The 144,179-nt window shown below is 45.6% G+C and overlaps 4 protein-coding genes and 2 long non-coding RNA genes across 7 annotated transcripts in view; 3 read left to right on the top strand and 3 right to left on the bottom strand.

Moving 5' to 3' along the window:
* LOC149361205 (uncharacterized) overlaps positions 1-18,919 on the top strand; it is a 49,847-nt gene extending 30,928 nt beyond the window's left edge. Inside the window, exons 4-9 of the mRNA XM_089569468.1 lie at positions 2,507-2,645; positions 8,457-8,497; positions 12,787-12,856; positions 14,762-14,798; positions 16,652-16,715; positions 18,482-18,919. Coding sequence (XP_089425594.1) covers positions 2,507-2,645; positions 8,457-8,497; positions 12,787-12,856; positions 14,762-14,798; positions 16,652-16,715; positions 18,482-18,664 — 534 coding nt within the window. The 3' untranslated portion in view covers positions 18,665-18,919. The remainder of the gene's footprint in view (positions 1-2,506; positions 2,646-8,456; positions 8,498-12,786; positions 12,857-14,761; positions 14,799-16,651; positions 16,716-18,481) is intronic.
* Positions 18,920-29,106: 10,187 nt separating this feature from the next.
* Positions 29,107-104,083, top strand: LOC149361202 (uncharacterized). Of its 2 annotated transcripts, XM_089569466.1 has the most exons (9): positions 29,107-29,222; positions 46,833-46,972; positions 82,207-82,299; positions 87,067-87,205; positions 93,944-93,984; positions 94,897-94,966; positions 95,727-95,763; positions 96,343-96,406; positions 101,019-104,083. In XM_089569466.1, the coding sequence occupies exons 1-9, from the start codon at positions 29,186-29,188 to the stop codon at positions 101,205-101,207; spliced, it is 810 nt and encodes a 269-aa protein (XP_089425592.1). In that variant the 5' UTR covers positions 29,107-29,185; the 3' UTR covers positions 101,208-104,083. The 2 variants fall into 2 exon arrangements, with proteins under 2 accessions (XP_089425592.1, XP_089425593.1); XM_089569467.1 differs by lacking the exon at positions 82,207-82,299.
* On the bottom strand, positions 66,790-72,352 carry LOC149361204 (uncharacterized). Its single transcript, XM_089569465.1, has 4 exons — positions 71,052-72,352; positions 69,161-69,718; positions 67,921-67,978; positions 66,790-67,079 (listed from the first exon to the last, which is right to left on the bottom strand). The coding sequence occupies exons 1-4, from the start codon at positions 71,658-71,660 to the stop codon at positions 66,910-66,912; spliced, it is 1,395 nt and encodes a 464-aa protein (XP_089425591.1). The 5' UTR covers positions 71,661-72,352; the 3' UTR covers positions 66,790-66,909.
* Positions 72,358-77,094, bottom strand: LOC149361203 (uncharacterized). The gene is made up of 3 exons (XR_016288922.1): positions 76,940-77,094; positions 74,865-74,976; positions 72,358-74,776 (listed from the first exon to the last, which is right to left on the bottom strand). It is a non-coding gene; the product is annotated as an uncharacterized LOC149361203 (long non-coding RNA).
* Positions 104,084-120,377: 16,294 nt separating the features above from the next.
* Positions 120,378-122,307, bottom strand: LOC149361201 (uncharacterized). The gene has a single exon (XM_089569463.1). The coding sequence runs from the start codon at positions 122,169-122,171 to the stop codon at positions 121,128-121,130; it is 1,044 nt and encodes a 347-aa protein (XP_089425589.1). The 5' UTR covers positions 122,172-122,307; the 3' UTR covers positions 120,378-121,127.
* A 6,549-nt stretch (positions 122,308-128,856) lies between these two features.
* The window catches only part of LOC149361200 (uncharacterized), a 17,771-nt gene continuing 2,448 nt past the window's right edge, over positions 128,857-144,179 (top strand). The window contains exons 1-2 of the long non-coding RNA XR_016288382.1: positions 128,857-129,017; positions 142,552-142,619. This is a non-coding gene — a long non-coding RNA (uncharacterized LOC149361200). The remainder of the gene's footprint in view (positions 129,018-142,551; positions 142,620-144,179) is intronic.

The following is a 144,179-nucleotide window of genomic DNA, read 5'->3' as shown; positions in this document are numbered from 1 at the left end:
AAAGGTTTTCGGTTTATATTTAAAGTTCATTGCTTGATTTGAGCACTAGGGTCGCACTGCGATGTTTGCATATAAGCGGCAAAATATACTCTACATAGGCTTACCGTACGTCTAGTGTGCAGTAATGTGTGTGTAGTAATAGTGTGCAGAGTTTTTTTGGCATTATTCATGGCCGATTTAACACGTTCAACAAAAATGTACCGTACCGTCGTATATCAAGACTTCTCTGCGAATGCCTGCCCTAAGTTTACCTTCCACCCTTTTGTAGGCTCAAGTGCATGAACTGTCGACCTGTCGTTAATAATAAGAGTTCCTAGATGCTGCCGGCTACATCGTTACTATCTAAAATGATAAACCAAGTTTCTGCCGTTCTGGTGCTCTCAGAAAGCAGAATGCCTTCCCACTATTGAAGGTAACACTGGAGCATTTTCGAGCCTATCGTATTCGCTATCACAGTCTATTTTTGGGAAGTACATGCTATAGCTTTCATAAATAGGTTTTAAACATCATAAGAGAGCCAATTTACAGAAAAAACAACTATCCAAAAATACGTTTCGTTCGAGATATCACGTCAAGGCAGTTCACAGGGAGGCGTAAGCAATCCAGACAAAAAATGTCTGGTCTGAACTTTCATTGGTCGAACTGGAGAGTGCACCTGAGTAGATGAGTTGTTAAATATCTGAAATGACAAGTAACAAGCTCGAAATGTTTTCCTTCAGGAAATGCAGAATGGATATTGACGGCCGTGCAGCAAGTGACGTCAGACACTCAAGGTTGTCCGTAGAAATCGTCCTGATTGGATACTTTAATTAATTGGATTCAGGCTTACTTAAATAACAGAGAACAATTTGCACTAATAGATGAAGAACGCTCATCGACTTCATCAATATCCTCTGGTGTTCCGCAAGGGTCCGTTCTGGGTGCTATATTGTTTTTATTATATATTAATGATATTGCGAATGACATACAACCTCTCGTCGAAGAGCGCTTGTTTGCTTATGATATTGTGTTATTTTGTCGCGTAAAATGCCTGCAAGACCAGGTTCTCTTGAATGACTTCTTGAAGGTTGTGTATGATTGGTGTGTGAAATGGGACATGAGCATTAATTATGACAAGTCAACTTCTATGATTGTGTCGAACAAAAAGACTCCATTAGTGTTCCCATACATAATTAATAACAGAGAACTAAAGCGTTCTAGTAAATTAAAATATTTAGGTATCACGATTAGCCATGACTTAAACTGGAGTGATCATGCGCAAAACATTTGTGGAGCAGCTCAACGAAAACTTGGCTTCCTAAGGCGGAAGCTAAAAGGTGCACCATCGGATGTCAAACTACAAGCATATAAATCAATAGTAAGACCAACTCTGGAATACGCAAGCATAGTTTGGGATGCGAATCAGAAATATCTTGTAGAAAAGGTTGAACGTGTTGAAAGATTGGCAGCAACGTTTATATTTTCGTCTTACCGAAGAACGCAGTCCGTATCAGAACTTCTATTACGAGCACAGTTACCAACATTGGCTATTCGCAGAAAAATTGCTAGGCTAAAGTTTTTTTTTATCAGCTTTATCACAATATGTTCAATCTGGATTCTACCTTGTACTTGCGACCACCCGGAAGACTGTCATCGCTTACTAACCATCCCTTCGCAGTTATGTCATACATGCCGAGAGTTGATGTGTATAAGTTTTCGTTTCTGCCGAAAACAATTACAGAATGGAATAACCTTGACCGACACGTATTCAAAAAAACTTGTTCACTTGAAATTTTTGTAAAAGAGCTGGAACTGTGTTGTACTGACTGACTATACCATTCCCACCCTGTAACAGTCCTCAAGGGCTAACAGTATTTGGAAATAAATAAATAAGAGAACTTGAAATTTTTGCATCCAGGTGAAAAATACACCATGGTAGTCTGTCAGTGCCACATGCGCTTAATGAGCCTTGTTTGTATGGCTGAACTAAGAGGCTTTCAATATTAATTCGGGGATTTACCTGAACACAGTGCTAGACTAATATTGACAAGTTCCTTGCGTTAAGCAGAGCAGCATTTCCGTCGGCATACCAACCTGTTCTGATTTAAAATTCCAGCATCCTGTGCTGCGTAACATGCTAAGCAGCCACCTTTTTTGTTGTTCCGCTGTTGCTGTGCAATTAATTAATTAATTAGCGCATTAATTAAGATGTGCTTGAGACAGGTGGTGGCTGAGTATAACACTGAGGTATCAGATTGGCGTTCTGGTGACAGATTGTTCACTCAGTGAACATCAAAATCTTGCTGAATCACTGAATATCGAGCGCTTTTTTGAAAGATAAGAAAATTATTGTGGCGCAGCGATTTGATTCCATTCTTACCAGCACACGAGAAGTATGCTCGGCGCCTAAGCCATGAGTGCCTGGTCAGCGTCATGCATCTGCAGCAGCGGAACTACCGCTTTTCCTTAGCGCAGCAATAATTTTGAACAGCAAAAAAACTTGACTCTACCATTACGCTTTTCGCAGGTCAACAATGCGGGTATTTACCTGGAAGGTTCCATCGACAGCTCTTCACTGGACAGCTATCAAAAGCTGATGGACACCAACTTGCGCGGACCCATTCATTTGCTGCACTGCGCCATAGGATACTTACGACAGTCGAAGGGTATGTGATAACTGACCGTCGGTGTTCCTCATTGCAAGTGGCAGCGCACAGCTTGGCACAACTTTAAATTCATGAGCAAATACTCGGAATGTTAGTTGTATGGTGTGGTACGGTAAGGTATGGTATGGTATGGTATGGTATGGTATGGTATGGTATGGTATGGTATGGTATGGTATGGTATGGTATGGTATGGTATGGTATGGTATGGTATGGTACGGTACGGTATGGTATGGTATGGTATGGTATGGTATGGTATGGTATGGTATGGTATGGTATGGTATGGTATGGTATGGTATGGTATGGTATGGTACTGTATTGTACGGTATGATATGGTATCGTATGCTGTGCCATGTTGTGGTCTCGTATGATTTTAGGTACGGTATTTATGGTATGTGTTATTTAACGCCCCAAAGCTGCCATGGGGCTATAGAAGACGCCATAGTGGAGAGTTCCAGATTACTTCAGATAACCTGGGGATTCTTCAAATTGCACGGACCCTGTCGACACCATGGCCCTTTTTACTTTCTGCTTCAGTCTAAATGTGGACGCCGCAGCCGAGGTTGATTGCCGTGTCCTGGATCACTCTGCTGCCGAATATCATAGCTATTAAGTCAGCATATGAATACGAGTGTCCTTCGGCACGATTGTAATTAGCCATACCTCAGAGAACTCAGCAGTATTTCTACAAGATTATTTTTTGAAAGGAAGTGTTACCGAGTCGAAATCTGGTTCGATCAAGTTGGTGGTGTTTGCTGTGCTGCTTAGCGTAGTGCGGCATTCGCAGTTATGAGCCCACATACAACAAGGCCATGAGAATTTCGGGTGCGTTCACAGCAAGGTCTCGTGGTGGTTACGCCCTTTCGCCACTTTTCTCATGGTAAATTATTCCTTTGAAATCAAAATCCAATTGTAGCTCTTTTTGTAGGCCGAGAAACCATCGGCACTTTTTGTTGCAGTTATCCATTATTATGCTGGCTGCATAAAAAACAGCTTAACATCTTTTGTAGAACCGTCAGACGGGGGTGCATTTATTAGACAATTAGGCGTTAAGCCATGATAGTATTGAAATAAAGATACTAATATTACAACGCATGTCAATAAAGTATGTGCTGGATATGTACCTACAAGGTAAAACGAACGTCGAATTCTATCTCGGTGACGTACTGCATGGCACCTAGAGCGCGAAAAGGAGGTAGCGCTACAAGCTAAATCTCAGAATAAAACATTTGCCCTACGAGTCAATAAGAAAAGTAGCGCTATCGTTTTCATCGAGTCACGATGAGGATACGGAACGAAGTAGGCTAACGCGTTCTGTTATTTGCTAAAAAAAAGGGGGCGCAATAAGGTGGTGAGCGAAAGCCACTAAGGAGCGTAATGAAAGGTCGGTAAATCCCATTGCTTTATTTTTATTATTGGGAAAGCATTTCTAGGCTATGTCGGTGGGGTCGTGCCAGCAAGACGTGTCCGCAAAACGTGTCCGCAGCAGTTGTGGCGTTCTCAGAAGAGGCAGCATCAAACGAGCATCAATCGATAGAGGACACTGTGAGGATTATGCGCAGAAAAATTGTCACTACGGTGATTAAATAATTAATTACAGCCAATAATTGCTGTCAAAATGTCGAAATTCAATGTCGGAATAGCGCGGACAGCAAGCAATAGCAGGGGCAGGGAATTGTACAAAATGCGTGACAAAAATAAAATTTCGAAATGTATTGAAACGGGTTTGGCGAATGAAATCCAAAGTAATCCATTAAAAGCTGTCACAACTATCGCCCGTCAAACGGCTGCCTGGTGCAAGCCGTCGAGGCACAGGGGCCGCTTTACGCTCCCCTGTGGCCTAAAAGCGAGCGTTGTACAACATTTATTTTTTTTTTGAGGTCGGTCAGCCCGTGCGTGGTGCACGTGTGTCGGTGCGTCAGTACTCCAAAGGAACTCAAGGGGTTGCGGGTTTAAAACAAATATTTAATCGCATGCAGGAAAACACAAAAACATGTAAAAACAAACAGAGGAGTAGCCGAAAAACTATACAAAACACGAAACGCGACAAGTAGGAGACAGACAATACTAAAAACACACAAATCCAACTACAGAGAACAAGAAGGCGTACAGGGCATGAAAAGAAGTAATATACAAAAAGTTAGAGCTAGAAAAGGAGAAAGTCCGACGGACAATTCACATACGGGGGCTGCGGTGATGCCTCCGGTTCGGGTGGCTGTCGATGCGGCGATAGTAAATCGGCCCTCGGCGCAGTAAATCGGCCCTCCACGCCCGCAGACACACCACCCAACCTCTTCAGCTACCTATTTCCTCCCGACTGTCCCAACCGCCCTCTGCAACCTGGACGGGCCGGCAGATAACATACTTCTTCCCTTTCCCTCATCATCGGGGCGCTTTTGTCAACGCGGTGACGACGGGGCAGAGGGGACGCATTAAACCGCCAAGTTCCCTCGGAGCGCCGCGCGGGAGAGCAGGAGGGAACGCAAAGGGTCTTCCGTGACAGGCGTCGCCGAGTCGGCTATGCCTGCACTCTCTACTTTAAAAAAAAAAAAACAGCGCACCCGTACCACCGCTCTAGAACATACTAGAACTTTCCACTCTTCCTGGAATTCCAGTGTTCCCTTCGTTCGCCGATGGCTGAGCCCCGAGAGAATTCCTGACGAGACACATTCCACTGGTCTGTGACAAAAGCAATTGATTGATTTTGAGTAATTAGCTAATTAATTAGAAGCGAAACCACCGGAGGGCTCATTGACTTGGGCGGGTATATATAAAATGGACGGAAAAGCAAATGATTCGTCGAATTGGAACAGCAAAATAGGTAATAAATCATCGATCGATATGGTTAAAAAATCAATAATTAGTAAATAATTAGAAGCAAAAGCAATGGAGAGTTGAATGGTTTGGACGGGTATTAAGTAAGTGGACGGAAAAGCAATTAGGGCGTCCAATTCGAACAAGGAAATGGGTAATCAATCATAGACCGATAAGATTAAAACATGAATATTTATTCAACTGCGAAATAATTAATCAACGGACCCGAAGAGGTCGATGTGGAGGTCGCTTAGGAGACGACGCGGCTACCTTTATTGGACGGCTGCCGGAAAAAAAGATCGCAGCAGAGCAGCGGCGGCAGCGTTGGGCCGAGGCCGATGTCCAAGCGTTCTCTTCTTCGCGAGCCAGCGTTGATAATGATGATGATGTCCTCAGGCTCAATGGCACTTCATCCTTTTCGGGATTCCGCCACTGCCAGCTGCGCGGGTCGCTACAGACCTATAATTATTCATTTGACCAATATTTAATCAATTGATCGATAATTAATCAATTTGTCTGTAATTAATTAATAAAGAGAGGCGACGAGTGCCGAGGAGGTGTCAATGCTGTCGCATCCTCTCAATGCGGGTCGCCGCACTGATCTCTAATTTTTTGAGATACTACAACAATAAATTAAGACGAAACATCAGCGAGGTGTGCGCGAAAAGTGCCACGATCTATTTCGCTTTTGAAAGAGAGGTTATTTTATAAGATCAGAAGCTGTGGATATGGACAGCTAACATATTGAAGTTGAAGTTGAAGTTGAAAGTTTATTGAGGAATACAATCAAAGTTGCAATTGTATACAGCGAGAGGTCCCATGGTACAAGACCGCGGGCGGGACCTCCTATGAAAATAAGTATCAATATGCAACATAATATAAAATACACAACACATTAATTAGCGACGCACACAATAAATATAGGTACATAGTGTAATATTATTTACTGAAATATTTCAATACAAACAATGTAATGCAGGATAATGTACAGTAAAACACTCACAGATGCCGCGATACATAGGATCAATAACAAAAAAAAAATCAAAAATTAAGAAGCCGCCGCGGTGGCTCAGCGGTTACGGTGCTCGGCTGCTGTCCCGAAAGACGCGGGTTCGATCCCGGCCGCGGCGGCTAGAATTTCTTTGGAGGAGAAATTCTAGAGGCCCGTGTACTGTGCGATGTCAGTGCAGGTTAAAGAACCCCAGGTGGTCCAAATTTCCGGAGCCCTCCACTACGGCGTCTCTCATAGTCTCAGTCGCTTTGGGACGTTAAACCCCATAAACCAACCAAACCAACCAAAAATTAAGAAGGAAAAGCTTTAGTTTGACCTTGAATAAAGAAAGCGTATTAGTTTGTTTGATGTCTATGTTCAGAGAGTTCCAAAATGATACGGATGAAAAATGAAGGCATTGTTTCCCGTAGTTAGTTCTGACGTTAGGTAGTAAAAAGTTATTACGCAGCGCAAAACGTGTGACGATGTTGCTCTTGATCGTGCCGGGAGAAAATATGCTTAGCGGGAGATGATAATGAAGAATCTTAAAGAATAGGATACCAATGTTGTAAAAATAAAGAGCCGAGATAGGTAGAACGTTTAAATCTATGAACAAAATGCGGGAGGGTGACATTCGAGGGGTATAGGTTATGATGCGGATGGCTTGCTTTTGCAGTTTTATTAAAGGCCAGAGATGAATATGATAGGCGTTACCCCAAGATGAGATACCGTAGTTTAAGTGGCTGTGGATGAATGCGTAGTACAGAGATAATAAAGTTTCGACTGGAAAATAGCTTCGGGCTTTAATTAGTGCGCGTAATCCATAAGAAATTTTCTTGCACGTTTCCGCTACATGATGATCGAATTTTAAGTGAGGGTCAATGATAACACCCAGAAAAGAAACTCGATCTTGCGACGAAATAGCAGCAGATTTGAGGTATAGAAGTGGTGTGATGGGCAATGGCTTCTGAGGGGGATGGAAAATCTGAAAACAAGTTTTAGTGCCGTTCACGGACCGGCGGTTAACGTGGCACCAGCGCTCAAGAAAATTAAGATCATTCTGTAGGTTAAGTATCAGCTGATTAATGTCCTGGTGCGATGATAGCGTGGTAGAGTCATCTGCGTATAGTATACTATTGCAATTCTTTAAACAGGATGGTAAAACATTAATGTAGAGTAAAAACAATACAGGGCCAAGAATTGAGCCTTGTGGAACACCCTTGTTAATTAAAGCTATGTAGATGTATGGACATCAATAGAGACTATGTTCTCTCGGTCACAGATAAAGCTCTTCAAGAGCATTAGGGGAGGTCCAGTGATACCATAGGATTCCAATTTGTGAAACAAGATGGAGTGATCAATGGAATCAAATGCTTTGCTAAAATCTATGTAAACTGCTCCTGAAAACATTCCTTTATCAATTGCCAGCCTAACGTAATCTATGAGAGACGCTATTGCAGTATCTGTAGATAGTCCGCGCCGAAAGCCGTGTTGACTATCTGTCAATATGTTAAAATTTTCAATATAACTAGACAACCTTGCTTCAATTAGTTTTTCTAAAATTTTTTCAAAGAATTAACACCTGAAATATTAACACCTGAAAGCAAAGAATTCCAAGACGCTTTCCTCTTCAGTCTGTTCTTTCAAATGGGTGTAATGCTGGCATCGGCATATTCAGTCTAGTGTCCTGAAACCATGTACCGAAGCAGCAGATGATATTCTACTGAGAAGCAGTTGAAGCGTAATCAGAGCTGAATATTAGTTGCATGTTAAAAAACCTAATACCCATTAAGAGATGGTGGTGATTTATTAGATAAAGATATTCCCACCAGCTCTCTGAAGGTCGAGAATATGCAAGAATTAGAATAGCAGAAATGCGTACATAAATACAATTTGAATAAGTATTTGAGGTAGTTGTTTATCCATCTTCACACGTTTACATATACTAATTCAAGCTCAGCATAAGTCTATGAAAGCAATAACTTCAACTGCATTCTTTCTTTTTCCAGGCACCGTGGTGAATGTTTCAAGCGTTGTCTCCCTGCGTCCAGTAAGTGTCCAAATAAATGTGTTAAAAATGGATTACGGGTGTGTGGTTCACAACCACACGCCATAAACATGAATACGTAATCATTCAACAAGTTTTTTGGGCTTCTAATTTATGCATATTTTTCCTGATCCCGGCCGCGGCGGTTGAATTTCTCTGGAGGAGAAATTCTAGAGGCCCGTGTACTGTGCGATGTCAGTGCCCGTTAAAGAACCCCAGGTGGTCGAAATTTCCGGAGCCCTCCACTACGGCGTCTCTCATTGCCTTAGTCGCTTTGGGACGTTAAACCCCATAAACCAAACCAAACCAAACCATATTTTTCCTCAAAAAGGTGTTGCCCGTACCATAAAATAGGATATGAAAAAGTGTTGCTTACAGCCAAGCATGTACCGAGATTAGGCCGAAAATTAACATTTCTCAAATTTAGCACCACAGTCAGTTTAATGCAAAGATGGCAAGGCCATGTAATGAAATTTTTAGTGGTGGCAGAGCGGGAGAATATTTGCCTTAATGCTTGCAGGGCGCAGGCATTGTATTTATGGAAATCATTGTCCTCTCTCCGTCATTACTCCTGAGCCACCCTCCATTGCTGTTTCTTTGTCAGCAGTTTCACAAAGTTCCTGCACCAAACTGGTATTGGGTTTTCTTCTTTAGGATACTTGTGTAAAGGTGCGCTCAATAGAACATGCTTTACCGCAGGTTTCGCCAAATACTACTTCAGAGAAAATCACTACATTGGCACTGAATTGCGTTCACTGCCAGTTCAAAACACTTTGAAGGGTGAAAGCAAAGTTCAAAAGTGCCAAAGGAAAAAAAACATAAGGGGCACTTAAATGCATTACGCCTTTCCAATCCGATATTACTGAATGCCTTTGCGCACAACGTAGTGATTGATCTAGCTGGGAAATTTCTGGGCGGACATTGCCTACTTGTAGGAATTCTGCCATTTATTTTTGTACTGCTGAGGCATTCTGAGTCATTGCTAGTCATTATGGAACCCAAGGTGGTCGAAATTTCAGGAGCCCTTCACTACGGTGTCTCTCATAGCCTGAGTCGCTTTGGGACGTTAAACCCCAATAAACCAAACCATTATCTATTTCCGAAAGTAATTTCTCTACTGACTTTCCGCAGGAAAAGGGGTTTCTTTCGTGGCAAGTGCCTTTAGGCCTCTCCCTCTTCTGTTCTATAAGTGGAGAAGAAGATTGCCCTGTCCACTTTGCCGCTTTCCAAACAATGTAGCTGGAATTTCTGTGTACACAGCTCTACACGCCAACGCTATCGGATGCTCACTGCGCGGCTCTAATACTGACTAATTAAAATGACGTACGACAGGTTCGAAGGAATACAAAGGCTTCACAAAACCGACTGCGCATGCGCATGGTTACAGGAAGCAGCCAGGCCGCCATCTCAGCTGTAGTCTTTCCCGAAGCCTTGTATGCACCATCCCACTTTCATTCCCGCTTTTAATAGCACTACACTCACTCGTAATAGCTTTTCTTCGCGCAATTTAGGCACATGGACCAGATGCAACGCTACAGTGTAACGGAGGAGGTGGGCACGCCAGTTGTGGTCCTGAAACGGGGAGTAGCTCCTCTGACGTTTAGAAGTCGAGGCCCCAGCGGCGACTCTACACTTGTCGCTTGAACCTTTGGCCTTAAAATGTTGCAAACGAAGATCAAAACTCGCTTGCCCCTCACTTTCGCATGATTTTCCAGAAAAACATTCCTATGCACGCCAAAACGCGCGCTTTCTTATGTAGAGACAACGTTTTCATTTCTGGTCACTTCACTTCTCTAGCAATTTTCTGTCCCAAATCTGGCCTATAAACTCTAATTGGCTCCCAGCGTATGTGCTTGCACTTTTACTAATCCACTTTCGTGGCTTCTCTTTATTGTGTTGACGCCTACACCGAAGAATTGGTCAAGCTAGAGTAATTGAAGGAATTCACAATTCAATTTTAGTAACAAAAATTTTGCCGCAGCGTGAAGGGTTGTGTCCAAGATGGCCGATTCCGCAGCGGTTTCGTTCAAACCTTCGTAGAAGTTCTTTGCTAATTTCTGCGATCAATCGATGCCATTGTTTTTACGGCTTCAGTGCTTAAACCTCATTATAAGCTAGCACGATAGCCGCTGCACGGAGATGTAATTTTGGAACCACAAACTACATCGTCCCTGCGCTAGACACTATTTAGATTTAGTGCAGCGTGGCGTCAATTTGCGTTTTTCAGCAAGCAGGTCCGTTAAGGCACCGTAATGTGCGTTCCAACGATGAAATTTCTGCGTTATCCGGCGTCTGCTCTGACTTGAGAAAAAGAAAACACTCTCGTATCAGCTAGCGTCAACTCACAGCACTTGATTTAGCGCTATGAAGGGCGTCTGTCTGATAGTGAAAGATGCATTGAAAAGAGCGGAAATCAAAATAAACAATATCTACGTCGTTTGAAAGAAGTCGGCCCCTTCAACCGCGAGTGCCCTAGGCATGTAAAAATACCAACCAGATACATCACAGGAAACCTTTCCGTGATGATCGAGTAGTTTGATGCATCAGTCAGCCACTGTTCCAGCTGCGCACTCATTCGGATTTAAGGGAAAAGTTCGGACTTAAGGGAAACAGAGCTACTGTGAAATCTAAAAGATCTGGTTGCATTTTCTTTCATTAATCAGCTGCACGTTGGAAGCATTGCTCCAATGGTTGAACGTCTTGGAGCAGCAAGTCACTCTAGACGCTGTTGAATACCTGGCACAGTTAGAATCAGAAAGAAAGTTCGAAGTTTTCGTTTGCGTTCGAGCGAAATTACTTTCTTCTGATATTCGTTTTTTCAGGCTTAGTTTTTTTTCTAATGCCATGTTCTAGGTTCCCTTAGACAGCGAGGAAAAACTGTCGGCAAGAGACTTGACGTAGGCACTCACTTACAAGTCGACCTATATTTTTGAAACCGCACTCTCCAAACTCGGCGATGTCTCATCTAGAGAGCCTCCAGGCGTTCTACAGTTCACTAATGGAGGATTACTGCGTTGAACGTGCGAGACCGATGACGCCACGTATGTTGCGGCTGTATGCTCTACTATAGGATAAGAGTGTCCACTGCACGCGAGCACCCGTAAAAGAAAGTTTCGTGGTGGTGCTATGTTACTGTATCGCCACGTACGTTTCCGCTGGAAGGGGTGGTCGTCAGTGCATGTCTCTCAAACGGTCTTTCAATCCTTCGGCTTGCTACGCTACGCGAAGCAACGCTCCAAGCAGCCCACAGCAGCAAAGCTGCTGAGAAAATCCAAAAGAAACTAGAGGTTGCCAGCACCTAAACAGAATGGCGGCGTACGCCAGAAAGCGAACGTTGACTCGCCCTGTGTGGAACCAAGTGCAAGGGAGGCAGTGCAGCCGCTTCCATACAAGTGCCCCTCGACACGCGAAGTGGACACGCCACTCTCTCGGACACTAGGTAACCCTGGTGACGCAGCGATGCCTTTGAGCCAAAGGCTGCGCCGCGGCGTGTCCTTGGCACTTCGGTCCCCGATTGTACTTTGGAACAGCAAAGTGAATGTATTTTTCATGTCTGTCGTCTATTCTTGAGCGCTACTCGGAACGCAGTGTCTTCGCGATCGGCGCTAGATGCGGCGTCTATGGCTGTGAATTTCGTACAGCGCCGTTGCAGCTCCAATAACTGGTACGTCGTGCCGGTCCACTTAACTGCATGCTCTGTCGGTCGACTTGTGACGTTCATGCAAACCTTGCTTTCTATTCACATTCCCGAAACTCGGGTGTCGACCTTTATGTTTTACCAGGGATGTTTTATTGAGAGAAATTTCTCATTTTGGGATTTTATGAGTGAAATTCGTTGAAGATGCATCTTCAGGGCTTTCAATATACTTTTGAATTTTCAAAACAGGTACTTCCTGCACAGTACTGAAGAAAAAAAGCCTGAAATATAAATTTCTGAGTCTAATTTGGAGACTCTCCGCTTATGGCATAGATGATTGCTGCTGGCTGCCAGTATGCAAGTAAATACGGTAGTTCTTCAAATAACCCGGCACTTCAAATTACTCAGTAATGACAGCATCCACAAATCAGTATATAACCAGCAGGCTACAGATGCAGCCAAGTTTTTAAGCTAACTTGCTCTATACATAAATGTGTACTACGGACTAATAGTCAACAAGCGCAGCGTTATTATTCTTCTACCTGCACACAGGCTTCAAACTAATGAAATTTTATTTCATTTTGGTCACAACTGTGAGCGTTGTGACATTATAAGCATCGCTGCATAAATAATCCTTGGTTCTTTTGTCCTACAGGCTCACGGAGGAATGTTTTACAATATAACGAAAGCCGCCTTGGATCAGCTAACCAAAAGCTCTGCGCTCGGTATTCAAGTTCATTTTTATGCGTTGTAGGGAGCATGATTTCGTGCGTTATGTGGATGAGATCAGTGTTACACTCTGATCACCGGAAATATTTCATTTCATGAGAGCTATACTCTACCATGACCATTTGTGTTCACCGGAAAACTTAGGCCCGTAAACTAGTGGCTCGACTCTCGGTGCTTGTGCTCGACTCCAACCGATACGCAGTGTCTGTCGCATAACGTACGGAAAGCCATTGTTTATAGCGATGGTTTCCTATGCGCAAAGGGCGCGCAAGGCGCTATTTCTAGCATATGTCTGCCGGAAAAAAAGTCTTCTGGCGTCTTGACCATAGCAAATATAGTCCCACGGAGTTTTTCACTCGCAGCTTTGCGCATTGACGACACAGACTGCCACAATTACCTAGCTGCTTTTTGTGCGCGCGTGAGTCTTTACAGTGCTGGAAAAATAAATGCGCTGATTTCAGAAGTCTGTGTTAGTTTAATATTTAGCCTTAAGATCAACCAGGGACATCTTGTGAGGAAGCCAGAGGAGACTTTATCATATTCAGGGACCACGTTCGTTCGCAAACTACCCAATTGCTTAACTTCGAATTTTTGTTGAAAGCAGTTCTGTAATATTCATTTAGAGCTTGTCATGACCGGGTATGCAGAAGGGATGGCAGATTCGCGGTCAGCTTGCGTTAGCACTTTGGGCCTACTTGAAGAAAGCGACGCTTGCATTTTCTTGACTCAGGATTGCTCGTAGCGTTGCTTTTCTATTTGCATGATGCTACCAAATAGTGGATCACTCAAAAAGATGAACCAAGAGTTTCCGCGAATCGCTAACTTCATCGGGCGCTTTGTGCGTAATTACTCGAGTAGTGTCGCTAGAGTGTCTCGCTTTTGCATAATTTTCTGCCTAATGCATGCTCTACTATCCATAAAAAAGAGATATTCCTAATTTTGCGAGATATTTTTTTAATCGAGCAGCCCTTCACATTCCCCTTGAGTTTTTCTTAAAAACAATGGCTGCCTCTAGGACCACTTTCCCCCCGTCGAGGCAGTGGTGCAATGGCATTAACATTGCTTTTTGGGCGCCGTTTTGCTCTTGCAAGTTGTATGCGTGAACCAAAATTATTTTGTTTCGGCAGGAAAATCGCTACTTCTAGTCGTTTTTCCGTGCAGCAGTTTCGAGAAAGCGAGGATTGTTTCTTAAATTGCCTGAAAACTTGTGCAGATTTCATTTTCGCCGAATTTTATTTTTAAACTCACCGAATGAGCAAAAGTACCCGGAGTAGAATATCGCTGATAGTACGTCCTTTGACTCAAGAAAGGCACATGAAGCCAACGTTCCGGCATAGTGTCAAAACTTTCATGGGAATCTCTTGAGCGGGCCCAGGTCCCGGTGAGGCTGTGGAACGTGTCACGGCGTTCATGCTAAATAAACTTCAGAAGCCACAAGGTGGAGCATGACGCAAAGCTGGCGATTGAATTAAGTTGCAATTGCTTCCTTACAATATTGTTCTTCAGTCATACAAAAGTAAGTTTCTTTAATCAGAGCACTGCCAACTTAGCCTACATTATCGATAGCCAGTGCACACTTCGCTGCTATAGAGACAACAGAGCCTACTCAGAGTTTTCTGGCACTGAAGGTCCATCTGCAAGTAGCGCACATGAATAAGATGCTGCAGTTCCAATGCGCACTGCAGGTACAAAAAGGTTTTGGCTGGTTAGTGACGCCCGTCAGGCAGCCGTAAATGCTAACGTGCACATTTCTAAGGCGCCAAGACCTTCGCGAATCAGACGTCTGGTTGGCCGAAAGCAGGGGCATCTTTCTCTCCTTTGCAAAGAAGCCCAGAGAAAAAATATATATCGTGGGAGATAACTAATGTTTATTTCCTGGCAACTTTCATTTTCTATTGCAGAAAACGCTCGCTATGGAGTGCGCGTGAACTCCGTGAAGTGAGTACTGGGTTTTTTTACATTTACCGCTTCAAGTGGGCTTGCACCACGTTTGGCACTTGCTGAAAATCAATAGGGCGTTTGGTTCCATAGGCGCGGTCCAGACTTGCAGTAAATGTTATATAACTATTCCATTTTCGGAAGGCAGGTTCCTTCTTTCTGTTGCTTCTAATGGATGGAAAACCTGCAGCGGGAAGTAGTGCCGTATTCTCTAAAGGCCATTTCTAGTCCACGCTCTATGCGTGTTCTGTCGACCACTCATGTTCTCGGATACCGATATTTTATTTATTTATCTTTTGCCCACAGCGCCATTTGGCATTACAGTGGGGGGGGGGGGGGGGGTTAATACATAACACAGCGCATAAATGCAGGTAAATACAAAAAGAGAAACAGCAGCCCAGTTACTGACAAAGTATGCAAAGAATAACAACATTGACGCGATGCGCATCTGTGTACAGAATTTGGGGTACAAGTACGTCAACTGTGTTGTTCACCCAATAAACGTGTATTTTAGGACAAAGCACCAACGCAGTAGACATGCATATGCAAAAAAAGAAAACTTCGAATGCGTATTTCACGCAGGTATACTGAGCATTGACAGGAAGACACTGGTATACAGAGTGAAACGCACGAAACGAGGAAGCAGCGCGCAGATAACGACGCACCATCTAGCGATGAAATTACGTGACACTCTTCAAAGCGGAATAAAAGGATTCATTTGATGAGATGGAAGTAACAACGGCCGGCAGACGGTTTCACTGACGAATGGTCTTCGGAAAAATGCTTCGGAAATATGCTCCTTAGGCGAACTCCTTCGTTGATAGTAACATTCTCGGTGTCTCAACACGCGTGGAGATCGTGTGGAGAAAGGCTCTCGTCCATTTTAGAACGAAGAATGAATGTGAAAGCGCACATTTTCTGTCCACTGTGCTGAGACTAATCGGTGCTTGTTATCATCTGCGCATTCAGATTCCACACATACCGATAATAAGGTGACGAGTAATAAAGCGGCTACATAGTCGGAGTTAAATAATTTAGATGGTCATCATCATCAGCCCGACTACGCCCACTGCAGGACGAAGGCCTTCTCCCCTATATCTCCAATAAACCCTGTCCTGTGCCAGCTGCGGCCACCCTATCCTCGCAAGCTTTTTAATCTGCGGGTATAAGAAGTTACGTTGTGATTACCATTTAAGAAACACGAATATTTTCACAAACATATATTTCTGAAAAATTGCTCTTTTTATACGGAGTATAGACTCTCATCTTGATCGGGATGTCTTTCCGTGTTTTCTGACTATGAAAACTAACATACGCGATATTTTATCGACGCATCTGTCAGAAATATGAGGCGGATCGGCTTAATAATGCGATGGAATCGGTGGTCCCTTTGAGGAAAAAGGCCGGCGCCAGAGTAGGTGGTCGTGTCACAAAACTCCTATTGGCCAAAAAGGTAATTGACGCCATCCAACTACTATTGCGAAGTGCCTCGTAAGAAAGAAAAGCACGTTCCCCGAAAATAAAAGTGGCTGCACGCCACCTCAAGGCCACCGAGGAGCGTTCGTCCAGTGCGAAGTGAAACTGAAGGCCAACTTCCGCGGGAGGGATCTCTCATGCTATTGCATTGTCTCTTAATGGTGGGGTATGTGTCGTCCAAGTTATTGGTTCTTGGTACCATTAATGCGCTGGCTTGTCCAATTCCAACGGAATGCGACCGATTTCAGTCTGCTTGAGCTTCTGCAGGCCTTGTTCTCATAAATTTTTTTACAAAAACCCTCTGAACGCTGCGCAAATGCAAGCCGCAGTCTAGGATGCTCTAGGTGATTATTCATAGCCGTTTCTCTTGTTTTCAGCCCGGGCGTAATTTTCACCAATATGGGCAGGCGACCTGGCGAAAGCGAGGAGCAGCACTTTCAGGTAAGATGCGCGCCTCGGGCACTGTCCTCGGAACGCTTTCTAGTGCTCCATCTTTCAATATGCTTAAAATTGCCGGTACCTACATTGCCGGTAGGCTTCACATGGAAAGGCAAACCTTTTCTTAGCGAGTGTTGTTTTCTGTCTTCAAGTTTAGCACAGTGCATCAAAGCATTAAACAAAACACGTCAGCTGTGCTGTCCAAACTCGAAGCATTTTAATTCTATTTCTGTTGTACTGTCGCCACGATGGCCACTTCTTTGTGTGCATGCGCTGTGAGCCGGTCGATACCTACAATACTCACAGTAGGTAATTGTGTGGGAGAAAGCTCGGTGCGCTCACAGCAGGTTCGCATTTAAGTTGGAGAGCTACGCTGACCTGATTATCGAACACGGGAAAGAGCATCAGGCTGCGTTACCACATCGCAGCTTTCCCACTACAGATTCCAACAGAGGGCTGATAGAGGAAGTTTGCCAAAAAGCAAAAAGAATAGAGAGAATGCTGCACACCTTCCTTCTGCGGCGCTCGCAAATGTCCCTCACTCGAAGAGTTTAGTAGCGTGGTGACCGCGTAACCATTATCAGCCTGACTACGCCTACTACAGTGTAAAATCTTGTGCCATGTCTCTCCAATTAATTCTGTCCTGCGCCACCTGTGGCCACAATATCTCCACAAACTTCGAAATTCATCCGCCCCCCTGACTTTCTGCTACCCCCTGTGCTACGCTTGCATTCTTTGGTAATCCACTCCGTTACTCTTAAGAGCCATCGGTTCTCTTGCCTTCACTTTGCATGCTCGACCCAAGCCTATTTGATCCTCTTGATTTCGGCTTGCATGTAATAACACCCCTTTGTTCCCTTATTCACTTTGCCACCTTCCTGTGTTTTAACGTTACACCTAAAATTTTTCTCACCGTGGCTCACCATACACAAAAAAAAAATGAATGAGAAAGTAGTCCACTGTAAACAGCGCGAAAAAAATGAAGGCAGTACAAGCACGACAACAATATATTAGTGAATTTTTAAAGCACAAAATTATAATAATCCAGAATAAAGATTGTTGTCGGGCTGTGGGGAGTACCACAGGCAAAGTCCCTTGTGAGTAACAAAGCAGTTACGATCAAAACTTGCCCTACTCGACCTAACCCGATGCCGCAAAATTGTTTCGGCTCAGCGAGACCCCACAGGGCCACACTGATTTAAAATATACTGAAGTAAATGTTTGACATTCATGTACGTAGGATCGTTACCACACCAAAAAAAAAATGGAAAGCTGTTAATACAATCGTTTTTCTCAAACACGATGCCAGGTGCCGGAATATTGTTATTTATTTTCCAAAAAAAGGCTGCGTTTACGACGTTCACGCATGCCGAAGCAAATGGGTAACGCTCCCTGACTTCTCTAGAGATACATAGTGCGGACAAAAAATAAAAATAAAAATAAAATGCGCCAGCCCGCACCGCATACTCTTTAGACTATCTCCCTGGGAAGTAACAGGACGGGATGTGGTATATGAATGAGATATGGGATATAGGGATGGGGCTATGGTAATTAGGACGGATTGGTGACAGCGGATTTCTTTCCGCATTTTTGATCCCTTTGAGCTTCCTTCCAGGCCTCGGTAGAGAGCGAGCACTCAAGTTTCAACCGATAGTGCGACCCTCGGATTCCAAGCATGCTTCCATGGGCTGGCTAATAGAAAAAGAAGGCAGTTGGATGTGCGCCAAAACCCGTTATGGCATTTGACTCTTCATTCGCTTTTGACGCAGCGCGAAAGCAAGGCCATGGCGCACGCGCACCTGATGGGTCGCCTGGGACGCCCGGAGGAAGTTGCTCGGGCCATCGCCTTCCTGGCCTCGGAAGATGCATCTTTCATCACGGGCCATATGCTGCCTGTGGACGGAGGCCATCTTGTCATGACGCCCCTCGTCATCAGCCCTCCCGATCCCTAGAAGGGATGGAGACCCATCGGATAAATCTCTCTTGGCCAAAGCGAGGACCAGCTGTCAGCAGAATATATTTTGTCCGAACACGTTCTCATCTCACGGTCATTCGTCTTGCAGCCTGCGGGAGTGCGGCATCGTCTGAAGTAAAAATATTTTGCTTTACAACAGAGTATTCATATCACCGTCCTTCTTGCACTTCATGTTAAAAATGAATATTCCAGAATTGCAGGCGACATAAAACCTGTATTGTATTAATTGGCAATAAAGAACTATCAGCACAACTTGTAGCATGGAATGATATGTTGTTTATCAACACGTTCCTTTGCAAGCGAGATAAAGGCGGCAGGACATAAAATAGTTGAAATGCGAGACGCTAAGAGCAAACGAGCTCCCCGTGTGCGCCTTATTCTGCACCGTTGAGAATATAGCAGGGTCAGGAAACAGGCAGTGACCTTAAACCAAACTCTTAAACCAAATTCAAATAACAGTATATGAGGTGATAAATCATAACGTAAAAAAGTAAAGCAGGACATAGCGTGGGAAGGATGCCAAAATTGTTTTCCAGTAAATAAAACATCTCACCGACAAATCACAAAGTCCGAATCTCTCGATCGCACGCATCAGAAAGCTGAACTCATCATACACTTAAGGAAGCCCAGAAAGAACGAAAAAAAAAAATGTCAGAAAAGAGTGTTTACACCACTGGACAAATGTCTTCATGTCTATGAGATGTGTTCTGACACGTGTGAAAACTTCAGAGCACCGTGATGGAGCAGGACGTTCTCGTGAAAATATAATACTTCTTCGAGGAATGTCCGGGTAAGGTTCTACTTCAGAGCAGCGGCTGAGGTGGCCGACCGTAACACTTCCCTATTATGACAGGTAGCTTGTAGTGGAGTGGGACCGAATAGTATCCGTGCTGTCTGGCCTCGTCCGGGTGGCTGTGCGGTTTACCTGGGACTCCTGGTGATTTTTCATGGATGTTCTTACTTTGTTGCTTGTGATTGTGCGTGCGCGCATCGGGCGACATCCGTCGCCATAATGTGTTTTTCTGTTTTATATATATATATATATATATATATATATATATATATATGTATATATATATATATATATATATATATAGATATATATATATATATATTTATATATATATATGTATATATATATATATATATATATATATATATATATATATATATATATATATATATATATAATGCTACATTCCTGGGCACTCTCGTGGCGCCGTCTCCCGGCCGAACTGCCTTAACTGGTATTCTGGCTAGCCTTAGCCATGGTGGCGGGCAGTGTTTCTTCTTCGTCGTCTGTTCTTTGTGGTCCCCTCGGGAGTCCGCCGCTGCCTGGCGCTTCACAGTATAACGTGTTCTGGCCGTCCCGACTGTCCAGCCGTGACAATATATATATATATATATATATATATATATATATATATATATATATATATATATATATATATATATATATATATATTGCTGTTTTTAGGAGTCCGACTTTTTTCTTTCTTTTAAATACGCTGTCAGTGCACTTACATAATATTCACTATGCAAGCAAGAAGACATGAGGTAAGGTTCGATAACCTGTCTCGTGAAGTGGGAATAATATCTCGCCAAGGCATTTGTGCTTGTGAACTCACAAAACATGGCCTAAGAATCCTTGCCGTGCATTGTGTGAGGCGCAAAAAATCACCACTCGGTGTTGAAGAAGGCCATTATCTTAGTAATATATAGTTGTGAAATGAAGCTGTTATATTGAAGCTCACCTCACGTCTTCTGGCCTGCGTGATGAAAATGTCAGGGCAAGATCACAGCCTTTGACCAAGTTGTGCTTTCCTGCAGCATGGTAGTCCGCCTCTTGGCGCACATGTGTGGAGGGCAGGAGTGCTTGTGGTATCTTTTCGTTTTTTTTAATTTTGTTTCACTTCACGGCCAGATGCTTTCATGAAGTTGTAAAGATGTTCGTGTCAAAGCACGGTGAACCACTTGATATTGCGCATCTATTTTCAAAATATTAAGCAAAATTATTTTTGCTAAATGTCACATCAAATAGCCCCATGTAGAAGCCCCATTACTATCCAGGCATGTCAAACAACCGAGTTTTTGTGAGGTCTACAGGTCACAGCACACGGAACAAGTCTATTAGCTATATAATTAACCCAAACAACTAGCACTTATTTAGTTCAGGAGCGAGGTACAGGTTCCCACAAAAGTTTTCGGAGCACGAAAATTGCAACAAAGCTTAATTACTAGGCAGCCTAAGCATGCAGCTATGACGCGAAGTGTGTGCTTTGTAGTTCCCAGCATGACCTGCACAACACACCCCTCAGTACCTGGTTACGCTTCTATTCAGCGAGGAAATTGAACTTTTTCATGATTTGGGCTTTCCGAAAACATTTGTGGGGGCCTGTACGTTTCATGGCTCCATTTAACATTCCGGTGCAGCAGTATGCAAATTTATTTATTTATACATACAGCAGCCTCTAGCGAGGCTATTGCTGGAGAGAGGTAGAACACAAAGAAACAACAATAAACAAAACAATGCAAAGAAAAATACAAAGAAGTAAAGAAAGCAATCACAAAACATTAGGAACAGGCATGTAAGAATTATTCAGATAATAATGAACGCATGTTGCCTGCTAAGGAATTCCAAACTTCAATTGTATGAGGGAAAAAACTGTACTTAAAGAAGTTAGCGCGGGCATAAAAAGGAGAAACGTTTAGGACATGGTAACTCCTTGTAGGTGAAGACTTTGAAAATGCCAAATAATTATCTAGCGAGCAAAAACGAGTTCAATTCCCTAAAGTGTACATGAATTTGAGACATTGGAGACGACGACGCGCGGCAAGAGTACCAAGCCCCAGTTGGGGAAGAAAATGGAAGACATGATCACCTAGTGATTTAATTGTTCAATTAAAACGCAGTCTTTAGCATAAAGGTTTAATGCTCTTGACAAGCATCTGCATAATGCTGTTGACAGCGTGCCAAATTTATGAAGTTTGTGAATGTGACGGTGACATAATGCTCATTGTGAAGCTCAACAAAAAGCACTAATGGGAACACTTCAAAAAATGCTGACCAATTGCTACTGATCGTAACGGTTCACATATTCCAGAACACTGTTACACTGCCTCAAATTAAGATATAGAACCATGACTTCCGAGTGCAGACTTGTCGCTGTTATTCCATTCTTTACATCTGAAAGCGCTGGGCTCCTTTAACCTTCACAGCAGATGCCAAGCTATGTTTAGAACAAACTTCACATTACTGTGCACCAAGCAGACCCTTCTCAGACAGTGAGTTTTACTGCTCACTTCCTGAAATGAAATAATGACACCACTACCACCTTGAAAAAGTTGTGGTTGTTTGGGCTCTTTATTAGTATATGGACGCTGTTATCTCAAGCAATCGGCTTCTTTTTTATTTATTGTAGCCGAGGCCACGGGCATTGCATTGAGCAGGATGAGAAATCTTGCAAGACGGATTTATGAGGCCACTAAATGAATCCTGCGGAGTTGGGACCATCTTCCGGTGGTGAATATTTACGCGTATCGAGCACACGCACTCAAATAAATAGCAGGAGTCAAGTAGGTAAGCAGCACTAAAGTTAGGGCAGACAAGGAAGCAAGAATTCAGAAAGATGAGATGTGACAGCAATAATATGAATTGATTGCACAGGCTATCATGGCAATCCTATGCGTCCAACGACGACGTCGCAGTAGTGAGAGCGGTCGGTTGCTAAGCATGAGGACCCTGGATCAATGCAGTTCACTCCGGCGCCCGTGTAGTGTGCGATATTACTGCACGTTAAAGAACGCTAGGAGGTCGAAATCATCTGGAGCCCTCCACTACGGCGCCCTTTTAGCCCATGTCGCTCTGGGACGGTCAAGTTCACATACTATACCATTGCCGTAGCATACCACGACCATTCCATGCACTAGCTGCCATTGTGCATGCAATGGCAATTGTGAAACCAATCACATGCGAATTCCGGATGGAAATTGCGAATAATGTTTTTTTTCCATGCAGCAGTTTTTACACCCATCGCAAAAAAACTCGTAATACACCGTCCAGCGCAACTAAGTGCGCCAAGAATATTCACTACACTACACCTTATCACTGTTTGACTCTATACGACGACAGTCATTGATGCGCTTCATGTACAAAGTATTAGACAATGCAGCATGCCAAACACTTTGTCAGTAGCGCCGAATGCTGGTGACGCACTCATGACGTCTCCTTCTTGCATCACGTCCAAGCCTTCCGATGCCAGGCGCGTGCGTTTTCTTTCCAATATCTACTCCTAGTTAGAACAAAATAGAGCACTAAGTACTGATGAAAAGATAAAACTCTAAAACCTCTGACACGGGGAAATTCCTTACCACTTACCGATGTCAAAGATATATGCATGTGTTGGCGCTTCACTGTCCTTTCAATGAAAAATATCAATAGTGCCGCGCAAGTAACTGATGGCGCCGTGTTCCGCAAGCATGTTAACATGCGTACCCCGTATCACTCGGATGCGATAAGCATCCCACTTCTCTTCTTCCGTCACGTAGTTAGGACGTCCGCCATTTTCAAAAGATATACAGATATAGGCAGATATAGAAAGATAAAGACATCTGAAAAGCTCAGAGCTAAGATATCTATTTGTTTCTTTCTTACGGGATTTTGGCCTTTTGGCTCGCGTTTGTGGTTTGAATATGAATTTCAGTCATGACCGCTACCCTAAGATGCTCAATTTTTTACATAGATTTTCTGACAAGCATCATCTGCGTTGCTTAGTATAGTGTACTAAATTTACTTTTAGCAAACCAAATGCCCCTGAAATTGAGCAACATTCAGCTAAGGTGGCTACGTACGTTACCAAGAGGCGCACAACAAAAAGAGAAGCATTGCGCGTCTTGCGGCTTCTGCTTGCTGTTTAAAAAAACGCAAGCTGTAACGTACTTTACGCCCAAGCAGACTTGCTAACTATGAGTGCGGACCTAGTGTACTCTACCGAGGAAACGCAAATACCGTAATTTCCGGTATGCAGTTTCCACACATGTTGTATTTTGCTTGCAAATTTTTTTTTACTAGCTTGTTCAAACCCGGTACATAACCAACAGAATCCACGCCCACTAGCAGCCCTGAAGAATATTTATTTATTTATTTATTTATTTATTTATTTATTTATTTATTTATTTATTTATTTATTTATTTATTTATTTATTTATTTATTTATTTATTTATTTATTTATTTGTTTATTTATTTATTTATTTATTTATTTATTCGATACTGCCAGCTGCCTCTTGGCAGTCCAGGCAGGAGTGAGTAAGTACAGGAAAGACAAGTCAAAGTCGGCACTACAAATCAAGGTAAACAAGAATGTGAGTGACAAGAATGCATATGGAAATGGATTGCAATACAGACTATTGCGTGAGCAAAAGCAGCTTATGCAAAATTACCAAAAAAAAAGGACACTGACGTCATTAAAAGAACAAAAAACACACATCTGCAAACTGCAAAAACAGGAAACTGGACACTCTAAAATTAACGCGCTTCATTGCAAAGAGTGCACGGCAGACGCAAAGGATTTGACCGAGGTCATATTGGCGAATTCTTGCGGTAGAGCATTCCACTCTGCTATAGTTCGAGGGAAGAACGAGAAGCGATAGGCGCTACTTTGAGCCTGTGGCATCACAATTGTTTTGCTGTATCTCAATCTGTATCGCAAGTATCTGAAAATCTCGTAATGCGATAAGCATTGGGAATTTCGTTCCATATTCAGTGTTATTGAAAAAAAATATACTGCGCAGTACGCACCTCTAGACCCTCCGCAAAGCGCAAAACCTCAGCTTTTAAGCATATAAAACTGTAAACTGGCACACTGCAAACCGCAAAGTGCGGTATGTTAGCTGGATTATAATTTTTGACCCGACACACACAAGAAAAATATTGTAAAACGCGCATGAAGCTAGCCGTTTTTGCTAATTTTTATTTAAAGGGCTGTTGAATATGGGTTTGTTATCGTATATGTGACATGATGGATGGAATGCTTTATATTCGACATTCTCTCCTAGTTTTAAGAAGTCCATCAGTATGTTTTTTAGACTAAATCAATGTTAATAACTTTCAAGGCACCTTCCGTTGAATCTCTTTGCTGCGTATCTCCATCATTCATGCGTCCGAACAATGCTCATCAGTAATAACTATACATGCGTAGTTCTGATATATATTTTGGTATAATTGCAAGAAGTTTGTAACTACAGCCGCTACCCTCGCATTTTTGCTGTCTCTTCCACTTTCACTTGCTCTCCCCGACAAGCTGGCCCCTGTGTGTAAGATACTAAGGCGGTCGATTTCCTTCACTAGACATATGCCATGCATTTTCCATGTATGATTCCTGTGTACCTTAATCGAGAAAAACTCTACGAGAATGTGATGTGACACGTCAGTTCACCACGCAGACAGTTCACGTCTCTTTCCCCCCATCTCTTAGTCAAACGTTATGCAAGCAAACATGAATATGCTGTTGCAGACCGTGCCGTCACGGAGTCTGCCCGTCGATACGTCTTTTTGAGCACGCTAAAGCGCCCGAACCATTGTGTAGAAACTGAACTAAAGGGTGGCAGATAGAACGAATAGTGTGCTCGCTAATTCAATTTTTATTCGTAGCGCCCAACAAAGCAGCAGCCTTTTGCCGTCGTATACAGCAAATACTTTAGTCGCGCCAGCAGCAGCGTCCAAAGGGTAATGATATATGTCGTATTCTATGAATAGATAGTAAACATGCTGTGAATAATCCGGCTGGCTTTGTCATGGGGCCGCGTTGTACTGCAGTAAACTTTTAATGCAGGAATACATTGAAAAGCTACATTCAACATCTCACTTTATTGGCATAATTTGTCCGAGACAAAGACAATCATGGCCAGACATCCTGGACACCGACAACATGCTCCAATATAACGGTCGCTTTCTCGGGAGGCCTATGTCTTTTCAGTGTGCCCCCCTTGTTAAAATTGTTTTCTATGAAAGTCGGCACTGCACTCTGCCTGTTGTAACAAATTATCAAGACAGATCACATCTTATTTGCACGCGACCTATTAACAAAATTACTGCGCTACCTTAACAGTACATGCAGGAATGCACTTATAAGCTACATTTACACCTCCGTGCGCGTATTCTGCACACGGAAAATTACTGCCTCCAATCAGGACCCTATCACTGCCGCTTGGAGACAAAAGAGAAAAGAGAATGGGGTTATCAACAAATGGCCCCCCTTTTCAGTTGCTATGCACGTCATATAGAAGCACATGCAAAGGTCACTTCCCTATTTAACGGTTGGCTTCCAATCAGGGCTACATTAACAAAGAGTCTGGCTAAAAACTGGCTCTAATTTTATGCGCAGCGAAGCGCAAGAAAGAAAGCTAACATTGTTATAAAGGACAGCCAACGAGAGAGAAATTTCATCCGTATATGAATGCACAACATTCTCACGAAATGACCGAGACAACTTGAAAAATTAAGCTGCAGCTTTTCATGATTTTCGAGCGCGCAGAGTGCCTCTCTTTGCGATGTGCGTTCTGTGTGCCTTTTGAACACACCTTCTTAACCCATTTCCAGTCCTGCTGCGCCCCCGGATTAGCCGGTCAGAGCACAGCGGACGAGAGTGGTTTTCTTGGAGTTGCAGCGACTTAGACTTAATGACTCGACAGCGAGCTGACCCAGACCTGCAGCCTATCACTGATTATCTAAAGGGCCGAACTTCAGGCGTACTTCGACAATTTTCTATGAGCCTGCCGGCTTTCTGCCTCCGGAACGGCATTGTGTTAAAAAAAGCTCCAGCACTGTTGACCGAGCACACCTCCTCGTCGTGCCGGCAGACCTCCGCGCCGATATCCCTTTTGTTTGTCACAATGAGCCCTCCTCCGGCCGCTTGGCTTTTGCACGGACACCTGCACGCGTGCACCAGGAGTATTATTCGCCCAAACTTTCTCACGCCGTCCAACGTTACGTCAGAGGCTGCCGCGAGTGCCACCATCGTAAGGCGCTCCTTCTCAAGCCCGGCGGGTTGGCTCCAACCTATTGAACCACCTCGGACGCCGTTTGACCAAGTCGGCATCGGTCTCCTGGGCCCATTTCCTGTGTCATCGGCCCATAATAAATGGATTGTAGTCGCGACCTACTATTTAACAAAGTACGCGGAAACTAAATCGGTGCAGCATGGCATGTCATCTGAGATCACAGATTTTTTTTTATGCAGCAAATCATGTCGCGTCATGGCGCACCGCCCCACGTAATCACTGATCGAGGTACGGCGTTTACGGCACAGCTCATGCGCAACGTGCTTGAGCTCAGCCAAACGAGCCATCGCAAAATCAAAGTCTATCACCCACAGACGAACGGGCTCGCAGAGAGACTCAACAGAACAACTGCCGACATGATCGCAATGTACAAAGACTCGCAGCACAAAACCTAGGACGAGATTCTCCTGTACGTCACATACACCTAAAACACGCCACCCGAGAGACGACCCGCTTTACACCATTTCGTCTGGTCTACGGACGTGACGTTAAGATGATGCTGGATGCCATCCTTCCATGCTGCATTGATGACCACCCGCTCACGTCAGACGCCGAGCAGTTTTCTCAGCACGTCAATCACGTCAACTGGCTCGTATTTACATTCAGCGGCAGCAAGGCACGGATGCGCTCCGGGTGTGTTCCCCGGTACGCCGCCCAGGCTTGTCTGAAAAAATTTGTACCGTTGATTTGGACATTAGAGAGTTTTGCACCATGTCACAGAAGTTGCCTATGAAGTTCTTCCAGGCGGGACTGTGCAGACTCAGCGTCGCCCACCTCGATGTCTTGCGCGTAGTCCGCATGAAGCCGTACTTCACGCGGTAATGTGCAGTACGCTCTGCGTTCGTCTAGTTGTCGCATGGGAAACCTTCGCCCACCTCCCTTGTCCATGCTGTTCTTGCTCTGATCTTGTTTCCATTTCATCGCTCGTGCTCCAGCCCCGCTTTTATATTTTTGTTTTGTTTGGGGGGGGGGGGGTGTTGAGAGGGAGTAATGCTACGTGGTGTTCTCAGATGGCGCATGAAAGCGACGACGTTGAAGTGTATCGCGTTGGCTAGCTTCGGTGACAATGTATAGGAAAAAGAGACAGAGATATATTCAGTGATATATTTGACAAGACGAATCTGGACGTTGTCGACATCACGAGAGATGGATTTTAATAATTTGTGCAATGTTCTGACGTCTCTTTCATCGGCATGTTCAAGAAAAGAGTGGAAAGACACCTAGTAATAAATGTACTGTGCAATTCAGATGCAGGTTAAACATATTGCCTGAAATTAGTGTTAAATGCTCTGGCAAAGTTATTACCTGTATAATCTTTTTTATCATCGATGGCTGTGTTGACATACTTGGCATCAAGGGATCACAACTATTTGAAAAGTATGTCAGAATGATGGACTGAATCAAAATAATATGTCGTATTGACGAGTCCTGGCATTATGTATATCACTGTTCAACTTATTTTGGTATTTCTGAAATTGTTCTAGAATGGAAATTTTTCGGTATAACAAAGGAGTTGCATAGTTTTTCTTCTTAATGCGCGCAAGTAACTATATTGACATTCCGTACTTTCCTGCTCTTTTATTTCTTTATCAAAGGGAAAATGCTTGAAACCTAAACAAGCTCTCAAGTTAGCGTGGCATGGCAAATGAACAAAATAAACCCAGACAGGAAGGATCGCCGGTCGCCTGTACCATCCTATAGAGCAGCTATACTTTTCGCCCAAATAGCAACAAGCTTTCTAGTTCATTGCTATCTGCCTAATCTTGAAAGAGAAATGATAGTCCGGTGAAGTAAACAAGCTGCAGTTGTGTTATCAGCACTGTGTACACAATGCTCTCAAAATAATGAAGGGGAAGCATTGCCAAGTAAAGTTAAACAAAAACGACTTTCCCCTGCTTTTCCAGAGTAAGATTCATATCAGTACCATGCGGCAGCCGCTTTATTAACGTCACATATTTATATTCCCAAAGTTTCACTCAAAACGGTGAACTGAGGGCACCGGCATTTCGCAGGGAAAGTTTCGTCGTAGATTTTCCCCAGCTGAGATTCCCCAGCTTTGTACATCCTGACTACTTTGACGCACGACACTAATGCATCTGCAGGGGTATGCGTTCGTGAGGGGAGCCTTTATACTACTGAATACATTTGCTTGGCGACGACTAAAGAGTGCAAGGCAATTGAGATAACTGTGTTCTACTTTTTGTTTGTGCAGCTCTGGTGGGAATGACCGCTCTCTTCTTAATCACTCGGGAGATAACGGCCATGCACCGCTGCACTAAAGTCCCGATTTCTGAAAGAGTTGGAGAGGGAACTGGCAGCAATAAAAAATATGACCGCACCTGTGAGGAAAGACTGCGCTTGACACAGCAGGCTCACACAGTCCGCAACTCTTCCCAAAGGCGCCAGACCGGCCGCGGCTCTGTTTCTACCCGAATCACAATGCCAGATTTGAAGGGGAAGGTCGCCTTGATCGCTGGTACGTACGGTATTCTTGAGGCACGGAGCTCTTGTTACTATTACTAAAGCTATAAACATTGTGCATATAGATTCTGCTGAAGTGAACTATAAGTGTTTGGTCACTAGCATTGGCAAATCAGAGTTGTGACTTACGTTGTTGCATGACTGCTAGTGCTCGCAGCAGTGGGGCCATTGCGTCGAACAGCGCACTCGTGAAGTGAGGCCTACTGGTGCTTAAGTCTGGAACGTTTTGAAGTGGTTTAGTCCGAATCTATTTCGAAAGCTTGCGAAGAACGTTATGATTTCTCAGGTACATAGGAGGCGCCTGTATTCCTACTACCTTATGATCCAAAATAAGAATAATACTTCGAGCTGTGCAGTAGGAAGTGTTAAAAAGGTAATAGAATGGCATAGACGAATAACATTGTCTAGTGAATGATTTTCAAGGAGAGGTTCATTAGAGGCACGTCTCCTTCGAGACGCAGTCAATAAACATGAGTGCTAACTATTTAGGCACTCATTTCGTCGCGCATCCAACGGAGGTGCAACATGTTGCCCATGCTGTGAATGACGTCCTGCACTGATAGCTCGCACTTGTGACCTGGCCCGTTTTTTTATTCCCTGGTTTAATTTCAATCAGCCACGCGCTTAATTTCATTTCTCCTGACGTTGCACCCCAGGGTGACGTTGCGGTTCTACACCGCTTGCCGAGATGCGGAAACGTATCCACTAACAAACGAAGCAAAAGTGATAAATTAAAAAAACAAACACTTCTCTTTCTACGCTGGTTCTGAGGAAATACTTGCTTCTTTGAGGGAGAAAGGTACAAATCCATTAAAGACCGTGCAGGCCACTTTATTAACTGCGACAGCTTATATTACGCGATGCAGGTAACGCAGGTAAGTTCCAGAACGTGGGCAAAACTATTCTGAGTTGTAAGCATTCAACATCGCTATTTCCGCTCCAAAGTTCAATCTTTCCTTCAGGTCTCTTGCGCTACGTGACCGCGCTATATTGAATATTTTATTCGAACATAAATAACTGTGGCGATTTCCAGCTCTTTCCCGGAAAGGACGATGGTTCTGAGAAATTTGGATGTAAAAATAACAAACTTCGCTGCATGCACTGTAATATCAGTCACAGCAGTATTCTTTAAGTAACTACATGTAAGGTCCGACAAAGCTGTCGCTGGATCACTGCTTGTGAATTGTAGAGGCCAATTACTGATCAGCTTATGCTGTCCGTAATGAGTGAGTGAGTGAGTGAGTGAGTGAGTGAGTGAGTGAGTGAGTGAGTGAGTGAGTGAGTGAGTGAGTGAGTGAGTGAGTGAGTGAGTGAGTGAGTGAGTGAGTGAGTGAGTGAGTGAGTGAGTGAGTGAGTGAGTGAGTGAGTGAGTGAGTGAGTGAGTGAGTGAGTGAGTGAGTGAGTGAGTGAGTGAGTGAGTGAGTGAGTGAGTGAGTGAGTGAGTGAGTGAGTGAGTGAGTGAGTGAGTGAGTGAGTGAGTGAGTGAGTGAGCGTTCACTGAAGTGGATGGTGGCTGGAGCTGTGTGGTTGGGACCTTCAGTCCAAGGCTCCAGAGGCTTCTTCCGAGCTTCCGACGATGAGCAGGAGAGTTGCCTGGTCGTCGAGGCGTGCGCTGGTCAACTTCACCTCCCACAGTTCCAGGGCCGCATTAGGAGGCTTTAGATTGTGGTGTTTTTGAGGACATGTCCATGTGATAAGTGTTAGGGTTGGTGTGTCACTGCACCATGGGCATTTGCCTCCGTAAAGTGTTTGGTGTAGGCGATGTAAGCGGTGTAGCTTGGTAGAGATGTTTGTTTGAAGAAGCCGTAGGAGGCAGGAGTCTTCAGAGGAGAGGAAGGGATGAGGGAGAGGGTATAGATGCGTCTATTAAGGCATTGTATTTCTAGTCGGGTGGCGAAGTGGGAGGATAGGTGGTATAGAGAAGGAGGGCATGGCTCCACTCAGTGAGTATATCCTCGAGCTAAGGCGTCTGCCCTGACGCTGCTCTCAAGGCCTTCGTGGCCGGGGACTGAGGTGACGACGTGGTCTTGATTAAGAGTGTGTCCCAGAAGGCTACCAGAAGTGGAGTGTTGGTGTTGTCTGCGGCAACAAAGGGTAATGTCTGTGAGTGGTCATAGAAGGCGATGTCAACGAAGACAGCGGTGTAATCGTGCCCGCATTCTTGGGAGTCGAGCTTTCCTTATGGCCCTTTGTAGTTCACGGTAAATGCATCTGGGGCTAATGAGGCTGGGATAATCTTTGGGGAGTACGGGGATAATGATTTGCTCTTAACGACACAGTGAAAGCTTAGCGAACAATCGGCTTGGCTAATGTGTTTTTGTCTGAAATCTTTCATAGGTCGTGTGGGTGTTGCTAACAAGGCAAGCGAATGAAATAGCAAAATGCCAATTTATTTCCTTTCAGCCAGAATAAAAGTTTTCGTTTTTAGTAATATTATGAGCCGCTCGCTCTGGGGATCCATAGAAAATACGTCTATCGCGCAAGATAGTTTACGCAGCAGGTGGTGATATCAAGGGTGCAATGTGTACTTCATACTTTTTCATCCTATACGGAAACCTTGTCCACTGTGGCGCCGTTCATGCGTGCAATGCTTAGCTCTCCTACAAAGTTTTCCAAAGTTATCTGAGAATCAGAACAAAATTCGTAAGGCTTAAAAGTTTCCGCTCCACAGACGTGTATAACTAGTAGCGTGCAGTGAGCATCCTCATTCGGAGTACTAAAATGCTTCATTGCTCAGGCAGTAAAAAGGGACGAAGCTTACCTCTGCACTGCACTTGCATCAATGCTTTCACTAGTTAAATACAAACACCAGACAACGTTTGTAATACACCGATGATACATGGAGCATTCTTTTAACCCAGAAGTTGTTTAGCCTTCCGGTCAGAAGAAATATCTCATTTTGTGACCAGTTACTAATGTCCAATGAGCGTTAAAATATATGCGTACGATCTAAAGTATACGTGCAGAGTATCAAACCTTTGCAGTGCACATTAAGAATGTAAGCACAGAAATGCTTCTTGTAAAGCGTTGTTGTGTGTTGTGGATACAACAGGAAAGAGCTTGTCCTCGTGCATTTTGGCTTGCCTTCGTAGTACATGATGAGGTAGTGTTTGTTACCCTACTTCTGAGTGAAGATTGTAGCAAAAACTGCTTAGTGTACGCACGGCAGGCTACCGCTCACTGGCGGAATATCGTTTTCCCCTCCTATGTTGCGGATGCTCCCCGTGCGAAACTATCAGGAATACTAAACATACAGGCCTAAAAGTAACATCTGCTACAACTCCAGTTCCGAGACCGCATTTTCAAATTGAAATGCCAAGCGCCTTTTGTCAAAATGAGGCACGATTTGTCATGATCACAAACGCAGGGCAACGCACTGCAGTTAGCTTTGTATGAAACCAAAGCGGCTTCAAAAACACGTGTTATTTTGCCTTGTGTCTGCCGTTTTTATATCAGCGTTTTGCATCATGAATGTGCGCCACAAGTGTCAAAATAAAGCACGCTAAACATTAATAAAGTCGTTTAGTACAGAAGTGGTGACTGCGGTCTTTTCCTGCCACTTATAGAACACACATAATCCGTGATATATCTCCTAGCATGACGTTTATGTGTAGAAGCTGAGCTGTTCTTTTAAGCTTCCGTTCTTTAGAATATATGCATGCAATGCATCGAAACGAACCACGAGATTATCTACCCCTTATGTTGTCTCTCGCCCTCTTATAGTGAATGCCTGAATACAGCAGCAACAGAGAAGGTAGTCATGAAAGGCGATAAAGCGACTCTAAAAAGTTTCACAACTATACAGTAAGAGCAACGGTAACACTGAAGAAATATACTAGTAATAAGGTAATAGGTGCATAAATCTCAGAATCGGGATATGTGTGACCTCAGTGAATGCAAAAAATAAGACCAATTGTCCGAGATGGCATTTTACCTGAAGAACTGGTTTATTCGAAAGCTCTAAATGAGTTGGATAAGTTGGATATCTCCGTCGAAAGCTTCTGTTTTCCTTCATTTAAGTAAAGCCAACTACTTTTAGTGGAAGTGGAAAGTGAGAGTAAAACAGTAATCATAGCGCAGGAACAACAGAGGACAAAGACGAGACGGGACAAGCGCTAACTTTCAACAAAGCGGAATTTATTGTAGATCAGTAGCATATATACACTACTGATAGAGCAGACAGAAAGAAAAACATGAAGAAATATAACAAAATGCTACATGCCGTCATGCCATGAAATCAATCTCCTCCTTCGATAATGCCACAGACGGTCTGCTGACGCATTGGTCTCCTGCCATGCTATCCCACGCGCTTCCTTGATTTCTGTAGCAAGTTCGTTATGGTACCGATAAAAAATAACTGCCTTGCCCAACGGGGGGTGACAAGGTGGTACTGCGTCACATTTTTTTGCACAGGGCCGCCAGATGGCGTGATGTCCAGGCTAAAATGAAGCAGTCCTCTGATAAATGGCTGGCTGAAGTTCGCGAGGCAAATAAAGGGGGGCCAAGAAAATTCTGGAACCATATAAGCTGGTTGGGAAAAACAAATAAAAGAACTCAGGAACAGATTATAGACGCTGAGGGAAAATGTTTAGAGGGAGACGATGCTGTGAACTACATTACATCATTTATAGCTGCGTCTTTTAGCAACGACTAGAGGGTAACCTCCCCAAGTGAGGCGGCAACAGAGGACAGCACAATAGAGAACAGCTTAGAACTGACTAGTCTTAACTGGGAAAAGGCGGAAGCGAATATTCCTAAAACCACATCCGCAGGGATAGACGAAATTCCAATTAAGCTGATTAATGAACTTGGCCCAAGAAGCAAGGAAGCGCTGGAAGCGCATTGGAGACAGTCATAACAAACCAGCAAATTCCGCACAGCTGGAGACAGAGTAAAATGAATTTGAGTTATAAAGGGAAAGGAGATAACAAGAACATAAAATCCTACCGTCCGATTACGATAACGTCTGTTATGTACAGGCCGGCAATGCAGGCGGTGAAATTAAAAATCCAGGCATAGGTAGAAGGTAATCGGATACTCGGAGAACTCTAGAATGGGTTCATAAGGGGTAGGCGTTTAGGTGATAGCCTGTTCGTGCTTACCCAATGCATAGAAATAGCTAAGGCGGATAACAGACCTCTGTTTATAATAAGCGGTGCATACGATAACGTGAACAGAGAACTCCTGTGGAGCATATTGAAAGATTTGGATATCGGTCATGAGGTAACTGATTTTCTACAGGAAATCTACCGAGAAAATGAAGTTGAAATTGCATGGGAAGGGAAAAAAAGTACCACAACTGTGGGGGTGCACCAAGGATTAAGGCAAGGTTTTCCTCTATCACCGCTGCTGTTCATGCTTTACGTGATAAATATGGAAAGAAGGCTAGAAGAAAGTAATCTAGGTTATAATCTGTCGTACAGATTAGGCGGAAATGTAGTTGAGCAGCGACTCCCGGGTTTAATGTATGCGGACGATATTGTACTTTTAGCAGATAGCCAGGAAGGTTTACAAACTTTGGTTAAAGGAGACGCTCTAGGATTCAGTTTTAGCGCAACTAAATCAGGTCTGATGATTTTTAACGATACAACTGACGAGGTGCTTACAATACAAGACCACGAAATACCCAAAGTGGCCGAATACAAATACCTCGGGATATGGCTAAACGAAGGGCAGATATACACGGAAAAGCACGAACAGGCTCTCAGGGCAAAAGGACGAAGATACGCCAGGATCATGAAACATAGTGCATTATGGTGGTACAAGAAATATGAAGTACTAAGAGGTATTTGGAAAGGAATAATGGCGCCGGGACTTACTTTCGGCAATGCGGTTCTGTGCTTAAGGGCAGAAGTTCAGTCGAGATGAGACATAAATCAGAGAGCTGTTGGAAGATTAGCGCTAGGTGCCCACGGCAAAACCACAAACGAGGCAGTACAAGGGGATATGGGCTGGGCATCGTTCGAAGCACGGGAAGCTAAGAGTAAAATACTATATGAAGAACGCCTGAGGAAATTGGACGATAACAGGTGGGCAGCTAAGGTATTTAAATATTTATACAGAAAGAGCGTTGACTCTCAGTGGCGGAAAAGAACTATAAAAATAACCAGTAAGTATGCAGGTCATGAGGACCTGCATACTGCAAAGAAAGAGCATTAAACGACAGGTTAAAAACGCAGAAGTTAAAAATTGGATGAATTCAATGGAAAAGAAACATAATGTAGAACTATATCGATACTGGAGAAGGCAGATCAGGAAAGAATTTTTCTATGATAACTCAAGAGGCAGTGCCCTACTTTTTGAATCTAGGTCAGGGTGTGTTAGAACGCGCAGCTACAAAAAGATATTTAAAGAAGAAGACGACACATGTGCAGTGTGTGGTCGATCTGTGGAAACAATTGAACGCCTCATAATCAAATGTGATGGTATCCATCCGGATGTCGATGCAGGCGCAGTCACTCTTCCTGAGGCCCTAGGGTTTAAAGATAATAATGGCCATAAAAATAAATCTGCAGCGGAAGTTAGCAAAAGCGATTGGAGGATTGGTGGCTGAAAAGCAGAGATGTGGCATAAGGTTAGAATTGTAGGAAACTGTAGGTAAAGATGATGGCGATTCTTAATGAGAATTGCCAACACAGTAAACAAAAAAAATAATAAAGAAAGAAAAGCTGAGCATGGTGGCAATTGCCACCACCAAGTTTCAAAGGGGGCGCTCCTATCCATCCATCCATCCATATTGTTGTGCTCTAGGAGGTGCACATTCAAACACCCACCAGTTTGCCCTATGTACAGCCGACCACATGAAAGTGGAATTTTTTATACCACCTCCTTCCTGCAAGGCACGTAGGCATTTCTGTGCTTAATTCTGAACTGGGGTTTCCGCGTTCGGGTAGGGAAGATCTTTTTGCTCGACACTCAAAAGCTCTTTAGGTGCCGTGAATACTACTTTTACTCCAGAACTTTGCCCTACCTTCCTTAGATTGTGAAAGACCTTATAGATGTAGGGAATCACGGCTACCTTTTCTTTCTTTCTTTTTCCTCCATTTTTCTTCTCTCCTCCGCTCTCTGCTCGTCGCTAATCGGTGACATAACTTTTCTTCGGTGATGCAGGCCTTCGGCGACTGAGACAATGACATGTTTCGGATAACTCGCCGCCTCCAACCATTCTACCTGCTTTGGTAAATTTTCTCCAACAGCATGTTCGCATGACTTGCAGAGAGCGCTCGGCAAGAAGGAAAGAACAATGCCCCTCTTTACCATCTTTGAATGAGCAGAGCTCCAAGGCAAAGGAGGCTTGTTGGCTCTAGGCGAATACATCCACCAGGTATGATCTTACAGCTCTGCTCATTCAAAGTTGGTAAAGAGGGCATTGTTCTTTCCTTCTTGTCGAGCGCTCTCTGCAAGTCATGCGAACATGCTGTGGAAGAAAGTGTACAAAAGCAGGTAGAACGGTTGGAGGCGGCGAGTTATCCCAAACATGTCATGATCTGAGTCGCCGAAGGCCTGCATCGCAAAAGAAAAGTTATCTCACACATGAGCGACGAACTGAGAGCGGAGGAGAGAAGGAAAATGAACGAAAAAAGAAAGAAAGAAAAGGTAGCCGTGATTCCCTACGTGCATAAGGTCTCGCGCAATTTAAGGAAGGTAGGGCAACGTTTTGGAGTAAAAGTAGTATTCACGGCACCTAAAGAGCTTTTGAGTGTCGAGCAAAAAGATCTTCCCTACCCGAACGCGGAAACCCCAGTTCAGAATTAAGCACAGAAATGCCTACGTGCCTTGCAGGAAGGAGGTGGTATAAAAAATTCCACTTTCATGTGGTCGGCTGTACATAGGGCAAACTGGTGGGTGTTTGAATGTGCGCCTCCTAGAGCACAACAATAAAGTTGGTAACATCACCACAACGGCCATCTGGCGGCCCATTGCAAAAAATGTGACGCAGTACCACCTTGCCACCCCCTGTTCGACAAGGCAGTCAATTTTTATCGGCATCATAACGAACTGAGTAGAGAAATCAAGGACACGTGTGAGATCGCATGGGCAGGAGATCAATGCGTCAGCAGACCGTCTGTAGCATTATCGAAGAAGGAGCTCGATTTTATGGCATGATGGCATGGGGCATTTTGTTATGTTTCTTCATGTTTTTCTTTCTATCTGCTGTATCAGTAGTGTATATATGCTCCTGATCTGCAATAAATTCCGCTCTGTTGAAAGTTAGCGCTTGTCCCGTCTCTTCTTTGTCCTGCGTTGTTCATGCGCTATAATTAATGTGTTACAATGAATTACCAACCTGCCCAAGCCTTTTCTGTTCTGAAAATGAAAGCACTTCAAGCGAACAAGTTTATTCACCAAACCAGAGTGGGGGAGATCAGCTTGAGAAAGCCTGGACAGCTCTGAATCCCAAATGAGACGTATTTTTTACCCAGGCGTCAATGTCGCGTGTCTTGACGCTAACAGGCACCTCGGCACACAAGGTTGACGCCCTCTTTAGGGCAATTGTCTCGGAAAGTGACGCAGGGCGAAATATTACCTTGGTTCGTCAAAAAAGCTAAGCCTGTTACGCGCTGACAACCCTTTCTTGCTCTGTCCTGAACCTAAGAGACTGAAACGCGACAGATGACCTACCAAAATCAGCGAATCGGAACAGAACAAGATATTTCGGTATTACTGCCACCTATGTTGCTTGCAGCCTCAAGGCTCTTGTCCGCGCAAGCCCTTCGTCAAGATGTCTCCCTCAGGTAGAACCTGTACTGGCAATAGCGCCGTTGGTGTCAGCATCTTACGGCCCACACAGACGCTTCTTACCAGAGCAGTACTCATGGCTTCTGCTACAACCTCACCTCATCTAACTATGTACAGCATCTTCCGCAAATTCACCATATTACAGCGGAACGCTCGGGGTCTACAGTAGAAACTTTCAGCCTTTCGACAGCTGCTGCGAGCGCATCGCTTTTCTTTTACTGTGATATCATAATCGCGTGCTGGAGAGCAGATCAGTTCCTATTGAACAGCTACCGGCTTCTTCATTCGCAGTGAGCAGATGACGTCAGCAGGATGTTGATAAGCTTCCATAAGGATATTCCGGCTTCCTTGGTTCAATCCCCGCCTCACAGCAACAAGGAGTACGTGTGTGCCCTGACAGTAGTTCGTCGGCAAGTATACACTCTCAGTGGTGTATATTTGGAGCCAGGCAAGCCACTAGACATATCAGAGCTTGAACATTTATTATGGACAAAGCCTTCGTCACATATCATTTGTGGAGATTTTAACGCTCATAATGAAATCTGGGGCAGCTCACACACGTGTGAGCAAGGTGGAAAACTTGCCGTCCTTTTCGCAAAGTATTCAATTGAGCCCCTAAACGACGGCAGCATAATCTACCTTCGAAGTGTGAAGACTGCCAGCTGCATTGATGTGACCTTCGCAATAATTGCAGTTGCTCAAAATCTCTTCTAGTGTAGTGATTTAGAAACACGTGGCAGTGATCACTACCCAATTCTCATATGTGCTGGTAATGCGCAGACGTCACCAAGGAGGACCCAAACGAGGAAAGTATAAAATTTTGCATACCTACAAGAATGTAGTGAGCAGGGGAATTACAGCCCAACGCAGAACACGGAATTAATCTCCACATTAGCTCATTGCCTGGAAATGAGCACACAAATCACAGCCAAAAGTGACAGAATGCCGTTAAATCGAGACGAACACAAAAGGATTTGTGTAATGCGCAGGCGTGCCGGAAAGAAATCTTCCCGCACGAAAACCCTTGAGGATCGTATGGCCTGCCGACGGGCGCAAAGACACATAAGCCGCTACCTAGACAAACTTAGTCAACAAAGGTGGCGACACATCTGTTCAGCATTGGATCTAAGAAAAACGGCTGCTAGAATCTGGCGGACTGTTCGAGCTATACGTACGCCTCCTCACTAGATTCACCCCTTTGCCGCACTATCTCTGCATCAACGCAAATCGTTAAACGAAACTTCGGAGGAATAGCGCATGCTTCTATCATTGGGCTCGAAGTCTTCGACACCAATATAAAATGTCAATCGTACCTCCCACAGGCGGCCGTGCCTGCGATGGACCAGCCGTTCACCATAATAGAACTAAACACGGCTATAGCTGGAGCAGAAACGTGGAGGCTAACAAAGAGTGTCCAGCTTAAGTTAAGGACAACGCAGCGAGCTATGGAAAGAAAAATGATAGGTGTAACGTTAAGAGATCGGAAGAGGGCGTAGTGGGTGAGGAAACAAACGCAGGTTAATGACATCCTAGTTCAAATCAAAACGAAGAAATGGGCTTGGGCACGGCATGTAATGCGAATGCAAGATAATCGCTGGTCCTTAAGGGTAACGGAGTGAATTCCAAGAGAAGGCAAGCGGAGCACGGGGCGGCAGAAAGTTAGGTGGGTGGATGAGATTAAGAAGTTTGCCGGGATGCGGTGGCCGCAACTGGCAAAGGACACAGTTAATCGGAGAGACATAGGAGAGGCCTTTGCCCTGCAGTTCGCGTAGTCAGGATGACGATGAAGATGATGATGATGATAGCTGAGTCAAACAAGAGAATGTCTCCGGGCAATGATCTGGTGAGCTATGAAGCTCTACCAAAGCTACCCCAAAACTGCCGGCGTCGCCTGCTAGGATATTACAACTCTTCCTGGCTTAGTGGTGATGTACCTGGGGAGTGGGAGCTGGCAAAAATTATTGCCATTTTAAAGCCAGCAAGCAGCCAATTAACTCCTCATATTTACAACTCATTCCCTACAGAGCTGTGTAGGTAAACTTACGGGCCTCATGAGCCATAAGCACATAACAGGTTTCTCGAAAGTCCCAATGAGTACCCCAAAGAAATGAACGCATTTCGTCAGCAAACATGTGCAATGGACAATGTCATTGCCTTCGTCACATCACTTGAAAAAAAAGCTACATGCTGAGCGCATCCCGATCGGTGTTTTTCTCGACATCAAGGATGCTTTTCATTCTGTTTTACACCATGACCATGCCATTCTCGCAACCTTGGCCCCACTTGGACTTCGAGGCAACCAGTACAAGTGGATCAAAAACTATTTAAAAGAGTGACAAATTTTTATGAGTTCACCGGATGTCCAACCCTGCCTCGCCCAGTACAGAAGGGAGTACCACAGGGTGCTGTGCTCAGCCCCTGTTGTTCAATATCACCCTGATAGAAATAACACGAAACTTACCGCAGGGACTACACATCACGCTTTACGAGTACGCAGGTGATATCTGCATCTGCAGCGAATCCAGATCGCGCCACGTCACCCAACGGCGTCTTCAGAAAACATTACTAAATATCTCCACGTACTTGGCTCCCCGAGGACTGCATCTTTTCCAGGAAAAAAGTGTTGGCATGGCATTCACCAGGACAAAAATGAGCGAATATCTGCCATTTCTGGGTGAGAAGCTGCTACCCTACCTACGGACCCAACGGTTCCTCGGCATTGTCATCGACCGAAATCTCTCTCGGACACCGCACGGGCAACATTCCGAGCGAGAATAGCAGCAGCATCAAAAATCTTCACCTTCATGGCAGGAACACATTGGGGCTGCAAGTGTCGCTGTATGGTTCTCCTTCATAAGGCCTATGTTGATGGACTTTCGCGATATAGTTTACAGACACCTAGAAATAGGAGGACGCTGGAGGCAGCGCGGAACACCTGCCTGCGGATCTGTCTTGATCTCCAGAATAGCTCCTCCACCTCGAGAATAGTTGCGGAAGCAGGATGTCTACCGCTAAAAGTCATCGCTGCACGGGTAATCATTCTAATCCATCTACGTGACGTACAGTGGTGAGCAGCCTTGTCTAGAGCGCTCGGGCGGTGCACTTCCTTGCAAACAAATCCAGATTTTGTGGCAGCCTCTAGGGTCCAGCTGCAACGCTTGCACGGAAGTAGCGCCAGATAGCCTCGTAAACAAAGCAGCCACGAAAACTTAGCCCTGTAATGAGGGGCTGCTGTCTAATTTCGGTTTTTGTTACCAAGTGCGCACTGCTCAAGCGTTCTAGACAAGGCTGCTCACCACTGTACTTCAAGGGAATAGATATTTCCTGCACCGATTCCATATAACCCACAGCAGTGCCGGCTTTAGCTGTGCACCTATGGCAACTTACTGTCACCAGTCAGCCACGTAAACTATTGATTCCAACTTTTCCTCATTGGGCTCTCTCACCACTTGTAATCTAACAGTTCATATCGGGTGTCACTGCGAAGAACGGCATGCCACATTCTGCGCTGATACAGGCTGCTCTGAACTACATAGCTGAGCAGTATTCGCAAGACACACACATCTTCACTGATGGTTCAATTTCTCACGACTACTCATCATGCGGCCTTTATGTGCACTCATCAGGCCGACTACAGCGCAGGGCATCCTCCATCAAAGCAGAGCTATGCGGAATAAAAGAAGCTGTCTACCGTACCTTGCACCATAACCCAGGACGCCGGGTAATCTTCAAAGATTTGCTGGAGCGCTAGAAACCTTGTCCAACCAACTGAAGAGAACAAATCACCAGCCAGTTTCTCATGACATTAGACAGCGGCACCTTTTGGCTGTTGCTGAAGGCCACAGCATAATTTTTCAATGGATTCCAGCTGACTGCGGCATCTTGGCCAACAGGAGAACAGACGAAGCGTCCCGCAAAGGTCTACAGCACCGTTATTACAAGCGCATCTTCACAAAATCAGATGCGTCGCGACTCGCCAAACGACATACCCAGAATGATAAGAACCGCCTCTGGAACTCACTAAGTCATATTTAGCCCTTTCTCCATTCCTATGACGACAGCTCAAATCACGACTACAACTCGGGCTCCCGCGTCGTCTAGAAACAATTTATTATATACTCCGTCTTAATGTTGCGTTTACGATCAATCTACTATACCACTTCAAGCAAGCAGACAGTCCGTAATGTCCAGCGTACGCGAAGGAACGTGCGCACTATGAACAACGCATGCACTCCGTCACCCAAGTGCTACTCACAGTAGACCCTGTATTAGGCCCTTCAAGCTGCTACAGACAGTAGCAACGTGTACTGATATTCTTATTCGCCTATTTAGACGCTATTGGTGTTTTGTACACACTCTAAATTGCCGAACCCTTGATCGCCCAGCAAAACACATTTCGGGGCGAGTTGGTCATGCATTTCCTGCTCTTGAAATTTAAACAGCGCTACATTTTCAGCGCCTGTCCTGTCATGTCTATCTGCGTATTCGTCTGAAAATGTAGCAGTGTTTAAATTTCAAGGCTTAATCACCAAGCTGTACATGCACATAACTTGACTTCGGCCTCACCGAAAGAAGCCTTCTGTCACAAAATTCGGCGCATTTTTGAAAAACAAAAACAAAAACTCTACGCGGAAGCGATCTCGCCAGCGCGCGACCCCGGAGAGCGCCTAGCCTTGTTTGCATTCCTGCCGTCTCCACCATCGCTCGCTGGCGCAGCGCCAAGGGAATTCAATTTCAACCCGGCCATCACCTTTAAAGAAATCACCTCTCTTTACCAAAACTTCCATGGTCTCTATCCCCCTCCCTAAAGGCCTCACCAGGGTGGAGGAGCGCTGGCTTCTCCGCCTCTATACCAATACTGTACTGTGCCCGGCAGTACTTAAGCACTTCAATTCTTCCTTCTCGGGCGCGTGCCCACACTGTGAGGAGGAGTTTTCGGACACCTACCACATGGTGCGGGCATGCCCTTCTAATCCTGCCTACCCACCCCACCTCCACTCCACTCGAGAGGACTGGGAAGCTGCCCTGCGCGGCTGCTCCGAACTCCATGCCCAACAGGCATTGGTAGCTAGAGCCCGGGCCGCTGCGGAAGCTACAGGGATTCCGGACTAGGGATCCCTCCTAGTATTTGTAAGGGGCGGGCCCTTCCGGCTCGCCCCATCGACCTCTCACTGTAAATAGGAATAAAACTTTTCCTCCTCCTCCTCCTCCAAGGGAATTACGTCAGCGCATGTCGTCGATTCTTCCAGATTGTTTACTCAGTGCTGACGGAGAGGGCGTATCCTTGAGTGTGCTAAGTGATGCCCTCTCCCCCTTCAATCACGAACCAGCGGCGGCGCCTGGCAAGAAAGATCTCAAAGCATCTCGAAGCCAGTCTCCGCGCCTGACCAATGGAAGGAGATTGCACAGTCGACACTGTGTGTATGTGCGCGCCTATCTTGGTGCGGAGAAGGAACAGACGCGGAGCATGCCTATAAATGAAGGGCGTTGACCGCTGTCTGAGAGCACGAGCCGTCGTTCAAGCTTCAAAGAAGCGTGCCCGCTCGTGTCCCGGGAGAGCACCACTCCTACAGCCACGGATCAACGAGGCAGAGTATGCCAGCCTGCGGGACGGCTCCGTTGCGTACATCTCGTCGTCGGGCTGTCGCAGTGCCCGGTGAACAAATTATGTCTTGGTTGTTTGTCTCTCTTTTGTGTTAGTGCACTTTAGGTGCAAAAATTATTTTCTATTGTAATCTCTCTAGAGTGTAACTTTCCACGAGTTGCATTGTTTTGTTAATCACTTTGTATGTGCTCGTACGAGTGGCTGTGAAATCCTCTGTGTCGTCTCTTTGCTGAATAAAATGTGTGCGTGAACTTTTGGCTCCGACCCATTCTCTGGCTTGCTACCCGGCAAAAGCTTGGCACCAAACAACAACCCCCTTGTCACTTGATAACTGGTCTCTGGCTGAGCTTCCCACGCTGAGTCGGGGGCATCTCCTTTCTTACCGCGACAGCTAGCCCCACACACTCAAAGGGTGTCTGGAAACGCAACCTAAAATGCGCGAAGTAGTGATATTCATCATGAAGTGAACTATTGCGTTGCAACAATCTTATTCACCAAACTCTTTTCTACCACCCTCCTTCCATCTTTACTCCCCTCTTCCCTCGCCTACGAAGAATAGCATGTCAGCGAATATTGAAGCTGGCTAAAATCTCTATTTTTCATTAAAGAGCTCACGCTCCTTCTCTCCTCTCTAACGACAGACCTTTTCTATTCACTGCAACAGTCAAGTTTGCTGCTGTATGCCCAGGACTGTATAATAGGTTTGGAAATGTAGCCTTTATAAATGAGAGTTGGACATCTAAGGGTCGTTTCTTATAACTTCTCATTTTTTACTTCCAGTGCATATTTATTTCACGGAGGCGCGGCGATATCTGCAGAAAGAGGGATTTGCTTTGATTCTTCTATCGCCCCGATTCTTAGTGATTTCCTTTTAGTAGAACTCGACGAAGCACTTTGAAGTCAGCCATGAAATTTTACGTTTACAAAGATTTTTAGATATGTAGATGATTTCTTAATATTCCTTGACTACTGTTGCGGCTCTTTTCAGTCACTAGCTACCAGCGTATTAGCCTTTGTACACGGAAGCTTATCGCCTCTAGACGGAACCCACAAGATGCTTTCAGACGATAGCATCTGATTTCTTGATATCAGGGTCTTATTTATTTACTAACAGATCTACAAAAAATACGAGCCACGTGCTAATCAGCCACTGCTATCGTTTGGGTCAGCTCATTCTAAGCTTGTAAAGAGTATTGCAGGGTTATGCTTGGGAAACGCTCTGCGGAAGTCTTAATTATTTGCTTCTCTCCTGATTTTTCGCCCACGGCCAACCAAGCCACCTTTTCTGCGACGCCTACAGCGCCTACAGCGGCCCTCAAGAGAACAGCAAGCTGCAAGGTTAAATCATTGTAGCGTGGTTGGCGCTACTTCAGAAATCTGGCTCTTGTAAGCGAGAAGCTGAACTCATCAAGTGGCAATGTGCCTCTAGCCGGTAACACGATGCGCACAAAGCCAAGCATAAAGAAAAAAAATAAGTGCGTTGTGCATGCTTGTTGCCGCGAACGCAGAGACATCATAAAGTACACGGTTCACATCGCGAATGCTTTATAGATCCGTTTTTGACGCTCAACTAAAGGACGGGAGTTTCAGTAATGTTTTTGGCTTCAGTTCTTACCCCAATGCACATGAAAGCCAGAACCGGCAGCCGGTGGTGTTGCCTTTACGTTGCTCATTGATAAAATTCGAGCAAATCAGTTCGATTAAAAGTGGAATTATCGTCCAAGACCCTGTTTTGCAGCTCTTGTCTTCGAAATGGGCGAAATATATAAATGAAAATGGGCACCGCATTTTTGCTCGCATATTTTCTGCTTGAAACTGATGCAATAGACTTTACCATAGCTGGATATCCCCGTGGCATTCTCCTACGACCGCTCAATAATTTGTAATTGATTTTTCTCTCGACCATGCATCAGTTTCACCAAACGAACGATGGCTGTGACGTGTATTTGGAATTTAGGTCCCGTGGGACTCGAAAAAAAACGACAATATAAGTGCTGATACAATGTTTGTTCTAATTCTAGCTCTTGATGCACACTCGTTTAGGGGCCGTAATGAGTTAAAACTGCGTATCAGCGTTTATGTTTATGGCGCAGCTTTTCCGTCCGTCCCATGACCGAAATTCCAAATCCACGTCAGTACCGTGGTTTGGTTGATGAAATCAAGGCTTACAAAGCACTCTTTCGCTTTTTGAGAGCGACTGCCTTGATTGACAGACTGTGATTATTTCCCTTTACTTCTCTCTTTCCTCTTTAATTCCCCTCATTCCCTTCCCCTGTGGAGGGTAGCCAACCGGAATCATTTCTGGTTAACATCCCTGCCTTTCCCTCTCTCTCTCTCTCTCTCTCTCTCTCTCTCTCAAAACCAACACAGAGTAAAGAAGAAAAACAATTGGATTTTTTTGCGATCATACGTGAATATCATGCAGTGATCCACGCAACTAAAATTAGGTGTCTATGGTCTATTGAACTCGAGTTATGCGCAAGACTTGTACGCCTTTTCGCATATTTTGAATCTCATGAGTGGCAAGTCGCGCCTTTGCTATTGTGCCGACCGCATCGCAGGTCGGGTCGCCACTGCCGCCACACGGACCCTTTTCAGCACCGTTTTGACTTTCAGGTTGGGCGTCTCCTGTCGCTGAATGTAAACCAAGCTTAGCTTAGCCAGTCTGCTTTATTTTTGCAATTCTGTGAAAAGGCATAGGCCCGAATTCTGCCCCTGAAACTTTAAATGTGACAGCGTTAAATGCTTCGTTACCCAGGAAATCCGGTGTTGGCGCCGTCGGGGTCGGCCTTCTGAGAGAAAAATAGGGTATGTTAGAGTGGCCCAGGCGGCCACCGGCCGGAATGGCAACCTAGGCGGGGCACCTAGGCCACGTCACCTTGTGGCGCCATCACAACCTGCGCACTGAATTGTGAGCAAGTTGTCCATCGTGGCAGGTGGCTGTTAATTACTGACGGTAACAGATTGCTCTACAAGAGGAACTTTGGTCGCCCAAGCGCCACCTGCGGCCGCGCCTGCCAATGCAGTGCGGTGGCGCGTCCGTTAACCGCTGCACAATTGCTGAAGGAGTGGTGTGAGGACTGCCGGGTACTAGAATGCAAAGGTGAGAATCACCAACGCCACATATATGGGCATTAACTCATTAACCCTACCGCATCATATCCTTAAGGCGGAGATTAAGTGCCCCTCCAATTTTCGCTGTTCTCGCTGACTACAACGTGAGCCGATTCCCTCTGCGATCACTGGTCTCTTTGCTCGCAGGTGCTTCATCAGGGATCGGTGAAGCGACGGCGCTGCATTTCGCCTCCTTAGGCTGCTGGTTATCCCTGATGGCCAGGAACGAGGCGGCTCTGCGAAGAGTAGCCCAGGCGTGCCAACGACAAGGGATTCCAGAAGAGAAGGTAGGAATAATCTGTCGGAGTCCTGAACATTGAAGCATGAGATGTGATGCACTGAGGTTCAGTACACCAGCGATTCGCCATTCGTCTTTTAGGTCGCTACATAGCCGACAGTAGGAGGTGTGTATTTCCCTTCCAAAGGAGGGGCTTGAGGTGACTATAGGAGTAGCGGTGGGATATACAGAACTGCTCGCTTTTTGCTGAGCGGGGCGGTATAGACAAAACCAAAAAAGACTGGCATGATTCTTCAATTCAGGCTTATACGCTTAAAGCAGAGAAGCGCATATGAATAGGAGGCTGTGATACAACGCAAAGTGACAACCTCATTCATGGGAAGCTCGCTTGCTAAGCACACCTGTTAACAGCCTTTTTTTTGGTGCATGCACTGCCTGCTCCATGATGGGGCCTTTGATGTTGGGGTCTGTGCGCCACTCCTACTTGTGGTGACTTTCAAAACTTCTCTCCCCGACGACAGCCCATCTCGGCAGTTCATAATATCTGCATTTATATGTTATATCTGATGGCGATATCTGATAACTGGCGATATCTGCAATTGAATCGCCTTGCGTCCGCGCCGCAGTGGACATTTTTGTACAGGTAGCCAATTTTATGTGTTCTTTCGTATTTCCCTTTTTGTTCGTGCCTGGAGCCCTCACTGTGAAAGAGCGTTTTTAATCACAGGACCTTGGTGCTTATGTATTAAAGGTACACGCTAGTTTTCGTTTCATGACGTAAGAGAGCGTTTGCAATGGCTGTTTTTTTTTTTTTTCACTTTCGCCTGCCTTTTCTGGCAGGTCTTACGCACGGAGGCTGCAGCCGCCAACAATTAGAGAGGGATATCTAATGAGTGTATCGCTAGATAGTGCTGCTTGAGGAAGGAAAATTATTTCCATGCGTATTATGATTCCAGCATAGATGATTATCAATTTGGTTTTCGACCAGGCCTATCAACTGAATCTGCTCTGCTGACACAAAAAGAACTCATTTTACAAAATATAGAAGAAAACCTATTAACCTTAGGCATATTTATTGATTCAGCAAAACCTTTGACTGCAATAATCATCATATTCTACAAGACAAATTGCAAAAGTATGGAGTCAGGGGAAGTGCATTACAGCTGATGGCATCTTATCTTGATAAAAGCCAGCAGTGTGTTATCATTAACGACTTCTGCTCCTCTTTTGAATATATTAACTGTGGTGTACCTCAGGGAAGTATATTGGGTCCTTTTTTCTTCATTTTATAATGACCTGGCACAGTTTATAGATATGGCAAAATTTGTAATTTATGCCGACGATACTAGTTTGTTTCTTTCGGGATTATCTGCGAGTTAATTACTTGAGAAAGAAAATTCTGTTCTAGAAAAAGTGGTGCACTCGTGCAATATGAACTCCTTAAAAACCAACAACACAAAATCTAAAGCAATAATCTTCCGTCCAGTAAACCGCACACTATCTGCACTTACGTCACTTACTCTGGGCACAAATAGCATTGAAGTCGTCACCAAACACAAAAATCTAGGAGTCATCTTTGACGAACATCTTAAGTGGTCTGACCATATTCAATATCTTACAAGTAAATTATAAAACACTGTAGGTGCCATCTGTCGATGTCTCGATATACTGCCCGTAGCAACTAAGAAACTGATATACCATGCATTATTTAACTCTCAAATGAACTACTGCCACTTAGTCTGGGGGACCGCCGCCCGTATACATATTAACCACATTCTCATCTTGCAGAAAAAGGACATCCGTATTATTTCCTCCGCCGATTACATGACACATACACCACCGTTATTTTTCCTACACAATATTCTACCAGTAAACAAAACGTTTGAGTACAACCTCCTGCTTCTTACGAAATCCACGACCTCCCACAGCATAAATTCCTCCTCAAACTTGCATCCTTACAAAAAATAGACCCACCCAGATATACACGTCAAAGAAACAAATGGTCGGTACCTCAGACTCGCACAAACTATAGGAGGCAAATGATGCAATTCCTAGTTCCTAACACCCATAATTCAAATGAATGATGGTGTGGGAATGCCGGCTGTAAAAGAAATGTTTTTATGAAAAATTTTCTCAGTCGTATGGATGATGCCAGTTTTTTCTCAACTATTTTTTTGTGTACATGCTTGTACATCCTCACTGTATCTCTTCAGAAACAGAAAATTCTACCTCTCTATTTCTATTATCTCAAAGTGAACATCATATTTTGTACTTATGTCTGTCGCTTAGAACTATTTAGTGCCGTTGTGTTCTAGATGTCTGATTATGATTTCATTTATTGTTCTTTTTGCCTGTTATATTGTATCATGTTCAATTTGATTTAATTGGTAAAAGAAAACCCTTACATGTTTCGTCTCTCTTACGTTCGAAATTGCAGTGCTTAGTCAAATTGACCCTGTGCTTTATTATGTCAGCATTCTGTATGCCCTGCTGCCTTGTAATGGGCCCCAGGCCTAGTCAAGCTACTCTGAAGTAGCTTTTTGCCTAGGGGCCTTTTTCTCTTTTAGAGAAATAAAGAATATGTGTATGTATGTATGTATGTATGTATGTATGTATGTATGTATGTATGTATGTATGTATGTATGTATGTATGTATGTATGTATGTATGTTGTATGTATGTATGTATGTATGTATGTATGTATGTATGTATGTATGTATGTATGTATGTATGTATGTATGTATGTATGTATGTATGTATGTATGTATGTATGTAAAAGCGTTCTGACGCCAAGTGCCTTTCACATCCACCTGTCGACTGAATGCTGCGCAATGACGAAGGCGAAGGCGATGACGTGTTTTAGAGCGCCGCTCTTCGGCGTACGTTTCTGCATTTCGCGGCGTCACCGTCGCCGTTGTCCATCGTAACCAGCTCTGCAGCCGGGGCAGCGCGCTGTTTTAGAGTGCAGCTCTTTCGCGCCCGGTCCTGCGTTTCGTAGCGTTGCCGTTGTCCCTCGTAACCAGCAGTGGACACCTTAGTCCCGCTGTAAGCTGCGGAACATGGAGCGGGAGCTTTCCAAGCTCCCGCTCCCTCTAGAAGGGAAGACGCATAGCTGCCCTCTTGGAACAGTGGACACCTCTGTCGTGCTTTAACTCATTAGCGCCCAGCGTACATTTAAAAGTAGTGAAGGGGGGTTTCTGCACAAATAGAACAGGAATGGAGTTCACGGGGTCGACACAAAATGGCGAGCAGAACGGCGGGTAGCGAAGAAGACGGCCAGTCCAACCGAACCGATCTCGTGCAACGCGGCGACACTTCGTCTTTCATCGGCGTTTCGTCTTCGTCGGCGCTTCGTCGGTGATATGCCTAGGCGGTATGAGGCGCGGCCGTCGTGGTTCACTAAAATTGCTCCGAGAACGAAGATGAGCCACTCTGGCGACCTATGCCGAGGGCAAAAGGAGCGGGTAGTAGTAAGTCTTCATTCGGCTGACGTGGACGGTTTCTCGGCCGCGATGGCGCAAGTCCGAAGAGTGGTTAGCGGTTCCACGACGTAATTGACCGGGAACGTTTGCTGGGAAATGTAATAAGGCCCGTGGAATTCTATGCGAAATTTTGACGACAACCCTGGTAGTGTAGCTGGAACCCAGAGCCAAACTAGGGATCCAACCGGAAAAACTTGTTGTCTGTTACCGTTATCGTGGCGATGCTTTTGGCGGCTTTGGGATTCGGAGGTAAAAGAGCGTGCCAACTGGCGGCATTCCTCTGCATGCTTTGCGACTTCGGAAAGGGGCACCCACTCGCAGGCATCAGGAGTACAAGGTTGGATGGTGTCCATCGGGGATGACGGCTCACGCTCATACAGAAGGAAGAAAGGGGCAAAGCCGGGGGTTGACTGCGTGGCGGTGTTGTACGCGTATGTCAAGAAAGGAAGGTCAGCGTCCCAGTTGGTCTAATCTGCTGCGACGTACATCGTGAGCATGTCTCCGAGAGTACGGTTGAAGCGCTTGGTCAGCCCGTTAGTTTGAGGATGGCAGGGAGTGGTGGTCCGATGTACGATGCGACATTCGGTAAGCAAAGCTTCAGCGACGTGGAAAAGGAAGGCGCGGACTCTGTCACTGAGCGTCTCGCGCGGATCGCCGTGGCGAAGAACAAAATGACGGAGCAGCAACATAGCAACTTAGCGGCTAGTAGCTGCAGCAAGGGCGGCTGTCTCGGCATACCGGGTGAAGTGGTCGACGCCGACGATAATCCAACGCTTCCCAGAGACCGTGCAGGGAAGCGGGCCATAAAGGTCAACGCCACCGCGGTCGAAAGGACGTGCCGGGCAAGGGAGTGGTTGTAAGGGGCCGGTCCCACGGGGAGCGTATGTCTTCCGCCGCTGACAGGTGACAGGAGATCGGACGTATTTCGAACGTAGGCGTGCATGCCATGCCAATAGTAACTCTGGAAAATTCTTTTGAATGTTTTCAGCGCACCAGTGTGCGCACACTCATGGTCAGCGGGGTAAGAGGCACAAATTTCAGATCATAAATGGAGGGGAATCGCGAGAAGCTACCGCCGGCCACCAGGCACGTAGTTGCGGCGGTATAGAAGGCCGTCCAGGAGGGCAAATTGCGGAGCTTGACGCCATATAATTCTAGAAGCTGCAGCGCTTTGGGATGAAGACACGGGGTTTATGAGGGACGCAAGCCACGGTACGCAAGCCAGCTATTGAAGGCGAAGAGCCCACCGAGCGAGGTGACCGGATGGATCTTGAATAAACGATAACCAGCAGAGCGCACGGTGGTCCGTGACGACGTCACACCGGCGGCCGCATAGATAGGGCCGGAATTTCGTTAGCGCTCATACAATAGCTAAACATTCCTTCTCTGTAACGGAATAGTTGGATTCAGCTTTGGTAAGCACTCGACTCGCGTACGCAACGACGTAATCTTCAAAACCATCTTTTCGCTGGGCCTAGACAGCTCCTAGGCCAACGCCAATCCCATCTGTATGGACATCGGTAGGCGCTGTGGGGTCATAGTGTCGAAGTATTGGCGGCGAAGTAAAAAGATGGCACAGGATAGTGAACGCTTCGTCGCACTCGGCAACGGTCACTCGGTCGACCAGCCAGATATGCCACTGTTCCCGCCAAGTAGCTTCGTCAGCGGCGCAATGATCGACGCAAAATTGCGTACGAAGCGCCGGAAACAGAAACACAAACCTATGAAACTTCGAAGTTGCTTGAGCGAAACCAGCTTAGGAAATAGCACCACAGCACGGAGCTTGGCTGGGTCAGGAAGAACGCCTTCCTTGGAGATGATGTGCCCCAAGATGGTGAACTGCCAAGCTCCGAAGTGGCACTTCTTGAGATTCAGCTGCAGCTCGGCGTCAGTCAGGAAAGTCAAAACCTGCCGTAAGCGTGCTAGGTGTGTGGTGAAATCGGCGGAAAAGACAACAACGTCGTCCAGATAGCAGAGGCAGGTCCGCCATTTCAACTTCCGCAAGATGTTATAAATCATCCTTTCGAATGTGGCGGGAGCATTGCACAGACCGAACGGCATCACGGTGAACTCGTAGAGGCCGTCGGGTGTTACAAATGCTGTCTTTTCTTTGTCACGTACAGCCATCGGTACTTGTCAGTAGCCGGTACGTAGGTCAAGAGACGAAAATACTCAGCGCCTGGAAGGCTATCAAGAGCGTCGTCGATGAGGTGAACAGGGTAACTGTTGTTGAGGCGGTGGTAATCGACACAAGATCGGATTGAACCATCTTTCTTCTTGACAAGTACCACAGGCGAAGGCCAAGGGCTGTGATACGGACAGATGACACCACGGTGCAACATGTCCTCAACTTGTTCGCTAATGACGTGGCGCTCTGCCACCGACACACGGTATGGCCGCTGTCGAAAAGGCGGGTGAGAACCGGTCTCAGTGCGATGAGCGACGGTGGAAGTCCGGCCTAGAGGATGCGGGCGACGTCGGAAGCGGAGCGAAACGCCTGTCGAAGGGAGGAAAGCTGCGTCCGTTGGGCGGAATGAAGAGGGTCGTCGATGGAGGCTTGGAAGAAGGCGTCGGGCAGCGGATCAGGTGCCGAATCGAGATAACGAGCATTGAAGGAGGAACTGCGGGAGGTCTCGGGGGCATCCATGGAAGAGAGAAGGTGGGCACGTTGAAGTGAACGAGGAGACTAGCCACGCAGCAGGGTAAGCGGGCAGGGAGACGGATTGTAGATAAGAAACTTCGTGAGACCTCCGTGAACATCGAGAATAGCGGACGGCAGCGGCCGGATTTTGCGATGGACAAAGGAAGAAGACGGCGTAAATAAAACGGTGACAGTGGGCGTGGCACGACACGAGAGGGATACAAGCGCTGAAGCCACCGGAGCGACGTCGACGTTTTCAGTTACAGTGAGCTTCTCGGACACAAGAAATGGAGGTCGTCGGCGAGTTCGTCACACAGTGCAGAACCCCACCCCTGCCGTTTGGGCGATCGTTTCTAAACACGGAGAAATTTTCAAATGCGAATGAGTGATTAGGAGTGAGCCACGATTACTGTAGTAAAATAATGTCTGGAATTTGTTTAAGCTGCTGTAAGTCGGGGAAAGAAGATCAGATAGAGCGACAATTCCACTGGTGTACAGATATTCCCGCCATGATTGTTGCTTTAAAAATGAAGCAGCAACCCGTCTGTTTTCTTTGAAATTCCAGGTGAACCTTTCTTAGTCTTAACGTACGGATGGTCAGATTTAGAAGCAGAAGATGAAGCACGACGCTTCTGAGATGGAGTAGTCATTTCAACATCTAACTGTCAAGCGCTAGAGATGGAGACTAGGTTAGAGTCATTTACACCCATGGACGTGGAGGCAGAAGAGGTGGTGGGCTGAATATTATCAGCAGTTGCAGAGGAGGGAGGACAGGTAGTCGAGGTTAGGTTACCTAGAGCCGATGAAGCAGCCTGCGCGGAAAGACCTGGGACAGGGCATCGCTGAACGTACTGATCATGCGGTCGAGTACACCAGCAACAGCCTTCTCCACCGCAGCAACAAAGGACTTAGTTAGGGCTGCCTTCACATCAATAGCGGTCGTGCGGGCAATACTTGCGTATGAGCGCTTAGTCTTTCATCGGCGTTTTGTCTTCGTCGGCGCTTCGTCAATGATCTGCCTAGGCGGTATCAGGCGCGGCCGTCGTGGTTCGCTACAGTAGGGTTAAATTTTTTTATGATTTCAACATGAAAGATTGAATTTTTCTTTTCAAGTAGGTCATGCTTTTGTCACCAGGAGATCAGCCGACGCCCCTTAGCTAGGAAGGCGCGTTTCCTCTTCTCAGTATGTCATCTTTCCTTCGTGGAACTTCAGGATGTTTGTTCCCCACGAACTGCACCGATAGTCGTGGCCTTATAATTTTCTCGCGTCCATGTTTATGTACATATTACGCTAGTTTCAAGCTCACAGCAGCACGAACGATTAAAGTAAACAATGCATGCTTTGAATGTACCGCACCTTTAGATTTTATTGCGCTATGATGAATGAAATGCTGCTTTACTTTCTGTAATACTCTGGGTATTCCTGCGTGCACAACCGTGTCTATTTATTCCAGATCACAGATCTTATGGTTCCTTGCAGTTCTTTGGAAAAAAAACAATTTGTCTGCTCAGCGAGGCATAAGAGACTGCTGTACTTGTCGCTAGCTATTCTGAATATGACGAAGGTGTGATTTTAATTGGTTATAATAAAGTTTTGCTCATAAGAACTAGACGATCTGCAGAGCGGAGGATTACTGTTATGCATTTCACACGTACTGTGGGATGTCTTTGAGTTCGGAAAACAAACTTTTGTAAGCACGTATTGTCATGTCGTTGCCGGATGTGATTTTAATTGTTAGTGACCATTTCATCTTTCTGGCAATTTTTTTAACCAGTCAAGACATTGTGATAACGCTCCGCCAGGAGGAATTTTTGGGCTACAGGAACCGCTCGCCAAAACGGGTTTAGGAAGTGTCCATTCAGCCCAAAGAGAGCAACGTAATAGAAGCAGCCAGGAAAAATTGGTTCTTGCTTCAATAGTATAGGTTACGTGATTTTAACGAATTCTTTAACGACAACAGTGTAGTCAATATGGCCTGAAGCTATAGCAGCATTGAACCTATATGTTTTGTAAAGCAGTCGTTGCCTAGAACGGACAAAAAATATGACTTTAGAAAGCAAAAACTCCTTTCCTATTACAACAGTGGTATAGCAGGTGTCGGCCTTTCGGATCAAGAGGTCAACTGCTACTACATCTGCATCAGGGACAAAAATAGGGTGTGGATGTTGACACGGTGGCCTTGATATGCAGCAACGAGAGGTTCACAGACACTCTGGGTCAACCGTGTATGATGCTTCGTTGAAAAGGAGAAAGCTTCCCACCCAAATTAGAATAACTGCGGTGCCCGTACAGCCAGAAAACATTCATGGGGGCCTACAAGAATTGTTATATCATCAGAATCGTCTTTTCTTGGGCTAGTTGGTTTTTCATGCTGTAGGTGTTCAACTCGGCACATTGTAAACTAGTAAAACGTTCCATTATTAACTTGTGTTTGACAAATGCTTTGCAAGAATCCTGTCCACATACCATGGAGCGCAGTTTTTATCAACAGACTGCAAGGTTGAAAGAAAGTGGTTATCCGGAGCATATCATCATCTCGGTGGCTGAACGAATCTGCAGGGAAGTTGAGAGTAAAAGCATGGGAAGTGTGAAAGCTTCGGCTGAGAGTCAACAAAAACGAAACCTGGTTGTAGTACCCTATTTGCACAGCATCTCCCACAATTTGAAACGAATAGGCAAAAAAGTGAAGTTGAGAGTATTGTTTTCAGCCCCGGAAAAGCTGTCAAAGCTTTGCAAGCTTGCTCAGACGTGTGGTACACCACGTGTGCAGTGCTCCAAAAAACACCGGTCTCCGTTTGTACCTTGTACCAAAGGTGTGGTGTATCAGATTCCGTTAAGCTGCGGGAAAGTCTATATAGGACAGACGGGCCGATGCCTTAACGACCGACTCCGAGAACACAACAATAATTATGACAATCTGCGCAAGAGAAACATACGAGAAGTAAATCTCGCTGTGCACTGCAGCGAATGCAATAAGTGCATACCACGGTTCCAGGACACTACGATTTTAGGTAGAAACAGCGATCAGACCACGAGGGAGATTATCGGGGCAAAAGCCATCCAACAGAAAGGGGACATGTGCGTCAGCGCTGTGTCCTTAGGGCTCCTGGATAAAGAACTTGGATTCTTGCAGGCCGCAGGCGCGCACCCGTAAATTTCAACACTCTTTAAATAATGGGTTTTATGCTGTTTTAGTTAATGTGTTTTTATACCGTTTCAGTCCTGTTTTTTGTCAATTTATTTTCTTTCTTCTTTTACTTTTTGTGACAACGGGAGCCCATATACAGCTTCACCCTGCCTTTGCATTTCGGTATCATAGTATTTTTGTTAGTTTTTTCGATTGTTCCTTCACCGTTGTTGATCATGACACCCTTTAGTTGGTTTAAGTGGCACGTGTCTTTCAGTGTTTTCCATTCATGTTTTTTCAGGGCTTTTATCTAGAGTATCAGTGATTTTAGATGGCACATGTAGTAGGACGTTTTGACATCTTCTGAGTCACATGTTAAAAATTTTTGTATAAAAGTCACTTATTTTTCCAATAAAGCTCAGTTGAAAGTCAGCGCTGTGTTTCGTTCCCTTTTCTGTCCGTCCGTGTTTCGTGTGCGCTGCAAACACCTACGGCATGTTATATCATCCTACGTAAAAATCACGGACAAATTAACAAAAATTCAGGGGGCACTTTGACTGTCTCAAGTGCGTAGAGGCGGAAGCGTTTTCCGCACCACTTTCGCTGCTTCTGTGGCACTGGTGGCGCCACATATAATCGAGTACTTATTACTAAGTGATCACAAATCACTAATTAATGGTTAATTATTTATTAATGCCTGAATACTAATTAACTACTAATTAATGACGCTTCAGCTTCGCCTTTATGAGTGGAACGCCACAGCGTGTTGTAGCGCTGGCAGGGAGTCCACGCAACGCCACCACCCGTTCGGCGCGATGCCTTGCCCTTTGAACGCAACGCTTTTTGAGGAAATGAAATGGCGAAGTAATTACCTGTCATCTCGGTGGACACCTGAACCGCACCGTAGAGGAAGGGAGGAAGTTGGAGTGAAAGAAGACAAAGAGGGCCCGTACTGAAGAAAATGAAATTGTAATTGAGGAAAGGAAATTACGCAGTAACTGTCTCACATATCTCGGTGGACAACCGTCAAAATTCAGGGGGGCACTTTTTTGACCTAAAGTGTGGTCACTGATGTGTGGTTAAGATGTTAAGCTTCGCCTCTGAGTGTGGAACGCGACAGCGTCTTGCAACGCTGCCAGGGAAGGAAGGGAAGGGAAAACTTTATTTACACTAATGGTTTTTCCTGCGGTTTGCGAGTGCGCGCCCAAGTGCTGCCAGGGAGTCCATAGAACGCCATCGCCCATTAGGTTCTACGCCTCGCTCGTCGGTAAATTGGTTTTTGAGGAAAGGAAATGAATCTGTCTCTCATATCTCGGTGGGGATCTAAACCTCGCCGGAATTGAAGGGAGGAGGCTGGGAGTGTGGGAAGACACCGTATTCACTAGACGCGCCTTTATTCATTCCAAACCATCGAGCTGGCATAAAGATTTGTGCGATGTAGTTCTTCCACAACCTATGTACAGGGCCTTATACAATGGAGGCCAGGGACGCGACGTACTTAAGCGTGTGAAGGCGATGCAGGTGCCGCCAAGTGCAAAAACTTTTTTCTTTAAATTACATACCGGAACACTACCAGTAAAGGAATTCTTGGAAAGGAAGCAGTTATTTCTACCTTGGGGATCACATTGTTTAATTTGTAAACAACCAGAAACAATAGACCACGTTTTTTTGCACTGTTGGGAGGGGGTATACTTTTGGGACATCTTGCAACGGACTTTAAAAAAGGAATTTCCGCTCGACGCTCATGGTATCCGGTACTTGCCTGTAGAGAGTGAGGATGGGACACCATTCGACCTCATTATGCTAATGGGCCTCCATTGTATTTGGCGCTCCAGAATGGCAGGATATCATTGCGATCCTGATGCACGGCCAGCACGGATCTATTTTCGGGAGTGCATGCATAAGTATATTGAAGTTCAGAAACTTGCTCCTGAAGCTCCCGAGTGGCTCGAAAGAGTCGAGCCTTTGGTGACGCTTAAGGAGTTTTAATATGACGAAGCCACGCACCCCCGGGCGGATAGTGTTGTTAATTATTGCTCATTGCGCTCTGTAAGTGTATATGTGTACTGTATTTGTATTTGTGTATTTGTATCTGTGTATTTGTGTGTGTGAAGTCAGGCAATAAATAAAAAAAAAAAAAAAAAAAAAGCTGGCATGGCGGAGTGGTAGCGTGCTCGCCTCGCACGCCGAAGACCGGGATTCGATTCCCGAGCTCAACCAATTTCCTACTTGGTTTTATTTATTTATATGGCCTGACTAGAAAGATTAATTAGGCAAATTGGGTAATTAAGCAATTAACTAAGCTTAGTCCCACTTACTTGGAGCGTTACTATACGACCCCTTCAATTGGTTGCATGGTTACTAGCCAAAGTACAATTGGCCCCGTTTGAAATTTGCGCACTGTCACGTCACGACCGTTTCGACCAATTGAAAAGCGTGACATTTCTGTCGACAACTGCTGCTTACAACGATGAGACATTAAAGGCTTCCGCCTTAAAATTCATGCCACTAAGTAGGAGTGGAGCACAGTAGCCACATGTGCTGTGGGGAAGGCCCAGCGTACTATAAAAAGTACACCTGTGTAACTTCAGGACGAATGAAGCAATCGTGACGAAATTTAAGTAATCTGTTTTTCTTTATAATAGACCATTATGTGCTAAAATTGAAGAAAATCCCTCTGTTATTAGATTTTTCTTGGGCCCTGATGGGTTAAGCTACATGGCGGTAGTGACAGATGTGCACTGAATGCGTTGGTATTTACAACGTTGTGCCAGAAACGCGGCGCTGAAGCCACAAGCCGTCGGCGTTCGTTGTGTTCATAGGCGTTGGCGTTGAAAAAGTTTTGCACTCCGAGCATTTTGAGGACAGGAAGTGCTTATAACTAGCTCCCTGGGTCACTGGACGCCTGAATCGCGCTTATAGGTACGTGGGGTGATAAGAGAGAAATGTGGGCTGCATACGTTATTGCTGACAACAGTGAGCGAACTGTCGCGATCAACCATTAACTACCACCTACCAGGGTGTCAGGTTAGGTGCACTCCCTATCCAGTGTCCAGAACGCACTCAACGTTACAGACGCCAAGCCGCTTATAGATACGCCATAGTTATAGATACGTTTATAGATACGCTTATAGATACGCTTATAGATACGCCATAGATACGCCATAGATACGCCATAGATAACCAGGTTCAGCAGTACTTGAACCACAGCTAATTTTAAGTTTCGCCTCCATCGAAAACGCTGCCACCGCGGTCTGGTTCGAACTCCGACACTCGGATTGGTGGCGGCGGATCTCGATATGTGCACCGCCCGAGCCGAAACGCATAGCCGCCACCGTTCGGCACTGCGAACCGCTTGCCTGTATAAATATGTCTGAAAAATAAGAAGTTTTCTGTAATTGTACATACATCTCTTGCTCAAATTCTTTGCCTCAATCTATCGAAAAGCTGAAACAGCTGATGTGCTGCACTCAAATTTCGCATTAGGAAGTAACGCAATTTTTTCTTTTCCGGATAACTTCGACTCCTCCATGCTCGCTTGCTTCACGCACACACCTAGTAGACCGGAGACACAGCTGCGATTTGGGGGCAATATTCCTGCGGTGCTTTGGTAACGCGCAATCGCCTGCGAGAACTGGAAGAATCGTCATCCCGCGGCGCAGCGCCGAACCGTCCACAGTCTGGACGCCCGCTCGCCTCGTCTGCTACCAGCAGTGTTTACGTGCGCGTACGTCAGACATTCCTCGTGACTTTTGTTTCGCGGTTTTAATGCACGCCTATTTACTACGCTGCCCCGTACACTTTAGTAAAGACAATAATTGTTTATATCAAGTACGTAATGCTGCATAATTACAGAGAGAGAGAAATTGATTTTAATGATAGGAAAAGGTGGAGACGAAAGGTGGAGACGGAGACGTAACATGGCCCTGGCCTGTTACTATCACGACATACTCCATCGGTGTTCAGCACTGCAAACTCTTTGCCACGTGGCGTCTTAAACACAGCGACAATGGCGTTAAGTTCCACGTCAAACCACAACGAACGGGTCGCTGCCGCATATACAACTGAATAGGGAAGCTTATCGAGGCCCATCGACAGGCACAATGCATATGTCTCGCGAAAACCGCCAGCTGCAGACGCATCCTACACACCCTCAGTATGCGCCTGTCAGCCAGAAATCCCACACGGCTCCAAGTCCCCCGCCACATTCACCGCAAATTATTTATTAACCACTCCCCAAAAATATGCCCACCTACCACGAACCGCGACGCAGAGCTCGCGCACCGGCACTCCACAAACACTATGGCACGGCCGTATGCCGTTTGGGTAGATGCCGCATGCACGGGCGAGGACGCGGTCGCAGCCATCACGAACCCCTCCCTCCAACCGATTGCCAACCTTCAAATAACCCCTACTGCCACTTCGGAGGAGGCGCAAGAGGCCGTCATTGCCCTGGCCTTCACACGCACGGAGGCCCGATATACACTATCCGACTCTAAAACTGCCATACTAAATTTTGCTCGCGGCAGAGTTCACGTCCCTGCATTTCGCATACTGGACTCCCTCGCCGCGCACCCGCCCCGCCATGTGGAGCTGATATGGGTGCCTGCCCACTCCGGGAATCCCGGAAACGAGTCCGCCAACGCTTTAGCCCGAGGTTCTCTCAACCGGGAACCGGCGGCCTCCGACCTGGGGTTCTCGCGGGAGCGCATGCACTCGTTCAGTGAAATGACGCAGGCCTGCGAAGCCGGGCGTCGGCTCTACCCCCCACCCCATCCCTGCCTCGACAATTATCATCAGACACTTTGGAGGCGGCTCCAAACACGCGCTTTACCCTCCCCTTATATACGCTCGCGCTATCACCAAGTCTACACGAACCCCTCCTGTACCCTCTGCCACCACCCCGAAGCCACTCTCGACCATATCCTTTTCCTCTGCCCGGCGGATCCTCCCCCGCGGAGCCTGGAGCACCTTACCACTTGGGAGGCTTGGGAAACCTTACTGCGTTCTGAGGACCCGGCCAAGCAAGCCATCGCCACAGGCCGCGCTGCCAGCGTCATGGGCCTCCGGGACATAAACGTTTGAGTGCAGTGGGGCCGTGCGGGGTCCCACGGACATGTGTGTCCCAAACTCCCCTACTGCAAATAAAGTTTTCACCACCACCATGCAGCCGCTCAGCGATTGTACATTGCCGTCAGTAGACTGCATATACCATTTTATGCCCTCCATATGCATAATCAACTTGAGTGTTTTTTTCTTGCTTTAATTCGTTTCGTAAGGCATTTACGCATTATTTATTACTGTTAAACTTCAAGCCTACTGGCCATGCGCCTAGTAAAATGACATAAATGTACGCCTTTGTCAGTCATGTAACGTTGGTACTCCGCTAAGTGCGTGTGTTCTCCTGGATAAGCGCACTGCTACTGAGAAGTAAAAATGAAAAGAATACGAGAAACATATGTACGACGTCAGTCTATGGAGCGGCATATAATAGCACTGAATATCATACGCTCTTCGCTATCTTTCCCTTCATACGTGGCGGTGTTTACTTGGAGAGAAGTAGTGAATTCAATCGTCGCATGAATACGGAGACAATCTTTTTTTTTTTTGGAACAGCGAATTATTAAGCGGAAGGTTCTATTTTCGGTGCGCCTTTTCCAAATATCCCCCAATTTCTTTTTTTGTAAAAGACTGGCTCTGCCGATAACTACAGTGCTTAAGAAATCTTAATTCTCTCAAAACTCCTTTCACACGCCTCACTGCACTCACACGCAGTGACCTGCATTGTCTTCACAGCGACTAATCGAAGCTCCTAAATTTTGATAACTCTATACTCCTGTCACACGGCAAAATTGTCATTTTAAACGAGTGACACTCGCGTTCAAAGTCATTCGCGCACCGGCACACGATTAACTTGACAGAAATTGCTCGGAAAAATCACAACCTCACAGTAAGTTCGGTGAGCGCACTCCACTCGGCAGAAAGTTGAAACATTCCTCACACGGTACAGGAGTGAACAGTCAGATTTCCTGTGCGGCGAAAATTCTTGTAACAGAACGGCAACGATTGGCCTGGGGGAGCTCAGATCAGACAAATTCCTTACTCCAAATAAAGGAACACCTCAAGGATCGGTCATCTCCCCTACGCTCTTCAACATAGCCATGATTGTTTGGCAAAACAGTTAGAAGCAATCGACGGCATACACCATCTGGGTCAACACAGGCTCGCTCGGAGAGAAAGAAGAGAAATTACAAAAGGCAGCCACCTGCGTAGAGAACTACGTCAGAGCAAGAGGGCTAGCATGCTCCACCGAGAAATCAGAGCTCCTAAGAGTTTGGAGAGGTAAACAAAATCGCACAGTCCCCACTAGCGACGACTTAAAGTTGAACGTCTACGTCGAGGGGAAATCGATACCGGAAAAAACACTCATCAGAATCTTGGGGATGTGGATACAGTCAAACCAACGCTGCACTCACACCCTCGCCCTACTCAAAACATCCACTCTACAAGTGGCCCGCATGATCACGCGCATCTCACACAGACGTCATGGCATGCGAGAGGAGGACACACTCAAGTTGGTCAGAAGCCTGGTAGTCAGCCGAGTGACATACAGCCTCCCCTACTACAATCCCATCAAGAGTGAGGTACAACAGGCGGACGTGATTCTACGCAAAGCCTACAAAACCGCACTCCACCTTCCTCACAGCACTTCAACCGAAAAGCTCCTAGCCCTAGGACTACACAACACTTTCGATGAATTGAGAGAGGCACAACTAGTCTCCCAACTGCGCAGACTTCAACAGAGCCCATCTGGCAGGGAGCTCCTAAAGAAACTGGGCCGCGCCGATCAAATTCAAGAGATACAGAGGACAGAAACAATCCCGGACGAATTTCGCAACACACTAAAAGTAACGCCAATACCCCGGAACATGGATCCTAACCTACACAAAGCACGCAGAGAGGCAAGGGCTGAATACCTACAAAAGACATTAGCACCCCAAGAAACGACGGTATACGTGGACGCAGCCACATACACCAGAACAGCGGGGCAGCACAAAAGCAATGCGGTAACAACGGTGATTGACTCGACTCTACGCGAGATCACCAGCGCATCACTACAAGACTGTACGATAGTCGAGGCTGAGGAAGCGGCCGTCGCTCTAGCGGCAGCGGAGGGCTATCGATCTAAACGGTCTCTAAAAATCCTTACAGACTCACAAACAGCATGCCGCAACTACCTATGCGGCAGAATAGGGCACAGAGCGCTCCGCATACTCCGTTCTGGGGGCCACATAACACAACGACAAACAAACGAAGAACCAATCAGGCATACGATAGTATGGAAGCCGGGACACGCGGGAGTAACAGGGAACCAAGTGGCCGACAGGATAGCTCGAGGGTACACTTATTACCGAGCATCCAACGTAAACGACCTCGAGGGGAACGAACCTGTACCCCTAGATTATTCGGCGATTCTAAATTATTACAATCTGCCCAAGGCACCTGGAAAAAAAATCAGGATAGAATAAATCCACGCTCCATAAACTGTGAAATCACATAGTCTGGCTACACACATGAAATGCCATGAATATGTGAATTGCACTACCTTCTGCGACACAAAGCATTATGAAACGAAAAGACAAGATTAAAATCATGAAGCAGCAAATGTGAGCACATTAGTAGTGTGCTTAAATAGCTACATATACATGCACTGATGATGCATGATGTACCTAAATGTAACCATTATCATAACTCGTAAAAACAGCCCACAATTGCACATACACCAAGTATAGTATTTCTAGTAACAATAGGTGCTCATCACATACAAGGAAAATACACAGACTCTAGAAACTGTAACTATGCAAGAGCATTTTGCTGCATTTCAGGGTTTCTGCTGTCAGCCACATACATAGGTCAGTATTGATGTAATACCACGATGTTGTCCAGGTATAGGCTGCATTCGCACAAGTGGCAGCCGTGCAGACATTTACGAACCTCATTGTCATGCTTCGTCATCTTACCATTTGGAGAACGCCCATTCTAGTTTCTGTGCCCTTGGCCACAAATAAGCGGAATTTCATAACTGAAATCTTCTGAGCAATCAACAAACCTGTCACGATGATGAATGTCTAATTTTTTCTTGTACAGTGCAACTGTTGACACACAGGGTGGCCAACTCCTCAGGTGCCGACATAGCAACCTTTAGGATGGCTTTCACCTGTCCATTTCAAGTACTAAGCATCATCATCATCATCAGCCTGACTACACCCACTGCAGGGCAAAGGCCTCTCCCATGTCTCTCCAATTAACCCTGTCCTTTGTCAGTTGCCGCCACTGTATCCCCGCAAACTTCTTAATCTCATCCGCCCACCTAACTTTCTGCCATCCCCTGCTACGTTTGCCTTCTCTTGGAATCCACTCCGTTTCCCTTAAGGACCAGCGGTTATCTTGCCTTCGCATTACATGCCCTGCCCAAGCCCATTTCTTCCTCTTGATTTCAACTAAGATGTCATTAACCCGCGTTTGTTCCCTCACCCACTCCACCCTCTTCCGATCTCCTAGCGTTACACCTATCATTTTCCTTTCCATAGCTCGCTGCGTTGTTCTTGTTAGCCTCCACGTTTCTGCCCCATAGGTGAGTACCGGTAGGATACAGCTGTTGTATACTTTTCTCTTCAGGGATATTGGTAAGGTACCATTCATGATCTGAGAGAATCTGCCATATGCGCTCCACCCCATTCTAATTCTTCTAGTTATTTCCCTCTCATGATCCGGATCTGCGGTCACTACCTGCCCTAAGTAGACATATTCTCTTACTACTTCCAGCACCTCGCTACCAATTGCGAACTGTTGTTCCCTTGCTAGGCTGTTGAACATTACTTTGGTTTTCTGTATGTTAATTCTTAGCCCCACTGTTCTGCTCTGCCTGTCTAACTGATTGATCATGCTTTGCAGTTCTTGTCCTGAGTGGCTTACCAAGGCAATGTCATCAGCGAATCGCAAATTACGCAGGTATTCTCCATTAACTCTCATCCCCAACTGTTCCCATTCCAGTCCCCGGAATACCTCCTGTAAGCAGGCAGTGAAGAACATTGGCGAGATCGTGTCTCCCTGCCTGACACCTCTCCGTATTGGAATTTTATTGCTGACTTTATGGAGAACTATAGTAGCTGTGCAATCGTTGTAAATATCTTCCAATATTTTCGCATAACACTCTTCCGCACCCTGACTCCGCATTGCCTGCATGACAGCTGAGGTTCCCACTGAGTCAAATGCTTTCTCGTAATCAATGAAGGCTATATATAGGGGTTGATTATATTCTGCGCATTTCTCTATCACCTGATTGAAAGTGTGAATGTGGTCTATTGTCGAGTATCCTTTACGAAAGCCTGCCTGATCATTTGGTTGACTAAAGTCCAAAGTTGTCCTGACTCTATTAGCGATTACCTTAGTAAATACCTTGTAGGCAACGGACAATAAGCTGATCGGTCTGTAATTCTTCAAGTCCTTGACATCTCCTTTCTTATGAATTAATATAATGTTAGCGTTCTTCCAAGCTTCTGGTACTCTCGAGGTCACAATGCATTGCGTATACAGGCAAATATGCAATTCTGGGCAAATATGGGATCACAGTATAATTTTTTTTGCAGGGGCTAATCACCCTGCCAGTCCCTAAAATATCACCAGGATAAAAGGGAAAGTGTCGTGTAATGGTTGCGTCAGTACCTGTGAGGCTGTCCTGCCTATGTGTCACATCTCCAGTTTCAATGAAAAAAAGAAAAAAAACTGACATTCATCATTGCAGGTTTGTTGAGAGCCCAGAAGGTGAGGTAGACAGCTCTATTTTCTTGGGGCCGATTGTACACAGGCTTGAGCGAGCACTGCATCAATGGTAACATGAGGGAACTTGAGGTCTGTATAAGTGCTGACAGGCATTCGGCAACTTAGTGCCCCATGTGTGGATGCAACCCATAGTCAGACAACACTGTCATGTTGCACTAGGACATTAGCCAGTGGACACGTATATAGTAGAGCGACTTAAAAGACCTGCATTTTCACTTAATTCTCGCTCCCATTTTTCCTGACGTCGGTACCTGTAAAAATGCTGCACATATTACATTAAGCAATAATTGATAGTAGTGCCTGTCCTATCTGGTTCTTGGTCCTTGCCCCTTTCTTGCGGTAGCCAACTAACAAAACAATGCAAAACACCAAAACGTGGTATCTAGATGCACTCACAGGACATTTGACCAAGTTTAGGCATTGCAAACTGTCAGGCTGGTGCATTCGTCACACGACAATGATATCCGCAGTTTTAAAAGGCTCAGAATACCAGAACTGGGTACAATTTAAAATCAAAACTCCAACCTTCATCTTGCAACCCTCTGACTCATTGCCAGAGCTAGCAAATGTGCAGGGCTTGTCAGCATGTACCACTGGCAAGCAGCACTACGTCAATAACATTGCCATTCTACTTTCTAAAGATGCTCGTGATTGGCGAAACACCATACAGCTGTGCCAAAAAAGCAACACAGTGCTGTGCCAGAGAACGAAGAAATGCACAAGAGGAATGTTTGTAACATGACGTCCAAATTTCGGGGGAACAGAGGGGAACTGTTCACTTACAGGCACTGGCTAAGGAGGGCGAGTGCCTTTCCCCAGGAAAAAGAAGCCACTCCCACACTATTGACTCGGTTTCCAATTACTTATCAAAGGCATCATCCACATTCACTCATTTACCTCTGCAGAAACTCAATGGTGAGGGGGCAGCCGGGAGGGTACGCGACGTTAAAGACGAAGAAGGTACCAAGCAGGAGGCCCATGGTCTTCTCAAGACTTCTGGTAGAAATGCATTCTACCGCATCAACTGCAACGATGAGCCTTTTTATATCGCCCATGCTTGATCCTGCAAGAAAAAAAAATTAGTTCACAAGCAAACACTGCCCACTAAAGGGATGATCCAATAATTTCGAGTAACTCTATGGCCTTCGATGTGTACACTGAGAGAAGCGGAATTTGAACGTATTCATATATAGCCAAACTGGGTAGTGTCACTAGGCCTTATGTTACCCTGGCAGCAGACACTTATCAGTGCTTTGCACGCCAGTAATTATATCTGTTGAAGACCCTTGCTTCATGTAAATGCGTAACATATTACATAGAATTTGTTTGTGGGAAAAGGTTTACAAATATTGCACGACAAATAAAGAGTAAACTTTGTCTGTCGACAGAATACTTTTTTTTTTATATAATGGAGAATAGGGATGAGGTGGCAAAACTTGGGCAAGCACCGGGGCAACGTTTCTAAGCCAGAGTGGCCCTCCATTTTGTACCGAGCCTGCCATGACATTGATGAGAAAAGCCAAGTTCAGCTTCGTTCATGCTTTCTAGCAAAACATGCTTTTGGCAAGTCACCTTATGAAATCCTATAGTGCAGAAATCACCCCAGCCTCCCCTCTTATCAACAGTACTGCTACTGAGTTACAAATTTTTTGTGCATTCTAATAAGAATGGAAAACTACTAGCCAAATGTGTGCATTATTATGTTTAATTATTAAACACACTGCTCATGCATAAGATGAAGCAGCAATTAAGCCTTTCGTACTGGGCTAACCTCATTCCTAAGTTTTGAATATGTCCTACTAAGTAGAGTGAGGTTACACAAAATCAGGTTATATCATACAATAATAAAATATGCTGCACAAGCCATGTTTTGAGCCAAAGTTCTATAAATGACAAATACACACCAATGACAGCAAGGTGCGGTGTTGCTGGCAGTCCTTCCAGCCCCCCTTCAGCTGCATGCTGGGAATTCACAGGCCACATGTTATTAGACTCCAGAGAAAACGTCAAAGGGATCAGACACATGCATCTAGATAATATGTTATAACTATACTTTCAAGGGTCTTGCTGTCATCAACGCACTTTCCACGCCTCAGGTGCAACATCATTTCAGCAGAAGTACATGAATATGCGGTTTATAAAATTAGAAGACAACAAATTTTCTTCACTCAATAATTCTCAGCTAACGAACACATGCAATGAAGTGAAGTAGCAGTCACTGACCATAGTCGAAAAAGAAAGACGTTTCGAAACCCGTACGGGTTTCTTGTTCACAGTGAGCAGGACAAGAGCGGTGGCGAATTTATATCCGGAGAATGTGACCCTATTCGCCACCGCTCTTGTCCTGCTCACTGTGAACAAGAAACCCGTACGGGTTTCGAAACGTCTTTCTTTTTCGACTATGGTCAGTGACTGCTACTTCACTTCATTGCATCACCATGCCTGACCAGACGGATTTCCGTCGAACTCTTGACTAACGAACACATCAGTCAAAAGAAATTTTTGGCCCTTGTTTGAGGCCCACAGACAATAAATTATAAAAATGAACAGAATTTATTAAGAAATAACGATTTTTGAAATATAAGGTAATTAGGTCCATTTCTTAATGCTATACAAAAATGAAACGCCGCCGCGGTGGCTCAGTGGCTATGGTGCTCGGCTGCTGGCCCGAAAGACGCGGGTTCGATCCCGGCCGCGGCGGCTGAATTTCTTTGGAGGAGAAATTCGAGGCCCGTGTACTGTGCGATGTCAGTGCACGTTAAAGAACCCCAGGTGGTCGAAATTTCCGGAGCCCTCCACTACGGCGTCTCTCATAGCCTTAGTCGCTTTGGGACGTTAAACCCCACAAACCAAACCAAACAAGAGTGAAACTGCACACTATCAGTACACGAACTAAACACTGAAAACATTCAGCCGCTTGTTAACTCTGCAAGACTACCACCGAACATTTCGGTTAGTCAAACTGAGGAGTACTTCCTGCCATTGTGACAGCTGCGATAGAATTTTAAAAAATTTGAAGAAACGTGAAGAACAAAGTAGTTAAATCGTCTCTCACTGGCAGCACAAGTGGCACTAGAACCTTAGAACCACCTGCATCTCCTACAGGGATCAGCACTGCAAAAATATGAAAGAGAAAGAACATGCCGGATGAAAGGAGACCACTTGGCTGTAGTTCTCGCTGAAGAAAGCACAAAGCAATTCCAGGATGTAGAAGTATCTTGGAACCGCCTGTCCATCCTTGTTTACTGCTGATGTAACCTTGTGAAGCAAAGCTTGCATTCCATTCTTGGGAAACTTCAGCATGTAGTCTACAATTCTTGGTCCTTTCAATGTAAGTTCATGAATGAATATTTCACTGAAAGAAAAACCAAGAGGTGTGTCAAGATGCCCGAAGAAGGAGATTTCTTCAAGCAGATAGGGCCATAGCTCCTGGATGTTTTGCATGGTGACTTTTCCTTCATTAATTTCCTTGCGCTGCAGAGCATAGGTATCTGCCATCAGCCTCGAAACATCCTCACAAGATGGGCTGGTTCGCAATAGCAGACACCTTTTTTCATTTAGAGCCTCCCACGTTTCCTGGTCACAATCAGGCTGCCAGGCCACGCATCCATATGAATCAGTTGGCCCTTTTGGAGTTTTTGCTGCAGGTTGGTCAACCTGCTCTGACAAATTGTCAGTTCTCTTCGAATTGCGATTTGGTCTGAGTTTGAGTTTGAGTTTGAGTTTATTAACATTTTAGTTCTCAGTACAGAAAACTAAGGGCCGGGGACAAAAGGTACAATACCTGTACCTGGCTGGGTCCCCTGACCCCATAACAAAGTTGGTAGCGATGCACTCCGAATAAACAAATCATAAACTAACGAAGAAAAACGAACAAAGCACTTTGAGCGAAAACAATTTAGCATGATATTTGAAATTGTGCACAACACTCGTGCCAACATTCAAACAAAATAAAAACTGTTTTAGCAAAACCTTGTGCAGAAACCATCAGAAAAATACAGAATCCATCAGGAGAGACACTTATAATCAATAATGTACAACAAATAAGTATGATAAACATAAATCAAATACAGTCCATTCCACTCAAAAGCAGTCACTCCAAAAAAGAAAGTACACATTATAGAAATTCACAAAAACCGTGAACCCAACTACAACCACACAATGAAAATTTCGCGCAAAAATCTTTTCAATGTATTAATAGAAGGATAATTGATAGCTTCAGCTAACACCGCGTTCTCGTTTAAAGCGTTGGGAATAAGGTATTTCATACTTTGTAATCCATAATTTGTTCGTAAACGTGGTAATATGTAATTTATTTTCCTGAAACAAAAGCTGTCATTTTTCATCAGATATGTATTATCAAAGCTGTGGGAATTTTGTTCCCTTTGGGTGTATATGTAGAGTGCAAGTTTGTATAAATAGAGCTGTTCAAGATAAAAAATCCCATATTTCTTGAAAAAAGGCCTTGTGCTCTCATTATAATTTAAGCTTTCCAGAGCCCTAATGGCTTTCTTTTGCATGATTGTTAACGTTTGCAAGTTACCTCTAGTTGTTTTCCCCCAAATCAAAAGACAGTAAGTTAAGTGGGATTGGATGATTGCATAATATGTATTTAATCTGTACCTAGTTGGAATCAGGTTCTTCACCCTCCATAATGCTCCAACTACTTTCGACATTTTTAATTTCAAATGATTTACATGTTCATTCCAGCTCAGAAACTCTTCAAAGTGGACACCGAGGAATTTAATTGTTTTTGTTTGCTGCAAACTTTCAGTGTGGAAGGTGAGATTAATTTCGTAGTCAATAGGTGTGTTTCTTGCTCTGAATAGGATATATTTTGTTTTCTTGATGTTTAACTGCAAATCATTGCTAATAAGCCAGTTCGATAAGTTACATAGCCAAGTGTTGGCTGCTTCTTCTATTTCTTTCAATTTTGATCCGGAAAAAAAAGCATTTGTATCATCTGCATACAAGAGTATGTCTTGAGTGAAAGGAATATTTTCAATTTCATTAATATAGAACAAAAAAAGAAGCGCCTTTTGTTCTCAAGGAACGTGTTCAGCTGCCGGGAAAATGAAGCGGCGCCATCGCCAATAATATCCCCAGCAGACGTCATGTCTGCAAATGACTTCGGATACTCCACAGTCACCAGTCGCGCAATATGTTTCACTGCTGCCATCCCAGGCATTGGATCATGTTTCGCTACCGCTTCCCCAAGCACCTTCACAAGTTGACGCCTCATCTGTGGATTTGGTCTTCGTCCCTCTTTACAATCAGATATTAGCTGAGTTGGAAGCTCTGTCCAATTGACTTTAAACTCGTGCAGCCACCTACGTGGTGTGCTTGCGGCTGCAACAGTTGATGCTTGGGAGCTGCTGGCTGGTTCTGCACATACCGTCAATGCTTTTTCAGCATTTCCACCACTGCTGTTGGGTGGTCCATAATTGCCACTGGTCTTGAGCCCCCTAAGGAGCTTACGCGCATAAAACAACTTCAAGTGAGGCTTCAGATCATCAATTTCTATATAACTGAGGTCGTTTTCATGTTGGTAGCCTTCTGTCTTCAAATAATTTACGAGAGTTACAAGTTCTTCTTCAGGAAGTTCCGGAACTATTCTCCGTATTGCTGACGCCACAGATTCCATGCTGTGGTAAAGAAAAAAACATTAAAGTTGTAACTTCGTTTATTTAAGGCACATGCACAAAACAAGATAACAATCATCACCACACTCATCACAGTACTATTACAGGGTTAAAGAGGAGGCGCCCAGTACTACTGCAGGGTTTTGCAGAATCTGGCTGCTGCACAAAAAAAAGCTATTTGCAGATTACAATGTTTGCCTACATTCCTTGTAAATATGTACAAAAATCTGTTTTCTGCTTTATACTGAAACTACAGAATAACTAACATGTGTTATGAAATGGGCCGGGAAATACTAAAGGCACAAGAAATCTCACTGCCCTATGGCACTTCTTAAATAAAGAAATGTGTCTTCGACTAACATCGACCAACATCTCCCCCAAGTATATTATGCAAGCCAAAAACATTCCTTTCACACATAATGAACAAAATCAACATCATGATTAAGAGTCAGGACATTCCTAGAGGCGCAAGCATACACATTTGATGAACTCCTGTGAACAAGCTGTTCATATTTCACACACACCAGATCCTTGTTTGTGAAGGTTACCACCTTAAGGCCTCTGCCACCCCATTCTTCGATTGTGCAAGGTGCACCAGTGAAAGAAATGCTCCGTTCAATGGATACACAACAGCTAATCTTCGCTCCCTTCAGGCACCCACGCACACAATACAAGATAACAGAGCCAGCTTCATAGGTAGTACCCTTGTAGGTTAACTGAAGGCTTAGTTCTGCTGACTCTGGTGCTGGGAATTGAGAGTTAAGAGCACGCACTATCCTGGCATCTACGATCTCTGATTGCAATGCAAAACACTTTTCTTGCACCAAATCGTCAGGGATAACATTTCCTGCCCTACAGTATGCTTGAAGCATTTCATGCTTGCTCGACATAGTAAGCGTGATATTCTTAAAATTCTGTGAGGCTCGGATAATGCGCTTGAAATATGAATGCTTACTCTCAAAACGCAATGTTGACGAGTGAACCAATGGACCGAAACGATAACAGAGATCGGGGTAATGACATAAAAAATGATGTTTGGGTCTCAGAGGCACTCCTGTAAAAAGTCTAGCTCTTCCAGTGATGTACTCACCAATAAGAACCCTGAGGTACTCAACCTGAGTTAAATGAAGCTTGGGAGACATAACTATAATAGTGATAGATTTCAACATCAAGTACAAGCTCCATACCTCGTCTTCACAGTCAACTATTTTGTCATGGATGAGAATAGGCAGCAGTCTTATCAAGTAATAGATTTCAACTGCTTGCCCACGCACTTTACAGCTCTTGTTATTTGTAAGAGTTGCTGGCCTGCTTTTAGCATCCCGACTGCTCAGAGATATATTCTTGATTCGTTCATTTAGCTGTGCAACTGTGAACCAAATATTTTTTATGAACAAGGTGCTGCACAATCAGTGACAAATCAAAGGGAGCGATCCCTTCTAAAATGTCATGAGCAACACATGGTGGCAGCCCAGACGTCACATGAAAAGACTGCAAGGCATTAAAAGCAGAGTCAAATTTCACTCCTTTTGCCAAGTCATGGCGGCCCTGTTCGGCCGTGCTCACACAGTTATTGTGTGCATCACGTCAGCGTTGCAGCCGCACTAAATGAGGGTTGATCAGAAAGTCCTCCTTCGTGACCTCACAGTATCGGCAAAACCACCTTGATGTAGAAAAGTTTTCTGTGAAGCCACCAATTCCATGGCTTCCCAAATTGTCACCCAGGATAGCAACCAAGGCGCATTTGAAGTGATCACTTCCCACAACAATTCCATTTTCTTCAAGGTCCTTAAGTTCTTCCACTACTGTCTTCATCACAGCATGGTGGCCTAGATTCACAAGTGTCGACTCATAACAAATCATCACTAATTGAATATTATGAACCTTTGTAGTAAAGTGCGAAGGAAGGTTGGCAACACTATAATACATCCCTATAACTTTGTGCTTTTTTTGCCGATCCAAGTGGATTTGCCACTTCAAATGCATCTTGGTACAAGAGCAGTTGAATAGCGCCACTGTTCTGCAGTAAGTAGGCAGAATCTTTACAAAGGGTTCCATCACTGAAGCTGGAAAGATACTGGCTGTCACAAACAGTGCCCTCGTTTAAAGCTTGTTTCACCGTAACATCTTCAAGCATCGCAGCAAGGGACTGCTTAATTGGCACATAACGGATACTTCGTTCATTCTTAAAGGTTATCTCGACTGGCTCTATTATTTTCAATTGCTTTTTATAAAATTCGTGTCGTGCATATTTACTTCGCAACACACCACCAACTGTATTAAAAGGGGTTTCTTCATTGCTTAATGCAGAGATAATCTTGCCAGATGCTTCGTCATCTATGTTGTGTTCGTGAAGTATCTGACCAATAACATTGAGCCTGTGGTCTACGGACAATAAATTCATAGAATGAATTTCAGTACTGATACTCTGCACCACGGATGACGGTACAAGGTGGAATGATTCTAATTTCATTAAAAAGAGGGATGCATTTCTTGTCTGCCAAGACTGCACAATAGAGTCTGCAGCACCTGAAGATGCTCGTTCAACAGCGGTGCAGTCTTCATCTACACTGCTAGGTGCAGCAGAATCTTCACATTGTGCCACACTGCGCGTTGGGCACAAACTGCTGCCATGACAGCGATTCACATGAGACGTGAAAGATTTCGCGTTTGAAAATTCTCGTTTGCAGTTAACAAAACAACATGCTGTGGCAACACCAATAGAAATGTGGTTTTTAACATGCGTCACAACATCTTTCCTGAAGAGAAACTGGGCATCACAGAACGTATGAGGACAGCTAAATGTTTCTCCTGACGATGTTGCAGGAGCAACATCTGTAACATGACTGCGCGAAACGTGCACACGCAGCGCCTTAAATGTTCTGAAATGTTTGGAGCAACCTTCATTTATGCACGGTATGTTAATGTTGTGAATATTGGAATGAATTTTGTAGTGTGTCTCATATTTGTACAAGTTCAGCACTGGAGTCTGACAAATATGACAAAAAATCATGATCGTAAACAAAGTTTGCAGAAAGCCTATGCGCCTATGAGCCAGCTGCGCTGACGATGCGGTGATGTGCTGCAGACGTGCCTTGGGCGCATGTGGAGAGCTCGCCTGCGCATTAAAGATTTCAGTTATTAATAGTAAGTGTCTTCAGAAGTAAGAAGTAGATTAAAAAATTTCTGCGATATCAAGTGCATACCTTGCTTGATAGAGCTTCAAAACTGAGTTGACATCCGTGGCCAAATATGCACGAGTTGCCAGAAGGTCCACGCTGACCCTTGAGTGAAAATGCTCCAGGCCTGGTCTGCGAACTAGAGATGATTGGTGCTATTAGCAATCAATCGTAGCCACTTGACAGTTGCATAAGGTAACTTGCATGTTACAGGAACAAGCAGATGTTTGCAGATGCATTTGTTATAAACATTTCATTAATGCATCAGTGCACAATGCAATGAAATGTACATTTTCTTGACTGTATCTGACACCACAAACACATTAAAGCTTTATATTATTGCTGTGTACACCATATAAAGGAGAGGGACACAAAAAAGAATACTTGACGTTGATTAGTCACCACTGTCCTGGTTGTTAGATTGTCATGCTTCTGAAAATACCATCAGTGTCGCTCCAGACCTCACAGACACAAGCGGCCAAGCTATATGAGGCAAAATCTTGAACAGCTTAGGGGATGACTTACAGGCGGGTACAAAAATTTGATCATGTGGTTGGCCAGAGTAGTTTTAGACTAGTAATGAAATGCATGCTTTAAATTAAAGCAAACTGGTCGTCGCATGTAACCAAAGGAAATGGAAAGAAAGCACCTGCTAGAGCAGGGACCCAGTAATGTAAAATTACTCCATTTAAGCCTGCGACACTCTTCGATTGGTCAAAATTCAAACATGCCGCTCCTTAAGTGAAATAGTTTTGTGGCCAGTTTGACATTTGACCAGTCACAGAGTGCAGCGGGCTTAAATGGAGTAGTTTTACATTATCAGGAACCAGAACAGAACTTTTTACTGGTGTTGTGCCTATGTAGCCAATTAAGACACTCCAGATAAATTTGCAAACGCATGCCCTTTGATGCTTCACTGAATAAATCTGCACCATTGTAGAACTGTCTGAAAATATCACCTTGTTTGAAAAAAGTTTCTAATTCTGAAATTTTCGATGAGTTCCCTTTCAATAACCATGCTACAGTGGCAGAATACCGGTACCTGGTAGAGGCGATTTTTAAAAAGTTTCTTAAATATAAAAGAAGCTCATTGCTATATTAGCGATTACACTCGTTTGATAAAAATAAGCAATGTTTTCTGAATGAGCCTCGAATCATCATGGCAGCGTTGTGTTGTGATGGCCCCATTTCTAATGAAGCACAGGTGTAGTTACCGTAGTTACAATGTGGCTTCTCGCAAAACCTATTTTGAGATCGCATCATGTAAAACAGATTAAGGAGGCGTCTAATCTTCATTGGTGCACCGCGCAGTGGGGCTCTACACACATGCGGTAATTGTTTTGCATGAAGTAATTTATAAATGAATGAAGTTAATAAGCCACACATTTCGTATCAGTAGGTATAGAAAATGCGCGAAACATAAAGCATTTTTGCGCTCGCGATAAAGGCACTGTTTTTTCCCCTGAAAAATCAATCCATGCTTTCAGCGCGTTAAATCTTTCATGGTATTCTGTTAGCCCATGTTTTAGCCTGAATGACATAAGAAAATGTAAAAAAATGGTTTTTACAACTACTTTTACTGCCTATTAAGCACATTCATCAGGTGTTCTGCATTTGAACAGCCGCACATGGCGCGCTAGAGCTCGACCAACTCGATTTCGATCCTTGGCCCGCGTAGCAGTGATCGGAAGTCAGATCCGGACGGAGGCTCGATCGCGATCGTATGAGCCCGCATGACTTTCTTCGACTCTCTTCAATCAACGCGCGCCAATGCTCTCTGTACGCTTCAGTGTTCCTTTTTTTTCACATGTGGATGCACGCAGCCCCTGAAAATCGCTGCACGTGGCTGAACCACGAGGCCGCGATTCACGCACGAAGGACCACGCGCGAAAGATCGCGGTTGTGTGGTTTCCGCTTTACGCAGAAGCACGTCTCGAAACGGCAGTTTTGGGCCCACGGCCATCGGTGCGTGTACATTAAGCGTGAGAGCTAGTGCTTTCTTCCGTGTCTCTCGTAAGCTATGTGCCTCACAGAACACGTACTGCACAAACGAAGCATGTAAACATACGAAGAAGCATATAAGCAGAACACAGTGCACTCACCTTTACCCGCTGTAGTTGATTTTCGGCTGCAGATCCAAGCCCACACGTTCCTTGATTGCGTCTTCGTGCCCTTCCAAACGCGCCACACACAAAAAGGCAAAATGGCGCAAGAAGAAGAACTCGTACCCGCGCAAAAGCAGCTCGCAGAGAGAGAAGCGAGGGGACCGAACACCGAACCAGCTCTTCCTGCGCCGACAACAACGAGGAGGGCTCCCTCCTTCGCGCTCCCTCAACCGCGCGGTCCCGAAGTCCCGAAGCGAGCGTTCCTCTCGTGTGACGTCTCGTATGACGTTCCTCTACACGCCAGCCAATCGAGTTTCTCATTTTGTGTTGCGCTCGCCGTCTCTTTCTCCTCGCTCGCTGGCTCACGGCGAAGTCGCAGTCTTTCCCGTTTGACGCTGACGGCTCGTCAAAATAGATAAAAAGGTGGCCGTCAAAATGACATTTTTTTTTTACAGTGTACACGTACTCAACAAAATGTATCCTACACAATACAATGACAAATGCGCTTGGTGCCAAGAACCACCCACGCTGTACCACATAACGTCGGCATGCCAGAGAATAAGCGTGGTACCAGTGATAACAAACCCGAGTGCGGAACAATGGGAGGGAGTGCTCTCCAGCGATCGCCGGGTGGACCAAGAAGGTCTGATTCGGCGAGCAAAACTGGCAGCAGCATCCAGCGGAGCCCTGGACTAAGGGCAACCGACCTTTGAGCAAGATGGACGAAGCCATTTCAAAACCGCCGAATACAACTGAATCTAGAGCTAATAAAGTTTTCACTCACTCACTCACTCACTCACTCACTCACTCACTCACTCACTCACTCACTCACTCACTCACTCACTCACTCACTCACTCACTCACTGTGCAATGCCGCCCAATTTACTTTGACGAACAAGTACGAAGAAGTGCTGGTGTCGTCCAGCCAGTCCAGATATGTGCGGTCACCATCCGTGGACACACCGGCCGGGCGGTATGCCGCCAACAAGGTTCAAGGTTTATTTCAGTCAGGTACATGGCTGAAGAGAAGGGAAAAAAAGCCGCATTTGCGGCTTTACAAAGTTCCCAACCCCTATGTTGCTTCAGTAGCAATTGGGTGAAGAAAAAAAGAAAGAAAAACGCAGAAAAGAAGGAAAAATCAGACATTGCGCAGAAAATACAATGGCCCGCACTTTTGGCTCCTTGCAATACATAAACTATAGGGCTAGACGCAAGCGAACCAATTACAAATGATTTGCAAAGAAACAACATCAAATCGTGGATGTAAACAAAAGCATTTCGCAGACTACGTTGTACACACACGCAAAAGCAACACACTAAAGAAACAGATTTCTTATATTGTTCACCGTTACGGAGCAACTGGCAGCATTAGTGAACCCAAACTTGTCCAGTAGAGAAGGAAGGAGGTTTTGTAGATAATGCAGACCGTAATTAGTTCCTGGACGTGGTACGTGCCAGTGTTCATTGTGTCTTGTTATCCGGGGCACCCGGTTGACGCTCAGATTAGTCATATTTAATAAATGATTGGCCTTATTAAGAAGCTTTGATTTATAAATGTGTAAAAGCCGAAACTCGTGTAGAACACTTAGTGGCATAATGCTGTGCCTGGGAAATAATGATACTGTAGGAGATAAATAATCTACATTAGCTATAGCTCTAAGGGCCTGTTTTTGTAAATAAAAAAGTTTCTCAGTATTAGTGTATGTAGTTTTACACCACACCAAATGGAAATCTCTGGGATGTGACTCGAAAAGAGCATGGTATAGAATAAGCTTTACTTTAGTAGGAAGCATCCACTGGCATCTCCTGATTATTCCTACAGCTCGAGCTAATTTAATTCGTAGCAAATCTATATGGTTATCCCAGCGCATATGCATTTAATCCGCTCAATCTTCGACTCTGGAATGCTAGTGAACCAGACCTTGTCGCAGCCAGGTCAGGACGGAAAGTACTTGTGCCTCTGCACGAGCTCAAAAAAATGCTAGCACAGCAAACTCCCGAAGTTCGTCGTGTCTCTACATAGTGAAGAGCCTGCCGTAGAAGACAGGCGCAGCAGCGTTGCCTTAGAAAAATAATTTGCAAAAAGCTCATGCATCGTACGTTGTTGGGAAAAGCACGCGTTTCGAAAGGTACTTACGTCCTAAGTGCATCATCGCGTCCCCGCAGTGGCACCTCATGAGGAGAAATGCACCCACTGCCAGTCAGTCATACTTAATTTGCCTGTCTGACACCGGAACTATGGCACAGGCAGGTGCGCACACATTGCTGAAAGCACAGAGGAAAAACAAAAATGCCGTTGTGGAAGTGTGACGCAGTAATATATCTACAAAACCGGGGTTATATAGTTGCATGGCAGTCCCGTATTTACCTACACTCCGCGCTTGTTTTACATAGCGTTCGCCAATTTTACACTTCTCTGTGCACAATCGAAACATTTTAGAAATTATATCACTCATCCATTGCAGTGGGCACTTTTCCTTTGGTAGAAAACCCACCGTAAACTTAGAAGCGAATCACTGCGCGTAGGTTTCCGCGGATGCCACCGACTGCCGCTCAGAAGCTCATAAACCGCTTCTGCGGTTCCGCGAAATTCTAATTTATTATTGCGACAGCCACCGTCTCTACCCGGCACCTGCCAAGGGGCTGAGTAAGGCGGAGGAGCGAACTCTGCGGCGCCTGCAGACAGGAACCCTTCTCTGTCCTGCAACAGCAAAACACTTCGATCCGAACACAGATGGGCGCTGCCCGCACTGCGGAGAGATCTGCGATATCTTTCACATGGTGTGGGCATGTACTCAGAATCCTCACCTTCCCCCCTCCCCCACCCCCACCCGAGAGGCATGGGAGACTGCCCTCCTCAACTGCTCCACACTGGAGTCCCAAAGGGCTCTGGTCAAGCGGGCACGAGACGGGGCCTCGTCATGCGGTGTCCCGGACTAAGGATACCGACCATGCAGCAGGTTTTTTTTTTTTTTTACCCTCAAGCTCTCTTTGATTAAAGTTATTCACCACCACCACCACTAGTGCAGCACCGGTGACGCCACCGTAGGTCGACCTCGCGGCGAATAAAATGGAGGTGGCAAGCGTCTAAAGCCTTTCGTGCGTAGTTATGATCATACAGCGTTCACAAACCTATCTTTAAACGCCCGCATTTTACGCAGCAAGTAAAGATCTGCGTTGAAACAGAGCAGGTCCCGCGCTCACTGCACTGTCACCGCCGACCAGTTTACTTTTTTCTTTTCATGCACAACCAGTCTCTGTACTAAGTTGTTTGAAATTTTAAGGCAGAAGCCTTTAATGCCTCATCGTTGTAAGCAGCAGTTGTCGACAGAAATGTCACGCTTTTCAATTGGTCGAAACGGTCGTGACGTCACAGTGCGCGAATTTCAAACGGGGCCAATTGTACTTTGGCTACTAACCATGCAACCAATTAAAGGGAGTGTATAGTGATGCTCCAAGTAAGTGGTACAGAGTTTAGTTAATTGCTTACTTAACCAATTAGCCTAATTAACCTTTCTAGTCAGACCAGATAAATAAATAAAACCGAGTAGAAAATTGGTCGAGCTCGGGAATCGAACCCCGGTCTCCGGAGTGCGAGACGAGCACGCTAACACTCCGCCATTCCAGCTTTTTTTTTTCTTTATTGCCTGGCTTTTGCTCATGACATTGCACAACAAAAATACACATAACGCTATATACATACGACACTGTCGTGGTCAGCCAGCACGAGACTGGCTTCGTCAGCTTAAAATTCCCGCAACATACACAACGGCTCTAGTCTTGAGAGCCACTCGGGAGGCTCCGCAGCTGCTTTTTGGATTGCAAGAAACCAGTCCATGCTTTCCCAAAAATAAATTCGGGCCGGTCGTGCGTCTTTGTCACAATGGTAGCCTGCCATTCTGGAGCGCCATATACAGTGGAGGCCCAAGAGCATTATGAGATCAAAAGGTGCCCCATCCTCATTACCAGTGCTTAAATAGCACTGATAATGATAACACTCCGCCATTCCAGCTCGATGTTTGGTATGAACAAAGGCGCGTGTAGTGAATACGGTGTCTTCGTTTGCTCCCATCTTCCTCCCTTCCCGTTACGGCGAGGTTTAGGTGTCCACTGAGATATGAGAAAAAGATACATTTTAAGGTGAAAGCCTTTAATGTCTCATACTGTCGTGACCAAGACGTGTTAGCAAATTTGTCCGCGTTTCAGATTGCTCGAAATGGTCGTGACGTCACTGCGCGAGAATTTTGTCGGGTGTCCACCGAAATATGTGAGACAGTACTGCACAATTTCCTTTCCTCAAATACAATTTTCGACTGGTGTCCACCGAGATATGTGAGACAGTAACTGCATAACTTTCTTTCCTCAAATGCAATTTTCATTTTCTTCATTGCGGTCTCTCTTTCTTCTTTCACTCCACTTCCTCCCTTCCTGTGCGGTGCGGTTCAGGTGTCCACCGAGATGACAGAGAATTACAGCTCCATTTCCTTTCCTCAAAAAGCGTTCCGTTCAAAGGGCAAGGCATCGCGCCGAACGGGTGGTGGCGTTCCATGGACTCCCTGGCAGCGCTACAACACGCTGTCGCGTTCCACTTCTGAAGGCAAAGATTAAGCGTCATTAATCGGCATTTAATTAATGCACCAACAGAATGTGATGCGAACAATCGCGTCGCAGAATGCAGCACTCAGGCTTTCGCTTTTCACCACTTTAGCCGCTAAAGTTCCTCGTAATTTTTTCTTTAACATATTACGTCATGATCAGGCTATAGCGGTAATATCGTAATCATCATTATAACCAGCCTGAGTACACATACTGCTGGGCAAAGGCTTCTTCCTTATCTTTTCAGTTAACCCTGTCCTTCTCCAGTTGCGGCCACCATATCCCCGCAAACTTCTTTTTATCTCAACCGCCCATTTATTTTTCTGCCGCCCCCTGCTACACTTCCCATCTCTTGGAATCCGCTCTGCTACCTTTAAGCACCAGCGATCATCTTCCTCTTGATTTCGACTAGGATGACATTAACCCACGTTGATCCCTCACTCGCCCGGCCCGCTTCCGATCTCTTAATGTAATATCGTATTAAGCAGACCTTTCTGAAAGTGCTGGGTGTGATTCACTTCAAAACTGCCGGCATTTAAATTATGTAAAGGGATTGCCTCCTTACTATATCATGTACAGCCTCACAAAAAATGCAAATTCTATTCAGAAACTCCCCAAACGTATCAGCGTGACGTAAAACACATCACAGTGCATTTTAACCCTTGTAGGTACTGGTCGTCGTCGGGAACGTGACGGTCGAAAGAGAGGTTGAAGCTGTTGTAGACAACACGGTGAGACACTTCGGAAAAGTAGACATCCTTGTGAGTAGTACCTCAACTTCTCTTACACTTGGAAGAAGCGTTGCATGTTGAAATGGGTAGCAGTACTTTGAGAAGAAACGTGAAATGTTTTCTTTGTTATTGAGGCTATAATTGATAATTTACTGCCCGATGAGATGAATCAGTGGCTTTGGCGTTAGATTTCTGATCCCACAGTGGCGGCTTGAAACTGGCTGCGGTCGCACTATTTTAATGGAGGGGAAATACAAAAATGATAGCATTTTAACGTAATTAAACCGAGTAGCACGTGCGAAAGCACTTGAGGTAACACAGCCACAAAGGCAACCGCATGCAAGATCTTATCACGTATAATAAATATAAATAACCGCGCCACACATGGGGCAATAAAAAAGACACACAAACACGAGCGCTGACTAGCAACTGAAAGAAACTTTATTGCACCGACGGCTTTATATACGTCCGGGGAACGCTCACAGCATAAAAACATAAGAACTTTAAAACTATAAGCAGCAAGAATCTCCGCGTTTTTAGCAATCAAGCAAACTGATGTTTTTTGCTTCTCAAAGTGATAGAAAGTGACATAGGAGAACTTGTCCACATCTACTATCCGCAGCAGCACGCGGGGATTTGGGGGGGGGGGGGGGGCGGAGCGCCGATTCACCGCACTGATGGAGCAGCTGCGCAAGGCCTCAGCCGCTGGCGCTCCGGCAAAGGTGAAAAGTTGAGGCTTCACACATACCTCGAGTTTTTTAGCTTTGCTAGTATAGCGCTTTCGCGCTAAAACACCTGCGTGCGAAGTCCAAAGTTATTCGTAGCGCGCCGTAGCCCACAGGTCCCTTCGAGACGTAAAACCCGGCAATTTACAATTTTGAATTTGTTGATTTACTTTGTTGCATCACCGACTAAGCAATAAAATAATTTTCAGCTCAGTTCCCATGGCAACATGGACATCAAATGACAACCTCACGCAGCACTCATTTTCATAAGCAGATCAAGAAAGGCTCCGAATATACATGTATATTCTGTGTACCTCAGCGCACAAGAGCATCCATAGCGCACAATACTCAAGGGACACAACACGAGCGCTGAACTTCCACTGAACGGAGCTTCCGCGGTGACTCAGTGGTTATGGTGCTCGACTGCTGACCCGAAAGACGCGGGTTCGATCCCGGCCGCGGTAGTTGGATTTCTTTGGAGGAGAAATTCTAGAGGCTCGTGTACTGTGCGATGTCAGTGCACGTTAAAGAACCCCAGGTGGTCGAAATTTCTGGAGCCCTCCACTACGGCGTCTCGCATAGCCTTAGTCGCTTTCGGACGTTAAACCTCATAAACCAAACCAAATCAAGCTTCCACTGAACGATCTTTATTTGGCGCTGACGACGTTATAAAGTTCACGTAAGTTACAAGTATGGACGACTAACAATGATTATCTTTTCAAGGCCATGATGCGTCAATGAAGGAGAAAAAAAAACAAGTTTCAGTAATCAGGTTGACCGCCTTCAGGAAGCGGGTTACCCGAGGTTTCTTGTAGTAGCAGTAACAGAAAGCATGCGCCGACAAAAAAGAAACACAAGACTGACAGATGGACAGCAAGGACACATGCCCGGATGAGCAGGATAAGAAGGCCTGCTCTGTACGGAACCCGAATCCCTTTGTAACTTGCACCGATAATGTTGTACACAGTTTGCCACTTTCATGTGGCAAGTTGTATACTGGACAAACAGGCCGCTGCCTGAATAAGTGACTCAGCGAGCACCACAGAAACGTTACAGAGGAGGGTCCAGGTAATTTGGCCCGTCACTGCCGTGGTCACAAGTGCACAACTAAGTTCAAGGAGTGTTCAGTGTTATGAAAAAATAGTGATCAAAAAACGAGGGAGATAATTGAAGCTACGGAGATGGAAAAAGAGCGATTGGAAAATTGTGCCAGTGGTCCTTAGGTACCATTATCAAGAAAAGACTTAGCTTTCTTAGATTCAAGGCAGCGAGTGATAGTGTGAAACGTGTTCACTGATTGGTGTTTTTTTTTCCATTCCTTGACATATCATGACATTGACAAGATAATCAATGTTAGTCGTCTATACCTGTACCTTACGTGATATTTATAAGGTTGTCACGGCGGTAAGTTAACATCGTTCAGTGGAAATTTAGCGCTCGTGTTGTGTCCCTTGAATATTGTGCTCTATGTATCCTCATGTTGACTACCCACTAGCCCGAAACCTTACCCTTCTCAGCGCACGCGAAAATATCTACCGCTCGTTGCCTGGCAGCGGCATCACAGTACAGCCGAGCTAGGGCGGTCCGCAGCTCAAGCGAAATTTGGCCGTGACTTCTATTGTTCTGCTGACTTCGAGGCTGGCATGAATATCCGTAGTGGTTCTGACTGTTTTCCGATTCTACCGAAACCTTTCAGCCAGCGTTGTTATTGTTGCCACCAGCTGTTTGCAAGTCACTTACTTAGCGCCTAAAGGCTGAACTCCATGTACGCGAAAACTCACGCGAAGGAGACAGTGGCAAGCGACGAGCGACGCCGTCGCGCGAAGCGAAATGCCCGTGTCGCTTGTCGTGTCACTCGCATCTGCACTGACAGAAAATTTCGCTCTTCGCCCGGAAGTTGCTTCCGCGATTAGCCAATAGCAGTAAATCCGGCAGCGTACGTCACTGGTGGTAACTTCGCGCGCTTTCTCGAAAGTGCCGCATTCTGCGTTGGAAAGTTTTTTCGAGAGCTCGTAGGTACTACAGTTGCATTACCATGGCACACGCCCAAGCCCAAGGCTTCAATGAGAGGCTCATCGACGCCGTGGAGTGCGGCCGGGTTATTTGGGACCAGCAACAATAAAATTATAAGGCGTGCTTCGTTTCAGAAGGTGAAAAGAGCGGGGAGAAAACAGCCAAAACCAAAACTCCCCAACCAAGTACCAAAACTTTGCGTAAGAGTTCCGTTAAACAGTCTGTATTCAATGACAAAGCTGTAAACACATTTTATTTCGCATTTTTCTGGCCAAAATTTTAATCCTTGCAAATAAAGTGACTTGTTATAGGCGCAAACAGTTTTGCGGTGTATTATGCCAGTAACACCGTCGTCGTCTCCATTTAGCGTTCGCGTTGTCGCAACGCATCGAGTTTGGCCGGTGGGCGACAGAGCGAACGCCAGCCGTCGTCGCCGCGCCGCCTCGTCGCGTCGCTTTTTCGCGTACATGGAGCGCAGTCCTAACTTTGATGGCGAGCAAAGAGGTACAGCTGCCGCCACACCTACTGAAATGCAGGCTTCTATGAAGTAAAAGCATTGTGCTTTGAGCAACGGGACATCGAAAATGTACACTCTCCTACAACGAAAAATATTTGTAAACAATCTTTTAAAAAAGCCACTTTTCAATTTTCTGATCTATCTGTGATTTCGATTCTTTCTTGAAATCTATTGGCATGGAGTTTATGGCTAACTGAAGCCACTTTTATTATTTTAAAAGCTGGTTTTCAGTGTTACTCGCTCTAAGACTGAAATTTGTTCCTATCAACGAGAAATTTAAAAACAGTTGCGCAATATAACTTCTCATTTTAGATTTTCAAACATAAGACAGCCTAGCCATTCAGCACTGAATACAGGTGGATAAAATTTGTAAATAAATTTGTAAAGCAGCCAGTATTTCAACCTCTATTTCTGCAATGCAGTGTGTGGGAACTGTGCTGTGAAGTCCCGAATTTTCTACTCTGGTCTGGCGGTGCAGGAAGCAGTTGTGATGCAGTAAGAATCTAAAGCCCATCCAACGCAACTTCCTCTCCGGTGTCTTGATGACCTCTATGGTAGCAACAAAAAGGCATACGATTAATTTTCCTTTGTTTTTCGATCATCTTTTGAAATGAAGCTGAAGCTAATTTCTAACGATTGTTCCTGACTCAGGGCAGAGCTTGATACAGGTAAAGCACGCACGTAGATGTTAATTTATGAAAATGATGCGTACATTTGTTCCAATTCAGAATCGGGTAATAAATTTTTTCTTGAAGTAAGCATTGGAGGGTATGCTGCCACTTCTTTATGGGTCTAGCCCCATCTGGCCATCAGAACATGACTTAAAGGCGCCAAGAAATACGTGCATATAATTTTAAAGCCGCCAAGAAATGCGAGTACATAATTTTAAATTCAAATGCATTTTATAGTGGGGAAATGTTTTTATTTAAATACTAGTAGTTTAATTCGCTGATACTGAGAAGAATGACCGGAAAGATTGCTGCGGAGCATCGATGAAAGAAGCAGTGATTCAAGCTCAAGAAAATAATTCTCGCGTCGCAGATTTATTACTTCCATTCATTGACAAGCGCAGAACACACGGTCGCGTTTTACTTGTGGACTATTTCTTTCTTCTATCGAAAAATTTTCCTCCAAACCATAAGCAGGTGATACCATAATAGAGCCCAGTAACGTTTAACCGGCAGCTGTCCGTTGAAATGGGATAATCTACGGTTAACGCCACAGGCCTTCTCAAAACTGTAGGGTCCCGTTTATTATACTGAACAATGTGGTGTCATATGGCGGCAGCTGCTTCTGCGGTGCGAAGCCATAACTGCGCTCCTAGAGATTGAAAAAGTTGCCGCATTCTAAGTTCAAGCTGCAAAAACGGTCAAACGTATACCTAGCCGCAACGTTCAGCGCCGCTTGCTCCGTCTTTTTTCGCCGCATGTTTTGATTCCCAGACTCTCCCAATACACACGTGCTGCGATTTTTTTTTTATGTAAGTCCGTAGAAGGATGTTTCGCTTTAACACTGGCACGTGAGTTTTATTCTACGGCGCAGGTGAACAGTGCTGGAATTATGGTGGCAGGAACAACAGACAGCGCCCCTATGGAGGACTTCAGCCGCGCGTGGGATATCAACCTGCGTGGACCACTGTTAATGATCCGCAAGACTCTGCCCTTTTTGCGCCATTCGAAAGGTAATTCGCACCCAAGATCACTCGTACCGCAATCTCATGGAGATGGAAGCTGATGATGACGACAATGTGCAATGCACAGCGCGAGACTTTGTTGCAGTTTAACACAATGCGTGATTGGCTGCGGGGATCATTGTGCTCTCGTGCAGTGGACAGCGAAGATGGTCTGTTCGCACCGCCGTCAGTTGAAAACCCAGTGCCGGCAATATTTATTTCAGGGATTCGACAAGATTGTTGGATAGGTTCTACTCCGTGAAGTGTTTTCGCACTAAAGGTATCCATCGCAGGCGGTTACAGTCTGCCACTGCACACCAGTCTCACCACTGTAGTCTCACCACTGAACAATGGGAATGGCATTGCACCTCTCGTTATCGGCTCTTTTTTTTCTTTTCTTCAAATTTAAGCAGCGCTAACTTTTAAGACGAATACACACAGGACATGACAGGACGGGCGCTGACTCCAACTATGTTTATTGAACACGTTTTTCATATAATATATAAGAAAATACGACCGTGAGCGCATGCGCATCTACGTCTGACCACAGAAGGAAAGGCCAAGAAAACGGGACGGGAGGCAAGAGTAAAATGAGGTCGCTTTTTTGTCCCTTCCGAAAGATGACAGCAAAGGTAGATCAAGGTGAGCAGAACGCTTTTCGTCCCTTATTTTCAAGCAATCTGAATTTACTGACATGCAGGGAGACAGAGGTGGTGCTGACACACATGTCACCCCTTGCCTTGATAAAAAATGCTTCGGATAATTCCCGAGCTAATCTATCTTTGCTCCTGGCAAGCATTTTGATCTTGTCAATCCGTGGCCCACAGTTCTGATCGTTTAGATACTTGCAAGAACGGCAATGGGCGGGTAGATTCATGCATGAGTCTGATGCGTTTTCCAAACTTCGTTCATGTTCCCTGGCATGTTCGTTAACACAACGCCCTGTCTGGCCAACGTACACTTTGCCACAGGAAAGGGGGATCTCATAGACTACACCCGTGGCGCACCGGACAAAGGGCTTAGCGTGTTTTTTTTTCACAGCCGGATGTTGCAGGGCCACTAATGCTGACTTTAGGGCACATCTTGGCCAGTTCACAAGGCGCAGAGAACACCTCGGCTCATTCGTGAACGCGGGGGGCCGCCGCTCTTGTGATCGGTCACTTGTGCTAATCGAGTTTATGTGAAACTTGACCTTGAAGCTCACCTTGACAAACCTATCATTGCAACAGCCCGCGCCGAAATAAAATTAATATTGCTGCGACTGGGTTTGGAACTCGCGGATGCGGAAACGGACAAGCTTGGCACGCCACTGCGCGCAACCACTGCAATATCGCCGCAGCCGATCACGCCTGCTGTTAAACAGCAACACACCCTAGCGCTGTGCACTGCACATCGTCGTCTTCATCAACTTCTACCTGCGACACGAACAGATGCTATCAGCTTGATCTAACCTTAGTACAATATCGTCGCCAGCCGTGCTGACGACTCAGCAAAGCAATAGAGGCTAAACACATAGTTTCGCAAGACTACTCATTTCGACGACATTAAAATACCGCCACCTTTTTTTCCAGGGCGGAAAGATTAGCATCAAGTTCGCAATCTTTTAATACAATTTCTGAGATTGCAGCGTGCAAATCGCATATCCAAGGTGTTTATGCCCTGATTTTCGATTTAACATGTTTATTACTTCTGTGTCTTATTGTGCCAGTCACTCAAATTTTGCCTGTCAAGTGTTTTTCATTCGTAAGCAACATATCTCGTTTATGTCGCTGTATCAGTGAAAATAAAATTCAGTTGTCTACACTGCTGCAATAAGCTGCAATAAGCTGCAATAAGATAGAACTTAAAGTAATGCTTCTAAAAGCTTTTATCAACACAACCAGGAAATTGCCGGTTTTTCCTCGGTAAGGAGAGTGTAGGTATTCTAAGCATTCAAATTTTCATTTGCCTTTTAAAAGTATTTTGGTGGATATATGCATAAAGCTATTGCGTGTCTGAACGCGTTCCACAGTTCAGCAGTCGCCATTCTTTCAAGCAAGGCAAGCGAATGTTCACAGGATCCAACTGCATCCTGCTCGTCCCCGTTCACTGACGAATTTTCGTCTGGCTGGCATCCGCGCCCGAAGCCACTGAGGCACGGGAAGGAGTATTAATAGTAGCTGATTGAGAGCCCCACCCACTTTGACCGCTGTCAGTGGCACATAAGTATTTACGCGCAGTTTTTGAAGGAGGGTCGCCATGCCAGTTGCGCAATAGATTTTTAAAATTTAATTCATGAAAAATAGGTGTTACAGTTCTTCTTTAACAACAAAAAAAACTGGGCAAACTGGATCAGCCGCGATATCCACTTTCTAAAACGCGCTCATAGTGGGTGCCCCATCATCCTCGCCGTTCCTCCTCTTCCTCGACCTCAGTATGCGAGTCATTCACGCCAGTTGCAGCAAATTTACGTGCGCAGTAGCGGCGAGTCATTACAGCGCTAACTGTCCCAGTTCGCAATGTAAGGCAGAAGAAGAGATTATGAAGAAAGGAAAACGCAAAAGATGCGCTAAGGATGCGGTGCGGAAAGTAGATAAATAAATTTTGTGCGATAGGCGGTCCATGCAATTAATCGTGGGTGCCGATTTAAGGTGTATTTAACAGCTCTGGTGTCCTGATGTGCACCTTCAGGAGTGTACCCCCGGCCATTATGATCGTTTTATGGTGCCCAGATCTGTTCGTTTTGCACTAATAAAGCTAGTAGTATGGTCGTAAGTTTCAGGAACGCGGTGTTTAAAGCATATCTACGGTTCCTTCTCTCACACCCGCTAGTGCAAAGGAAACCGGAGAGCTCTTGCGGAACGCTGCGAAATGCAGATGACCCGAGCGGTTTGGACAATATCCGGCTTCCGGCCGGGTATCCAACAATTTTCTCCAAATGTGTAAAGCTATGGACCGGCTTGGTGCTCGGTTTCTGCCTAGGGTTTCATGGCACGGAAAAAGGAGCCTGCGCCACCAAATCCCGTCAAGATGCGCTTTGGTAGGCACTCTGAAAACAATGGCCCCAAGGCGCTTTACTTCATAAAACGAATTTCGGTCTTCCGCGGACAGATTTTCCGTCGACAATTAGTGAAGCGGATGAAACTGCAGTAAATGAAGAAAAGTGGTTTTTATAATATTGCGACACTTCCAAGCAGCACAACGAAAGATTACCAGGTCGGCGCTCTATCCTGTTCTTTCTCTGCAGGATGGCTAATTACTTTGCGCGAAAGGTGTTCCTTGAGGCCTCTATTAAGGAACCCTGACTTTTCTCTCTGGTCACGTCAGCGCTGAAGTGCCCAAAATTCGCCACACACGTTTCCCTAAGAAGCTCAAGCTTTGGTTGAATTGTTTTCGCACTCTCTTCATTGAAGACTCCTGCGCCCTGTTTTCGTACAAAAGAGATTAATGTTGCAAATTGCTTTGTCCGGAGCCCTTCTCTTTTATTGAAGCTACCCTCTAGAATCTCGAATGAAAATTTTGCTAACTCGAAGTAAATATTATTTTCTGTTAACGAAGCCACTCCCTAGATTCCCGAACGACAGTTCAGAAGGCTCAAAGTAAGCATGTATGGAGCATGTTTTGGTAAGTTGCATTGTCGATTTTAGCCAGCCTTTCAGAACCCCATTACTGGTCTTGGGGATGACATTCAATATAAAACTAGTGGAATAAAAGGCACTTTTGATTCTTTAATTTTACAGCATTATTTGCCTAATTAGCAATGCCTTTCGTGGTCGAGATTATATGCAAGCATGGAATGTTTAGCATTAATTTGCATAGCACTGTCTGAAAAGTGTTGGCATGGTACTGACGGCATTCTTAAACTTCGATAATGCCACGCCAAACCAGACCATACGACGGCACCCCCTTAATCATTTTCCTCGGTCGACCTCGCTGAAGCACAGAAAGGGCCAGTGACGAACGCCCTCGACCACCCGCTTCACGCCATCCTGGTTGTTTTTCCTTACTGATGCCTCGCATCTCATCACATGAGATTGATGAACAAGCCAGCGATGACGCAGTGGAAGCACTCTAGGACACAATGTCAAGAGTGCTGTTCTCGGCAAGCCAACCTTTGTCTCGACGGCAGAGAAACCACGACCGCCGCATTTGCTGAATCGAGTTCGCCGCGGTTCCCGCATGAATCTTGCCTGAGTTGCATGATACTCACAGCTAAGTACTCCATGCTTAAAACTGAAAATATCGGCGAAACTACTTCTGCGAGACACTAAACCGTATGGTGTGCTTTAAAGTTTAGCTTTGATAGAATCAAATTAGCCTTTCTCTAAAAATAAAAAGATTTTTTGTTTACAAGTGCCTATACAGGAGCCTGTGAGTTTGAGGTTGCTTTAAAAGCTGCATGAAGAAGAAGAAGAAGAAGGGCATTAGCCTGGCCGCACTGCCATCGCTCCGAGCGAGAGCCTGCTGACGTAGAGTTTCTTACTATTACCTAGAGGGAAAGCTGGCGGCTCTGCACTTCAGCCTCCATGGACGCTCAAAGCATCATGGGGCGGTGAGCTACTTGTTGCGGCACAGTCATAATTTTTCGGGAACACGGAGTGGCACTACTAAGACGTTTCATTCCGAAAACGCTGTTCGTGTGTGCGCAGACGACTTTCGCGTGAACGCAGTGTGCAAAACTCATAGTAGTGAAAACGCGACGACACACGACGCCAATAAAAGGTTTCACTTTTCTGAAATGCCATTAAAAAACCTCTTAAAGCATCCAAGCAGGAACATTTTTTTGAAAATATTTACTTTTAAAAGTGTGCCTGTTAATTACGAAATATTAGATTTGTAGTGTTCATTACTGGGCCAATAGGAGAGCTAGCCATCTCTTATTTTGGGCGAACTTTGCACTTAAATGCTTTTCTGCTCGTTTGTTGCAATTTACAGACAGGATATTGAATGTTAGGACATTCTTGATTATCGAATAGCGCTTATTTTTGCATTATTTTTTGGCCAAAGTTGAAGTTCTGCAGTCGGTAGCTCACCGCCCCATGATGCTTGGAGCGCCCATGGTAGCTGAAGTGGTCTCGAGGGGTCTCCATGCAAACTCCCATAGACGGGCTGCCAGCTTTCCCTCTAGGTAATAGTAAGAAACTCTATGCCTGCTGACCCTGAAATGCTAGGGACTGTATTTTGCCGCCGTAGATACGACCCATGACCTAAGCGCTAACCTAAGCCCCGTTACAACTGAAATAACTTGGATAGTGTTCTACGAGGCGCCGGTGGGGTTCCATTTGTGTGACATGGCTTGGTTTGCGGCATTTACCGATATAAATGAGTCGCACGTTACCAGGAAACTTAAGTACTTTCATTTGATGCTAAAAAAAGTGGGACATAGCAAGAACGGTCTTGGTCATGTCGTAGCCTAACGCCAAGTGCGCCCAACACCACTGCCCCAGTGCAGGGTGCTTTCCTAGCTTCCTCTCGTAAGATGCCTTATGTCGCGCTGTCCTTTTTTAATTTTTATCTACCTGTCTCGAACTTTCGCACTTGTTTTCATTGCGCCAGCCACCCCGTTGACGGGCGAGGGGCATCTTCGCTTCTAGGGGAGCCGTTGCCCCCTACATTCTCGCCGAAAAGCGCAGTCTCAAACCGAGGTAGACTGCCCGCCTATAGCATTTGGAACACAAAACATAGAACATTGCTCGAAGTGTCGCCACGTGGTGTGCACGCACGCATAAGTCAAAACCAGTGCAATGTAGTACAGAATCATAGTTAACCCCTGTTTTTTCTTCCTTTCTCTCCTCAATAATATAAATTGGTCATTACTTGGATGCGCCGCTCTGATATGTGCAAACGTAGCGTACGTGTTGATAGCCCTAGCTGATTATTCACGACTGCCAAGGCAGCGCGGAACCTCTAAAAGCAGGGTAGACGGAACATCGATACTGCACATAGGTGGCACCTTCGCCACCAAACCTTTTGAGGCAGCGGTAAGAATCCCTTTCTTACTGATTCCACTTGTTGCAGTGGGGACTGAAAATCTGATTGAGTACGATTCAACTTCACCAATACACTTCAGCTGCTTGCTGAATCTCTGTAATCTCTGCATCCAAACAGTAAGTTACTATGATGGGTTTTGCGTGATTGTCATCGGAATAGTATGATTTCATGAAGTAAGCAGGTTGTAATGGATACTGAAGACACCGAATATATGCAGTACGAGCGGAAGCCTATATGACGTGATTCTCTGCCTATCTGAGGAAAGTCACTTGAAAGCTGCGCTGATATAAATTCGGGAACCTTTGAGAAATGGCGGTAATAAATTGTGCAATCGAGGTTTTATATTTTCAATAGATTAAATTCGCAGGCAATACTTCGATGACTGCGTAGTTATTTCTCCTCAATGTTTTTAAGAAAGACAACGGAACTGCAGAAAAAGTTCCAGCGCTGATTCCGTACGAATTTTTCGCTGCTTTTTCACATCATTTTGCGAACTTTTAGAATTCTTATTTTACCATGAGCCCTGTTTGATACATGACACCACCTGACAGAAGTTTATTAGAACCACAATGTAACCGCATCCTAATCCTGAACATTTATGCTCTAAACGCTTAGAATCTACAAGCCTTCCGGCGGAATAAGCAGGAAAGAATAACCAATCCATCCATTCGCCTTTATAAAATCACGCGACTAGAAACGATGACGAACAGAAACTATTTATAGCATTTCACACAAGAAGTTTGACAAATTTGTGTTTATTATTTCTTTTTGTACCAGGAAGCATCGTAAACGTCTCCAGCGTAAGCTCGCTATTAGTGGTAAGTATGCTACCTTTGAAGCCCAGTATAATTCTTTTGGTACACTGGAGAGCGACGCCTTGATTGCAAGCGTATAATCTATCTAGGCTACGCAATAGAGGATATAGAAATGAAATAAATAGCGTGCGCAATTTACGATAAGCCAAGCATGGAACAGGAACTGAGATAACAACTTGATATGTGCGGAGAACGAGCCAAGCGGATAGCAGCGGCACTTGAATGACCTGTACCGAGCGCGCCGGATATGATACGGAAAGCCCGGCTAGCTGGCAGTGCCCCGAAATAAAAACATGGATACCAAAGCAAGGAGATCCAGCTTCAGTGAACGGGAAATAAAGGTAGGCAAATTAGATAATTATATGGGACCGCGCGCCACGGCTAGCACACTCCAAGAAAAATAGTAGATGAATGTAAGTGGCGCACTAGGCCATTACGTAAGTGGTACGCACTTCCCTTTTACATCTAGAAGCGCAAGCGCATCATTTAATATTTCGGTCTAAGAAGGCTAACGCCATATTCGCCCTTTACAACGGCTCCTTCCCACACATCCCTTCATTCCACCCACGGCAGGGCACCGCGCTGCGCTGCACACAGCTACGATGGAGTCTGTAGCTCTGTTTCTAGGGAGCGTGGGCTCGATGTGAGCCATGTTTTGTACGGTTTCATTCCTCGGATCAGCGTATCTATATAAGCTTAAACCCTGTTTAAATGAGAAAATAAGTCGTTCTATAATTTACCCTTACTCATACCACTTAACTGTCGTTCAATGCCATTTTCGTTTTTCTAACAAAAGCATCATAATAACAAGATGGGCGTCAAAGTAAAGTATGTGACACGTACTCACTTAGAAGGTAACGGGGTTGGGCGCACTGGACTATAGTTTTACAATCAATGTTTATTCTCCATTGACAGGCTAGGGATGCTACGCCTTACAACATGTCCAAAGCTGCTATGGATCACCTAACACGATGCACTGCATTCGGTGAGGCTCTTATACACTGTCGCGCAAATAATTAAAAATGATGATCGTGTTAGCTGCCTGTATTATATGTGTATATATAAATATATATCTCTACAGAGAAGCGTTGGTGCTATGAAATGCGTATACCTTGCTGGGTTTTTAATCTTCTCAATTTATGGCGCATAGCTACTTTGACTTGCCATTACAGTCTCGCCACGAATTTTTTCAGGAATAAATTTAGCTGATAGTAACGCGCAGCCTGTTTCATCCTCTTTGTTTAAACCGTTCACCTTGTAGCTCAAGAACAATTTTTTTCTAATACAAGAACACAAGTTTTCTCAACATTTTTCTCATCTCAAACTCATGAATCAGAAAGGTTCATAGCACATTTCATAACGCATTTCATAGCACCCTCCTTGTTGCAGTTCATTCTTACCGCGAGAATGTCTAACATACATCTGTACCTCTGTAGTTGTTCTGCTTGGACATGCAACATGATCTGCAGTATTAAATAAATCAATAATAAAATATAAGTATCGCCGCCACACCGAAGGAATGCAAAAGACTGTCTTTAACATGCAGCAGGCCATAGTGCTGAGCATGAACAGAGAAACTATATTATAGTAATTATGCTGTTTTAAGCTACGTTTACGACCGTTACACTGGCAGAGGCGAGCTGGAACACGCGAGAGTGTAGTTAACGATGCAAATATATAGGCAGCAGGGATAACTTCGTCGCTAGGGGCAACAGAAGTTCAATGCATCTGCTTTCTTATTGCAGAGAACGCACCGTATGGCGTACGCGTGAATGCAGTCAAGTAAGTTATATATTTTCTTTTAACTAGGAGAGTATAGTCTCTCTCGGTAATAGAACAATTATATTTTGAGATGGCCGTGTCATGGATTGGTAATTCCCACAAAAATGTCACCCTTCGCATCGCGTGCACTGCACGAGCAAAAGGTGAAATTATATCAGTCGATTTTCTGCTAAATGTTATCTACAACCCAATTTATTTCATCGTGCAGCCCGCCTGTTCATCATAAACTATATAAAAACATAAATGCTAAACTGCTTCCGAAGCTGGAATACCAGCAAGTGGACAAATAACTTTAAGAATTTTGCTGTCAGAGAAGGGACGTGCGTTTTTAGATGGTAACGGCTAATCTCTTTTTCTGTCTTGTTATTTTACAGTTCTTTGTATTTTCCATGACACCTATTTGTTCCCAGCGTTGCAATAAAGTTTTTTGCTGCTAGTAAGCGCCTATCATGTGTGTTCTTTTCCTTTCGTCTCCGTCTTGTCGCGCTTTGGAACCCATCATGAGTTGAGTGGATGACTGAATAAAATAAGGGTCCTGAAGATATGCACCAAAATATTAAGTCGTTGGTTTTTTTTCAGTCCTGGTGTCATCAGCACGCCTCTAGTGAAGGCTCCCGACGTGAGTGCTGACCAACATAACCAGGTGGGTTTCTGTCTAGAACGTCTGTTGCATGTGGGGCGCAAAACCCTTTGTGGCAATTCTTCATTTTAACTGAACTCCTTGCGGCTCTTTGTTCGCGCGTTAACAATACGAGTGGAAATACGAGAACGTTTCAAGTTTTAATTGAGTAGAAGATGGTAGACTCCAAAGCACCAATAGGAGAGGCTAGTTTCTGTAAAGGATATACATGAGAGAGCATTTTTTTTTCAGGCAAGAGCACGGCTAATGTCTGAAAACGTGTTTCTTTAGGTGTAATGGTGGCTTTTGCGGCGCAGTATTGCCAGTGGTGGCCAACATGCGCAAACAAGTAAATCATTTTAATTACTTTACTAGGTAAGCGCCTCGTAATACTGAACTTTTTACTCTTAAATTTGGCGCCTTGTTGCAATTACAGATGAGCAGCTGGCCGTTACTAGCAGCCATATCAATTTCACAATCTTCCTTCTTCACAAGGTCGCTGTGAGCATGCGCCCCTCTTCTCCTCCAGCTCGACTGGTTGAAAATGAAACCGTCTGGTGATATTGCGGATGCGCAGCTCATGTTAGCGACAGGCGCATGCGACAGATGGTGGCGGCTGTCAAGCGCACACACTTGCCACTTCGCGGGCGTAGCTGGATCCTCGACGAGCCAGATGGCGCCTGTGTCTCCCACGTGCGTTTCTTTTCAATCAGCAGCAGACGGATTTTCGCCACTCCTTAGAAGGCGCCACATATTGTGAAAAAATGGCGTTTTAAGCATGCAATGCTTTTAGCTCCCGTTGTCGGCAGTGTGGTGACGTCACGCCGAGACCGAGAGCCAACATCCGGGCACTGAATTCCACTCATCTGGGCACTGAAACGAGAACATCCGGGCACCGTACGATATTTAACGGGACTCATACGTGATCTGTCAGGGGCTTTAAGAGAGGGCCGCTTAGAGCAAGAGGGGAGCTCCAGGGCGAGAAAGGCTTTGGGCGGAAAAACTGCTTCCGCGCCGTCAACAAGGATGGCGCCGCAGTCCCACACTCACGCATGTAAAAGACCGCCCTCTGGGCCTGCAGCTCATGACGTTTCCCCCTCTGGCAGGCAGATGTATACACGTTCGCGGAGTATTCGAACGTGCTGCATATGCATTCTTGTCAGGCCTGCGTCTCGTCGTGTCCGCGTACACTTCTGCATCGTCCTGCATTTCAATGCCGCCACCGTCACAGCTGCTTAAGCCGAGCAATGGAGCCTGATGAAAGGAGAGGTAGGAAACGTCTTGCGGAAAGCGATCACTTTGCGAGTGATACGCCACAGCAGAAGACTGCTCGCCCCTGCCGACAACGCCATGATTATGCGGCCGCTCCTGAAAGCGACAAGGCCGCCACGGTTCGCGGCTGCCTGCCTAAGCCTGCACTATTGCAGGCGATCGCTTCGACGCAACAAGAAGAGTGTGGTGTGGTGTGGTGTGTTGAACACTAGACCCATTTCAAGATTTGGACTAGTACCATCTACAACCAATATGTTATGTCCGTAAACATTTCATGCTTACTCTACTCTCGGTTACGGGAGAGGCAGAGATTTTTTAGAAGTGCAGTGACTCTCACTGCAATGGTGCAACTAATTTCAAACATGCATGATACATTCCACATGCAAGAACACGCGGCCACTTTCGCATACCAGCCGAAGTTTTAACGAGTGCCCGATTTGAAGACTACGCTTGATGGCATTTAATCGAAGTTCAAGCCTAATTTATTAAAAAAATGCCACATTATCCCAAATTATTTCAATAAAATTGGTGTGGTTTAGCTCTGGTTAAACCTGGTTGGTTGCGAAAGCTTAGCTTGCTTAGCTGGTTCTGATTCTCATCGTTTTCACAAACGTTCTTCTCGTTGCTCCTCTGTTTCCTGGGCACTTTGTGTCCGCTTGGCTTCATTCCGTTTAGCTTGCCTAATCCCAGTTTCTGAACTCGATACAGCTCGTTTAGCTGCTTCGGCTTCTCGCCGTTTCCGCAGTCGTTCTTCTCGTTGTTCTTTCGTTTCTTGGGCACGTTGTGACATTTTCTTGGATTCTTCCTAGCTTGCTTGGCTGCCACCTTAGAGTTAAACTGTTCAGAAGCAGCAGAGCAACTAGATTCACATATAGACTCTTCGTCGATGACTTCCATGGCGAGACCCCTCGAGGAGCGCGGCACGACCGGCTGGTGTTGACCTCTTTGGTGTTGACTAACACCCGCAGCATATATAACCAAGTAGACACCCTTACCCTTACCCTGTTTTCCGCCAAATGACCGATGTCACCTACGAGATTACACGGCTCCATCTCTACACGCCATCTGCTACGCCTCCTTGAAGAAGTATTGCACGTTGCCCGCCTTAAGCCATGCCATTCCCACTCCACCTTGCCCGGCTCACCCTCACCGGGGGAGGGGTGACTTCGCCGGGGGGGGGGGGGGGGTAGTGTGGCCAGCTGACAAAGAAGTGACTAGCGGTGCTCATCAAGACTGCGGCGCTGAGTGAGTGTGCGTGAACGTTCGCAAAAGTTCAGGTCGTAGAATACATCTCTACGCAGCACAACTCTATGTCGAGACCTCCCCGTAACAATATTGTCAGTTTTTTTGCAGAAATTGAAGATATCGCTCATTAAAGGACTTGTTTGTTATTTCTGAATACATTATGATGCATTTATGTTCTCTTCCGCCAGAATTTTTTGGAGGCGTAAAAAATTTGCCGTAATTTGGTTTTTCATTTTCGTCCTCTCATGGACATACTCGTGATGTCCACACACTAACGTAGTTGATTTTTTGAGGCGGAAGCTAATGTCTAAAGATATCAAATATTTCGCACTTTTTTATTCCAGAATATTGTACTGTACACTCGTCTGGGGAAATGTCACCAAAAGCAAATTACGATACAAGAGCAAGTGCTCCGTGCAACTGAAGGGTATTACGGCCTACCAGAGAAGCTACCAACAACGCTCCTATTCATTAAACATATTTTTCCGAAGGAAGATGAGATATTTGAAATAACCGTATCTGTTTTACTTTTCATGCGAAAACATTTCTTGTCTCATGAGTGGCATGTACAGGACCTCTCATCAGAGCGTGACCACACGAAATGTCAATCATATACTACAGGGGTAATTAAAGACTAGTTGGATAAATAATTATGTAAGTGGCATAACTAAATGCTTGTGTAAATAGCATAAATAAGTCACAAAGGTGATTAATTCGGTAATTAATTGGGCGAAGAAATTAATCATTTGAATTACTGAGTTGCTTACAAAATCGGTGGGTAATTTATTAATTGATAAAATAGATGACTACTACATTAATTAAATAAATGTTACAAAAAAATTAGATTAAATTAAAACCACAAAATCTACAATTATTTGACAAATATTTTACTGACCGAATTAACTACTTAGTTCAATTAATGAATTACTTCACACCTTTGTCGGTAATTTAATGGAATTGGTGAATCGCTTATTTATTGGATTGGTTGATTAAGCAATGAATTTAACTAATTAATTAATCTGAAGTGTTCACAAGATCCTTCAGCAACGGGCCCCACGTCTTGGTATGTGGTACAACCGAAGTTAGAGCGAGAACACGACTTACAAACGGCAGAGGCATAAAGAAACGAACGCGCAGCAACATAATCGGAAGTAGTGAGGGAAATGCTTTCGCATCACTGCACCTAAGCACCCCTGAATACTTTTAGCGTATCGGCAGAAAAAAAAACGGTACGCATTATACACCTCTACTCCTGACAATAATTTCCTAACGTACCACTTCAGAACGTATAGAAAATTATCTCTCCAAAACCGGTCTAATTACGGTAAAGGAACACGAAGATCTCAAGTTCGCAAAATTTTAGTAATTTACCTTATTTGCCTTCATGCACAAAGCTGTCCAATAAGAACCCTAAACATTACTTAGTAATCAGTAATATTCCATTACGATTCCAATGCCACTGGCAATTTCCTTGCAGTTTCTATGCGTCTTCTGTGAATTTTGCTATCTATGGTATCTTTTATTGCTATTACGCCTTGATAGTGTTGCACGTTGTCCGAATTATATGAAGACAAATGGCTGTTGTAAACTGTTTTGTTGGCTAAGTTGATCATTTATTATAACCTAGATGTACGTCATCTATTTCCTGAGCTTCTTTATTGCCCGAACTGATATGTACAAAAGCGATTTTTTTTTTTGCCATCGCCTTGCGAAGTGCACAGGGTCAGTCAAAAGTTCCCAGGCCACAGGGTCTGCTTTTGAGCAGTATAGTTAGGCAGTTACGACACCTACAAAACTGAGAATATCTGTATGGGTACAAGAAGTATTCTTCGAACATCTGACTACCTTTATTGCGTCATCGGTATCTTAAGTGTCAGGACGTACCGAAGAACAGTAGACCCTGTGGCCTGGAAACTTTTGACCAACCCTGTACATGGGTGTTGAGGGCTTCGTCAGGCAAGCTATCCTTTTGCCTCAACTGCCCTTTTCCGTGGCAACTGAAGTAATGAATTGAGTTAAATTCAAACCTCTCTATAGCAACGCAAAAGCACAAAAGAACTAGCGTACAGAAGACTGCGTTTCCCTAGCAATGCGCCACTCACTTCATACACCATTGCAGATTCTGCAGGAGATGGCAGGAGCAGCGCACGCTCTGGGTCGAGTGGGGGAGCCGGAGGAAGTGGCCCACTGCATCGCCTTCCTGGCCTCGGACGAAGCCTCCTTTGTCACCGGAATCACGATGCCCGTCGACGGTGGCATGCGGCTCATTTCCACCCTGCCGAGCCCGACATTGAGGGATAATATTTAGGATATTGCAAAAAACATCATCCGCTCGTGTGTAGTAACGCCGACCACTTCGACAGCGATATACAGGAGCTTTGGGCAGTGTTTTGGCACAGTCAAATGAAAAGAATCTGCACTACGCGCTGTCAGCAGCATGCCAGTTTTAATCATGTCATCTGGGAGAGACAGAACAAGTAAGAGGGAAGGCATGAAAGTTAACCAAAAAGGCGTTCCACTTGACAACCTTGCGCCGGATGGAATAGATGACGGGGTGTAAAGGGAAACGAGAGATGAGTGCCATCTGGTTATTGAATAGAGAACGCACTGTTTTCAAGAAATAGTAATAGGTATCAGCTGGTGTCCTGGTTGAAATCATGAACAAATCTAAATGGGCAGGGCATGTGTTCTGAAGAAGTTCTAACCGACGGTTGCTTAGGACAACTGAATGCATCCTTAAAGGATGCAAATTCAGTAGGGGTGGGAGAAAGTCCGGTGGGCGGATGAGATTTGGAAGATTGCGGAGATAAGGTGCCCGCAGATGGCACCGGGCTGACTTAACTGCAAGTCGTGGGGAAAAGCCTCCAAATGTTCTCCAGTCAACCGAGTTCGGCTGCAGATGATGATCTGTTCGTCTCTATTTAAGGCACAAAGTCGACTTACATTTGCCTTTGCCGAGACGCAATCTAAAACTTAACGCGCGCAGAGCATATTTTGCTTGCCGGTTGTGGTGGTGAAAATATTTTAATGAAATAGTTTAGGAGGCTGTAGCGGCGGTTGGAGCTCTCAGTCCGGAACCTCATTGGCGTAGGCTGCTGTCCGGGCTCTTTCAATGAGTTGCTTTTGACTCTTTTCGTCCGAGCTGGTCAGCTGCCCCCCCCCCCCCCCCTGCGTTGGCTGGTTATTAACAGTGATCGCCTGATTTCGTTGGCAGGCCCATACCATATGGTAGAGGTCCGCCTTCTCCCCGCAGAATTTGCAGTGTGAGTCAAATGACTCCGGATCTATGGCATGTAGTCTTCGTGGGTTGTTGTAAGTGTTCATCTGTAGCTTTCGGAGGTGTTGTTCCTCCCCTTTATCTAGTGTCTTAGCCGGCGGAGGGTAGACCCGACGGGATAATCTTAAGTGCTGAAGTATGTCATTGTAAGTTAGTAGTGGGGTAGGAGGTTCCACTTGCAGGAACAAAATTTTTCCAGCTAATGCGATTCTGAAGGCAGGACAGCAAGACCAACACTGAAGGCAGGACAGCTCTTATTACAAGTGCCGTTTAACGGTGCTATCTCGTGTTTCTTAAAAAAATTAGCAGAAAGTTTAGCATGGCTAAGCGATCAATATCCTGCAGTAGCTCTAGTTATGTGAGCACTTAAAACCTTTAGGTGCTGAGGCATTTTACCTAAAGACCTCTACCATAAAGGCCTTTGTATTAAAGGCTTTTACTGGGAATGCATTGACCATGAAGGCCTGCCAAGTGTACACATCCGGTAGGTTGCCCAGTACCCGATGGGCGTCGCTCATAGCCTGAGACGCTTTGCGACGTTAAACCCCCGTAAACCATAGACAACAAGGAGGGCAGGTGGGCCGCCTGCCACAAAGCAGGCTTCACGGACCAAAGTACGCACGCATGTCCGAAATACGAAAATGCGCCTAGTAATGCTACCGCAAAAAAAGCTGGTGCTGTACAGAACTAGTTACAGCCTTCCGGATATTCAGCAATATTGCGTGAGCGTTGACTGCCCAGTGCAGAGGTGCTGCGTGTAGTGGCAGTAATCGGGGCAGGGAACCAGCGTTCGCACTCATTATACTGCCAGCGCGAGTCTCGTCTGCTTGGCTGTTCAGCATCGGGCGAAGCAACTCCCGTGAAGCCACTTCTATAGCCCTGTTCTGAGAACGCTTGTTTTCTGTGCTGTCTGCTGCGTGTTTGTGCCTGTTGATTGGTGCAAAACGCAGCACGACTCTAGGCCCCATTTGCGTTTGCTGGTCGCATATCGAAAACGATTGTTTTAACAAAAAAATGCGCCAAAAAATTCAGGTGCGTACAGGCAAAAGCGTTTTCCGCACCACTTTGACTGCCTCTGTGGCACTCGTGACGTCACCACGGGATGACGCCACACATGCTCAATGACTTATTACCAAGTCATGACAAATTACTAATTAATGGCTAATTACTGATCAATGAATAAATACTAATTAACAGCTAATTAATGACGCTTAGCTTCGCCTTTAGGAGTGTAGTGGAAAGCGACAGCGTGTTGTAGCGCTGCGAGAGAGTCCACAGAACGCCACCACCCATTCGGCGTAATGCCTTGCCCGTTGGTAACACCTTTGAACGCAACGCTTTTTGAGGAAAGGAAATGGCGCAGTAATTCTCTGCCTTCGCGGTGCACACCCGAACCGCACCGTACAGGAAGGGAGTAAGTCGGAGTGAACGAAGAAAGAGAGAGAGAGAGAGAGAGAGAGAGAGGCCGTAATGAGGAAAATTAAAATTTTATTTGAGGAAAGGAAATTACGCAGTAACTATTTCACATATCTCGGTGGACATCCGTCATCCAGGCGCTGGATGTAACGCCGGACGGCCGGACGGACGGACGGGAGAATGGGCCAATAAAGTCTTTCGCCTTAATATTGAGTGTACTCTACAATTAGTTTTTCGTAAGTAACAACTGCAACTCGCAGCTCGGGCATGCTAGACTGCTTATTGAATATGTGCTCTTTCAGACGTCACCCGCACTGTATGCAGCGGAAAAAACAACTGATCGCTGTTTCTCTGGGCTCCAGTGCATAACAGCCGATGATGACCAGGGGTTACGTTTTAGTAATCATAACAGCCTAGCAGACAACGCTCAACTCCTTCAGCAGGAATCTGAAGCAGGCGCTTGCCTTCGCATTCTTTCTCCTCACCTTCGTGTTCCCTCGCAACACGCCGCGGTGGCTCAGTGGTTACGGCGCTCGGCTGCTGACCCGAAAGACGCGGGTTCGATCCCGGCTGCGGCGGCCGAATTTCGATGAAGGCGAATTCTAGACGCCGAAAGACGCGGGGATCGAACCCACGTCTTTCGCGTCAGCAGCCGAGCGCCGTAAGCACTGAGCCAGCGCGGCGGGTAGCCCTAATGTTTTACTTCTGGCGCTTAACGCTTCCAGCAAGGCATTTATGTCGGCGACACTTTGAAAGGGCTTCTAAATATTCGAGACCAAGCCGGCAGCCTGATTTTGATGTTTTTTTTTATTTATTGTATCAAATAAACTTGATATGGGTACCACATAATACATGCGCAATCGAAAATCTGTCATGAAAAAAATAGAGTGTTTCTTTAAAATCATTGGACGTTTCGTTGAAGTTCATAGGAATAAAAAACGTTCACATGTACCATGTATGAATGAATGAATGAATGGAAAAGTTTATTGTTACAAGTGTTCTATCAGCGTAGGTGGAGCCCTCAGTCCAGGGCCCCAGCGGCCTTTGCAGTCTTGTGAGCCCTGTCGATCAGCTTGAGCTGCTCTGAATTCAGGCTTCGAGTTGGACAACGCATCTTCCCACTGCTCCGGAGTTGGTGTGTTGTTTATCGGCGCTGCCTGCATTTTCTGACAGGCCCATATAACGTGGTAAAGCGTTGGGTGTTCACCGCATAGCGAGCATTTGTTGTCATATGTGGAAGGATAGATTTTGCTTAGTAAACTCAGATTAGGGGATTTATTAATCTGCCGTTGTCTACAGGCAACCGACTGCTCTCTACTAAGGTCTTTGTGGGGAGGAGGGTAGGTCCTCCGGAGGGCTCGTTGGTGTTCTAAGATGGCTCCATAACGTCTAGTGACTGCGTCCAGTTCCCCTTCGGTGCGCCCCTCCCGGTTGGCGTATGCTCGGGCGCTGGCGTGCGCACATTGGTTCCCTTTGACAGCCTCAAGCCTGGTGTCTGCGTGATGAAGCATCTCGTAAAGGTGATGATTGTCCTGGCCTTAAGTATGTGGATGATTGCAGTGGATATGGGTCCACTGCTGTACCTTCTGCACGCCTCTTGCGAGTCTGTAATGATGTGTGCATGAGGCTCGTCACTCTGCTGGGTGATGGCGGGTGCAATTGCTGCTTCCTCAGCCTCGAGGATGTTATTGGTTTTTATCGAAGCGCAGTGAGCTGGTGATCCACCACGCTGGCTACCGAGCCGTATTGGTGTCTGTATGTGGTTGCGTCAACGTATAATACGTCTTTTGCCCCGGCGAAGCTTCTTTCGTGGAATTCAGATCTTGCCTTTCTTCTCGCCTTATGTATATCGGGATGCATGTTTTTCGGAAACGGACTTGCTTAGTGACTGCTGGATGTGTGTGTTAAATTTAAGTTCCTGCGCAGAAACCTGCATGAACAAAGAAAACGAAGCCACATTTTTTTCCAGGAGGTTACTCAGTGCTAGAGAACGCATGATGGCGTACCATGAAGTCACGCTTCACGACCGGGGTTCCCGACTAGTTTACTTCCCTCCCCATAAATCGCTAAACAAGGCCGAGCAAGTCGTTTGGCGGCGGATTCAGACAGACACTTTTCCGAACCCTTACCTGTATTCCCTCATGCACCCAGGGGACTATCATCCGTCCTGCAAATTATGCCAGCACCCTAAGGCGGATATTTATCACATACTTAGGGCTTGCCCTAATACTCCAACTCCCACTTTTCTGAGACTCGACGACCAGGAGAGATGGGAGGCCGTGCTGCACAGCTCACAGCCGGGGTTCAGCTCCGGATGGTGACCTTGGCCACAGAGGTCGCCAGGGCCCATGGGCTCCTGGCCACCTAGCGCGACCGCGAGGCCCCACCTGTTCCTGCCACCCCCTTATCCCTATCCCCACCCTCACTGGCTTCCTTTTAAGGGTTGCTAAAAAAAGTTTTTTCCTCCTCCTCCTCCTGTTCAACAGGCATTTTCCTCCTCCCAGAGGCGAACTAGAAACAAAATGAATAAAAGGTATCACACTGAACGGTTTAAGAACACGTACGAGCGCGGCACGCATCCTTGCATCTAGAAAAAAAATCCGAGTGCTCATGCGATGTGAGGCGACAAACGCTCGTTACCTGTATTAACTTTACACTTCGCTTTTCATTTTTCCTTTTTCACTAATCGCTTCCCATTGCGTCTTTGGATTTGATTGAAGCCGTCGCTTGAGCAGCAATTCAAAAAAGAGAAAACCAGCTGGTGAGGTCAAGTTAATAGCAGATCTGTTGAAGTACTGAAGGGAGATGATTTCTTCTGTTCTGTGTGCCGTTTGTTCGTCGGCTGCCGATTCCTTCGATCAGAGAGATTGTGCTAGAAAAACTAGAAACACTGTATACGCAATGCCTTATGACCACCAGAATACCACAATCTAGGAAGAACGCTAACATCATCCTAATCCATAATGAAGGAGAAGTCAAGGACCTGAAAAATTATAAACCGTTCCGCTTACTGCCGGTTGCCTGTACGTTATTTACTAAGGTAATCACTAATAGAGGCAGGTTAACGTTGTACTTCATAGAACCAAATGACCAGGCAAGCTTTCGTAAAGGATGCTCGAACCTGAGTAGTCATGCAGGCATTATGGAATCAGGGTCAAGATGGTCGCCATGCAAAAATACTGAAAGATATCTATATTGGCTTCACAGCCACCATAGTCATCCATAAATGAGCTATAAAACTTTTTGGAAGAAGGATGTTGTCCAGGGAGACACAATCTCACCAGTGCTGTTCACGGGCTCTTTACAGTAGGTATTCAGAGGCCTGGATTGGGAAAGGTTGGGGATAAGAGTTAATAGAGACTACCGTAGTAATCTCTGACTCGTTAATGAGATTTCCTTGCCAGTCATTCAGGAGATAAACTGCTAAGCATGATCAGTGGGTTAAAGAGGCAGAGCAGAATGGGTTGTCTAAGAATTATTATGCCAAGAACCAAATTAATGTTCAACAGCCTCTGAAACGAACAGCAGCTTACAATTGGCAGCGAGGTGCTGGAAGTGGAAAGGGAATACGTCTGCTTAGGCTAGGTAGGGACCGCAGATCCGAGTCAGGAGGGCAAAATGGTGGCTTCGGTTCGGCATATACTGCGAAGTCATGATAACTGATGGTCCTTAAGGGTAACGGGCTGGATTCCCAGAGAAGACAAAGTTAGCAGGCGGCGGCGGAAAGTTAGGTGCGCTGATGATACTAAGGAGCTTCACGGGGATAGGTGGCCTCAGCTGGCACAGGACAGGGAATCAGCTGGCACAGGGACAGGGCATCAGGTGCAAAAATTTGTGTTTGGAAAATTCGTTTTTGAGGAAAAAAAATAGCGCAGTATCTCTCTCACGTATCTCGGTGAATACGTAAACCGCGCCGTAAGGGAAGGGTTAAGGGAGGGAGCGTAAGAAGAACGAGACAGGTGCCGTAGTGGAGGACTTCGGAATTATTTCCACCACCTGCGGATCATTAATCTGCACTGACATCAACAGCACACGGGAGACTTTTGCGTTTCGCCTCGATCGAAACGCGACCTTCGTGGTCGGATTCGAACCCGAGAACGCCGGCTCAGTAGCCGATTGCTGTAACCACTGAGCCACCGCGACGAGACCATAGACACTCTTTTTCAAGCTGAAGGTGGACGACAGGTGAAATTGGCAGAAAGGCGGATGGGAGGTGCCTTCAGGTGGTGGTAAATGCGTGGTTGCTCTTGGTTGAACCTTCTGGAAATGGAAGTGAGTGGGTGGAGACTTGTAGGAGAGAGATGCTGGAGAGGTTGCAGAATCGTAGGGTGCTTCCTCTAGAAGTTGGTTCCAGAGGATGGAGATATACACGCACACAATGACTATTGCTTTTTTTTCTGAAACAGTCCTGACTATACTTGTAGAGTTGCGCAATTTATTATTATTATCAGTTCCAGAAAGTCTTGCTTTTCTACATAACAACTAGATAAAATCATGGTTCCACATATATTATCTAGAGCGATGCTTGTTTCAAGGTGGTGATCTTACTTGCCTTAGAGCAAGAGATTCTGCGGCGCCACTTCCGCCTCATTGGACTGTAACGAGCTGCCAGTAAGTGGAAGGGATCCGTGTTCATTTCTTTTTCCGGTTCGCTGCGGGTTCCAGTTAATAGTTCGGTTGCTCGACATAATGTGAGAGGAAAGGCAAAGACAGGAAGTACACGCGAAACGTAGCGAAGAGGCATTTCATAACTATTTCGGCGTCTGCGATGTGGGACGTAGAAACCAGAAATGCAGTTGAATTCCGAATATTTTCTCGACAGGGCCTTGGCAAAAAGGCACCCCGCATGTATGTACCGTCTTTGCCAAAGTACCCAGGCTGCATGCTTTGCTTCTAGCTTGTACAGTCGCGCCCTTGTGGCTTTCCTAAAGATCAAAACGCGTTGCAAGGTAAGAAGACCCCCGTCCTTCCCTTTAACGACCATTTCAGCTTCAGGGAAGCTGTAAGGGCTCCACTGTACGAGCTAGAAGCAAACCATGCAGCCTGGTTACTTTTTACAAAGACTGTTCTTTCGGTGTTATGGATGTTTGCATCCTGTCCAGCGTAGTGCAGAGAGGAATTTGGGTGCGGATTGCCGTTCTCGACGAAAGTGGATTATTCACTTATTTGCAAATGTATACATTTTTTTTCTGCAATAAACTTCTGAAAACCTACCGGATAATCGACAGTATGTCGATGCTATTACTATAGGATAGCTAGGAGAAAGGACGACCAGGCAGAAGCGGCTCAATGGGCCACATCTCAAGGGATTTTAGTGTGCGTCTTTGTCGGTATCAAGTGACATCAGTCATTTTATTGTGCCAAGCCTCGCTATCCATAAACCTCCTGACCTGCCGGGTTTTCTTTACCCCGGAGCAGTACGTCCTCGGCGCTTACTGCTCGGTAGCAATAAAGTTGCGTTCTTTCCGTCTCTCTCCCAGGTGCCGCTTGTTATAAGTCTTCCATGTACTACAACAGACTAAGCTGTGTCACTGAGTGGTTATGGGCTCCGTATTTTGCCTGTGCATTTCCAGTTTACACCTTCGTTCTGCAGCGAATGAATCCGTCGGATAAGCAAGAAATGCGTGTGCGGGTTTCAGAGGAGAGTATATTCCTTTAGGCTGTGTGGTAGACGTTCTTGATTTGTATGAACAAAATGCTAGGCAGAAAACGACTGGTTTTGATGGGTTTTTTTATTTGCTTACTTTTAATACCTTCATTGTTCTATTGCAGAATAATAGACGCACAGAATCTGTGTGCATAAATAAGGGCTGCTTAAAAGTGCTGCATCTGCTGCAGCTGAAACACCATGTATTGTGTTAACGCGGCAGCATGAAGGCTCCTGTTCTGCAGACATTCTTGCGTGGGTGTTATCGTCGTTGTGAACGAAAAAGCAGGTGGCTCTCTAGGCCTCGTGACCTTATGACGTCATCACAACGAGCCAACCGGTCTGTGCGCAAACTGCCCATCTTAATCTTATCAGGTGGCAGTTAAACTAATGACTGGCACAACAGGTTTCTCGGCGACAGTAGCCTGGGTCTCACGATCTCCAGTGGTGGCTTAAACAATCACCTGCCGGGGCAGTAGCACATCGCTTAACCGCTGCATCACTGCGCCAGGAGTGATATGGAAACTCGCCGCGATGCATGAATGTGAAGTAGAGAGTGACCAATTCCGTACACACCTGCATGTAGGCAGAACGTAAGCGAAGTGGTACGTAAAGAACCAAGATAGGTGGAAGGAGCCATTAACGCATACCCGTAAGGCGGAACCGCGGGAGGAGCTGAAGTACTCCCTGCAGTTTTTAATGCTTATAAAAATTCATAAAGTGATAAATATCTGGAATAAGTACAAAAATGTAAACTTTTTGTATTCACCATTCAAATCCCTTGTAGTTTCGGGCTTTCTTGATGTGTGCCCCAATATTTCTGCATCTTTAGAAGGTTTGCTAGTGAATTTTGTAAAAATAAGTTTGTACAGGTAGAATCAGTAAATGTTGCTTGCTATCTTTTGTTTCTGGTTTCATATAAATATCTCAAAGATATAGCCATAATACGCGCACGGTGCTGAGTTATGGAAATTTTAGAAAATCAGCACACTTTAGAAATTCACACGAATACCGGGTGGAGCGCTACGGAAGAAATTAATTTCCTGTAAAATATGTTATCCATGTCCTCGCTATATATTTCCAGGTATTCGTAATTAAATTTAACAAAAAGAGAAGTACGCGCAAGCACGGGAGCCCAGCTATTCGCAATCAAGATAGTGCTTGAATATATTGTCAGTATCCAGTGGTGGCGAAGAGGCAGAGCATCAACCTCACGTGCAGGAGGACCGCGGTTCGAATTCCGATGTGGACTCAACACTGCACTTCATAAAAAAAGACCAGTTTTGCAGGAATTTAGTAAAGAGAGCTAGGCCGAAGATTGCTCCGTGCGGCCAGAGTTCCAACGAACACTCACATCAGAAACGGATATTTTTCAGCCTCCTCTAGTACTTGACCGCAGCCACCAGCAGGAGCACGCCAGTAAGCCCCCAGCCTTCACTCACCCACAGCTGCGGAGCAACGGACCAACGAAACGGTTAGTCGTGCGACGCAGCGGAGTGTTTTAAGAGCTCTGGCTGTGGACAGGCCTCTATTGTTAGCTGAGCATGCAGTTTTCAGCATGGGCCTCATCCGGCGAGGCTAGCCTAGCACAGCTGTTAAAAGAACTAACGGGTAATAACTTGAATGTCATAGGGCTTGGTGAGGTTATCTAGTGTGTGTGTGCAAGACTTAAGCTATATGCGGAAGGCATGTGCTGCATGTGGTACATGTGTCGCGAGATAAGTGCTACCCAGTGTATGCGTGGTCTTCTCTACAACCCACACCACCCTAACCAATTTATTGTATTATGACACCGCCCCTCTCCATTCCACAACTTAACTATCCTTCTACTTCCCTTTCCCGATTACTCAGTGTGGAGTACCACGCCAGGGATGCCTCATTTCCGGCCAACCTCTCCACCTTTCCTTTATTTCAATTAATTTCTCTCTCTCTCTCGAAAGGACAGATGAAATATACACTATGGCGGGCACGTACTTGCGCGTACTGTGCTATCGTGGTTTAGCGGGCAGAAGTGAACTAGATTTGTGAGCCCTGATCAATAAGCATACAGCTGGAAACACCCACGAATGCTTTACAATTAACTACGATTTGGTAGTATACTAATACGCTCAATAACAGGTACCAATTGAGGGTAATGCAGGCATGCGCGCCTACATCTAGTCACAATAGCCAGACAGTCGAACACTCCTGTGAAGGCATGGAATCCATAATAAGTGTACAGTTGCACTGTACAGATGGCCGCCTTCATGTCCTTAGTAGGCAAGAAGCCTGCTAGAGAGCAGTTGGTGAGCGACTATGGCATATGCTCTAGATGCAGCCGGGAGACTTATTAGCAGAGTTCGCAGAATGAGTTATTTTTCGGGTCATAAATACCCTCTTTGGCACACAGGAGGACCGTAAGCAGACGTAGAAGGGCTTCAAACTGACAGTCTTCATACTCCGAGCGCATGCTGGCATTGCGCAGGATGTGGAGGTGCTAGGCAATGGAGACCCAGTGTCCTATAGTATGGTAAGGTTTCGAGTTAGGCTGGCTTCAAGTGACAACAGAAGAAACTAGTCAGGAAGACACCCACAAACGAGTTTGCGGTAACAGGGAAAGGAGCACAATTCAGGACCTCGATGCAAAACAGATTTTACGATTTAACTGAGGACAGCGTTTTTAGTGCTGAAGCGACGAATAACCATCTTACAAAGCAAGTAGTAGTAGTAGTAGTAAAAGACTCTTATTCGACCAAAATTTATAGGCCGAGCATTTCGACCGCCTGGGCGACCAGAAGCCGCTGTTCTTCTTCCCCTTCAGCGCCAAGCCAGTCGAGCCAGGTGGTGATGGATAGAGAGGGTGGGGGGAAGGAACCCGACTGCTGAGCAGCCGGGCAATAGAAGAGGCAATGAGCCAGGTCCGCATAGATACAGGGGCAGTTGGGACAGGAAGGGTCCGATCGATAGCGATAGAGGAAGAGGCGGGACGGGGTGATAACTGCATTCATCTGAACGTGCCGAAGAAGGCGAGACTCCGGCACCGTGAATGATGGATGAGGGGGAGGGTAAAGGCGTTTGTCGAGGCGGAGCTCAAGGTAGACCTCTTTTATGGTGCGGCGAAGAGTGAGTCTCCCACCGTCCTCCGAGGGCTTGGGCCAGGGGATCAACGGTGCCCGGAAAAGTGTGTCGCGGGCGAGCTGATGGGCCAGCTCATTGCCGTCAATCCCTGAATGCCCAGGGACCCAGCGGAGGAAAACGAAGGAAGGCTGCAGTGCGGAGACCGCTCGTTCGACCTCCTGTTGGAGAGAAGGGGTCAGGGTGCGTTTCTGTATGTGGTGTATAGCGGCTTGTGAGTCTGAATAGACTGTGTACTCTTGGAGAGAGGGAAGGAGGGCAAATGACTGGAGGGCATGCGCAATGGCGAAAACCTCGAGGGACAATGCGTCTGGAGGGTGTAGATACGGCCCGCTGGTGTGGGTTTCAGGAGCAGGGAGGTGTGGATGGTACAGGGCGTAGCCGCAGGAACCTCGAGGAGCCACGAAGGAGGCATCCGTGTAAGCTACACCCTGGGTATCAAAGAGAGGGGAATGGTGCTGTGCGGCCGCATGACGACGTCCGGCGTGCAGGACAGGGGACATGTTGGTCGGGAGGGGAAGGATACGAAGATTGGGAGCGGGGGTGGGAATAGGATAGGTAAACGGGGAGACTGGAATGGGCGAGATACCCGCTTGAGTCAATAACCACTGACCCTGACGGGTAAGGGAAAGCCGGGCAAGCTGCGAGTCACGATGGAGACTGAGAAGAGAACGAAGAGGATGGAAGAGGCCTGTGGCAAAGAGCTTAGTGGTAGAGGTAGTGATAGGGAGGTTGAGAGCTGCCTTGTAGAGGCCCACAAAGGCAGTCTCAAGAGCGTTAGGTTGAGTCTGAGTGAAGGAAGCGTAGGGTGCAAAGTACAAGACCTTGTTGAGGGCCAGCGCGTGGGCAACTCGGCACGCGTGAGCCTCGTGGAGACCTGAGCGTCGAGTGACCACGCGCCGCAGGAGGTGAGTTACAGAGTGGCAGGTGGTGACAGCGCGGTGGAGGGCTTGCACATTCTTAGCCGCATGCCCTCCACCCACAAAGCAAGGTCATTACGAAACGTGGAAGACAAGCCCGAGATGGGGTAGCTGGTCGCTATACCTGTATGCGCTCAGCAAACAAAAGATCTGATTGAGAATGGCCGGCATAAAAACTTCTCACCGCGTATATCCAATAAAACTTGAACAACTGTAAGTTCATCAATAGAGGTAGGGTAATTGATATAAAGATTTATGATATTCATGAAATCTAGGACTTTCTAGCAAGCGGACAAAACGCGAAAGCAGTCAAGAGGCAATAGGCATTGCCAAAAATCATATGTAAGGGCTAGGAGAGCAGGACAGAAATTTCATTGCCAATATGCAAAGGACGGTTAAGGTACCTAATGTATTCTACAGATATTAAGGCGGAAGCCTTTAATGCCTCATCGTTGTAAGCAGGAGCTGTCGACAGAAATGTCACGCTTTTCAATTGGTCTACACGGTCGTGACGTCACAGTGCGCGACTTTCAAATGGGGCCAATTGTACTTTGGCTACTAACCAAGCAACCAGTTAAAGGGATCGTATAGTGATGCTCCAAGTAAGTTTGACTGAGTTTAGTTAATTGCTTACTGAACCAATTAGTCTAATTAACCTTTCTAGTCAGACCAGATAAATAAATAAAACCGAGTAACAAATTGGCCGAGCTTGGGAATCGAATCCCGGTCTCCGGAGTGCGCGTCGAGCACGCTACCACTCCACCATGCCAGCTTTTTTTTTCTTTATTGACTGGCTTTGGCGCATGACATTGCACAACAAAAATACACATAACGCTATAAGGCAGCTGGTGAACCGTTTTTTTTTTCGCGACGTCACAGACCCGTTCTTGCGCACCGTGTGCCAAGTGAAGCTGCGGCGATTGCTGCCGGAGTTTGTAGTAACCAAAAATTCCACCAGAGAGCTCTTCTGTGGATACCACAAAGAGATTGTAGCAAGCGTTCGGTTTCTTTAGGGCATGTTTTTCCACCGATTATTTGTGGAAAAGTAAAAGGAAAAAGTTGTACAATGATCTTTGTGATATTGTTTTCCCAGAGCCCATGTACAGGGCCTTGTACAGTGGAGGCCCGGGAGGGGATGTTTTAAAAAGGGTGAAGAAAATGCAGGTGCCACCAGGAGTAAAGACTTTCTTTTTTAAGTTACACACCGGGACGTTACCAGTTAAAAAGTTTCTAGAGGGAAAGGATTTCTTTTTACCGTGGGGATCGAACTGCTTAATTTGTAAACAGCCTGAAACAATAGACCATGTTTTTTTGCATTGCTGGGAAGGGGTTTATTTTTGGGACGTGTTACAAAGGACCATAAAGAAAGAGCTACCACTTGACGCGCACGGAATTCGCTATTTAAGCACTGATAATGAGGATGGGGCACCTTTTGATCTCATAATGCTCTTGGGCCTCCACTGTATATGGCGCTCCAGAATGGCAGGCTACCATTGTGACAAAGACGCACGACCGGCCCGAATTTATTTTCGGGAAAGCATGGGCTGGTTTCTTGCAATCCAAAAAGCAGCTGCGGAGCCTCCGCAGTGGCTCTCGAGACTAGAGCCGTTGTGTATGTTGCGGGAATTTTAAGCTGACGAAGCCAGTCTCGTGCTGGCTGCCCACGACAGTCTCCACCATGCCAGCTCGATGGTTTGGGATGAACAAAGGTGCATCTAGCGAATACGGTGTCTTCGTTCACTCCCATCTTCCTCCCTTCCCGGTACGGCGAGGTTTAAGTGTCCACCGAGATATGAGAGACAGATACATTTCCTTTCCTCAGAAACCAATTTACCGACGAGCAAGGCGTATTTGTCCGCGTTTGAGATTGGTCTAAATTGTCGTTACGTCACCGCGTGCGAATTTTTACGGGTGTTCACCGAAATATGTGATACAGTTACTGCGCAACTTCCTTTCCTCAAATACAATTTTCGACTAGTGTCTACTGAGATATGTGAGACAGTTAATGCGTAATTTCCTTTCGTCAAATACAGTTTTCATTTTCTTCATTACGACCCCTCTTTCTTCTTTCACTCACACTTCCTTCCTTCCTGTACAGTGCGGCCCAGGTGTCCACCGAGATGACAGAGAATTACAGCATCATTTCCTTTCCTCAAAAAGCTTTGCGTTCACAGGGCAACGCATCGCGCCGAACGGGTGGTGGCGTTCCTTGGACTCCGTGACAGCGCTACAACACGCTGTCGCGTTCCACTCCTAAAAGCGAAGCTTGAGCGTCACGAATTGGCAGCTAAGTAATGCACCAACAAAATGTGCAGTTAACAATCGCGTAACAGAATGCAGCACTCAGGCTTTCGCCTTTCACCACTTTAGTTGCTAAAGTTCCTCGTATATTTTTATACAATAGCCGAAGTAACCAGGACGTCAATGACAAAGGCATGGAAGAATTTGACATCCCACCGGTGAAGGAAGATCAAAGGCAGGGAGCAATAGAAGCAATGAAAAATGGGAAACCACCTGGAGAGGGTTACGTAACTGCTGATGTCTTTTAGAACGCTGTTGAAATGATGCTGAAAAAAAAATAAACACATTGTATTCGCAATTATTCTTGGCCTATAGTGTACCGTAATCTTGGAAAAACGCTAAATTTATCATATTCGATAAGAAAGGGGCGGTCGAAGACGTGAAAAATTACAGGCCGCTCAGATTACTGGCCGTTGAAACACGGTTTATACCATAGTATTCGTCAATAGAAGAAAGCCGACCTTAGACTTCAATCAACCAAACTATCAGACTTGCTTTGGCAACAGATTCTCGACAACATATTGTATTCAAGTTTTCTATTAGAGGATAATTTATTTATTCATTTATTTATTTATTGTTTCCTCAAGGGTCCACAGGGGACATCACATGAGGGGTGGGCAAACAAAAGAGCTAATATGAACACAGATGGTCTTCAATGGCGGTTTTGAATGGAACAGGATTGATGATGGTCGCCACTTCGGATGGAAGGTCATTCCAGTCATTGGCTGTTTGAAGAAAAAATGACAGTTTATATGTTTCGGTGCGGGCCCGTTCAGGGTAGACGGCGTTAGGGTGACTATTACGAGAAAAGCGATGAGCGCGTGTTATCGGCGCAGTTTCATGATCGGAAGTGTGATAAAAAATTACAAGGAACTTTAGCGGCTAAAGTGGTTAAAGGCGAAAGCCTAAGTGCTGCATTCTGCTACGTGATTGTTCACTTCACATTTTGTTGGTGCATTAATTAACTACCAATTAATGACGCTTAAGCTTCGCCTTTAGGAGTGGAACGCGACAGCGTGTTGTAGCGCTGCCACAGAGTTCAAGGAACGCCACCGCCCGTTCGGCGCGATGCGTAGCCTTTTGAACGCAATGCTTTTTAAGGAAAGGAAATAGGGCAGTAATTCTCTGTCATCTCGGTGGACACCTGAGCCGCACTGTACAGGAAGGGAGGAAGTGTGAGTGAAAGAAGAAAGAGGGGCCGTAGTGAAGAAAATGAAATTTGTATTTGAGGAAAGGAACTTACGCATTAACTGTCTCACATATTTCGGTGGACACCCGTCAAAATTCGCGCATGGTGACGTCACGACAATTTGGACCAATCTGAAACGCGGACAAATACGCCTTGCTCGTCGGTAAATTGGTTTTTGAGGAAAGGAAATGTATCTGTCTCTCATATCTCGGTGGCCACCTAAACCTCGCCGTAACGGGAAGGGAGGAAGATGGGAGTGAACGAAGACACCGTATTCATTAGACGCACCTTTGTTCATTCCAAACCATCGAGCTGGCATGGCGGAGTGGTAGCGTGCTCGACTCGCACTCCGGAGACCAGGGTTCGATTCCCAAGGTCAGCCAATTTCTTACTCGGTTTTATTTATTTATCTGGTCTGACTAGAAAGGTTAATTGGACTAACTGGTTAAGTAAGCAATTAACTAAACTCAGTGAAACTTGGAGCATCACTATACGATCCCTTTAATAGGTTGCATGGTTAGTAGCCAAAGTACAATTGGCCCCGTTTGAAATTCGCGCACTGTGACGTCACTACCGTTTCGACCAATTGAAAAGCGTGACATTTCTGTCGACAGCTCCTGCTTACAACGATGAGGCATGCTTCCGCCTTAAAATTTATGATACAGCGAAAGACGGGCGATTTTACGCCGACAGGCCAGTGTTGGAAGATTAAGCTGAGATTTTAGTCCTGTAACACTAGAATATTGAGAGCAGTCTGAGCAACTGAATCTGGCGACGCGGTTTTGGACTGCTTCGAGCATGGTGATTAGGTTAGTATAGTGGGGATCATATGCAGCACATGCGTAGTCAAGTTTAGGACGTATGAAAGTTATGTAAGCAAGAAGCTTAATGGGAGGGGGAGCTAAGGATAGGTTACGGCGCTAATACCCTAGAACTTGATTAGCTGAATTGGTGAATATGATGCGACCAGGTTAAATGTTTACTTAAATGGATACCAAGATACTTGTATGAGTCAACGGACGAAATAGGATTGTTGAGAATTGTATAAGTACTTTCACAGTGGTTGCGCCGGCGATGGAAAGAAATAAGTGACGTTTTACTGCTATTTACGGACATGAGTGTGGTGTTTCGCAGGAAGACACATCGATGAAGACTAGTGCGTGGCCCCCAGGCCCACGCCCAAAGGAAAAAGCCCCCGTTTATTGCAACCTGACAAGTATATATACAGAGTACGTCACGCATGCGCCGAGCATCACAAGAGTACACGTGCACTTGCTACGATAGATACTATCACACGAGGATCGATAACGCCACATCTTCCCTTTCCCTTTGAGAAAACAAAAGCAGCAACTTGCGAAACAAAATACAACAACGATTCAATGGTTCAATGAGTGGCATTCACAAACACCGTACCGTTCCGGCTTTCTTACTATTCGACCAAAGCGTGTGACATGTTGACCTTGTACCGCAGGCGAAGAGGTTTCTGGCGGCAGCTGCAACGGATCACTTGGGAGAGCTTCCGTTCCGTTCTCCTCGGGACCGTCTGGGACAGTTTGTGCAATAGACACAGAGTTTCCGTTCTCCTCTGTACCGTCTCGGCTAGACAGAAATTCATACTCCCCGTCCATGGAATCCGGGACTCTGTTTGGCGCCTGCTTGATTAGCGCTCGCCGGTTTCGTTCAATCTGGCCCCCGCTCTCCAAAACCACAATATACGAGCGTGGCCGCTTTGCGCGCTGAAGCACCACACCTTCCCGCCTGTAGTCCTTGACCCAAACAGAATCACCTGGCACCAACGGTAACATATGTCGGGCAGCATGCCGGCGATCATAATTTTGCCGCTGAGTCTCCCTGAAAGCTGCGTCTTTTTCCCGTGCTTCTTTAAGATTGGGGGTCTTGGGTGCCAGCTTCTTTGGGTGGAGAGGCAAGGTAGTGCGAAGGCGCCGCCCCATGAGTAGCTCTGCTGGCGTTTTTCCTAGGGGTCCCGGCGTGTCCCTGTATGCTAACAAAGCCAGATGTAGGTCACCAGATTTTAGCAACAGCTCTTTCACAGTTTTTACCATTCTTTCTGCCTCCCCATTTGCCTGAGGGTACCTAGGGCTACACGTCACACGTTTGAATCCGTAACAGTTCGCGAACTGGCTGAACTCCTGGCTGACAAATTGAGCACCGTTATCGGTTACCAGCGTTTCCGGTATACCGTGGGTAGAAAACACCTTCTTGAGATGATAAATAACTTCTGTGCTGTTAAGAGAGGTCACCGGACACAATCCTGGAAATCGAGATAAGTAATCCACTATGACCAAGTAGTTACAGCCTTTCACATGGTAGATATCAGCGGCAACCCTTTGCCATGGCCGAAAAGGTGTCTCAGTCGGGATCATTGGCTCGCACGGCTGGAAGCGAAATTGGGAACACGTGCGGCAGTCGGCAATGAATACCGCAAGCTGAGCGCTTAAACCTGGCCACCAAACGGACTCCCTTGCCCTTGCTCTACACCTTACAACACCCTGGTGGCCCTCATGAAGCAGTTTTAACATTCTGCTTCTAAGGCAGTGTGGCACAACAATGCGAGTGTCGTGCATGAGGACACCTTTACATATGCTCAGAACGGCGCGATCCTGCCAATAGGGCCTCAAAACGGCCGATAACGAATGTAGACTAGGCCACCCCTCACGGACGTAGCGGCACAACGTACGAAAAGTCTCGTCCTTCGCCTGTTCTTCGGCTACTAGCCCGAAGTGCTGCGACTCGCTCAGCTCAGATAACACGCCGGCAACGTAACAGTTGACTTCATGGACCGAAAGAAAGTTCTTCGTCTTTTGGCCTGCCACTGGTGCTCTGGAGAGTGCGTCAGCTATTTCGAGATTTTTGCCCGGGACATACTGCACCTCAAAGCTGAACCGCATTAGCCGCATTCTGAACCTTTGAATGCGAGGCGGAACCAGGTCAAGTGGAGTCTTTCCTAGCAAAGTAACCAACGGTTTGTGGTCTGTTTCTACAGTAATGTGCAGTCCACGCACATAGCTTTCGAGACGTTCCGCGGCCCATGTTATAGCTAAAGTCCCCTTTTCCATTTGCGCATAGCGCATTTCAGTTGGTGTCAATGACCTTGAGACGAAAACAACTGGCCGCTTTTCTTGATTCGGTTGTACTTGCAGTAAAACTGCTCCTAGGCCGTACGACGAAGCATCTGCAGAAATAATTGTTGGACGTTGTGCGTCAAACTTAGCCATACACCTATCTGAGCAGATAGCACTCTTCACGCTATCAAAAGCTATCTGCTGAGGCGCCGCCCAGACCCACTCAGTGTTCTTTTGCAGCAGTTGTCGCAAAGACGTCGTTCGCTCAGCCAAGTCTGGAATGAATCGCGAACAATGATTAGCAAGGCCTAAAAACCTGCGCATTTCTGCAACGTTCGATGGCGGCTTTAGATCTGCAATTGCGCGAACCTTCGCTGGATCCGGGCGTATGCCATCTTGGCTCACGCGGCACCCAAGAAAACAAAGCTCTTTTACACTGAACTGACACTTTTCTTTGTTTAGGGTCACACCGTTTTCGGCCAAGCGTTCCAAGGTGCGAAACAACCGTTCGTCGTGTTCCTTCTGAGTAGAGCCAAAGACAAGGACATCGTCCATTAAGTTCACGACGCCCGGAATTCCCTCAAGAATCTTGCACATTTGGTTTTGGAAATACTCCGGAGCCGAAGTTATGCCAAAGGGTAGCCGCTCAAAGCAATAACGGCCAAACGGAGTAATGAAGGTTGTGAGCGGCTGACATTCTTTTGCTAACCTCACTTGATGGAAACCAGAGTTTGCGTCGAGTTTGGAAAACTTGACGGCACCGCTGAGCAACCCGAGTGTCTCATCGACAGTTGGAAGCACAAACCGTTCGCGTTGCACCGATTTGTTCAGTTGAGTAAGGTCAACGCATATTCGCACTTGTCCTGACGGCTTCAAGACGGGCACTATGCCAGCACACCACTCCGTAGGCCCTTGAACTTTGCGAATGACCCCATTCTTTTCCATGTCTTCCAGCTCTTGTTTTACGCCGTCTCGCAGCGGGATAGGTATGCGACGAGCAGTGTGAATGGCATTGGGCACGGCATCTGGTTTAAGACGAATACAGTATTCGCCTTTCATGGTCCCCAGACCGCGGAACAAGGAACCAAATCGCGTCTGCACTATCTGATGAACTGATGCTTCGTCCACAAATTTAACTATTCCCAGGGCTTCTATTGCGGGTAAGCCAAGAATCGCATTGCTCACCGAATCGACAACGAACACATCCTGTCTAACCGAAGCACGCTTCCACAGAATGTCGGCAGTAAACTTTCCCTTCAAGTTCAACCTGTCACCGCCTGGTCACATCAGAATAACATCAGTAGGCTGTAGTACCTTCGGCAGCGCTGGAAACGACCCTGGGACAACATTTACCTCAGCTCCCGTGTCAACTTTCGCCGAAACAACTGCACCATTAATAGCAATCTGAACAAAGCGAGCCTTTGCAGATGACACAGCCAAATCTCCCACGGAAAATGTCACACAGTTCATGTTCGGTTGCTCACCCCGAGGACTGCAGATGCCTATCTCTGAAGGCCATGCTTCGGGTTCCGTGGTCCTGTGTGCCCGTGAGCAGACAGCTGCGAAATGTCCCCGGCGCTGGCACACGTAGCACAGTGCTCCTCTGGCAGGGCACGACGACCTCGAATGAGGGCCCCTGCCGCAAGCGGCACACGTCTGGTGATCCGGACGTCTCTGGTTCGATGTCCGCCTATGAACAGTGTCGACTTCTGCCCTCGTCAGGAATTCATGCTCTTCGCGGTCCACAACGCTCCGAAGATCCTGCTGCTGTCGCTGCACAGCTTCTTTCAGGCGTGCCTTGGTGAGAGCACTTTTTAGAGTCAGCGCCGCATCCATTTGAAGAGCTTCCGACAACTTTGCGTCCCGTAGTTCAACTACAAACCGGTCGAGAATCATCCGCTCTTTCATCTCCCCGTAGTCGCATCTATCGGCCAGCGTATGTAACTCTGTAACATACTGATCTACAGACTCGCCTGGGTCTTGGTGGCGGCGATGGAAGCACGCACTTTCGTAGACTAAGTTCCTTGTGGCGACAAAATGTGTGTCGAACTGTGTCTTCACCACGTCGTATTTCTTCGAGTCTTCCTCGGACAAGTTGAAAGTCCTGAAAATGTTGCGTGCCTGTCGTCCCATCGTGTACAGCAACGTACGCACCTGAGCCTCTTGAGTTCGCTCATTAAGTCCTGAGGCGAATCGGTAGTCATCGAATTCTTGTATCCACCCAGGCCACTCGGACGTCTTGTCAAAGTTGAAGCTCGCTCGCGGCTGCACCAAAAAAGGCTGAGACGAAACCTTCGTTTCTTCCGACATTTTCTGGGCTGTCATCCGGCTGGTATACGATGCTGCTGGCGGCCGGCCACAGGCGGTAACCTTACGTCTGCCGTGGGTCCCGTACAACCTGGACAACCACTTCTGACACCATGTGGTGTTTCGCAGGAAGACACATCGATGAAGACTAGTGCGTGGCCCCCAGGCCCACGCCCAAAGGAAAAAGCCCCCGTTTATTGCAACCTGACAAGTATACATACAGACACTGAGTACGTCACCATGCGCCGAGCATCACGAGAGTACACGTGCACTTGCTACGATAGATACTATCACACGAGGATCGATAACGCCACAATGAGCCAGGTACTATACCATTCTTCAACGCGTGCAAGATCTTCTTGAAGAATGGTGGCTTCGGAGGAATTATGTATAGGGCGGTAGATAACGCAATCATCCGCAAAGAGTCGGACATTAGATCTGATGTTAAAGGGCAAATAATTTATGTAGATAAGGAAGAGAAGAGTGCCTAAAACGGTCCCCTGAGGGACGCCAGACAAGACAGGGGAGAGGGATGACGAGTGTGAGTTAGCATGAACAAATTGATAACGATCAGTAAGGAAGGTTCGAATCCAATCCAGAACTAGGGGATGGAGGTTTAGGCGTGACAGTTTAAGAATTAGGCGCGCGTTTGGGACTTTATCAAATGCTTTTTCGAAATCCAGAAATATTGCATCCGTGGGAATGTTACGATCTAGGCATGCGTGTATATCATGAAGAAAAGGAACAAGTTGCGTGTCACAGGAATGGTCTTTACGAAAGCCGTGTTGGTTAGAATGAAAAAAGTTACGAGATGATAAAAACTTGGCAGTATGAGAATATATGACATGTTCCATAATTTTACAACAAAGACAGCTTAATGAGATTGGCCTGTAGTTAAGTGGTGAAGATCTGTTACCTTTTTTGTAGACTGGAATGACCTTCCCAATGCGCCAGTCCTGTGGTAATGAGCACGAAGAAAATAACTGCTGAAAAATCAGAGACAATATGATACTGCAGAGGTCTTTGGTATTTTTGAGGATTTTGGCATTGATGCCGTCAATACCGGCGGATGAAGAATTTTTTAATTTATCGATGACCATGGCGATGCCGCGCGGTTCAAATGCAATGTTATCCATAGGCGTGTGAAGAAAACTGGGTGCATCAGGGAGGTTATTAAGTGGTTCGTTTGTGAATATAGAACAAAATGCGTCATTTATGATATTTGGAACCTATGATTCGGAAGAGGAAACACCAGAATTATCGGTCAGAGAAATTATGCTAGAAGTGGAGGGGCAAATAGTTTTCCAGAAACGCTTCGGGTTTTCATGCAGCATGTTAGGCAAGGTGGATGAGTAGAAGTTATTCTTAGTTTTGATGACCTCGGTATCGAAATTAGTAGCGGCAGTGTAATATTTCTCCCAGGCGGTAGCCGTGTCTGTAGTTTTAGCTGCACGAAATAATCGCTTCTTTTTGTTATTTAATCTTTTAAGTGTTTTCTTATACCTTGGGGAACCAGGACGCTCTGTTACGGTTATGGTCGGAATATGTAAATTTATTAGGCATTGCATTTCGGACTTAAAGAGTAACCAGTTAGATTACAGAGAGCGTAGTGAAAAACCAGACGAAAAGTTATCAAGGAAAGCAGCAAGATCCCGATTAAAGCCAACGTAGTTACCTTTATTATAGAGGGTAAGCGTTTGCTTGATTTTTTTCACGTTTCGCAAATCACAAGAAAATGTAGCATGAATGGCCATGTGGTCGCTGAGCCCTTTAATGTAAGTGATGGGTGAGAAGCTATTAGGTTGTGATGTCACCACAAGGTCCAGAATATTAGCAGAATGATCTGTTAAACGAGTTGGACAGTCGATTATTTGATCTAATCGAAACGTGAGGCAGATGTGAACAAATTCACATTAAGGGTCAGATTTTGAAAGCGTGGAAGCAAGATCAGACCAGATGATAGATGGAAAGTTGAAGTGGCCAAACAATAAAATTCGAGTATTGGTATAAAGGGTCGTTAGCGTGTTTAGGGCGTCATGAAACAAGGAATTAAATAAAGGATCATGGTTTGGGGGGCGATAGCATATACCAATGAGAACACGTGGATAACATGCATTACAGCAATTTGCTTGAAATTGTCCCACGTGAGCAACGTAATGATCGATCAGTGGCAATGAGAACCCCCCACCCCTCATTTCGCTACGATCCGCTTGAAATATATCAAAATTTCGATAAATGCAAGCGCAGAATAAAACTGGTCACTATATCATCATCATCATCATCTTGAGACTGACTACGTCCAACGCAGGACAAAGGTTTTTCCTACACCTCTCCAATTAACCCTGTCATGCGTCTTTATACCCGCAGACTTCATCTCATCCGCCCACCTAACTTTCCGCCGCCCCTGCCACGCTTCCCTTCTCTTGGTATCCATTGCGTTACGCTTAATGACCAGCGGTTATCTAGCCATCGCAATTACGTGCGGTATCCAAGGCCACCTCTTCTTGATATCGCTTACGATGTCACTTACGCGTTTCTTCTCTTACCCACCCTGCGCTCTTCTTCTTTCTTAACACTGCGCCTATCATTTTTCTTTCCATACCTCCTGCGTTTTCCTCAACGTAAGTTAAGCCCTTTTCGTTAGCCTCCACGTTTCTGGCCCATATGTGCATACAGGTAAGATACAGCTTTTGTATATTTTTCACTAGCTGGATATTGCTGAACTGCAATTCATGATCTGGAAAAATCGGCCAAATGCACTCTATCTCATTCTTCTTCATCTAGTTATTTTCCTCATGTGATGCCTATCTGCGGTCACTGCGTAATTTACGAAGAAGCGTTTCAATCACTCAAAATATCAGCATTCGTGCAGGTACTGCTCAACCCGCGTGCAGAAGAGTGGTATATTAATGTTCTGGTGGAGATGCAGGGTAGCCTTCCATGTACTGGACACCCCCTGCAAGTCGTGACGCCAGCCCTCTTAGTCATTCACCGGAGGACCTGCTCCAGTCCATCGCGCAAGCCGACGTCTGCTAGGGGACTCACCTGAGTCCGGGACTCTGCCGGAGCCCACCTGGAAGCGGAAGCAAACAGCAACGGGGACCATGAGCATGCCCCAGACTTCGACTCCAATCATTCTGCAGCAGCCTCGGGTGCCACCAACCTTCGACGCTTCGCCTGGCGCCGACCCAGAAGAATGGCTGGAACAGTTAGACCGTGTAGCTCACTTTAACAACTGGAACGATGCCATGAAGTTTAGGAACGTCTTCTTCGCCTTGGAGGAACCAGCAAGAATCTGGTTTGATAATGAGGAAGCTTGCCTTACTAACTGGGAAACCTTCAAGGAGCAGCTTCTGAAGACGTTCGCAAATGTCGTGAGAAAGAAGAGAGCCCAGCAGCTGCGACAGTCTCGCATGCAACACCCAAACGTGACCATTGTAGTGTACACTGAGGAGATGAGGCGCCTCTTCCGGCGTGCCAACGCAAGCATGAAGGAAGCAGAAAAGGTGAAGTTGCTTATGGGAGGAGTAAAAGAGCAACTCTTTGCCGGCCTCGTATGGAACTCACCGAAAACCATCGCGGAATTCGTTGAAGGGGCATCCACCATGGAAAAAGCTCGTCATGTCCGAGCCCGGCAGTATGACCGCCAACAGCGCGTTTTCTCGGCAAGCTGCCTAGACACCGTTAACAACGATAACCTGCGGGAGGTTATTCGCCAAGTCGTGCGAGAAGAGCTGTGACGATTGCTGCCAACGGGAAAGCAGCCGCAGCTTACATCGCTCACTGACGTCATCCGGGACGAGGTTCAACAGGCCTTGGGTGTGACAACTACGCATCCTCTGCAGCCCCCAGCCATGACTTGCGCCGCAGCAGTGCGCCGTCCTGCACCTCGCCGACGGAACTTAAGCCCCTATCGCCCTCCGCCAGCTGCGTGGGACCGCCGCCCTCTCACACCAACCCACCCGTCCTAGGAGCGTCGCACAGGGCCGAGGAAATGCGACGAGTGGAGAACTCCCGACCGGAACGTCACGTTGTAGTGACGGCAGTCCAGCGGTCAGGAAGACAGCAACAGGACTTGCAAACGAAGCTCTTTATTTGGGCTGACTTGCGCCCGCAAAAGAACTGAATCACTCGGCGGTGGCGTAAAAAGAGAAGTTTATTTTTTTCTAATGTCAACAAAAGTACAAAACAAAACGGCTGAACTCAAAGGTCTGATGTCACATGCACATGCGCAGTGCCGCTGCACTCAGCACGTAAGCAACAAACGTGCTCGTCAGTCGTCGAACTAAGAATGCCCGGCGCTCGCGGCATTGCTCAATTTAAATCCGGCAAGGAAACTTCGAGAAAACAGGTCGAGATCATCTAGAGTAATCTGGAAAAATGTAGACGCAGCTCTTCGTGGCTGCGATCGAGATAGTGATCGTATCTTTATGTCCTGCCAAATCGCTTACGATCCGACTTACTTCAAGAGGGGGTAGTCCGATCGCTTCTCGCGTCACGAACAAAAATGATAACACCCCTTTTCTGCGGTCTTGGACGCAACAATGATACGTGGCAATATGCTTGATGATGCTTATGTAGTACACTTGGATGATGTGATGTTTTTGGTTTTGAGTATTTGTCGCTTTTTGTTGTTATTGTGATGCCAATGTTTAAATGCCACTGTACATATTTCATTCATGCTGATATTTATTTGTTTTTTTTTTCGACTACCTCACCTGTAGCTGTCTTGTAAACATGTGAGACAATATGTTGCCTCAGCAGTGTGAGCGTAGGGTGCCACTCAAGCTGCATTCACGCAGCTTTTTCCCCTGCGTCCTCTCTATCCCAGTGATACGTGTACCACTAAGAGCGAGAAATAAACATCAACTTCATATCGCCTTGCTGTATCATTGAGAGGACATATTGGAAAGCATGATCAAACACGTAGACTCGCAAAGCAGATGGGAGTGTTTAAACATTCATAGGTAGAGAGCAGTGTGCAGCAACCTCGGAAGAAAACAGCAGTTTACGATGGATAGCTAGGGGTTTGCAGGGTAAAGCAAATCCATCTACTCAGGGCTGGTAGTCACTCCAGATACGGACCATAAGAGTGAAGTAAACAGAAGAATAAAAATGGCGTCGAGTGCATTTGGGAGGAAGTCACATCACCAGTCGTTGTTTACCAGTGTTCCTCAAGAGACAAGTACGCAACACCTGTATCTTGTCGGTGCTTATTTAAAGTCCGAAACGCGCAGGCTAGCGCAATGGGCTCAACTTGAATTGAGGACAACCCAGTGGCCATGGAAAGAAAAAGGATAGATGTAAGGGCAAGCGAGAGGAATAGGGAAGAATCGGTCACGGAACAAACGCGGGTGCATGAAATCCTAGTCGGTATCATGGAGATGAATTGAGCATGATCAGGGCATTTAATTCAAAGGCAAGATAACTGATAGCCATTAACGGTAATGGACTTGATTCCAAGGGAAGGCAAGCGTAGTTGGTGGCGACCGAATATAAGAGGGGAGGGGGGGATCATATTAGGAACTTTGCGGAGATATGGTTGCCACAGCAGGCAGAGGACAGGGTTAATTGGACAGATATGAGAGAAGCCCTGCAGTGGGTGGGCTAGAGTAAGATGATTATTTTCCCTGGAAAATTTATTCTTGACTAGGCTCGTGGCCAATCGACCAGATGGTGTTCTTTAAGGTGCATAGATTGAGATCGCATAGTACACGGGCCACTAAAATTATGCCCCGATAGAAATTAAACCACTGTGGCCGGAATCAAACCCGCGTCTTTCGGGTCAGCAGCCGAGCGCCAACTGAGCCAACACGGTGACTGGGCGTTGCAGATGTGTTTTCAGTGATTGTATTGGTCACATATGTTCAATAGGGTATGTCTGCGTTCTTCAACAAACTAACCAGCTGCCATTCGCCGTTGTGGTCTCCAACTCCTTTCAGATTCGTTTTTCTCCCTACTAAAGCTCGCGCTAAGTACCATGCGCTGATTAATGACACGAAGTTCTATTAATGCACTGTCGGAATTGTAAATGTAATCTTCGCCACCACATCGATTCCGAACGCTATTGAACTGAGTTTTATCTTCTAATATAGCTTCCCCGGTATGCTCCGTTCTCTTTTGTGAGAGAACGTTACAAGACCAATTTTGAGAAACCCAAACAGTGCTGACATGTATGGTTTAAATCAAAACTTATGAGCACCGCTAGCTAGTTTTTGCAAGGATGTAAGTGCAAGGATGTAAGATTTCCAGGGCAGCGATGATGATAAGAAAAGTGCGTCATCGCGTTTACCGGTAGCTCGCGACATTTCGTCTTCTTTTTTCCTGCCGCTTTCATTCAAACTTTCTTTTTATTCGACAGTTCGTACGCCGCATTGTCATTTTCCATGCGCAGTGCTTGGATCCATCTGACATTTAGGATTGTTGCTGTCAGGAAAAAAGAAGCGGGTTTCTGTGAAAATCACACGTCAAGTGAAATGCTGCTTCTGCACGTCATTGTACCCACCCGAAATGCCGCATGTTACTCTTTTGAAAGGTCACCTACTTTCGTAAACTAAACTCTAACATCTATTTTCTCTGTGTCCCTTGTCGCAGCGCATGTAGAGAAACTGTTTCATATAAGCACATCGTGATCCATTACCACTCTGCGAAAGCACAGCTTCCTTTTATGTGGAGGCAGCTACATGGTGTTGCACTTGCTGTAGAAGAGCCGTACTTGAAAGGATTAGAACGTTAGCAACCGGTTAGAAACTACGAGCTTACTCACACTGGTCCTTCTCGGCGCCGTGTCCAAAGAAGTAATGATGTTGTAATCAACTTTATTGCGCATACTTACGATCATTTATTCAGCACTTCACGTACAAGGTGAGCTTTAGAACGGGGACCTTTTTGCAATATTCTCTAGGTTGGTTAGAATGTTTCACACTGATCCGTCACAACCTTATAAAAATATTTTATGGGAATCAGTTACGCGCTGCGATATTGATCTCCGCATGCGTGCGCGGGGTTAAAACCGTTGTGATGCTCCTGAGCTTCATTTACTTGAATAATGATGGCAGTGTTGTTAGAATCATGAATGTCTGTGCACGGAATGGTGTTTTTGTCACGCACCACACACTTACTGCGCGGTCGCTTCGTTCTGTAGGACGGCAGCAATGTGCAGGTAGAAAATGCTAATTTCCGTTTAGTGGGAGAAATCAATCACTCCTAATCCTAAAAAGCGTCCCCTTATTAATTAATTAAAACAACAGTATCCATTACGCAGAACAACGCTAAAAATTGTACTCATAAGAACGGAAACATATATGAAAGCAATAAACACAAGCAAGAATTCAAAATTGCCTGCTGTTGCGCCTACGTTTCAAGGATGCACGCTTTTGATGATCAGTAGAAGCACTCGATGACGAAATGATTCATGCATGCCCACAACTTTATATCTTGAATACCTCAATTATCCCGAGACCGGTTTTTTCCTATATATTTTTCTACCACACCAATCGAACACTCAATACCGTTGTCAGAACATGTATCACCACCCATAAAACAATATAGTCCTACAATTCACTCTTCGCCGCAAGAACTATACTATGTCAGGGATTTCTCCGGGCGCCTGCGGTTTTCATTTTTCCCATCCCTTCTACTGTCGGCCCCATATTTAAATAGAACGCAGCGCAGGGCAGCGGTCTGGGCCACACCGCCGCTGTATTATCTCGCGCCACTCGCTTGCGGCCAGAGTGCCCATAGTGACCACAAACTTCGCTCTTGCACTTGCGCGGCTGCTTCTCACGCTTGATAAATTTCGAGCGTATCGGCAGTGGTCGAGCGCAACGCGCTGTGGCAGATAAATTGACTGCAGCAGTCCATCAAACCACGGCAGTCTGAAGGAACGAGGCTCCGTCTTGCTTTTTGTTGTTGTTTTATATTGCGCGCATGTTAAATTTTATTCCCTGTCGCCTAGGGCCACCGCTGCCGGACCTAGGGCAACGCTGTTCAAGGCGGCGGCTACCTTACGCGCACTTTTTCACACCGGTGCGACAACTGACGCGGCGACTTTGCTGTGGGCATTGCTTCTCTTACAGTACTACCTTTCCGGCTTTTTCTATGCAATGGCGTTAATTTTCTGTTCAGCCAGTCTTCTGAAGAATGTTTTCGATGTTACGATACATAGTCACTTATGAGAATTTCTTTACGGAATTATCGCCAAGAAGAGACTGTTAGGAAGGCGAATCGCATAAATTATTGCCAGTGAAAATTTTATACACGAATGCAGATAAAAACGTTATTCACTGTCGTAAGAGTGCCCTTAGTGCCACGAAAAGTTGCCGTCCAGACGATGACTTGTTGCCGCTGACAGCGTCGACAGTCGTAGAGCGCCGTCATTAGGTCCGGACGTCTGCGCTTGGCTTCCAACTCTTCCTTGCGGCATGCCACAGCTGATCCGCTCTGCCACCGCAAAGCCACTGTGAGGAGAAATCCTTCTTGGAGATTGCCCAAATGTTCTCGATGGGGTTCAGGTCAGCCCCCTAGGATAGCCACGGCAGCTGTAGGACTACGTAACGCTCCAGGAGGTCGCACACAGCGCGGTCTTTGTGCACGGGGCAGCGTTCGCGCTGGAAGATGTCGCAGCCATCCGAGAAGGGCCTGTCTATAGAGCGTAGGCAATCAACTGTACAGTCCGGTTTTCGCAGTTCCTCGGCCCGTTGAACGAACCCTCGATACGCACAAACGGGCCGAGGCCGCCCCTACTAATGGCTACCCAGACACTGACCGAGCAGTGGCCACCCATGAGCACGCTGCGGGCGCACTCGTGAAGATGCCGGGGCATAAAAGAGAGCAAACATCCCAACAAAAATTAACATATGTCGCGTGCCGAACTTAACCAAAGTAGAGCTAGCTCGTTCCGCTGCAGAAAAAAAGAGCTGGAGGCTATAAAAGCATGACATATACAAAATTCTGCTCTTACCTAGGCGTGGCAGGAGTGAATAATCCACTTCATACCCGCTACTGCATCTACGTAAAGTCAAACAGCAAGGGGAGGAATAAGGCTCCATGGTATTCTGAAGATTACGAAGTGTTGCAAACCATACTTCGTTTTTTAGCACTGACAAGTTAGTCCAACTTTATTCGCATTTTTTTGTTACCTCTTAGATTGAGAGGTCGTACCGGCTGTTCAACGGATAAGAACTTGAACTCAATGGCGACGTTGAGTCGCTCTTCTCTCTGGTTAGTTGGGAGGCTGCTTCTGAGCGGCAACGAACTTCATTAGACCTCCAACCTGCGCCTGATGGTGTCGCAGGAGGAACTGAGACCAAGCGTATTGCAAACCATCCTGGCCTTCAGAAAAACGCCTACAACCATGGCAGCAACAATTCATTCTCTTCAAGCGTAGTGCCCCATTGGCCACCCACTGCGCTCAGCATTGGCAATTGTGCCGTGTTCGTCTCTGTATGCTCTAATAATACGGCTCACCGCAGTTATCATCCTTCCAGTGCGGCGACAGAATTCACGCTGAGGGACATCTTCTATGCAGAGTCGTACGATGCGCCTTCTGTCCACGATTTGAGCCCTAGATGGCATCCTTGCGAAGAACGGAAGCTTATGCGACAGTTCTCGCTTTTATACGTTCTGTGGTCTCCCTTTGTACAATGGTGAACCTGGACTGAACGGTATAGGCCACGAACTTCGCGGTGCACACTGCTCTCCTGATATGATTCTGTTGGGCGAATGCACACGATGGGGTTCAAGAGGAACAATAATGCGTTATCATTCCCTCTCATCGCACACGTTTTCCACAAGGTGTGTAGTCCAACAAAGAAAGCCATATCATGGAGTACATGGTTAAGATGAGCATTATGTGGGAAAAAGTGGGTCCAGGTGAAAAATATTATCTGTTCTCTCAGCGGGCCGTCTGTGGGATCCATCAGAAACTAAACTATCGAGCAGTGCTTTATCAACTACAAAGATGCGGTTTTGTTTTCGGGTGCTCCAAAGAACTACACAGTGCAGAATTCGTTTCAAATTCCCAAGGTCTGCGATGCCCAGGCCCACCAGTACATCTGATTCTATTCTATACATATACATATTCTATGTATCATATTATATAAAATATATAAAATCAGAAAGCCCGCGCTAAAAGAGTCAGGCAACAGATAGCTGGGAGACGCTAGCCCAGCAAGCACCTTTGTTCTTTGTTTCCCTCCTTGCTTCCTGAGTGATCATCGTCAAGTCTGCTACACTGTCCCCTTTCACGGGAGAAGCCCTCTGGGGAGTCGGCTATTGCCATGAAGCTGGAAGAATTTCAACCGGGCAACGTGAGCAACTCCCGTTTTTGCGGACGTTTGCCACTTGCTGTAAGACGAAAAATTTGGTAATTCGGGTTTTTATTCATTTTATATTGTCAATCCCGTCAAGGATCGTAGCGGGGAAGCCATTACAAAATTCAAAGAGATACAAATATAGCAATGACAATTAATGAAAGTGCATATCAAAATATTACACAAAATTATACATCAGCAGATGTGAATAGAAGTTAAACTAGAATGAATAGCGTGTGACAAGAATTTGGCAGACAATAGGACAGAATAGAAACACAAAAGAGAGGAACAAATGCGCAATGATAAAAGAACACAATAATTACTGAGGCGTAAGTAGTTCAGTTTCAAAAGAGTGATAAAAGCATTTAATGTTAGACTATTAACAATGGATGTGTTGAAGGTGTTCCATTCTCGTATAGCACGAGGAAAAATCGAATATTTCAAAGAGTCAATATGGAATGAAAACTCGTTTAATGCGTGCATGTGGTTATTGTATGTGTGTACGGGGTGCATATTTGTGTGTAAAGGTAAGGGTAACGGAGTGGATTCCAAGAGAAGGCAAACGTAGCAGGGGGTGGCGGAAAGTTAGGTGGGTGGATGAAATTAAGAAGTTAGCAGGGATACGGTGGCCGCAATTGGCAAAGGACAGGGTTAAATGGAGAGATATGGGAAAGGACTTTGCCCTGCAGTTTGCGTATTGAGGCCGATGATGATGATGATAATGTGGTTATTACGTGTTTGTTGCGTTTGTGATTGATATCCACTTTTAAGCGTCAACTTTAATTTATTGTGTATAAGTTGGTACATGGTTTCAAGGCGCACTAGTCTTGCTCTGTTTTGAAAGGTTATTAGGCCTGCGTGCTTGAGTAGTTCTGTTGGCGAGTGTGTGAACCTGTGTTTGTTAAATATACATCTGACCACCTTCCTCTGCACTCCTCCATATCTTTAACCAGCTTGTTAGTGAAAGGAAACCAAAAAGTATTATCATACTCGAGAAGTAGCCTGACAAATGTTTTATACGCAAGTAGCTTTGTTTCAGATGTTGCTATTTTGGGGAGTCTGTTAATAAAAATATAACTGTCTTAAGGCGGTTGATGTGACATTGTTGACCTGATAATCCCATCTGAGGTCAGAGGTCGGTGTTGTGCCTAAATATATTATTCGCCGACCGATGCAAGAGGTATGTTGTTTAATGTGTACTGAAACATTTATCGATGTTTCTTTCTGGTTACGGATAAAGTAACTGATCTTTTAACATTAATATTCATCTTCCATTCTTCGCACCACTTTGTGACTGCGGTTAAAGCGTTATTGAAAGCTATATGATCACTGACAGTGTTAATTTCCTGGTAAAGTGCACAGTCGTCGGCAAAAGATTAGTGTTGTGAGAAGTACTCGCCAGTTAGTTGTTTCTACCAATCAAAAAATAATACTGGGGCTAGACCGCTTCGTTGTGGCACACCGGATGTTACATTGACTGTTGCGGACTTCTCACTGTTAATTTTGGCGAACTGAGTAATCAATAATCCAGACTACAATGCGGCCGGCTTCTAAGGTTGCTTCAAGCTTCGTAATAAGTTTACTGTGTGATACGCGGTCGAAATATTTCGAAAAGTCTGAGAAAACGAGTTCAATTTGTTTCTGCTGCGTGACTGTGGAGAGTCCTTTTCGAAAGCCGTGCTGAAAAGGGGTTATTTGGTTTTCTCCTAAATAGGCTATGTATTTTAAGATAATGTGCTCGAGTAGCTTGCATACATTGCTCGTTAGTGAAATTGGTCTCAAGTTGGATGGGTCTGACTTGCTTCCTGTTTTGTGCATTGGTGCTATTTTAGTTGTTTTTTTCGTTCTTTAGGTAGGGTTTGGGATGACAAGGACATGTTAAAGAGTATTGCTAATAATTTTGTTACCATTCGGCATGCGTGCACAAAAATATGTTGAACATGTTGTCAGGCCCTCATCCTTTCTTTGTGTTCAGATTTAGTACAATATTTAAGTCTCCTGATTCAGCTACAGTAAGCGTCCTAGATAATTTCCTGCGAAAGAGCTAGTACGAGGCGTATTTCCGTTGTCTTTGGTGGAAATTGAACAAAGATAGTTATTCAGTTTGACTGCAACATTTGGCTTTTCCTCTGGACTCGCTAGGTTTTTGTTCGGGAATATACGGTTTAGGTGACGCGAGATCATTTCGGGAGCATCCTTCAAGAAACGAGTCAGCCTATTTGTAAAGTAAAATGTGTTACCTGTTTTTATTTGAGATCTCAAATCATTGATAGCCACAGTTAATTTTGCAACTGTTCTCTCTGATAGATGGCGTTTCTGCGTTTTTTTCAGTCGTCGAACCTTTCGCTTCGCATGTGTTGCGGTTCGAGTCACCCATTAATTATGATTACGTATTTTCTTAGTTTTCGTAGGTACATATTTAGAAACTCAGTATCACACAAAATTTTTGAACCTCTGCCATAATGTTTCTATGTCAGTATTTATGTCATATGAGAGTTGTTCGAAAAATGTTAGTTCTTGTGATAAAGCATGTATGGCAGTGTCGTCGGCTCGGCTATAGTCTGGATACGCTATTGTTGATCGCAAACAAGGTCCACGATAGTGATGCGGGACAGTGAATATTACTACTTTTGGTCAGACAGGCCGTTTAAAATTTCCGTGTTTGTTTCTTGATAGGGGAAATGGCTACTCAGGAAAACTAAATCTGGAATGGTTTAGGGCGGTTTAACGTCCCAAAGCTACACAGCCTGTGAGGGACGCTGTAGGGAAGGGGTCCGGAAATTTCGACCACCTGTGGTTCTTTGACACAAGCACTGACATCGCACAGTACACGGGCCTCTAGAATGTTAGAGCTGTCCTCGTACGCGGGTGGTTCTCTTCCGATTTGTGATTTAAAAGAAAGCATTAAATCAAAGAACATCAGAGCAAGGTGAATTATGCAGCAATGTGTTCCAGTTAATATCAAGAAGATTGAAATCACCTAAAAGTATTCGTTCGGCCCTTTTAACACGACGTTGCGCATACGAATACAATGAATGAGTTACCCCCGGATCGCAACAAGGACTAAGATAAGCGCAACCCACAACGATGGCAGAATCAGAAAGGCACAGTTTGCAAAAAATTCCTTCTACCCCTCCAACATCAGGTGACGAAACGACCTGTGCATCTTTTCTTATCACAAGTGCAACGCCTCCGCCACGTGTCGACCTGTCCTTGCATGCTAAGGAGTAGTTTGCGGGGATCACTTCAAAGTCTGATATCTTTTATTAGCCAAGTTTCTGTTGTAGGCATGAAGTCTAGCTCGGAACCCATTAATAATGATTCCAGGAGATCAAGCTTACTCATTATACTACGCGCACTAATATTCATGATTGTTACTTGGGACTTTGTGGACGGCACGAGCGTAGGGCCCCTGTACCTGTGTTCTGTATTTTGTTTTGTCTCGGTCGGTGAAGATGTGCCTATGGGAGGAACAACTGCAGACGCGTCACTTTTTCCGTTGTCCCAAAAATAGAATTCACCGCTTATGTTTACTTTGTCGCAAACCAGCGACATTTTTTCGCCGTAATCCTTACTTGCTTTCCCGTATTTTCATAGCTTTTTCCTGATGTCGCGAACATTAGGCGAAAAATCTTCACTGATGGTAAAGTCGGTGCCCCTTAGATTGCGGCAGTTGCGCAAAATGTTCGTTTTGTCCCTTGAATATAGAAGCATTAGTATTGCAGGCCTTGTTTTGTTTTCTACTGGTCTACCTAGTCTGTGGATGCGTTCTATTGCGACTTCCAAGGAATCCTTGACAACTTTTTCATTCACAGAGCGCTCCAGCTAGTTGCTATTTTCTTCTTCTTCTTCAGGCATGCCATAAATTATAAGATTCAATCTTCTGGAGCAATTTTCGAGATTGTCCAGCTTTAATTCCAGAGACAATACGACCTCCTGAATATTTGCGACCCGTTCGGTACATGAGGAAAGCTTGTCTTCAAGGAGAGTAGGTCGTTTTAGTTTGTTGTCGATTGATGTTAACTTTTCTTCTTTTTTTTGTTTTTATGTGATGTGCTATCTGCTGCGGCTGATGGGAAAGTTCTGCCATATTTGATCCAGGATTACCTGCAAGCATAACAATTTCATTATACGGGACACTTCGCACACTATCGAGAAGCATTGCAGGGCATGGCAGCACAACAAGGCAACGCTCCCTAGAGCTAAAACCTTTCCCAAAACGCTTTCTCCTAGCTGCCGTGCCCTTTCTGCTGGGAGAATGTAAATGATATGACGATGGTGGCCCTCGTAGCGAGTTGTAGGGCGGTCTTGAGCGTCCTCTGGCGGGGAATACGGAGCGCCTGTTCATCCCAGCAGAGTATCTGCTATGCGTGTATCGTCGTCGCTTTAGAATGGTGTTGAGGGCGTAGCCTGTTGTTTCACGTCTGGAAGCTGTGACTGCGTATATGACGATGCGTATAACGCCTTATCAGTTTTTGTGACTGGAGGCAACGTACATAGAAAGCATATAGGTGATTATTTGGTTGGTGCGCTCTCTTAGCCTATTTGTTTGAGGATACTAATGGGCTGAATGCCTGGAAGAGGATGCGCACAAGCGCAGGAGTTCCTCTATAACCTCGGCTGTGAACTGGCACCATCTGTCACCGAACACATTTCACGCGGGTCGATGTCGCTGCATGACAGAATCCAGCATGTAAATGATCGCTTGGTACGCCGTAACCGCAGAAAGAGCAGCCATTTCACTATAACAAGATAGATTGTCCACGCAGACGACGGTTCAGGGGCCTCCATCGTGCGACTTCGGGAGAGGGACATACATACATAATTTGAACGAACAAACGTAGCGTTTAAACAGGACACAGAAAGATGAGGACAGGACGGGGCTACATGTAGCCCCGTCCTGTCCTCATCTTTCTGTGTCTTGTTTAAACGCTACGTTTGTTCGTTCAGATTATGTATGACAAACTGGCCCCACAGTGTACTCTGTTGGACATACATACCTCTTCCGACTTTCTCAAAAGGCCGTTTGGAGGCGCGACAATGAGAAGCATACCAGGAGCTGAACCAATTGGAAGTTTGTGACTGACACTGGGCACATCTGACATGTACAGTCTTTGTCAAAAGTAACCAGGCTGCATGGTTTGCTTCTAGCTCGTACAGTGAAGCCCTTACAGCTTCCCTGAAGCTTAATTAGTCGTTAAAGGTAAGGACTGAGGGTCTTCTTACCATCCAGCATCTTTTGATCCTTAGGAAAGTCCCAAGGGCTCCACTATACAAGCTAGAAGCAAACCATGCAGCCTGGTTACTTTTGACAAAGACGGTACTTCTAATTTGTTTCGCCCATCCGCGGCCAGTAGAAACGCTTCTCAGTGCGGTGCAGGGTGCTCGCAGATCCCTAGTGTCCAGCAGTTGGGCCGTCGAGCATGACGCGCAAAATAGAGGAACGGAGGCTCTCGACGACAACCAGTAGAAAGCAGAGACCGCTTGCCCCAGTAGGTCTAACAGCAAAAAGACCATCACGTGGGTGAAAAGTGCTGACAGCAGTAGTGTGCTGCTCAGCATTAAGAAATAGCTAAAGGCGCCGATATTTGTGTTTTTTCACTTTGGAAGGTGCCAGCATCGGGAAATTCAGGTGAAAGAGAAGCAGTGCAATGGTCGGAATCGTCAGCATCACATTCCGTCGTAGCAAGGGGCAACAGAGCGAGGGAGACGGCGGCAGTTTTCGTCGACAACTATTGTACGAAATGGTGTAGTCGTGCTCTTGTAGTCGATTGGCCAGCGTGCAAGACGTGCGCATAGATCACACAGAGTGAAAAGCCAACATAGGCATGGGTGATCGCTTATACCTCTGAAAGGCGATCCAAACAGGTAGCGGTGAAATTGCTGCACGGCAAAAATAGTCGCAAGGTATTCCTCCTCGGTAATTGTGAAATTGCGTACAGCCTTGCTTAGAGACCGACCAGCGGAAGCAATAACTCGACCTCGCTCATTATAGCACTGAACGAGCAGAGCGCAGATCCAAAATTACTTGCACCCGCATGCAGCTAAATTGGGGCTACATATTGCACTAAATATTCCCACAGGGCACAACGATCCACTGCTCACACCACGAAAACCAGCGCATCGATGCCAAAGAAATATTACTTGGCGTCATAGGCTCTTGAACGCTAACCGCATGACCGAAGCAGCTGCCCTTGTGTCCACTGACGCCATGGTTGAAGCACTATCAACAAACACATGAATGCACTTTTTCGACATAACGTAAGGACGAATTTTTGTGAGCAGCGAAAAGTGTCCGGTGACCTCACGTCCATTGGCCGAACTGACTAGCTTTCAATACACTGTAGCGCAGCAAAAGACGAGGACACAAGAGACGAGAGACGAACACCACGAGCGCTACCCCTCAAGCTACCCCTCAAGCGTGTCGAGTCTTTTATCAAGGAACAGGACCTGGTCGTGCTGCCTGCTGACAAAGGAGGTGGCTTTCCATTTCTCTCCTGTGAACTTTACAAGTCCAAGGATGACGAAGCCGTGTCTTCTGTATTTAACTGCCGCAACGAAGTAATGATGTCAAAAGTAAAAGCTAAAGCGAAGAAGCTATGCAACAAGTTAAACCTTACCAAGCTGGCTAAAGAAGTAGGCGATGCACGAAAAGATTTTTTAGACGCGTTTTTCAGCGCAAAAACCCATAAACCGGAAAAACCATTCAGGGTGATCATTTCTGAAACTGGCAGATGGCAAAAAACGGTTTGGATGTACTTACAAAGCAAACTTAACCTTTTACCGCTTGACGACCCCTTTATGGTTAAGAAATCTGACGAAATTTTAAACTTTGTTCGGTCGCGCTCTGATGACAGCTTGCTTGCATTTTCTGTGGATGTTAAGGACCTATATTACTCGCTATCGAACGACAAGGTGCTGTGCTGTGTAGAGGAGTGCATAGATGAATTCGGGTGTGTTGCTTTCCAGAAATTTTAGCTATTTACTTACAGTCAACGTTCATTAACTGGGAAGGAAAACCCTACCTTCAGAAAGAAGGGATATGCATCGGGTCGTGCATAGCGCCGATTCTGAGTAATCTGTTTTTATCAAAACTTGACAAGGCTGTTTCCAGCCACCTAGACAGCTTGGACGTGATCAAGGTCTTTAGATTTGTTGATGACTTTTTTATTCTTGTTAAGTGTGACCACGGCTCACTTGAGTCAAAGGCTCATAGCATTTTAACTATCATGAGAGAACATTTTAAACCGCTTGTTTTAATATGCGAATTGCCCATCGATAACTCCATTAGATTTTTAGATACTAACTTCACCTTTCACGCTCATCACATATGCTGGGCCTACCAGCCGCGAAGCAACAAGCCGATGCTGCCATATCACTCCGCTCATTCAAAACTGGTAAAAAGAGGTATTGTCAATTTATGTTTTCAAAATGCACTCCAGAAATCTCGTCCGCACATGATAACCGATAGTTTTCAAGAGCAGTCCAAGAGGCTGACCAATGCTGGATACCCCTCCCATGTTCAAGTTTCTGTTGCCGGTAAACTTGTTAAGAGAATGAAACCAGAAAATCAATGTAACCCAAACCCGGTTCCTCGTAAACGGAAAAACCTTGTTGTATTACCTTATCTACACAAGATTTCCCACAATTTAAAAAGAATTGGTCAACGAGCGAATGCGACCGTCGTGTTCTCGGCGCCGAAAAAACTTGCAACGTTGTGCAAACTGGGAAAAACCAACACCAACAAAGCGCGGGGATGCGCAACTAGGCACCAGAAGCCCTACGTCACGTGCGATGAAGGTGTTGTATATCAAATTCCCTTGTCATGCGGGAAACACTATATCGGCCAGACGGGGAGATGTCTGAACGAGCGCCTAATGGAACACGCTCGCAACGTCAGAAACGGGCAAGGCGGATCGCTGGTTGACCACATTCTCGCATGCAAGTCAAAAACGTGTAAGCCTTTCTTTGATAAAAGTCTGGTAATAGGAAAAAGTAGAGAAAGGTTAACGTGCGAAATCATTGAAGCCGAAAAGATAAATAGGTCAGGATGCTCGTGTGTAAGCACACCTTCCATTCTCCTCTCAGATAAAGAGCTCGTTTTTCTAAGGAATTGATACTGTTCGCATGTGTGATTACTGTTTTCAGATGTATAAATGTGATGCTTCAGGAGAATAAAATTTGTTGGAAGTTAGCGCTCGTGGTGTTCGTCTCTCGTCTCCTGTATCCTCGTCTTTTGCTGCGCTACAGTGTACTGGAACTGTTTGTTCCAGTAGCTGTTTGTTTTATGTTTTTTTGAAAGTGATGTATAAATTGCGTGTTTCAGCAATAAACCCCAGTTTCGAGTTAGCGTTTGTCTACGTCGTTCCGTTTCTGTACCTCCTCTTCTTTATCCGCCATTTTGCACCATAACCTTTATCCAACTTGCCCAATTTTCCCGTTTGCTTAATAAAAAGGGTACAATCACCCCCGGCTGAAGGCGAAGCCATCAAGGCGAGTCAGGGAGACGACAACACACACGGAGGAAGACAACAACACACACGGGTCATAGTACGGCTAGGGTCCCTAGAAATACTTGCAAGTATTTCTAGGGACCCTAGTACGGCTTCAGGCGGCACACATGTACAGTCTCGCTGTGGCGTCTTCGTAGGTCCATCGCGGTTGTCATTATATCTACAGTGCAGCTGACCCGCTGCACCACTGCCCCAGGAGGGCTATCGGGACCCCAAGGGTGCTATAACGTTAAGCAGAGAATGACCTGCTGTATCTGTAGGAATTGGCCCGCTACGCTGTAATGCCATACACTTAAGGCGAAGCGTAAGTGTCCCCTCCATTTTTCCGCTCCGGTGGCGTGATCTGGTTACATCACCACCACCAACACCGATGTCGCTCCAACCACAAACGAATCGCTAACAGCCGCGTCGGAATACAAAAACAAGCTCACAGTATTGACGGAATACGATGTCGGGGAAGCTCTAACGCGATTGGTTAATATGTGCAATAATTAAAATAGCCTCTATTTATATAAGAGACACTGAAGCGTAGTACAGAAAAACATATCCGTCAGACTCACAAAGGAGACAACCATCGATATACCGCGTGCTTCAGTGAACAATTTCAGAAATTTCCATAAATCAGCTTTTTAAGGCAAAAATATGGCTTTTTCGGCATACTATTGCCAGTGTTGGCGGACACCAGAAAACCGGTGAATCGTCTTAGGTAGCAAGCTGGTTAACTAAATTTTAATAATTAACTTTTTAACTAGAAGAGTTAGGCACCTAGTTGTATTTGGGGGTATGTAGTCGGTCGTTAATAATAGCCATACCAGTTTTTAGAATTTCGAACACGCAATCACCCTCACCGATCTGGCTCGGCAAAGTTTGACTGCATCGTGCGAAAATGCATGCGCTTTTGAAGGCATGCAGGAAAAGCAACTCCACGAGTACACATACCTAGTCAAAACAAAACCAAAATTTGTCGAGCCACAGCGCCAAGGATAATCGCGCTTTTGAAATTCTAAAACTGAGATGGCTATTACTAACGACCGGCTACAGATCTTTAATTGCAACCAGGCGCTTAACTCAAATACTTAAAAAGTGAATTAGAAATTAGCTAACCAACTTACTTACTAGTTAGGATGATTCACCGGTGTTCAGGTGTCCGCCACACCTGGAAATACCATGCCGCAAAAGCCATAATTTTACCCTAAAGCGCCTATTTTTGATAATTTTTAAATTGTTCGCTGAGACACACGGTATACGGTGAGATGCGGGTTGCGCTGAGGCATGGCAGATCAAGCTCACAGGCATATTGCACTACCCTGGATGTAATTCTGGTGCTGATTATTATTTTGATATGCGATATGAACCGGACATTACACGGAGCTTATTAAATATTCCTGGCAAAAACAAGCAGGAACGGGTAATTTGGAAAGTTTGCAAAGGGATTAATTATTCGTCCTGTATTTGTTCGTATTCTGTGTAGCACTATTACTCCTACACATGTTTGTTTATTTTTAACCATAAGTGAATAGCGGTCTCTTTTCACCTAAGTCATTTTTCTAATCTCATTCATGCGGCCTACAGGAGATCAGACCCTTAATTCCCTGGCCGTGACGTCGTGCCCTAGAAAATTGGTGCCAGTGAACAGCAAGGTGAGTGTTGAAGCTTGCGCATACTTATTACATTATCCTATGCATATTGTATCACTGACAATTATCTCATGAAAACAGGATGTTCACATATATTTTGCGGTAAGCCGCCGCGGTGTCTCAGTGCTTGTGGCGTTCAGCTGCTGACCCAAAAGACGCGGGTTCGATCCCAGCCCGGCGGTCCAATTTCGATGGAGGCGAAATTCTAGAGGCCCTTGTACTGTGCGATGTCAGTGCACGTTAAAGAACCCATGGTAGTCAAAATTTCCGGAGTCCTTCACCACGGCGTCCCTAATAGCCTAAGTCGCTTTTGGAGGTTAAACCCCATAAATTAAACGAAATCATATTTTGCGATATGAACGTGTCCTGACATTTTAAAACATGCAGGCTTGTGTCCTTATTGCCTTCAATGTGTATGTGGCATCAAAGAGAGCAAATTGTGCGGACGAATAAAATCGAAGCGTACAAAGCAGCTATGCCAGAAATCTGGCTGATTCAATGAAATGAATATTTCTGTTCTTTTGGCGCTTCATCAGTATTAGTTAATAATTTTGGATTGTTTAGTTATTTAAAGTATGCTAGGTCCTTTTGGAGGGCTTGTTGCTCAAGCATCCTGTATCGAACAGCGCGGTCACAGACAAGCACTAGAGACGAGGAAACCGAACACAGTGACCCCAGACTTTCTCCAACGCGCGATCTGCTGATCCAATCCGGTTTTTTGCTCATACTGCGCAGCTTGGCCAGCGCTGCGCATGCGCAGAACCCAGGATCGCGCGTCGGCTAAGATCAGGTGTGCTGTGTACGTCTGTTTCCTCGTCTGTTATTCTTTTATGTGCTCCCGCTGCTCGATTCAGTATAATTAAAACCAGTCGCAAAAAACCAGTGCAGCGGCATGAAGAATAGATCTCGACTGTTGACAAGAACGAACAGCCACAGGAAAAAGTTTTTAAAAGACTGAATATACTATAGACTACTGCCCGGTTGCAACACCCGACGAGAGCAGTGATGTCCTTCCGCTTCCTACCCAAACTCTGCTAGTCATTCTCCCTTCCTCTTGTTCTCCTTCTCTTCTTCTTCATCTTCTGCCCTCTCTTGTGTCTTGACTTGTATGTTATTCTTCGTTTCTTCTTTGTCTTTGTATCTTTCGCGACCTCGCTTCGCTTTTATTTTAGTTTTCACTATCAGATGTCTTTGCTTGATACTTAGCTATCTCTTACATCTCTTGCAAACATGGCGATTACAGGCAAAAACATTATGATCCGATTCAATCATCCTGTCCTGTATCGTTACAGACGGCATGGTTAAACAGCACTGACCCACAATGTCCCCCCACTGGGCGAGCGGTTCAGCCCCGGGCGGAAACACGCACCTCCTCCTGGCACTGTTCCTTCTTGTCATTAGCGATTGCTACGAGTCACACCAAGACACATATCCTCATCATTCATCTCACCCCTCGTTAGAATTATCGGGTGTTTTTCCGTGATGAATTTATCTTCCTAAAAGACGCGTATTTTTTCATAAATGGTACCAGAATGTCGTTTAATGCTCTCGCTGCCACTTGTC

Source organism: Amblyomma mixtum, chromosome 2 (genome assembly GCF_055824585.1).
Source record: "Amblyomma mixtum isolate Tamu chromosome 2, ASM5582458v1, whole genome shotgun sequence".
Classification (NCBI taxonomy): domain Eukaryota; kingdom Metazoa; phylum Arthropoda; class Arachnida; order Ixodida; family Ixodidae; genus Amblyomma; species Amblyomma mixtum.
Note: the sequence above shows the minus strand (reverse complement) of the source record. Positions and strands in the feature narration are given on the sequence as shown.

Bases quoted from the DNA above. Each gene is read 5' to 3' on its own strand.
- LOC149361202 (XM_089569466.1), top strand. From the start codon at position 29,186: ATGCCAGATTTGAAGGGGAAGGTCGCCTTGATCGCTG. The intron at 46,973-82,206 runs GTAGGAATAATC...TAACCCTTGTAG, and splicing joins AAGGGATTCCAGAAGAGAAG to GTACTGGTCGTCGTCGGGAA. The intron at 94,967-95,726 runs GTGAGGCTCTTA...TTCTTATTGCAG, and splicing joins AACACGATGCACTGCATTCG to AGAACGCACCGTATGGCGTA.
- LOC149361204 (XM_089569465.1), bottom strand. From the start codon at position 71,660: ATGGAATCTGTGGCGTCAGCAATACGGAGAATAGTTCCGGAACTTCCT. The intron at 67,979-69,160 runs GCATGTTCTTTC...GTGAATTCCCAG, and splicing joins AAGTGGTCTCCTTTCATCCG to CATGCAGCTGAAGGGGGGCT. The intron at 67,080-67,920 runs GTGTGTATTTGT...TTTTTCTTGCAG, and splicing joins ACCGCACCTTGCTGTCATTG to GATCAAGCATGGGCGATATA.
- LOC149361201 (XM_089569463.1), bottom strand. From the start codon at position 122,171: ATGACAGCCCAGAAAATGTCGGAAGAAACGAAGGTTTCGTCTCAGCCT.